This window comes from Ipomoea nil, unplaced genomic scaffold, assembly GCF_001879475.1.
Source record: "Ipomoea nil cultivar Tokyo-kokei standard unplaced genomic scaffold, Asagao_1.1 scaffold3056, whole genome shotgun sequence".
Classification (NCBI taxonomy): Eukaryota; Viridiplantae; Streptophyta; class Magnoliopsida; order Solanales; family Convolvulaceae; genus Ipomoea; species Ipomoea nil.
In genome coordinates, this window is record NW_017619484.1 from 2,600,537 (window position 1) to 2,744,715 (window position 144,179).

Here is a 144,179-nt window from a genome sequence, read left to right on the forward strand (position 1 = left end):
CCAAGGTTTCATCATCTATGTCGTCTATGTCAGATTCTCGATCAGCTTCAGCCACAAAAGCCACTAACTTGCCTTTTCTGTTGACAGCAAGGTCATCATCAGCCAGCACTTCAAGTTCATATGTGTGTAAACTTCCCATAAGTTCTCCTACAGTCTTCTTTTCCCAGCGTGTGTGTTCCTGGATAGCAGTTACTTTCATCTGGAAGCGTTTAGGCAAAGAGCGAAGGATCTTTTTAACTACTCTCTCATTAGTGAATGGTTCACCAGGAATTGAGGCTCTATTCATCAGATTCTGAACCCGACTGTGAAAGACTGAGATAGTTTCCTCTTCGTTCATTCTAAGAGCTTCAAATTCTGACAGCACCATTTGTAGCTTTGACTGCTTGACATCACTGGTGCCCTCAAATCTGGATTCAAGAATTTCCCATAACCTTTTTGCTTCTTTTACCCCCGTGACTAGGGTAAAGACATTCATGCAGGGATCCTACAATAGAGTTCAACGCTTTGTTGTTCAGATCAGAGGCATTCATTTCATCGTCTGTCCAAGTCTCCATGGGCTTTTCCCCAGTGGTTTAATCAGCATTCTGAATAGTCAAGCGACTCCACCCAGATAGGACAGTACGATAAACCCTGTTACCTTGTGCTTGGAGATAGATCTCCATACGAGCCTTCCAGAAAGAGTAGTTGTGACCATCTAGTTCTGGTGATTTCATACTTGCATCCATCCTGAACAAAAACAACTAGCCAACGAACACAGAGGCACTTCCAATAGAAAGAGAACAATGCAAAATAAAATTCCCGTACAGATCAAGTCAGTATGTAGACTTAAAAGCTCTGGTACCACCTGTAATTTTAAACGATGAAGTCAGTCAGTCAGTAAGGCACGTCATTGAGATGTTTACAGTGTGTATCTACGTCTGGGGGACGATCACATAAGCGTCCAATCCACTAAATCATAATCCAATGTACAAAGGTAGAGAAACAATAATCTCACCCAAGTGTCCCACACAAGGTACGTACCCAGTCTACACAGGTTTAGTGGATGGTTGAAGATGGAGAGCCATGCATATAGAAGTCCAATGAAATCCCTTCACTTGGAGAGCCAACTCTGATGCAGTCCACTTCAATAACACTCTTCTCGGTTATTCACACAACAATGTGATCGTAGCGTCCTTTCGTTTAAGCAACAATAATTCTTCTGAAGTTTTTCATCATAATCACCATGAACATGTTGTATTGAGAAGAGACATGATAATCAACGATCTGATCTCATAAAACTGTTTTGGAGTGTTTCTTTCTAATTAAAAGCATAACCCTAATTCTTGTCGAATAAGAGTACTTATAGTTCCATAGTAAGAACACTCTCCATAGCTATCTTTGATTGTAGATGGTAGGACAATATTTGAAGAATGTAATCTTAGAGATTCGGTCCATACCTTTCCAAGACAGATACGCTGATCTTCTTTCCAAATCTGTCTTCTTTAAACCGCGTACAGCATTTAAGGAAACAGCTTCCTAAAACAGATCTTCAGTGTCAGTCCCTCTGTTGTTGTATCTGATTGATCAGTCCTCTGTAAAACAAAACCGACACTAAGCTAATCCTATCTTAGTTTGGCATAATAATATTACCAATTATAAGTTGGGGCTTTTTTAGCAATTAAAACACTAACATTAAATAATTTTAATTTTTTATAACAAAAAATTTAAAATTGAAGTCCTAGTTTCAAAAATTAAAATACAAATTCTACAAATATATATATATATATATATATATATATATATATATATATATATATATATATATATATATATATATATATATATATATATATACACACACACACATAGGGAAGGGATCAGGTGCATTTGTGGCTTCCCGTGCGGTTGTGCGGTGGATTAATGTGCGTGAGGTTTATACTTAATGTGCGTGAGATTTATACTCAATGTGCCTGAGATTTGTACTTAATGTGCGTCATGTTAATATGCATGAGTTTTGTACTTAATGTGCCTGAGTATTGTGTTTAATGGGCGTGAGATTTGTGCTTAATGTGCGTGAGTATTTCAGAATTACGAGCTCAGAAGGAAGTAGAACAGAAACTCACGCACATTAACGCCCAAGCTTGTTGTTACTTCTTCCTTCGACTTGGCCATGGATTCTGGATTATCAGCTACCTCAGTGCAGTTGAATGTTTATATAGATGACGCACGCACAGTAAAATTTGCACAACAGCTAAGTGTGGATTTCTGTTGTATTATTCCCATAATTCTTAACCACCATAGCCCGCCTCCGCATCATCATCATCAGGGAAGGGGCAATGGCTACTGGGGATGGGGAAGAAGCTGACATCAATATTTTCTACTGCATTTTACACATTCACGCACATTAAGTACAAATCTCACGCACATTAAGCATAACACTCATGTACATTGAGTACAAATCTCACGCACATTAATCCACGGCACATCCGCACGGGAAGCATTCATCCGCACGGGATATATATATATATATATATATATATATATAGGAAAAAGTTCAAATGCGGCGATGTCCTTAGGTGCGGCAGTGCGACGGAATTTAAGGACATCATCGCACTTGAACCTTACTCTATATATACTCTTGGAATTGAAACTCGTTGATTAACTCTTAATAATAATAATATTATTATTTTACTTGGATCTATTAGTCTTGGAAACTCGTTGATTAACTCTTATTAATATTATTATTATTATTATAAAATCCAGCGCACTAAGTGGTAGGGGACTAACCAAATGATTTGCTCCATTCACACAGGTGGGGATCAAACCCCCAACCTCATGCTTAAGGGACGATGTGCTGAACCACCACACCAACCATGTTGGTTGGTGTCCATTAATTCATTGGATGTAAAGGAAAATACTACTTATATTTCCAAATTCTACTCCCAAACTTTTACTCCTCACAAAATTTTGATATTGACATTTTTCATGGGACCCACAAGATGAAGATAACTAATCATTCATTGCCACATCAAGGAGTAAAAGTGAAGGAGTAGAAATAGAGAATCCAAGTAGTAGAACTCGATGAAAATTTTAATATAAATGGGAAAGTACTACTTGTACTACCAAATTCTACTCCCAGCTTTTATTCAATCTCACATATCATTGATGTAGATAACTTTTCCTGGACCCACAAGATGAAAATCTCATATCCATGCTTGCCACTAGGGGTGGGCATTTCGGTATTCAGTTCGATTTTTTCAGTTTCGGTTCGATTTTGGTTTGTTTGGTTTTTAAAAAATGAAACTATTCGATTTAACATTTTAGTTCGGTTCGATTTGAAAAAGTTAAGTTTCTATTCGGAATTGGTTCGGTTCGATTTAGAAACCACAATTCCCAATATTTTTAGTGTTTTAGCGCAAATAATTAAATAATTATTAATTTTTAGGGTGAATCAACGATTTGGTTCCTCAATTATTAGAGACTTGTCAATGTAGCCCCTCAGTCGCGTATTCATCGATTTAGTCCCCGAAAATACTTGTTTTTCATCGATTAAGTCCCTTCGGTCGTTTTCCGTCAATAAGCCGGCGATAGCTCCAATTTGCCATGGGAAATTTAGTCATTTCCTGTCTTTAGTCGCCACCGCTCTCCACTGTTGCGCCACCATTCTCATCCCACCTTCAAAATTCTCCGCCCTCCGTCAGATTCATATACAAGTGTGTGTATGCGTGTAGATAATGATGTATATATACACACACAGATGCGAGCGTGGCTGCCTATGTGTGTATCTATATAAATAAATAAGACAAGTAAAATTAGGGATTCTCATCTTACAGAAGAATACACATTTATTTAAATGTGTCTGTAGCTTACCTTTGAGAAATGAGAATGAATTAGAAGCTTTGATTTGTTTCTTGCTCTTGAAAAAAGTAGTAGCAGAACTGGTCTTGTTCTTGAGAGAGGAGAAAATAAAAAAAAAATGGTTAAAGTCTCAAAGATGGGCTTTAGAGAGAGGAATAATAACAAGCCAGTAGTTCGGGTTGTGAGAGAGAGAGAGTGAGAGAGAAGGAAAGAGTGCTAGAGAAGAGGGAAAAAGAAAGCTTTTTTTCCCCTTATATTGCTTTCTTTCCATCGCTTGGCATTTTCTTGAATGGAAAGGCCAATGTTTGAAAAGCTTTTCCTTTTTCAGCAATCCCTTTTTTCCGGCAAAGAGTAAAATGCAATTAAGGCTCGAATCAGGGCTCAGGTCGTGGGGTTTCGGCTCTGGACCACCGTGCACGGTGGCTCATTTCTTGGTGAGCTAATAAGTTCAGGGTTGTTCAACACCAGAAAACCACCAATCCTACCGCTAATATAAGCTCACATTTAAAACCACTTCCACCCTTAATCCTCCAACTCGTCATGGTGGTGCTCCAATGCCTTTGAATTTGCTCCAATGGCTATGATTTTGCTCGGATTTGGTGGATTTTGGATTAGGGTTTAGCACATTTAGGGCTGCGATTTTGGTTCGACACTTACCAAATTCAACACTGGTAAGAAGAGACTAAGAGACTAAGAGACTGTGACACCCAATCCATGGATTAATTGAGTAATTAATCCTATTTTATTTGAAAATCCACATTCAATCCATGGATTAATTGAGTAATTAATCCTATTTTATTTGAAGAATTAATTCCTAAAATCCTGATTTTAAGTACTCGAGGACTAGTATTTGACTAGTCAACTTCAAAGCTATGTTGTACCTTGAGCTTTGAGGGAAGTTCCCTTGTTCCTTACACTTTCTAAAGGTTAGTAAGGGTATCCTTGACTTTTCACCAAGAGTTAGTATTGTAACCTAACCTAGAAGACTTCTTCATTTCATTCCTTACATTTCCTAGAAATTAGCTCTACCTTCTCTCTAGAAAGGTGAGTTGCTTATTCTCCAAGCTAAGTTGAGACCCTCGTCAAGATTCCAAGATTTGCTACCAAGATTCAACCTTTCACCTATTTGGGCATCTAGGAGGGTAAGATCTAATTCCACCTTGTGTTTTTGGTTTCATCTTAGTTTTCTTTTTCTTAAAGGTAGGATCTTTATGATCTTTTGGTTTAATCTTGAAGTGGGTTTGGAAAGTAAGCCTTCTGGGGAGCTTGTTGAGGTGTAAAGTGAAGTCTTTTGGTCTACAAGAGGTAACCCATGCTCTACAATACCTATTTTGCTTACCTATATGTGATTTCTTGGATTCTACATGTGTTTTGCTATGAAATGTGAGGGTTTATGCATTTGTCTTGTGATATTGCATATCTAGAGCTTGTGTTTAGGGTTCCTTTGTGCCATTGCTTGGCATTTTCCATGGTTCAAGTCATTTTGATGTATTGGGTGAGATTTGGCATGTTTTGGACTTGAATTTGTGTTTGGAGAAGAAAATCCGCGAAGGGATTTGTTGTGGTACAGGATTGTACCCGCGGGCGGAACGGCGGGCGGGGCACCACCTGCCGGCCTACCCGCGGGTACATGGCCTTGTGGGAAGGTGTTCCCGCGGGCGGAACCACGGGTGGGGCACTACCCGTGGGTCCACCCGAGGGTGCATGGTGGTGTTTGATTGGGATTTGTTCCCCGTGATTCTTTTGACTCGGTATTTGGTCTTTTGACTTCCCGATGTTCTTTTGTGAAACTATTTGAGTGTCTTCTTGATGTTTCGTATGTCTAGAACCATATGGTAGGATTCCATGTAAGGCTTTGGTGTCTTGAATCGTGCTAAGTGTTCAACATTGTGTTTCGTTGAACCGTGGTGAGTCTTGTGTGTTCTTCGGAACTACCTTTAGTTTACCAGTTTGATAAGCATGCTAGTTCGGTGTTTAAATGCTAGCGTGTGTGTTGTTTGTACCTTCCGTTTGGTTGATGATAACTTGTGTTATTCATCGTTGTTGTTGGGGCTGTTAACCAATCCCCTGATTGAGTACGTTTCATACCTTCGTTGTAATCCGTTGATTGATTCCTGTTGAGGTGTGGTGTGTGTGGCTTTACCTGGATTGCACGATTATTGGTATGGGACACTAGTCACCAAGGTATTGCAGCGGTCCTCGTGGTGGCCGTGACGTGATTATGGAGTTGTGGCCTTTGTGTAAGGTTCACGTTTATGGGGGATAACATGTGTTATCCGGGCATGTGTGCCATGTGTGTACGGTACCTTGTGTACTATGAATCGGTGGTCTCGTTGGTGGTCGTTGGTGGGGGACGATGGTCCCGGGGGAATAAGGTTGGACTTGGTTGTACGGGGGTCCTGGAGGTAATGGTTGGAAGAAGATATAAGGTTGGGGGTAGCCATAAGGTTGGAACAGGGCATAAGGAAGGCATATCAACTCGTGATGGGTGATGTCACGAAGGCTTGTGTAGCCATTGTTGTGAGTTCTCTTTCTTGTGACGTGTGTAGTCACAAGGGCATGTGTTGCCATCGGTCTTGTCTTTATCCTTTGTGTTGTGGTTATCCTTTGTGGTTTGGGATGTGTTCCCGTGTTATCTTTGTGAGTGTTGAGTATTGTGTTGACTGTTGATCTTGGTTTTTGACTTATATACTTATGTATTCCGTTTCGAAAATGGCTTTACAACTTATATCTATCTATGTATGATATTTCACATGTATTGGTGGGTTACCAGCATTATTCGCTGACCGGGCGTCGTCCCATGTTTATCTTTGTGATCTTTCAGGTGATGTTTAGACGAGCGCGATGTCTAGTGCCTGGTAGTTTAGTGCCTTTCCCTTGCTTTTGGCCTGTGAGCCGATGTAGTGATAGACTTATGGATTTTGGGATAGTTGTGTACACAATGCAGATTTGACCGCCGTAGCGTTTATCATTGTTGGTAAACGTGGCATAACAACCCTGTTCGGATTTGCTTTTATCCAGTTACCTTTTTATCTTCCACTGTGCTAGTGTTTTGTTGTGTTATCTGCATGTGTTAAGGCTGTTGTTTTAGCTTATTTTAGAGGGGTGTTACAGAGACTAAATACAGGAAATGACTAAATTGCCCATGGAAAATCGGAGCTATCATCGGCTTATTGATGGAAAACGGCCGGAGGGACTGAATCGACGAAAACCAATTATTTTCGGGGACCAAATCGATGAATACGCGATTGAGTGACTACATTGACAAGTCGCTAATAACTGAGGGACCAAATCGTTGATTCACCCTTTATTTTTACTAATAATTTAGGATTAAAAATCCATTCTGCATCCATTGAGTTCAATCAAACTCATTTAATGAGATTATAACATCTTACAAAAAAAATTAGAGAACCCATATGGGCGAAGATCGAGTACTTTTATAATTTATTTATATAGTCTAGGAAACTTTTTTGTTCAGATCCAAATCAGCTACCAAAATCATAAATAACTGAAATATAAAAAGGAAGAAGGAAATCACCCAAATGAAAGAGCACGTGACCATAACCATGAAGAAAAGTGTTCCATTCCTATATGTAATATTTTCACTTTGAGTGTCATAAAATGGTTCTAGAGATTGACTTCATATATCAATTCCCAGACTCAACAATAAAGTCATATTTCACACATATACAATTTGAGTTCCAATTTTATTGATGCATTAATTATGCTGAATGCCTAAATTTAACTAAGGAGAAAGGCTCATATACATATGCAAGAATATAAACTTAGGCGAGGGCGGCATGTGGGGATTGTTCAATTGCAGGTTTGCAGGCGAGGCAAGAGCGCCGGAGCAGATGAGCGGTGCTCGTCTGATGATTCAGAATTTCTATTAATTAGATATTTGGATTTACTTTTTTTTTTTTTTTTTTTTTTTTTTTTTTATTATTATTATTATTATTATTATTATTATTATTATTATTAAACAAAACCGTATTCGGTTCGGTTCAAATTTTTACCGAACTAATCGGTATACCAGTATCCATTACCGTTCGGTTCGGTTCGATGCGATTCGGTTCAGTTTAAAAAAATCGAACCAAATTGTCTACCCTACTTGACACATCATGGAATATAATTGATGGAGTAGAATTTGGAAATCCCAATAGTAGAACTCATATGGCCACAATGCCACATGCACCATGGCGCGCCACATTGGATCGGGTCTGCTCGGAATCGTTATATGTGACTGCATGCATATGTCGCACAAGTCATTGTAGTAAATTAATTCTCTCCTCAATGGCTCTAAAGGTGACCCTCGAAACTCTCCCATGCAGAAAGAACTCGAAGATATCTTTCAAGGTCTGAAGTTAGAGATATTTCCAGGGCCCTAGACAAATTTTCTGAATTCACCACATTAACATTAGAGGAAACAAAAAAGTTGAAATTTTAGGAAACTTACCTTTTGTCCAGAGCATTTGCAAAACTTATATAATAGCTAAAAATGTATAAAACAGATATAAGCAATTTTAGCCTCAGTGGAGGTGTTGACTCTTTGTGCTTCATTAGGTTGAGAAAGTAGGTTTGAACAGATACTACAATGTAATAGACCTCAGTAGCATTCAAAAAAAAAAAAAAAAAAAAAAAAAAAGCAATTTTAGCAAAAAAGTCATCCAAAAAAAGAAAAAAAAACCATTCCAAAATCTGAAGAACTGCCACCTATTTTAGAACAAATAGAGTCAAGATTGTTTGATAGCTCTACCTAAAGATTATAAAAGCTTTGAAAATAAGTAATACATTCAATTGATCGAAATTTAAACAAGGAATCAAAATGATCTACAAATTAATTAAAGCAGAAAATTGATTCAACCTACTGTCATCCTTAGCTTCTAAGTGCAAAGTTTTTGCTATGGTAATGTTGTTATCAAAGAGAAGAATTGGGAAAAAGGAGAATCTGCAATCTGTATGTATGTTATGAAAGAGATTGCCATCTTTATACTTTTTGCTATCGTAATGTGCAGATTCCGATCCCGTCTCAGGAAAACACATAATACAACCTGTTATCAGCAGCAGCAAACAAGCAAAGCTCGTCTTGGGGATGCACAATGAGAGGGAGAGAGAGGGAGATGAGGTGATGAACACACTCGAATTATACTGGAAAGGAAGAAGAGGGGGTTCTATTCATCACAAACGAAATGTGCTATGTGCATTCATTCGAACATTCTGAGAGAGATTGTATTGAAAAGAAGAAGAAGAAGAGTTTACAAGAAGGAGAAAACGAGGCTTAAGTATGAGGCCTCACCTGAAGCTAACAGACTAACAGCTTTGTTAACTAACTATGGGAAATTACAAATAAGCCCTTGCTAGAAACTATTAATGATCAACCACTTCAATAACTGCCAACTGCTGAGTCTTCTTAGTGACTTGAAACTTGACTAAACCAAAGCTATGCTTCATCACCCCCCCCCCCCCCCCCCCCCCCCCAAGCTGGAGAGTGAAGGTCCTGAAGTCCCAGCTTAAAATGGAAAACCTCAAAGAGGGTAACTGGTAGATCCTTAGTGAGGCCATCAGCAATTTGTTTGTGAGAAGGAATATGCATCAATTTAATCACTCCTTCATGCACCTTGTGCCTAACAACATGGCAATCAATTTCAATATGTTTAGTACGTTCATGGAAAACATGATTCTCCCCAATGGCCACTGCAGACTTATTATCACATAATAGAGGTATGATTGTGCTTCTATTGACCTTCAAATCTACTAAGAGGTAAAGAAGCCATTGAATTTCACACACAGTGGTAGCTAAGGCCCTGTACTCTGCTTCAGAAGATAACCTGGATATGGTAGCTTGTTTCTTTGTCTTCTAAGAAATGAGAGAGTCCACAAGGAAAACACAGAAACCTGTTATGGACTTTCTTGTCTCAGCACAAGTAGCCCAGTTTGAGTCACAAAAACTTTGCAATTTCAGCTCAGAGTTAGAGGAGTAATACAGACCCTTTCCAGGTGAACCTTTTAGGTATCTTATCACTCTATGTGCTGCAATCAAATGAGTGTCTCTTGGCTTATCCACATATTGACTAAGATACTGCACAGAATAAGATATGCCAGGCCTTGTATTTGTAAGGTACATTAGCTTTCCAACTAACCTTCTATAGGATTCTCGATTGTCAATCAAAATTCCTCCAGAACTTGTGAGTTTTGATCCTGGTGTGCAAGGTGTTTTTGCTGGCTTGGCATCCAGAAAGCCACTCTCTTTCAGTATCTCTAGAGTGTACTTCCTTTGGCAAAGATTAATGCCATTGTAAGTTCTAAGAGCCTCAATCCCCAAGAAGTAGTTAAGATTCCAAAGATCCTTTATCTTGTAGAGAGTATTCAGCATGCCTTTAATCCTTCTTATCTCAGCAGAGTCTGTGTAACACCCCCTAATTCCATGCTATTTAAAGCCTTAAAACATACAGATATCTAAACCAAAACATCAAACACAGCGGAAGACTGAAAGAGGAAATATATAAAATAGAAGAAACAGGGTGTTATGCCACGCTCACCCAAAGGTGAACGCACAGGCTACATCTGCATTGTTTAACATCTAAACCAACATAACAGAGTACTAAGTCTCAATTGGCTCACAGGCCATAGACATAAGAGGTGAGCTACACTAGCTGGCACTAAACCGCGCACTCGTCTAAGCATCACCTGAAAGAATCATATAAAACATGGGATGACGTCCGGTCAGCGAATAATGCTGGTAACCCACCAATACATGTGAAATATCATACATAGATAAGGTATAAGTTTGTAAAGCCATTTTCGAAACGGAATACATATATATAAGTCCAAAACCAAGAGTAATAGTCAACACAAGACTCAAAAACTCTCAACAAGAACACGGGAACACATCCCAAGACTACAAAGAACAACAACGACTCACAAGAAGTCTCAAGGTATAATCTATCATCACACAATAGATTAACACCCGACATGCATAACTCAAAGGAATAAAGACACAACAAATGGAAACACATGCCAAGGCAACACATGCATTTGTGACTACACACGTCACAAGAAGAGAACTCACAACAACGGCTACACAAGCCCTCGTGACATCACACATCACGAGTTGATATGCCTTCCTTATGCCCGGTTCTAACCTTATGGCTACCCCCAACCTTATATCTAGTTCCAACCTTTACCTTCAAGACCCCTGTACACCAAGTCCAACCTTATTCCCCCAGGAACCGTCGTTCCCCCTCCAACATAACCACCGATTTCATAGTACACGAGGGTACCGATCGCACATGGCAACACATGCCCTGGATAACACATGTTATCCTAGAAATAAACACGTGAACCTTACACAAAGGCCACAAACTCCATAATCACGTCATGGCACCACGAGGACCACTGCAATACCTTGGTAACTAGTGTCCCATAGCACTAATCGTGCAATCCAGGTAAAGCCACACACACATCACACGACAACAGGAATCAATCAACGGATCACAATGAAGATATGAAACCATACTCAATCAAGGAGTAGATCACAGTCCAACAACAACAACGATGAATAACACAAGTCATCATCAACCAATAGGAAGGTACAAACAACACACACGCTAGCATTTAAACACCGAACTAGCTTGCTTATCAAACGGGTAAACCAAATGTTAAACACTTAGCACGATTCAAGACACCAAAACCTACATGGATACCTACCACATAGTTCTAGACATACGAAACATCAAGAAGACACTCAAATAGTTCCACAAAAGAACATCGGGAAGTCAAAAGACCAAATACCGAGTCAAAAGAATCACGGGGAACAAATCCCCCAACAACCATACATTGTACCCCGCGGGTGGACCCATGGGTAGGCCCCTACCCGTGGTTCTACCCGCGGGTACCAACACCCACAAGCCACGTTCCCGCGGGTACGCACCTGTGCCCAAAATAATCCCTTCGGGGATTTTCAACACCAAGCTCAAATTCAAGTCCAAAACATGCCAAATCTCACCAAATGCAACAAAATGACTTGAATCAAAGGAATAGCCAAGCAATGGCATACATGAACCCTAATAACAAGCTCTAGATATGCATTTTCACAAGACAATGCATAAACACTCACATTTCATAGCAAAACACATGTAGAATCCAAGAAATCATCACATAGGTAAGAAAAATAGATTTTGTAGAGCATGTGTTACCTCTTGTAGACAAAAACCTTCTCTTAACACCTCACCAAGCTCCTAACAAAGCTCACATTCCAAACCCACTTCAAGAACACACCAAAAGATCATAAAGATTCTATCTTTAAGAAAAGACACCTAAGAAAACACTAAAAACACAAGATGAACATGGATCTTACCCTCCTAGATGCCCAAATGTATGAAAGGTAGAATCTTGGAGACAACTCTTGAGGTTTTGACAAAGCTTCAACTTGGCTTGGAAGAAAAGCTATCTACCTTTTTAGAGAGAAGGTGGAGCTAGAATTTGGAAAGTGTAAGGAGAGAAATGAGGGTGTTCTTACTAGGTTAGCTTACAATACTAACACAAGGTGAAAAGTCAAGAATACCCTTACTAACATGAAGAGGTGTAAGGGAACAAGGGAACTCCTTACAAAGCTCAAGGTACAACTTTGACTTTAGAGTTGACTAGTGAATTACTAGTCCCCGACTATTGAATTTTCAAGAATTTAAGGAATTAAATTACGAATTGACTACTGAATTACTAGGACTATGTGGTCTAATGGTACCAGGGTTGGACTTCCATTTGGAAGGTTGTAAGTTTGAGCCTCGATAGAGGCGTTATTAGCTCTTTGTGTTTCAGTAGGTTGAGAAAGTATATGAACAGATATTACAATGTAATAGAGCTAGTAGCATTCAAAAAAAATTAGGATTATCCCTTAATTGAATTTGGATCAGCCAAGGATTGCTTGAAACCATCTCCATCTCCTTGCAAGGAATTATTCATTTGTGACTTTGGAGTTCCACTGTCTATTGGCTTGCCTTAGACCAGAGATTTTAATAACTTGCAGACCTGATTAGGCTTACCATTCTAAAAGCCTGGGGGTAGGTCCATATAGACCTCCTCATCCAAATCACCATGCAAAAAGGCATTGTTTTATATCAAGTTGTTGAATATCCCATCCCTTGGCAACTACTATGGCCAGAAAGGTCTTGATGGTGGTCATCCTGGCCACTGGGGAAAATGTTTCCATGTAATCCACCCCCATTTGTTGTGTATAGCCTTTTGCAACTAGCCTGGCCTTATACCTTTCCACTGTCCCATCTGCCCTGTGCTTCACCTTATACACCCATCTACAGCCTATAGCTGTTTTTCCTTTGGGTAACTCAGTCAAAATCCAAGTGTTAGTCTGATTCAAAGCATCTATTTCAGCCTGCATAGCTTTCTTCCATTCATCACTTTGAATGGCTTCATGATAGGATTGTGGCTCACTAATTGATGTAACAGACAAAATATATGTCCTATGTTCAGGAGACAAATTTTCATGAGTAATAAAATTCTCTATAGGATGGGGAGAACATCTTTTACCAGTCCTTTCTCCTATCATCAGCTGGCAATAATAGTCATTGAGCCTGTGAGGAACAGCCCTTGACCTTGTGGACCTTCTAGGCTGTTGTTGATTGTCATGACGCTCTGGGGAGTGAGTGTTATCAGTTGAAATTGAGGCCTCCTCACCATTTGATTCACCCATACCACTGGAAAAGCAAGGCATCTGAGCCAGTATCTCTTTCAGGGCTATTTCCACTTCTGGAGTCAGGAGAGTGAACATTTTCTGTCATGCACTCATCATCTATGGGGCTCCTTGTGTGTTCCAGAGAAGTGGGCATGGCTTGTTCTTCAATTGAGACAGGAATAAGAGGCAAAGTAGGATTACAAAGTTCACTTGCAGGAGTGGGTGCATGTGGACAATCTTGGTCTTTAAAAGGGAAAGCCTGCTCATAGAACTTCACATCTCTGGAAACAAAAATAAGTTTGTCAGCAAGATCATACAACATATACCCCTTTTTATCAGCTGGATAGCCTATAAAGATGGCCTTTCTAGCTCTAGGCCCCATCTTATTTCTTCCTTGAGAAATGGTAGTAGCAAAACATAAACACCCAAAGGTTCTGAGCTGTGTGTAATCCATTTCATTCCCAGTCATCAATTTCAAGGGATAGCTTCCATCAAGAACATCTGTGGGGAGTCTGTTTATAAGATAGGAGGCATGCAACACACAATGCCCCCAAAACTCCAGGGGCAGACCTGATTGGAACCTCAATGACCTGGCTATCTTCAGTATATGCTGATGTTTTCTCTCCACAAACCCATTTTGTTGAAGAGTATAGACACAAGATTTTTGATGCACCATCCCCTTTTCATCATAGAAGGCATCCATTATGAATTCAGTCCCATTGTCAGTCCTTACTGTTTTAATCTTGGCAGAAAATTGTGTAGAAACATAGTTATAGAATCTTTGAAAAGAAGACTTGACTTGTGACTTATTTCTCAACATATACAACCAGGTGAACCTACTGTAATCATCAACAATGCTTAGAAAGTAGTGTTCACCCTCAAGAGTAGCAACAGGGAAAGGACCCCACACACATCCATATGGATTAGTTCAAAACTTTGCTGAGCTCTAGTTGTGCTAACAGGAAATGCAGGCCTCTTGTGTTTAGCTAAGTGACAAACATCACATTTAAAAATACATTGTTTCTGTAACTGCAAGGAATCAGATTTAATTCCATTCAAAAGAGAGATTTTATTAATGGGATAGTGCCCCAGTCTATTGTGCCACAACTGTATTGTCAAACTATTACATTGATAGCTACTCTTATCTAAGGATTGAAACTGCTTCTTCATATGGGGAGTCTGAACCAAGTACAATCCATTTCTTTCCTTAGAAAAACCACCCATGGTTCCAAGAGGCCCCTGAATTGCACAATAATCAGCATCCATCACAAGCCTACATCCTGACTGTTTGGCCAATCTACTGACAGATATGATATTGAAGGTAAAGGAAAGAATATACAGAACATTTTCTAATAGCAGTCCCTTATCAAGTTTAACATGCCCCCTGTGTGTGACACTTACAACTTCACCATTTGGCAATTTAACAGAAATTCCATTAATCTTGCAGCATTTATCAAAATATTGTAAAGAGCATGTAATATGGTCTGTGGCCCCCGAGTCTAATATCCAAACTGTATGAGTGTTTAGAGCAGCATTAATAGAAACATCAGGAATAAAGGTACCTTTAGTGTGGACTTCCATGTTCTCTCCAAATCCAGGTATGGCTCCAGATTGAGCAACTGCTAGCTGCATTAGTTGAACCATGGCTTTGGTTCTGCAAAATGGTGAGCAACTTCTGAAACTGGTCAGTAGACAACCCAGTATCAGATATTTGATTCACAGATGAGCCTGATGATTGTTGGAAGTCTTGAGGTTGCCTACTCCTGGACTTAAAACCTGGTACCCATCCAGGGGGGTAACCATTCTTTTTGTAACACTTCTCTATAGTGTGTCCACTCATCCCACAATAAGTGCACTTGGGGACATTCTTTCCACTATTGTTAGAGAATTTCTTCTTGTTGTTAAAGGCCACTGTTGCCATTTGGGACTGATCTTCATCTAACTGAGTTTGAGTGCCTTGAATGGCATTGGACTAGATAAAATCATTGGACCATTGAATAAAGGCTCCTTTGGTTTTTCTCTCATCCTTCAATGTCATATTTAAGACTTTTTCCATATCTGTAATTGTATCCATTACAAGAACTCCAGATTTGATTGTCTCATACTCTTCATTTAAACCCTCCAAGAATCGGATTATTTGATCATCTTCTCTCTGCTTCTGCATCCTAGTCATCAAGGTACAAGAACAACTAGGAATACACTCACAGAGCAATAAGGGCCTTAAAGCATTCAATTGTTGCCATAGGGCATTACTCTTGGTAAAATACTCGTTCACAGACATTCTTCCTTGGACATTCTTAAAAATTTCATTTTGAATATCAGAAATCATATGAGGGTCGGATTGGGAATACCTCTTTCGCAATGCATCCCATATGTCTGTGGCTTTATCGAAGTACAAGATGCTCTCTGCAATACTAGGGCTCACGGATCTCAGGATCCAAGAACAGACTATTCGATTGCATCTCCTCCAGGTCCCAATTCTAGGATCGATTTCGTCTGGAATTGGTGCTGCCCCGTTAACAAAAAAGAACTTGTTCTTGACCTCCAACGCGATTCTCATCGCTCTACTCCAAGAGGCATAATTGATTTCAATGAGGGGGGGGGGGGGGGGGGAACCAAGACTGAGGTTGGGATTTTCTATAACATGCAGGTAAAAGGGGTCATCGAACTCATCGACGCGCTAGTTCTGAGGATTCTGAATCGGAATTTGACTAGAAGTGTCTCCGGCGTGTGTTGTCTGCCGGGATTGCCATTATCTTCGGATTCCATAACCACTGCCGCAGCGTAGCTCCTCGACCGCTCTGATACCATGATGAACACACTCGAATTATACTGGAAAGGAAGAAAAGGGGGTTCTATCCACCACAAACGAAATGTGCTCTGCGCATTCATTCGAACATTTTGAGAGAGATTGTATTGAAAAGAAGACCAGGACTATGTGGTCCAATGGTACCCGGGTTGGACTTTCATTTGGGAGATTGTGAGTTCGAGCCTCAATGGAGGCGTTATTAGCTCTTTGTGTTTCAGTAGGTTGAGAAAGTATATGAACAGATACTACATTGTAATAGAGCTAGTAGCATTCAAAAAAAAAAAAGTATTGAAAAGAAGAAGAAGAACAAGAGTTTACAAGAAAGAGAAAACGAGGCTTAAGTATGAGGCCTCACTTGAAGCTAACAGACTAACAGCTTTGTTAACTAACTATGGGAAATAACAAATAAGCCCTTGCTAGAAACTGTTAATGATCAACCACTTTAATAACTGCCAACTGCTGAGTCTTCTTAGTGACTTGAAACTTGACTAAACCAAAGCTATGCTTCATCATGAGGTAGTATATATTTCCAACCAACCATTTGCCCGCAACAACAACAAAATATATCTGATCAGCTACAATATGCATTCTGAGATCATTGGCCTCTCCTCGATCAGGGTCGGAGGTCCAACAGTACAGTGACATGACGTTCACTTTGAGTGGCCAGCAATAGACATAAAAGAATTGAATGTTAAGCGGGGTGGAACATCTCTAATTATAGTCCACAAAAAGGGAGTTATTAATCACATCGCTTGTTTAAACATTCCACAACAGGCACAATATCATAATAAGGATCATATCGGAGTAACAAGCATCATAATGCAGTATATCGAGTTAAAGGAAATCTACCATATGAAGAACAAAATTAATTTTGGTCCTACAAGTATTCATCCGAGATAAAAGCATAATGGAATGGCGTTGTAATGAATGACTTGATGAGCCTAACGGCGAAATGGTAGAAGTCCTTACATAAAATGATCATACCTGAGATCAATCCCCCTTAATGACCCATTTTTTACAAGTCAAGAATTCAGACAAGGAGCACGATGTTTTTTTTTTTTTAAAAAAAAAAAGAGTAAGATGTGCCAAAGGAGCACAATGTCTGAAAGGAGCACGATGCAAAAGGAGTACAATGTCTGAAAAGAGCACGATGTCTGAAAGGAGCACAATGTTCCAAAGGAGCACAATGTTCCAAAGGAGCACAATGTTCCAAAAGGAGCACGATGTGTCTCAAGGAGCACAATGTGACCTAATCAGAAAAGCACAATGTTCAAGTCAAACAAGCAAGAAGTGCCGAAGTCAAACAAGCACAATATTCCAAAGGAGCACAATGTGTCTTCTGAAAAGCAAAATGTGGCAAAGAAGCAAGATGATCAGAAAATGGATAAATTCGAAGGAATTTATTTTGAATCAACCCACATGCCACAAGAATCCAAAATTGACAATAATAATAATATTTTAAAGAAATCACTTGAAAAACAAGTTGAGATAAAATATTATCTTGTCAGGGACAATCAAATCATATTGAAGATCTACCATTGTCAACAATATCAGGCTATGAAGATTCAAAATTCAAATATCAAATTATCCCACTCCAACGGATATATTTGGTTATCTATAAAAAGGCCATGAAGACTTGAAGAAAGAAGAGAGGTGAATACACACGAGATACGAAGTGAACAAGTGCAAGTGCTAAAATATTCTTTAGAGACTTAGTCTGAATAGTCTCAAAAATAGTTGGAGAGAGATACAATTACCTTTGTATTTGTAATTGTTAGAAGAGTATAGCTGTGTGCAAAATACTCTAGTGAGTGTAGCTGTGCGCAAAACACTCGTAGTTGCTAAGTGTAGCTGTGTGCAAAATACTTAGTTGGCGTTGAGTATAGCTGTGTGCGAAATACTCAGAGTTGAGTGTAGCTGTGTGCGAGACACTCAGAGTTGGGTGTAGTTGTGTGCAAGACATTCGGAAGAAGTGCTTGTGTAGCACTTATTCACTATTGTAACTGTGTGTGGAAAATAGTGAATTACTCCTAGAAGTGAATGGAGTAAAGTGGACTAGGAAGATTACGCCACTTTCGAACCACTATAAATTGCTTCTCTCATTTACATACCGCACTAACATAATTCGCTCTATCTATCTATCTTATCCGACTAACCCGTTTACTATTCACTGTTAATCTTAATCTTTCGGGTTTAGCGTGTTTTCACGTATGCATGTAACTCAAACTTTCCGAGCTTAACTCTCGAATTATTCTAAGCAAGTTTGACGTGTTGCATCTGACTTTTATCATACGATCGACGTGATACGAAATCTTATTTATAGTCTTGAATATTATTGTTAAATATTGAGTGCACCATCTCCTTTAAATATTCAAGATATTCATGTCATCCTTACACCTCATCTGAGCTTATCCTACACATGCATGTGATTCAAATTATTGACTGGGCATAACTCTTTACACTTATTTAATCCGTTGTGCATTTCAATTTAATTACTTCTCTATTTACTTGTTATTTCGAGTTGAAATTACCAAAGAGTTATTTATTGTGAAAAAGTTTAAAAGTCTATACACCCCCCCCCCCCCCCCCCTCTAGACTTTTACCACCCTATTGGGACCAACAATAACCATTATTTATATTTGCTCCTCAATTCTACCCAACCCGTTATTATACATTATAATTATATTTTACATGGATTTATAAATGTACTTTTAGTTTGTTGAAGGTGTCCGGTCCATTATATTAATTCATTGAATGTAAATATGAATATAAATGGGTTTTGAATGTTTACATCATAAAGTAATATAATAAAATGAAATCATATGGCCACACGCCTCGTACCATGGCGCGCCACATTGGATTGGGTCTGCTCGGATGGATGCATTGCACAAGTTGTTGTAGTATAGTGGTGAGTGTCCCTGTCTGTCACGCGGGAAACCCGGGTTCGATCCCCGGCAACGGCGTTTAAGAGTTTTTGCTTTTAACTCTTCAAAGTAGAACAAACCAAAGCTTAATCAAACAAAAGAAATCCGACCTAAGGATTTCAGCTCAAATAAGTACTCCAACTACAGTCCTCCGCTTTCTAAGTGTATATGGATTAAAGCGAAATGAGATGCCTGCAATTATATTGTTTCAAGTTAATTTTAAAAGCTTCTTTCACTTTTCTCTACTTGCAGGATGTCTAATTAAATTACACTACCAATCTCTGCAATGCTCAATCTACACACCCAAATAAACATTCATAATTCACCAACAAACAACCTTTATTATTATTATTAGGGTTAAGTTGCACACAACGAGAATAAAGTTGATTCATATGCAACATATTTCACAACTCTTAAAAAGGGGTTATTTATATTAGTTCAAAACTACATATATTTTTTTCAAAGTAGAACAAAGGCTTTAATTACCAAAACCGTACGTTTCAAAGTATCGTTTTCCAAACTTCTTAATTAAAATTTGAGAATTAATTTCTTTAGGTATACCTAAATTTATTTTTATTAATTTTATCCTTTCTATTGATTTTATGATTAATTAGCGTATTAATATTTTTGCATAACATGAAATTGAAAGTAACATAAAACACTAACAATAATATTTTAAGTTATTTTAGTTCGAGTTGGGTTTGGATGAAATATTAACACTCAATATCTGAATTGATATGAGATATACCATAACTTCATATATCTTAACCAATAACATTTCGTGTTTCTCTGAAATATAATTTTTGGTTTTGATTTTTAGCGTTAGTTTGAATAATGCAAATAATTTTAACTCTTAATGACAAATGTCGCAGCACCTCAAGAACATTGTTTCTCGAATCAACCTTTATTTATTTTTCTCCCTCAATAGGCAATATTGAAGCGCTTTAAAAGAATTGAATATTAAGCGGAGTGGAACATCTCTAATTATCTTCCACAAAAAGGGAGTTATTAATCACATGCCTTGGTTAAACATTCCACAACACACACAATATCATAATATGGGTCGGAGTAATTAACATTTGATTAAAGTAGTATTTTAATTTAATTTGCAAGAAAAACACATAGCAAATTAAATTAATTAAAGGGAATCCTTAAATTAGTCAAATTTTGAAAATGCATATTTATGGCAAGGTCTTTCAATAATACATAGAGCGAAAGACTTCGGTCGTTTCACTAAGCCTGGACAAGGACAACTGTGGATTAGATTAACACTCCCTTCATCAGTTCACCATATATCAATGTTTCATTGCTTGGCCATGCATGGACCAAGGCTGGGATTATGATCCTGTGACTGTGAACCCTCAGGAAGGCAGAGCAGTTGCAGTCCCATGGATACAAATTCGACCAACAATCATAAAAATAACCATTATTTAATTTTACTCCTCAATTATACCCATCCCGTTATTATACATTATAATTATATTTTACTTGGATTTATAAATGTACTTTTAGTTTGTTGAAGGTGTCCGGTCCATTATATTAATCCATTGAATGTAAATATGAATATAAATGGGTCTTGAATGTTTACATCATAAAGTAATATAACAAAATGAAATCATATGGCCACACGCACCGTACCATGGCGCGCCACATTGGATTGGGTCTGCTCGGATGCATGTGTTGCACAAGTCGTTGTAGTATAGTGCTGAGTATCCTTGCATGTCACCCGGGAGACCCGGGTTCGATCCCCGGCAATGGCGTTAAGTTTTTGCTTTTAACTCTTCCAAGTAGAACAAAGCAAAGCGTAATCAAACAATAGACATCCGACATGCTAGATTCGATCCAACGACCTAAGGATTTCATCTCAACAACTGAGCTAAAGTCGGGGCTAATAATATCCTTTATAGGGTTTCTAAGTGTATATGAATTAAAGCGAAATGAGATGCCTGCAATTATATTGTTTGAAGTTAATTTTAAAAGCTTCTTTCACTTTTCTCTACTTGCAGGATGTCTAATTAAATTACACTACCAATATCTGCAATGCTCAATCTACACACCCAAATAAACATTCATAATTCACCAACAAACAACCTTTATTATTATTATTAGGGTTAAGTTGCACACCACGAGAATAATGTTGATGCATATGCAACATATTTCACACCTCTTAAAAAGTGGTTATTTATATTAGTTCAAAACTACATATATTTTTTTCAATGTGGAACAAAGGCTTTAATTACCAAAATCGTACGTTTCAAAGTAAAGTTTTCCAAACTTCTTAATTGAAATTTGAGAATTAATTTCTTTAGGTATACCTAAATTTATTTTTATTAATTGTATCCTTTCTATTGATTTTATTATTAATTAGCGTATTAATATTTTTGCATAACATGAAATTGAAAGTAACATAAAACACTAACAATAATATTTTAAGTTATTTTAGTTCGAGTTGGGTTTGGATGAAATGTAAACACTCAATATCTGAATTGATATGAGATATACTATAACTTCAAATATCTTAACCAATAACAATTCGTGTTTCTCTGAAATATAATTTTTGGTTTTGATTTTTAGCGTTAGTTTGAATAACGCAAATAATTTTAACTCTTAATGACAAATGTCACAGCACCTCAACAAAATTGTTTCTCGTATCAACCTTTATTTATTTTTCTACCTCAATAGGCAATATTTAAGCGCTATAAAAGAATTGAATCTTAAGCGGAGTGGAACATCTCTAATTATATTCCACAAAAAGGGAGTTATTAATCACATGCCTTGGATTAAGATTCCACAACACGCACAATATCATAATAAGTGTCGGAGTTACTAACATTTGATTAAAGTAGTATTTTAATTTAATTTGCATGCAAAACACATAGCAAATTAAATTAATTAAAGGGAGTCCGTAAATTAGTCAAATTTTGAAAATGCAGATATAAGGCAAGGTCTTTCAAAAATACATAGATCGAAAGACTTGGGTCGTTTCACTAAGCTAAGCCTGGACCAGGAAAACTGTGGATTAGATTAACACTCCCTTCATCATTTCACCAAATATCAATGTTTCATTGCTTGGCCATGCATGGACCAAGGCTGGGATTACGATCCTGTGAAAGTGAACCCTCAGGAAGGCAGAGTTGTTGTAGTCCCCTGGATACAAATTCGACCAACAATCATAAAAATAACCATTATTTAATTTTACTCCTCAATTCTTCCCAACCCGTTATTATACATTATATATAATTATATTTTACTTGGATTTATAAATGTACTTTTAGTTTGTTGAAGGTGTCCGGTCCATTATAGTAATCCATTGAATGTAAATATGAATATAAATGGGTCTTGAATGTTTACATCATAAAGTAATATAATAAAATAAAATCATATGGCCACACGCACTGTACCATGGCGCGCCACATTGGATTGGGTCTGCTCGGATGCATGCGTTACACAAGTTGTTGTAGTATAGTGGTGAGTATCCAAGCTTGTCACGCGAGAGACCCGGGTTTGATCCTTGGCAATAGCGTTTAGTTTTGCCTTTAAACTCTTCAAAGTAGAACAAAGCAAAGCTTAATCAAACAAAAGAAATCCGACCTGCCGAATTCGAACAAGCAACCTAAGAATTTCAGCTCAAATTAGTAATCCAACAACAATCCTCCGCTATCCAGCGACCTAAGGATTTCAGCTCAAATTAGTACTCCAACTACAATCCTCCGCTATTCCAACCGAGCTAAAGACGGGATAATAATACCCTTTATAGGGTTTTTAAGTGTATATGGATTAAAGCGAAATGATCCTACGCTATACCAACTGAGCTAAAGTCGGGGCTAATAATACCCTTTATGGGTTTCTAAGTGTATATGGATTAAAGCGTAATGAGATGCCTGCAATTATATTGTTTGAAGTTAATTTTAAAAGATTCTTTCACTTTTCTCTACTTGCAGGATGTCTAATTAAATTACACTACCAATCTCTGCAATGCTCAATCTACACACCCAAATAAAAATTCATAATTCACCAACAAACAACCTTAATTATTATTATTAGGGTTAAGTTGCACACAACGAGAATAATGTTGATGCATATGCAACATATTTCACACCTCCTAAAAAGTGGTTATTTATATTAGTTCAAAACTACATATATTTTTTTCAAAGTGGAACAAAGGCTTTAATTACCAAAACCGTACGTTTCAAAGTATCGTTTTCCAAACTTCTTAATTAAAATTTGAGAATTAATTTCATTACGTATACATAAATTTATTTTTATTAATGTTATCCTTTCTATTGATTTTATTATTAATTAGCGTATTAATATTTGTGCATAACATGAAATTTAAAGTAACATAAAACACTAACAATAATATTTTAAGTTATTTTAGTTCGAGTTGGATTTGGATGAAATATTAACACTCAATATCTAAATTGATATGAGATATAACATAACTTCAAATAGCTTAACCAATAACAATTCGTGTTTCTCTGAAATATAATTTTTGGTTTTGATTTTTAGCGTTAGTTTGAATAATGCAAATAATTTTAACTCTTAATGACAAATGTCGCAACACCTCAACAACATTGTTTCTCGAATCAACCTTTATTTATTTTTCTACCTCAATAGGCAACATTGAAGCGCTATAAAAGAATTGAATCTTAAGCGGAGTGGAACATATCTAATTATATTCCACAAAAAGGGAGTTATTAATCACATGCCTTGGTTACACATTCCACAACACGCGCAATATCATAATAAGGGTCGGAGTAACTAACATTTGATTAAAGTAGTATTTTAATTTAATTTGCATGCAAAACACATAGCAAATTAAATTAATTAAAGGGAATACTTAAATTAGTCAAATTTTGAAAATGCAGATTTAAGGCAAGGTCTTTCAATAATACATAGAGCGAAAGACTTGGGTCGTTTCACTAAGCCTGGACAAGGACAACTGTGGATTGGATTAACACTCCCTTCATCAGTTCACCATATATCAATGTTTCATTGCTTGGCCACGCATGGACCAAGGCTGGGATTACGATCCTGTGACAGTGAACCCTCAGGAAGGCAGAGCAGTTGCAGTCCCCTGGATACAAATTAGACCAACAATCATAAAAATAACCATTATTTAATTTTTCTCCTCAATTCTAACCAACCCGTTATTATACATTATAATTATATTTTTCTTGGATTTATAAATGTACTTTTAGTTTGTTGAAGGTGTCCCGTCCATTATATTAATCCATTGAATGTAAATATGAATATAAATGGGTCTTGAATGTTTACATCATAAAGTAATATAATAAAATGAAATCATATGGCCACACGCACCGTACCATGGCGCGCCACATTGGATTGGGTCTACACGGATGCATGCGTCGCACAAGTCGTTGTAGTATAGTGGTGAGTATCCTCGCTTGTCACGCGGGAGACCCGGGTTTGATCCTCGGCAACGGCGTTGAGTTTTTGCGTTTAACTCTTCAAAGTAGAACAAAGCAAAGCTTAAATAAACAAAAGAAATCCAACCTGCCGGATTCAAACCAGCGACCTATGGATTTCAGCTCAGATTAGTACTCCAACTACAGTCCTCCGCTCTACCAACTGTGCTAAAGTCGGGGCTAATAATACCCTTTTTCGGATTTCTAAGTGTATATGGATTAAAGCGAAATGAGATGCCTGCAATTATATTGTTTGAAGTTAATTTTAAAAGCTTCTTTCACTTTTCTCTACTTGCAGGATGTCTAATTAAATTACACTACCAATCTCTGCAATGCTCAATCTACACACCCAAATAAACGTTCATAATTCACCAACAAACAACCTTTATTATTATTATTATGGTTAAGTTGCACACAACGAGAATAAAGTTGATGTATATGCAACATATTTCACACCTCTTAAAAAGTGGTTATTTATATTAGTTCAAAACCACATATATTTTTTTCAAAGTGGAACAAAGGCTTAAATTTCCAAAACCGTACGTTTCAAAGTATCGTTTTCCAAACTTCTTAATTAAAATTTGGGAATTAAATTCTTTAGGTATACCTAAATTTATTTTTATTAATTTTATCCTTTCTGTTGATTTTATTATTAATTAGCGTATTAATATTTTTTGCATAGCATGAAATTGAATGTAACATAAAACACTAACAATAATATTTTAAGTTATTTTAATTCGAGTTAGGTTTGGATGAAATATTAACACTCAATATCTGAATTGATATGAGATATACCATAACTTCAAATATCTTAAACAATAACAATTCGTGTTTCTCTGAAATATAATTTTTGGTTTTGATTTTTAGCGTTAGTTTGAATAATGCAAATAATTTTAACTCTTAATGACAAATGTCGCAACACCTCAACAACATTGTATCTCGAATCAACCTTTATTTATTTTTCTACCTCAATAGGCAATATTGAAGCGCTATAAAAGAATTGAATCTTAAGCGGAGTGGAACATCTCTAATTATATTCCACAAAAAGGGAGTTATTAATCATATGCCTTGGTTACACATTCCACAACACGCACAATATCATAATAAGGGTCGGAGTAACTAACATTTGATTAAAGTAGTATTTTAATTCAATTTGCATGCAAAACCCATAGCAAATTAAATTAATTAAAGGGAATACTTAAATTAGTCAAATTTTGAAAATGCAGATTTAAGGCAAGGTCTTTCATTAATACATAGAGCGAAAGACTTGGGTCGTTTCACTAAGCCTGGACAAGGACAACTGTGGATTGGATTAACACTCCCTTCATCAGTTCACCATATATCAATGTTTCATTGCTTGGCCACGCATGGACCAAGGCTGGGATTACGATCCTGTGACAGTGAACCCCCAGGAAGGCAGAGCAGTTGCAGTCCCCTGGATACAAATTCGACCAACAATCATAAAAATAACCATTATTTAATTTTTCTCCTCAATTCTACCCAACGCATTATTATACATTATAATTATATTATACTTGGATTTATAAATGTACTTTTAGTTTGTTGAAGGTGTCCCATCCATTATATTAATCCATTGAATGTAAATATGAATATAAATGGGTCTTGAATGTTTACATCATAAAGTAATATAATAAAATGAAATCATATGGCCACACGCACCGTACCATGGCGCGCCACATTGGATTGGGTCTGCTCGGATGCATGTGTTGTACAAGTCGTTGTAGTATAGTGGTAAGAATTCCCGCTTGTCATGCTAGAGACCCGGGTTTGATCCCTGGCAACAGCGTTGAGTTTTGCGTTTAACTCTTCAAAGTAGAACAAAGCAAAGCTTAAATAAACAAAAGAAATCCGACCTGCCGGATTCAAACCAGCGACCTAAGGATTTCAGCTCAGATTTGTACTCCAACTACGGTCCTCCGCTCTACCAACTGCGCTAAAGTCGAGCCTAATAATATCTTTTATAGGGTTTCTAAGTGTATATGGATTAAAGCGAAATGAGATGCCTGCAATTATATTGTTTGAAGTTAATTTTAAAAGCTTCTTTCACTTTTCTCTACTTGCAGGATGTCTAATTAAATTACACTACCAATCTCTGCAATGCTCAATCTACACACCCAAATAAACGTTCATAATTCACCAACAAACAACCTTTATTATTATTATTAGGGTTAAGTTGCACACAACGAGAATAAAGTTGATGTATATGCAACATATTTCACACCTCTTAAAAAGTGGTTATTTATATTAGTTCAAAACCACATATATTTTTTTCAAAGTGGAACAAAGGCTTAAATTTCCAAAACCGTACGTTTCAAAGTATCGTTTTCCAAACTTCTTAATTAAAATTTGGGAATTAAATTCTTTAGGTATACCTAAATTTATTTTTATTAATTTTATCCTTTCTGTTGATTTTATTATTAATTAGCGTATTAATATTTTTTGCATAGCATGAAATTGAATGTAACATAAAACACTAACAATAATATTTTAAGTTATTTTAATTCGAGTTAGGTTTGGATGAAATATTAACACTCAATATCTAAATTGATAAGAGATATACCATAACTTCAAATATCTTAAACAATAACAATTCGTGTTTCTCTGAAATATAATTTTTGGTTTTGATTTTTAGCGTTAGTTTGAATAATGCAAATAATTTTAACTCTTAATGACAAATGTCGCAACACCTCAACAACATTGTATCTCGAATCAACATTTATTTATTTTTCTACCTCAATAGGCAATATTGAAGCGCTACAAAAGAATTGAATCTTAAGCGGAGTGGAACATCTCTAATTATATTCCACAAAAAGGGAGTTATTAATCATATGCCTTGGTTACACATTCCATAACACGCACAATATCATAATAAGGGTCGGAGTAACTAACATTTGATTAAAGTAGTATTTTAATTCAATTTTCATGCAAAACCCATAGCAAATTAAATTAATTAAAGGGAATACTTAAATTAGTCAAATTTTGAAAATGCAGATTTACGGCAAGGTCTTTCATTAATACATAGAGCGAAAGACTTGGGTCGTTTCACTAAGCCTGGACAAGGACAACTGTGGATTGGATTAACACTCCCTTCATCAGATCACCATATATCAATGTTTCATTGCTTGGCCACGCATGGACCAAGGCTGGGATTACGATCCTGTGACAGTGAACCCTCAGGATGTCAGAGCAGTTGCATTCCCCTGGATACAAATTCGACCAACAATCATAAAAATAACCATTATTTAATTTTTCTCCTCAATTCTACCCAACCCATTATTATACATTATAATTATATTTTACTTGGATTTATAAATGTACTTTTAGTTTGTTGAAGGTGTCCCATCCATTATATTAATCCATTGAATGTAAATATGAATATAAATGGGTCTTGAATGTTTACATCATAAAGTAATATAATAAAATGAAATCATATGGCCACACGCACCGTACCATGGCGCGCCACATTGGATTGGGTCTGCTCGGATGCATGCTTCGCACAAGTCATTGTGGTATAGTGGTGAGTATCCCCGCTTGTCATGCGGGAGACCCAGGTTTGATCCCCGGCAACGGCGTTGAGTTTTTGCGTTTAACTCTTCAAAGTAGAACAAAGCAAAGCTTAAATAAACAAAAGATACCAACTGAGCTAAAATCGGGGCTAATAATACCCTTTATAGGGTTTCTAAGTGTATATGGATTAAAGCGAAATGAGATGCCTGCAATTATATTGTTTGAAGTTAATTCTTTAATTTTAAAAGCTTCTTTCACTTTTCTCTACTTGCAGGATGTCTAATTAAATTACACTACCAATCTCTGCAATGCTCAATCTACACACCCAAATAAACATTCATAATTCACCAACAAACAACCATTATTATTATTATTAGGGTTAAGTTGCACACAACGAGAATAAAGTTGATGCATATGCAACATATTTTACAAGTCTTAAAAAGTGGTTATTTATATTAGTTCAAAACTACATATATTTTTTTCAAAAGTGGAACAAAGGCTTTAATTACCAAAACCGTACGTTTCAAAGTATCATTTTCCAAACTTCTTAATTAAAATTTGAGAATTATTTTCTTTAGGTATACCTAAATTTATTTTTATTAATTTTATCCTTTCTGTTGATTTTATTATTAATTAGCGTATTAATATTTTTGCATAACATGAAATTGAAAGTAACATAAAACACTAGCAATAATATTTTAAGTTATTTTAGTTCGAGTTAGGTTTGGATGAAATATTAACACTCAATATCTGAATTGATATGAGATATACCATAACTTCAAATATCTTAACGAATAACAATTCGTGTTTCTCTGAAATATAATTTTTGGTTTTGATTTTTAGCGTTAGTTTGAATAATGCAAATAATTTTAACTCTTAATGACAAATGTTGCAACACCTCAACAACATTGTTTCTTGAATCAACCTTTATTTATTTTTCTACCTCAATAGGCAATATTGAAGCTCTATAAAAGAATTGAATCTTAAGCGGAGTGGAACATCTCTAATTATATTCCACAAAAAGGGAGTTATTAATCACATGCCTTGGTTACACGTTCCACAACACGCACAATATCATAATAAGGGTCGGAGTAACTAACATTTGATTAAAGTAGTATTTTAATTCAATTTGCATGCAAAACACATAGCAAGTTATATTAATTTAAGGGAATACTTAAATTAGTCAAATTTTGAAAATGCAGATTTAAGGCAAGGTCTTTCAATAATACATAGAGCGAAAGGAAAACTCTCTCTAGGGTTACGCTAGGGTTTCTCTCTTCCCTTCTCTGATCGAGATTTCCGGCGACTTCTGGCTTCTTTCTACGGGTCTGCACCGGCGTTCACTGTCCGTAAACATGGAGCAAGAGTTGGTCACGGAGGTGGTTAATATTTTGGGCAGGCGCTGGGCTGACGTCGCTCTTGATGACGAGGAGGACGATGTTTTCATACCGCCGGGCGTGGGGGGTGACGAACAGCCTGCTGTGGCAGTTCAAACATGGCGGCTGGTTGGAAGATTCTTGACTACTAAGCTTGTGAAGGCGGAGTTCATGAGCCAGGTCATGGCTTCGGTATGGCAGCCGGTAAAGGGGGTACAGGTCTCAGAATTGCAACCGGGGCTTTTCCTGTTTGTGTTTTTCCTTGAAACAGATATTCAATTGGTTCTTGAGGGAGGGCCATGGTCCTTTGAGAATCACACGTTTGTTTGCAAACAGGTCCAGGATGGGGTTATTCCGGTCACGGTACCGCTGAACACGGTTGATATGTGGATACAGGTGCATGACTTACCGCTGGGCTATACCTCAGATCTTATTCTGGAGCAAGTTGGGAATTTTCTCGGAACTTTTGTTAAAATTGATGATAGGTTTGCGAATGCACCATGGAAGACATTCTACCGGATTAGGGTTTCAATCTCAGTCTTGAAACCACTGAAACGTTGCATGAAACTTATGAAGAGGGATAAGTCGACGTGTTGGGTTAACTTCAAATATGAAAGGCTGCACAACTTTTGTTACTTCTGTGGTATGATGGGGCATCTACACAAGTATTGTCTGAAAGCGAGAGATGCAAGAATACCAATTGACCAGTATCCGTATGGTGAGGGCCTACGTGCGGGTTTTAAGAAGGGTCCGCGTAAGGTGGGTGCATCATGGCTGCTAAACATGAACGGCAACCCCATGGCGGGGTCCCCTTTGGGCGCTATGCCGAGTGCTCGGGTTGATGGACAAGATGGTAGTGCATCTGAGGCTGCACGGGATGGTGGGGAGGATGGTGTAGTCACAGCTGCAACAAAGAGGAGAAGGGCCGATTTAATGTGAATGATGAGGGCAGTGTGAAGAATGGAGGGGATGTTGTTATGACAGAGATCCAAAAAAACTTGTCTGTGGCGGGTACTGGTTCCCAGTCCCGCCCGTCATTATGAGTACCATCAGCTGGAACTGTTGTGGCTTGGGCAATCCACGAACAGTTCGAGAGTTAACGGACCCAGCGTCCCGCAAGAAGCCTGATTTTATTTATCTTATGGAAACCATGGTGGAACGAATACATGCTGAAAGGATTCGTGTCACCCTTGGTTTTGATGGCCTTTTTTTATGTTGATCCGAGTCCGCAGGGTGGTGGCGGCTTAGCACTACTATGGCGTAAGAATGATACGGCGAGTCTTTTGAGTTACTCAAAAAATCATATTGATATTGAGGTGAATATGCCCAGTTTTCCGAGGTGGAGGATGATGTGTTATTATGGCTATCCCCAGCGTCATAGGCGTACGGAAGCATGGGACTTGATAAAATCCTTCGCGCCGCGTTCCACCCTACCTTGGGCTATGATTGGGGATTTTAACGAGCTCTTGTTTCAATATGAGAAGAGAGGGGGCAATCCACATCCTAATAATCTCCTACGCGGGTTTGGGGACACTATTAATCACTGTGGCTTGACTTAATTGCCTATGGAGAGATACCGATTTACTTGGGAAAAGGGGAAGGGTACGCCTGCATGTATTGAAGAATAATTGGATAAGGTACTGGCTTCTAATGATTGGCGTGAGATTGTACCGGGGGCCAGGGTCATTAATAGTCTGATGAGGAGATCGGATCACTCTGCACTGTTTCTGAGTATCCATGAAACGTTCCGGAGTGGGGGGCGAAGAGGGAGGGGTTTTCGGTTTGAAATGGCCTGGGTATATGATGATGGGTGCAGGAATGTGGTGGAAAAGTCATGGGAGGAAGGGAGGCATGATGGGGTCCAGGACTGTATAGCACATTGTGGGAACTGGTTAACCAAGTGGGGTGGTGACCGGTATCATAAGTTTGGGGAGAAGATCATGCTCCTGCGGAAACAGCAACTACATCTTAGGGGTCGCACTGATCCAACATCTCTAGCTGAATTCCAACGACTGGAAGGAATTCTGAGTAATATGGAGACCCAGGAGGATGTTTACTGGAGGCAAAGAGCCAAGCAACACTGGCTTAAGAATGCTGATGCGAATACAAAATTCTACCACAGGTACGCCTCTCATCGTAAGAAGAAAAATACTATTTATAAACTTATGAATGATAATGGGGATTGGTTGGAAGGAAATGCTATGAATACAATTATCTTGGATTATTTTACCCATATATTCTCCTCTTGTGGACCTGTGGAGGGTGACATTTTATTCTCTGAGATAACCCCCCGTGTAACCCAGACTCAGAATGAATCGTTGTTACGACCCTTTGAGTTAATTGATGTTAAGGAAGCTCTGTTTGCGATGGCCCCAGACAAAGCACCTGGTCCAGATGGTATGAACCCAGGTTTTTACCAGCATTTTTGGGATATAGTTGGTAGTGATATTTCGGCGTTTATTCTGAACTGCCTTAATAATCGAATCTTCCCCTCTAACCTGAACAATACGGATGTGGTGCTCATCCCGAAAAAGAAAACCCCTGAAGTGGTAGCAGATTTTCGCCCAATAGCTTTGAGTAATGTGATCTACAGGATAATGGCGAAGATGATTACACAGAGAATGAAGCCTTTGATGGAGAGTATAATATCGGGCTCACAGAGTGCTTTTATTCCGGACAGGCTAATTACTGATAATATTCTTGTAGCTGCTGAGGTGGGGGCATTTCTTGAATAGAAAGCAGTGTGGGGCTGTAGGATGGGGTGCACTCAAACTTGATATGGCCAAAGCCTCTGACCATATGGAATGGCCCTTCCTCCGTGGGATGTTGTTAGCCCTGGGTTTTGATAGTAGGTGGATTGAGTTGATTATGTTATGTGTCACTACTGTGTCATATAACTTTATGATAAATGGCTCCCGTAGCTCCTCCATTACGCCCACGCGTGGTCTCCGCCAGGGGGATCCGTTATTCCCTTACTTGTTTATTATATGTGCAGAAGGGCTGTCAGTTTTATTGCAACGAGCGCAGGATAGAGGATTAAAACATGGTTGCAGGGTTGCTAGAGGGGCACCTCCGATCTCTCACTTATTTTTTGCAGATGATAGCCTACTATTTTTTAGAGCAAATATACAGGAAGCATCTGAGATAAAAAATTGTTTGTTATTATATGAGAGTTTATCTGGCCAGAAGGTAAATTATCATAAATCCAGTATATGTTACAATAGAAAATACAGGACAGAATGATAGGGATGTGGTAGCACAAATACTAGGTGTTACTCAAGCTCCAAACTTTGGGAAATACCTAGGACTACCCTCCTTTGTGGGCAGGAACAAGAAGGCTGCATTTGCATATATAGAGGATAAAATCAAGCAAAGGATTGGGTCTTGGAATAAGAGATTGTTAACGCAGGCTGGTAAGGAGATCTTGTTAAAAAGTGTGGCCCAGGCAATGCCAACTTTTTCAATGAGTGTCTTCCTATTACCCGTATCTATTTGTACAGCTATTGAGCGAATTATGAATCGGTACTGGTGGGGGTCAGGAACCGATCGTGGCATCCACTGGAAGGCCTGGGATAAATTATGTGTCCCAAAGAAACATGGTGGTCTGGGGTTTAAAGATTTAAGGGCATTTAATTTGGCAATGTTAGGTAAGCAGGCCTGGAGACTTCTTACTAACACAGACTCACTGGTAGCCAAGATTTATAAAGCCAGATATTACCCAAAGGATACTTTCCTGGAGGCGACTATAGGAAATAATCCAAGTTTTTGCTGGCGCAGTATTATGGCGGCTAAGGATCTAATATGTGGAGGTATAAGAAGGCGAGTTGGGAACGGTAAATCTACCTTGATATGGGAACATCCCTGGCTGCAGGATGAACTTGATCCTATGATTCACACAGAAATGCCACAACACCTGTCTGGGGCCAAAGTGGTAGGATTAATTGATCAGGACACGGAGACCTGGGACCCGCATATATTAGCCGATATTTTCCAACCAAGTGATATACCTAGAATCCAAAGGATACCAGTTGCACCTGAATATGAGGATATATGGTATTGGTATGATGATCCTAATGGATGTTACTCGGTCAAGAGTGGTTACAGGCGTATAGTTGGTAACTATGTGAATAATTCTAATGGGATATTTGATGAATGGCTAGCCCTATGGAAGTTAAACATTCCACCCAAGTGGAAGACATTCTTATGGAGAGCTATTTGTGATATCCTTCCTACTACCAACAACTTGCTTATAAAGAGAGTGGAGGTTAACCCGATGTGTGCCATGTGTGGGAGGATGAATGAAGATACCATGCATGCATTAGTTTTGTGTGACTATGCACACTCCATATGGACTCAATCCAACCTTCCAATCCCCAATATTATCACAAATGTTTTCCATGAATGGTTTAGTGCAATCTTGAATGTTCTAGACTTTGATGGAATTATTTATGCAGCTGCAATTTTATACCACTTATGGAGGGCCCGAAACGGAGCGGTGTGGGATGCCTGCCTACCAAGACCAACGAAATTATTAACAATTGCAACAGCTACAATGAGGGCATGGAAAGCTGTCCACCACCGTGCGCCACAACAACCTGCTCAACACCCCGGAGCTGCTCCTATTCATCATACTGCCGACGTATCGTTACTGGCTGACGGAACTGCCTCCAATGCGCTGCCTACTGCCTCCAATGCGCTGCCTCCACCGCACACTGTCTCGGCCGAACCCCAAGATGGTGCAGTAACAACGCCGGTGAAATGTTACATGGACGCGAGCTACCACCGTGGAACAAATACAGCTGCTGTTGGGGCGGTCCTCCTCAACGCAAATGGCCACTATTTATCGGCTTTCAGTGCCCCGTTAATAGGATGCCACTCCCCGTTAATGGCCGAGGCTTTTGCATGCAAAGAAGTATTATCATGACTTAAGAGATGGAATGAGCAATCTATACAAGTACACACGGATTGCCAATTATTACAGTCCTATCTATCTGGACCATCAACCACATCACGGTCATACCTGGGTTATGCTATCGACAGTTGCAGAACCTATTTATCTATGTTTGCTTACAGCTCAGTTATTTACATTCCTAGATTACAGAACTTATTAGCTCATACTTTAGCTTCTACGGCTTTTACTTTCGCTACTGCCATGTACTGGGACAATGTCCCTCCAGACTCTATTTTACCACTTCTATAAATCCAACCACCTGGTTGACTTTCAAAAAAAAAAAAAAAAACATAGAGCAAAAGACTTGGGTCGTTTCACTAAGCCTGGACAAGGACAACTGTGGATTTGATTAACACTCCCTTCATCAGTTCACCATATATCAATGTTTCATTGCTTGGCCACGCATGGACCAAGGCTGGGATTACGATCCTGTGACAGTGAACCCTCAGGAAGGCAGAGCAGTTGCAGTCCCTGGATACAAATTCGACCAACAATCATAAAAATAACCATTATTTAATTTTACTCCTCAATTCTACCCAACCCGTTATTATACATTATAATTATATTTTACTTGGATTTATAAATGTACTTTTAGTTTGTTGAAGCTGTCCCGTCCATTATATTAATCCATTGAATGTAAATATGAATATAAATGGGTCTTGAATGTTTACATCATAAAGTAATAATATAATAAAATGAAATCATATGGCCACACGCACCGTACCATGGCGCGCCACATTGGATTGGGTCTGCTCGGATGCATGCGTTGCACAAGTCGTTGTGGTATAGTGGTGAGTATCCCTGCTTGTCACGTGGGAGACCCGGGTTCGATCCCCGGCAACGGGGTTGAGTTTTAGCGTTTAACTCTTCAAAGTAGAACAATGCAAAGCTTAAATAAACAAAAGAAATCCGACCTGCCGAATTTGAACCAGCGACCTAAGGATTTCAACTCAGATTATTACTCCAACTACAGTTCTCAGCTCTACCTACTGAGCTAAATTCGGGGCTAATAATACCCTTTATAGGGTTTCTAAGTGTATATGGATTAAAGCGAAATGAGATGCCTGCAATTATATTGTTTGAAGTTAATTTTAAAAGCTTCTTTCACTTTTCTCTACTTGCAGGATGTCTAATTTAATTACACTACCAATCTCTGCAATGCTCAATCTACACACCCAAATAAACATTCATAATTCACCAACAAACAACCTTTATTATTATTATAAGGGTTAAGTTGCACACAACGAGAATAAAGTTGATGCATATGCAACATATTTCACACCTCTTAAAAAGTGGTTATTTATATTAGTTCAAAACTACATATATTTTTTTCAAAGTGGAACAAAGGCTTTAATTATCAAAACCGTACGTTTCAAAGTATCTTTTCCCAAACTTCTTAATTAAAATTTGAGAATTATTTTCTTTAGGTATACCTAAATTTATTTTTATTAATTTTATCCTTTCTGTTGATTTTATTATTAATTAGCGTATTAATATTTTTGCATAACATGAAATTGAAAGTAACATAAAACACTAACAATAATATTTTAAGTTATTTTAGTTCGAGTTAGGTTTGGATGAAATATTAACACTCAATATCTGAATTGATATGAGATATACCATAACTTCAAATATCTTAACCAATAATAATCCGTGTTTCTCTGAAATATAATTTTCGGTTTTGATTTTTAGCGTTAGTTTGAATAATGCAAATAATTTTAACTCTTAATGACAAATGTCGCAACACCTCAACAACGTTGTTTCTCGAATCAACCTTTATTTATTTTTCTACCTCAATAGGCAATATCGAAGCGCTATAAAAGAATTGAATCTTAAGCGGAGTGGAACATCTCTAATTATATTCCACAAAATGGGAGTTATTAATCATATGCCTTGGTTACACATTCCACAACACGCACAATATCATAATAAGGGTCGGAGTAACTAACATTTGATTAAAGTAGTATTTTAATTCAATTTGCATGCAAAACACATAGCAAATTAAATTAATTAAAGGGAATACATAAATTAGTCAAATTTTGAAAATGCAGATTTAAGGCAAGGTCTTTCAGTAATACAAAGAGCGAAAGACTTGGGTCGTTTCACTAATCCTGGACAAGGACAACTGTGGATTAGATTAACACTCCCTTCATCAGTTCATCACCATATATCAATGTTTCATTCCTTGGCCACGCATGGACCAAGGCTGGGATTACGATCCTGTGACAGTGAACCCTCAAGAAGGCAGAGCAGTTGCAGTCCCCTGGATACAAATTCGACCAACAATCATAAAAATTACCATTATTTAATTTTACTCCTCAATTCTACCCAACCCGTTATCATACATTATACTTATATTTTACATGGATTTATAAATGTGCTTTTAGTTTGTTGAAGGTGTCCCGTCCATTATATTAATCCATTGAATGTAAATATGAATATAAATGGGTCTTGAATGTTTACATCATAAAGTAATATAATAAAATGAAATCTTATGGCCACACGCACCGTACCATGGCGCGCCACATTGGATTGGGTCTGCTCGGATTCATGCATTGCACAAGTCGTTGTAGTATAGTGGTGAGTATCCCCGCCTGTCACGTGGGAGACCCGGGTTCGATCCCCGGTAATGGCGTTGAGTTTTTGCGTTTAACTCTTCAAAGTAGAACAAAGCAAAGCTTAAATAAACAAAAGAAATCCGACCTGCCTGATTCGAACCAGCGACCTAAGGATTTCAGCTTTGATTAGTACTCCTACTACAATCCTCCGCTCTACCAACTGAGCTAAAGTCGGGGCAAATAATACCCTTTATAGGGTTTCTAAGTGTATATGGATTAAAGCGAAATAAGATGCATGTAATTATATTGTTTGAAGTTAATTTTAAAAGCTTCTTTAACTTTTCTCTACTTGCAGGATGTCTAATTAAATTACACTACCAATCTCTATAATACTCAATATACACACCCAAATAAACATTCATAATGGTGAGTATCCCCACCTGTCACGCGGGAGACCCAGGTTCGATCCCCGGCAATGACGTTGAGTTTTTGCGTTTAACTCTTCAAAGTAGAACAAAGAAAAGCTTAAATAAACAAAAGAAATCCGACCTGCCAGATTCGAACTAACGACCTAAGGATTTCAACTCAAATTATTACTCCAACTACAGTCCTCCGCTCTACCAACTGAGCTAAAGTCGGGGCTAATAATACCCTTTATAGGATTTCTAAGTGTATATGGATTAAAGCGAAATGAGATGCCTGCAATTATATTGTTGGACGTTAATTTTAAAAGCTTCTTTCACTTTTCTCTACTTGCAGGATGTCTAATTTAATTACACTACCAATCTCTGCAATGCTCAATATACACACCGATATAAACATTCATAATTCACCAACAAAAAACCTTTATTATTATTATTAGGGTTAAGTTGCACACAACGAGAATAAAGTTGATGCATATGCAACATATTTCACACCTCTTAAAAAGTGGTTATTTATATTAGTTCAAAACTTCATATATTTTTTTCAAAGTGGAACAAAGGCTTTAATTACCAAAACCGTACGTTTCAGAGTATCGTTTTCCAAACTTCTTAATTAAAATTTGAGAATTAATTTCTTTAGGTATACCAAAATTTATTTTTATTAGTTTTATCCTTTCTATTGATTTTATTATTAATTAGCGTATTAATATTTTTGCATAACATGAAATTGGAAGTAACATAAAACACTAACAATAATATTTTAAGTTATTTTAGTTCGAGTTAGGTTTGGATGAAATATTAACACTCAATATCTGAATTGATATGAGATATACCATAACTTCAAATATCTTAACCACTAACAATTCGTGTTTCTCTGAAATATAATTTTTGGTTTTGATTTTTAGCGTTTGTTTGAAAAATGCATATAATTTTTACTCTTAATGACAAATGTCGCAAAACCTCAACAACATTGTTTCTCGAATCAACCTTTATTTATTTTTCTACCTCAATAGGCAATATTAAATCGCTATAAAATAATTGAATCTTAAGCGGAGTGGAACATCTCTAATTATATTCCACAAAACGGGAGTTATTAATTACATGCCTTGGTTACACATTCCACACCACGCACAATATCATAATAAGGGTCGGAGTAACTAACATTTGATTAAAGTAGTATTTTAATTTCATTTGCATGCAAAACACATAGAAAATTAAATTAATTAAAGGGAATACTTAAATTAGTCAAATTTTGAAAATGCAGATTTAAGGCAAGGTCTTTCAATAATACATAGAGCGAAAGACTTGGGTCGTTTCACTAAGCCTGGACAAGGACAAATGTGGATTAGATTAACACTCCCTTCATCAGTTCACCATATATCAATGTTTCATTGCTTGGCCACGCATGGACCAAGGCTGGGATTACGATCCTGTGACAGTGAACCCTCAGGAAGGCGGAGCAGTTGCAGTCCCCTAGATACAAATTCGACCAACAATCATAATAATAACCATTATTTAATTTTACTCCTCAATTCTACCCAACCCATTTTATACATTATAATTATATTTTACTTATATTTATAAATGTACTTTTAGTTTGTTGAAGGTGTCCCGTCCATTATATTAATCCATTGAATGTAAATATGAATATAAATGGGTCTTGAATGTTTAGATCATAAAGTAATATAATAAAATGAAATCATATGGCCACACGCACCGTACCATGGCGCGCCACATTGGATTGGGTCTGCTCGGATGCATGCGTTGCACAAGTCGTTGTAGTATAGTGGTGAGTATCCCCGCCTGTCACGCGGGAGACCCGGGTTCGATCCCCGGCAACGGCGTTGAGTTTTTGCGTTTAACTCTTCAAAGTAGAACAAAGCAAAGCTTAAATAAACAAAAGAAATCCGACCTGCCGGATTCGAACCAGCGACCTAAGGATTTCAACTCAAATTATTAATCCAACTACAGTCCTCCGCTCTACGAACTGAGCTAAAGTCGGGGCTAATAATACCCTTTATAGGGTTTCTAAGTGTATATGGATTAAAGCGAAATGAGATGCCTGCAATTATATTGTTTGAAGTTAATTTTAAAAGCTTCTTTCACTTTTCTCTACTTGCAGGATGTCTAATTTAATTACACTACCAATCTCTGCAATGCTCAATCTACACACCCAAATAAAAATTCATAATTCACCAACAAACAACCATTATTATTATTAAGAGGGTTAAGTTGCACACAACGAGAATAAAGTTGATGCATATGCAACATATTTCACACCTCTTAAAAAGTGTTTATTTATATTAGTTCAAAACTACATATATTTTTTTCAAAGTGGAACAAAGGCTTTAATTACCAAAACCGTACGTTTCAAAGTATCGCTTTCCAAACTTCTTAATTAAAATTTGGGAATTATTTTCTTTAGGTATACCTAAATTTATTTTTATTAATTTTATCCTTTCTGTTGATTTTATTATTAATGAGCGTATTAATATTTTTGCATAACATGAAATTGAAAGTAACATAAAACACTAACAATAATATTTTAAGTTATTTTAGTTCGAGTTAGGTTTGGATGAAATATTAACACTCAATATCTGAATTGATATGAGATATACCATAACTTCAAATATCTTAACCACTAACAATTCGTGTTTCTCTGAAATATAATTTTTGGTTTTGATTTTTAGCGTTTGTTTGAAAAATGCATATAATTTTTACTCTTAATGACAAATGTCGCAACACCTCAACAACATTGTTTCTCGAATCAACCTTTATTTATTTTTCTACCTCAATATGCAATATTGAATCGCTATAAAATAATTGAATCTTAAGCGGAGTGGAACATCTCTAATTATATTCCACAAAACGGGAGTTATTAATCACATGCCTTGGTTACACATTCCACAACACGCACAATATCATAATAAGGGTCGGAGTAACTAACATTTGATTAAAGTAGTATTTTAATTTCATTTGCATGCAAAACACATAGAAAATTAAATTAATTAAAGGGAATACTTAAATTAGTCAAATTTTGAAAATGCAGATTTAAGGCAAGGTCTTTCAATAATACATAGAGCGAAAGACTTGGGTCGTTTCACTAAGCCTGGACAAGGACAAATGTGGATTAGATTAACACTCCCTTCATCAGTTCACCATATATCAATGTTTCATTGCTTGGCCACGCATGGACCAAGGCTGGGATTACGATCCTGTGACAGTGAACCCTCAGGAAGGCGGAGCAGTTGCAGTCCCCTAGATACAAATTCGACCAACAATCATAAAAATAACCATTATTTAATTTTACTCCTCAATTCTACCCAACCCATTTTATACATTATAATTATATTTTACTTAGATTTATAAATGTACTTTTAGTTTGTTGAAGGTGTCCCGTCCATTATATTAATCCATTGAATGTAAATATGAATATAAATGGGTCTTGAATGTTTACATCATAAAGTAATATAATAAAATGAAATCATATGGCCACACGCACCGTACCATGGCGCGCCACATTGGATTGGGTCTGCTCGGATGCATGCGTTGCACAAGTCGTTGTAGTATAGTGGTGAGTATCCCCGCCTGTCACGCGGGAGACCTGGGTTCGATCCCCGGCAACGGCGTTGAGTTTTTGCGTTTAACTCTTCAAAGTAGAACAAAGCAAAGCTTAAATAAACAAAAGAAATTCGAACCAGCGACCTAAGGATTTCAACTCAGATTATTACTCCAACTACAGTCCTCCGCTCTACGAACTGAGCTAAAGTCGGGGCTAATAATACCCTTTATAGGGTTTCTAAGTGTATATGGATTAAAGCGAAATGAGATGCCTGCAATTATATTGTTTGAAGTTAATTTTAAAAGCTTCTTTCACTTTTCTCTACTTGCAGGATGTCTAATTTAATTACACTACCAATCTCTGCAATGCTCAATCTACACACCCAAATAAAAATTCATAATTCACCAACAAACAACCATTATTATTATTAAGAGGGTTAAGTTGCACACAACGAGAATAAAGTTGATGCATATGCAACATATTTCACACCTCTTAAAAAGTGTTTATTTATATTAGTTCAAAACTACATATATTTTTTTCAAAGTGGAACAAAGGCTTTAATTACCAAAACCGTACGTTTCAAAGTATCGCTTTCCAAACTTCTTAATTAAAATTTGGGAATTATTTTCTTTAGGTATACCTAAATTTATTTTTATTAATTTTATCCTTTCTGTTGATTTTATTATTAATGAGCGTATTAATATTTTTGCATAACATGAAATTGAAAGTAACATAAAACACTAACAATAATATTTTAAGTTATTTTAGTTCGAGTTAGGTTTGGATGAAATATTAACACTCAATATCTGAATTGATATGAGATATACCATAACTTCAAATATCTTAACCACTAACAATTCGTGTTTCTTTGAAATATAATTTTTGGTTTTGATTTTTAGCGTTTGTTTGAAAAATGCATATAATTTTTACTCTTAATGACAAATGTCGCAACACCTCAACAACATTGTTTCTCGAATCAACCTTTATTTATTTTTCTACCTCAATATGCAATATTGAATCGCTATAAAATAATTGAATCTTAAGCGGAGTGGAACATCTCTAATTATATTCCACAAAACGGGAGTTATTAATCACATGCCTTGGTTACACATTCCACAACACGCACAATATCATAATAAGGGTCGGAGTAACTAACATTTGATTAAAGTAGTATTTTAATTTCATTTGCATGCAAAACACATAGAAAATTAAATTAATTAAAGGGAATACTTAAATTAGTCAAATTTTGAAAATGCAGATTTAAGGCAAGGTCTTTCAATAATACATAGAGCGAAAGACTTGGGTCGTTTCACTAAGCCTGGACAAGGACAAATGTGGATTAGATTAACACTCCCTTCATCAGTTCACCATATATCAATGTTTCATTGCTTGGCCACGCATGGACCAAGGCTGGGATTACGATCCTGTGACAGTGAACCCTCAGGAAGGCGGAGCAGTTGCAGTCCCCTAGATACAAATTCGACCAACAATCATAAAAATAACCATTATTTAATTTTACTCCTCAATTCTACCCAACCCATTTTATACATTATAATTATATTTTACTTAGATTTATAAATGTACTTTTAGTTTGTTGAAGGTGTCCCGTCCATTATATTAATCCATTGAATGTAAATATGAATATAAATGGGTCTTGAATGTTTACATCATAAAGTAATATAATAAAATGAAATCATATGGCCACACGCACCGTACCATGGCGCGCCACATTGGATTGGGTCTGCTCGGATGCATGTGTTGCACAAGTCGTTGTAGTATAGTGGTGAGTATCCCCGCCTGTCACGCGGGAGACCTGGGTTCGATCCCCGGCAACGGCGTTGAGTTTTTGCGTTTAACTCTTCAAAGTAGAACAAAGCAAAGCTTAAATAAACAAAAGAAATTCGAACCAGCGACCTAAGGATTTCAACTCAGATAATTACTCCAACTACAGTCCTCCGCTCTACGAACTGAGCTAAAGTCGGGGCTAATAATACCCTTTATAGGGTTTCTAAGTGTATATGTATTAAAGCGAAATGAGATGCCTGCAATTATATTGTTTGAAGTTAATTTTAAAAGCTTCTTTCACTTTTCTCTACTTGCAGGATGTCTAATTTAATTACACTACCAATCTCTGCAATGCTCAATCTACACACCCAAATAAAAATTCATAATTCACCAACAAACAACCATTATTATTATTAAGAGGGTTAAGTTGCACACAACGAGAATAAAGTTGATGCATATGCAACATATTTCACACCTCTTAAAAAGTGTTTATTTATATTAGTTCAAAACTACATATATTTTTTTCAAAGTGGAACAAAGGCTTTAATTACCAAAACCGTACGTTTCAAAGTATCGCTTTCCAAACTTCTTAATTAAAATTTGGGAATTATTTTCATTAGGTATACCTAAATTTATTTTTATTAATTTTATCCTTTCTGTTGATTTTATTATTAATGAGCGTATTAATATTTTTGCATAACATGAAATTGAAAGTAACATAAAACACTAACAATAATATTTTAAGTTATTTTAGTTCGAGTTAGTTTTGGATGAAATATTAACACTCAATATCTGAATTGATATGAGATATACCATAACTTCAAATATCTTAACCAATAACAATTCGTGTTTCTCTGAAATATAATTTTTGGTTTTGATTTTTAGCGTTAGTTTGTATAATGCAAATAATTTTAACTCTTAATGACAAATGTCGCAACACCTCAACAACATTGTTTCTCGAATCAATCTTTATTTGTTTTTCTACCTCAATAGGCAATATTGAAGCGCTATAAAAGAATGGAATCTTAAGCGGAGTGGAACATCTCTAATTATATTCCACAAAAAGGGAGTTATTAATCACATGCCTTGGTTACACATTCCACAACACATACAATATCATAATAAGGGTCGGAGTAACTAACATTTGATTAAAGTAGTATTTTAATTCAATTTGCATGCAAAACACATAGAAAATTAAATTAATTAAGGGGAATACTTAAATTAGTCAAATTTTGAAAATGCAGATTTAAGGCAAGGTCTTTCAATAATACATAGCGCGAAAGACTTGGGTCGTTTCACTAAGCCTGGACAAGGACAACTGTGGATTAGATTAACACTCCCTTCATCAGTTCACCATATATCAATGTTTCAATGCTTGGCCACGCATGGACCAAGGCTGGGATTACGATCCTGTGACAGTGAACCCTCTGGAAGGCAGAGTAGTTGCAGTCCCCTGGATACAAATTCGACCAACAATCATAAAAATAACCATTATTTAATTTTACTCCTCAATTCTACCCAACCCGTTATTATACATTATAATTATATTTTACTTCTATTTTTAAATGTGCTTTTAGTTTGTTCAAGGTGTCCCGTCCATTATATTAATCAATTGAATGTAAATATGAATATAAATCGGTCTTAATGTTTACATCATAAAGTAATATAAAAAAATGAAATCATATGGCCACACGCATCGTACCATGGCGCGCCACATTGGATTAGGTCTGCTCGGATGCATGTGTTGCACAAGGCGTTGTAATATAGTGGTGAGTATCCCTGCCTGTCACACGGGAGACTCGGGTTCGATCCCTGGCAATAGTGTTGAGTTTTTGCGCTAAACTCTTCAAAGTAGAATAAAGCAAAGCTTAATAAACAAAAGAAATCCGACCTGCCGGATTCGAACCAGCGACCTAAGGATTTCAGCTTAGATTAGTACTCCTACTACAATCCTCCGCTCTACCAACTGAGCTAAAGTCGAGGCTAATAATACCCTTTATAGGGTTTCTAAGTGTATATGGATAAAAGCGAAATGAGATGCATGTAATTATATTGTTTGAAGTTAATTTTAAAAGCTTCTTTCACTTTTCTCTACTTGCAGGATGTCTAATTAAATTACACTGCCAATCTCTATAATGCTCAATCTACACACCCAAATAAACATTCATAATGGTGAGTATCCCCGCCTGTCACGCGGGAGACCCGGGTTCGATCCCCGGCAACGGCGTTGAGTTTTTGCGTTTAACTCTTCAAAGTAGAACAAAGAAAAGCTTAAATAAACAATAGAAATCCGACCTGCTAGTTTCAAACCAGCGACCTAAGGATTTCAACTCAGATTATTACTCCAACTACAGTCCTCCGCTCTACCAACTGAGCTAAAGTCGGGGCTAATAATACCCTTTATAGGGTTTCTCTACCAACTGAGCTAAAGTCGGGGCTAATAATACCCTTTATAGGGTTTCTAAGTATATATGGATTAAAGCGAAATGAGATGCCTGCAATTATATTGTTTGAAGTTAATTTTAAAAGCTTCTTTCACTTTTCTCTAATTGCAGGATGTCTAATTAAATTACATTACCAATCTCTGCAATACTCAATATACACACCCAAATAAACATTCATAATTCACCAACAAACAACCTTTATTATTATTATTAGGGTTAAGTTGCACACAACGAGAATAAAGTTGATGCATATGCAACATATTTCACACCTCTTAAAAAGTGGTTATTTATATTAGTTCAAAACTACATATATTTTTTTCAAAGTGGAACAAAGGCTTTAATTACCAAAACCGTACTTTTCAAAGTATCATTTTCCAAACTTCTTAATTAAAATTTGAGAATTAATTTCTTTAGGTATACCAAAATTTATTTTTATTAGTTTTATCCTTTCTGTTGATTTTATTATTAATTAGCGTATTAATATTTTTGCAAAACATGAAATTGAAAGTAACATAAAACACTAACAATAATATTTTAAGTTATTTTAGTTCGAAGTTTAGGTTTGGATGAAATATTAACACTCAATATCTGAATTGATATGAGATATACCATAACTTCAAATATCTTAACCACTAACAATTCGTGTTTCTCTGAAATATAATTTTTGGTTTTGATTTTTAGCGTTTGTTTGAATAATGCAAATAATTTTAACTCTTAATGACAAATGTCGCAACACCTCAACAACATTGTTTCTCGAATCAACCTTTATTTATTTTTCTACCTCAATAAGCAATATTGAAGCGCTATAAAATAATTGAATCTTAAGCGGAGTGGAACGTCTCTAATTATATTCCACAAAAAGGGAGTAATTAATCACATGCCTTGGTTACACATTCCACAACACGGACAATATCATAATAAGGGTCGAAGTAACTAACATTTGATTAAAGTAGTATTTTAATTTAATTTGCATGCAAAACACATAGCAAATTAAATTAATTAAAGGGAATATTTAAATTAGTCAAATTTTGAAAATGCAGATTTAAGGCAAGGTCTTTCAATAATACATAGAGCGAAAGACTTAGGTCGTTTCACTAAGCCTGGACAAGGACAAATGTGGATTAGATTAACACTCCCTTCATCAGTTCACCATATATCAATGTTTCATTGCTTGGCCACGCATGGACCAAGGCTGGGATTACGATCCTGTGACAGTGAACCCTCAGGAAGGCAGAGCAGTTGCAGTCCCCTGGATACAAATTCGACCAACAATCATAAAAATAACCATTATTTAATTTTACTCCTCAATTCTACCCAACCCGTTATTATACATTATAATTATATTTTACTTGGATTTATAAATGTATTTAGTTTGTTGAAGGTGTCTCGTCCATTATATTAATCCATTGAATGTAAATATGAATATAAATGGGTCTTGAATGTTTACATCATAATGTAATTGTTAGGAATAAAGTGTCATGGTTTTAATATGCCAAATTTGTATTTGTAGATCCCCCAATTTTATTTAATAGGTCTAGTAGAGTCTTAGACCATGATCGGGAAATTATTTAAATATGAAAAGAGAAAAACAGAGGAAGATGGATAAAAATAGAAGAAGAAGATATAAAGCCGAAAATCAAGAATTTGTCTGGAGAAAATGACAAATTGAAGAAGAAGATGAATTATACAATAATTCACGTCAATGCTACTCAAAGAAGATATCCCAGAAGAATTTTCGTGAAGAAAATTAATGTTGGAAGAATGCATGAAATTGATTTGGAGATCAAGCATCTATGGAAAGAAAGGAGTACATCAAATATGATTGGAGATTTAATCAAAAGCTGTATGGACGAAGTGGATGATGCTTGATATATTATGTGAAATAGCTTAAGTTCAAAACTCGCCATCAATAATTTTACAAGGTAAAATTTGAGAAGCCAAATTAAATTAATCTGATGGAGTTGGGCGCTAGTTTAAGCTTTGGGTGCCGATTACAAGTGGAAATTGGGAAGCAATTTCACTTGGGTGGCAATTGAGATGCAATTGCACTTGGAGCCAATTCAAAGGAATTGGGAGCCGATTTCATAGCAATTAAAATTGGGAGCTAGTTCGAAGCAATTGAAATTGGGAGCCAGTTTCAGAGAAATTGAAATCAATTAAAATTGGGAGCAAGTTTCACATGAGAATCAATTCAAGATGGGAGCCAATGTAGAATTGAAATTGGGATGGGATGGGAGCCAATGTAGAATTGAAATTGGGATGGGATGGGAGCCAATGTAGAATTGAAATTGGGATGGGATGGGAGCCAATGTAGAATTGAAATTGGGAGCCAATTGAGGTTGTAGTATGGGATGGGAGCCAATTGAGGTTGTAGTATGGGATGCAATTTTAAGTTGGGGACCGATTCAAAGAAGACATGGAGATCAAATTGAATTGAGATGAAATTCAATACCAGGAGAAGTCTAGGAGCCAATTTCGAAGTCAAAGTTATTAGTCATATAAGTTTGTTAGAGTGTAATGCTGTAGTTAGAGTTAATTGTGTGGTTGTTTCCTATCTTCTAGCTAGTCTCTATTGTATAAATAGCAGTGTTTTATTCTAGAGTTGAATAACAAAGATATTCTTTCATTAATTTGGTATCAGTTTAGCCTAGTCGATCCTATGGCCACCGATGAAAACCCATCTCCCATTGCCGACTCCACCGGCGGTTCTACTGATGCGGTTGCCGGCGCCGGCGCCGACCATCGACAACCGAATATGTTACACCAAGCCCACCACTATATCTCCCTAAAACTCACTGCCACCAACTACCTTTTCTGGAGGGCACAACTCGTGCCGTTCCTACGTGGCCAGAATCTATACGGTTACGTGGACGGAACTCTCCCATGTCCGCCTGAAACGCTCGCCGGCACGTCGACCACACCAGCCATCAATCCTCTCCACGCCATTTGGGTCCAACAGGACCAATCTATATTGAGTATGCTCATGTCGTCCATGGCAGAAGAGGTTCTCTACCTCGCTGTTGGTCACAACACATCCCGCTCGGTGTGGACTTCCGTTGAAACCGCTCTTGGCTCTGCGTCACGGGCGCGATCGCTGAGCCTTTTGTCCCAACTACAAGGTCTCCGGCAAGGCGACTCCACTCCAGCAGAGTATCTGGGCAGGGTGCAAGTGCTGGTCGAACAACTTGCCCAGGCAGGACGGTCGATCGAGCTGGATGAACAGAATTTACACATTTTTCGAGGTCTCCGACCAGAGTACCGGGGTCTCATCGCCTCTCTCACTACCAAGAGGGCACCTCTTACTATCCCGGAAGTAGCAGACCTCTTGACCACTCACCACTATTTGTTCCCGGAGGAATCTGCCTCGTCGCATCTTCCGCAACATCCGCCGGCGGCCATGGTTGCGCAACATCCGTCGGCTTCTTCTTCTAACAATAACCGTGGTCGTGGCCGCTATAATAATAATTGCGGTCGCAACCGTGGTCAAAGAGGTCGCGGAGGTGCAGTACGCTGCCAGCTTTGTGATGCAACCGGCCACACGGCCCTTACCTGCTATCGACGGTTCGTCGATGTCAACGCCCAACACCCACCACCGTCGCACCCCGGTCACTACACGGGCCCTCCGCCGCAGGCTCATATGACCACCCATCAGGCTCAGGAGGATTTCAACACAGCGCCCTTCTCTAACGTCTGGTTTCCCGACACCGGGGCCAACGCTCATGCCACACCTAATTGGGCGGCCCTGAATCATGTGGAGCAGTATGGCGGAGATGAAACATTGCGTGTTGGCGATGGTTCAGGTCTGTCGATCTTGAACACAGGTTCAGTTGCTTTACCGTCAAGTTCCCGGTCACTGTTGCTAAATAGAGTTCTTCATGTTCCTAAATTACAAGCTTCTCTTTTATCTGTACATAAGTTCACACGTGATAATGACGTGTATTTTGAGTTTCACCCTTCCCATTTTTTTGTGAAGGATCGTTCAACCAAGCAGGTTCTACTTAGCGGTCCTAGTCGTGGCGGGATGTACGCACTCGCACAAACTTCCCCGGTTGCGTTAGTTTCCACCAAAGTGTCGCCCCGAATATGGCATAATCGTCTCGGGCACCCGCACTCACGCGTATTGCGTCAGGTTCTTTCTGGTTGTCCGGTCGATGGTTCTTTTTCATCTTTAAATAAGCTATGTACAGCATGCCAACTGGGCAAGTCTGCGCGCTTCCCATTGGCCCGAATTGAACAATCTAGTCAAAGTGTACTTGATTTAGTATTTACGGACATTTGGGGACCAGCTCCGGTCCCGTCAGTAGATGGTTTCAAGTATTTCGTTCTTTTTGTTGATGACTTTTCGCGGTTTATTTCTTATTACCCGCTAAAGTTAAAGTCTGATATTTATTCTGTGTTCTCCAAGTTTCGCACATATGTGGAAAATTATTTTGCAACCAAAATAAAATGTATTCAATCAGATATGGGTGGGGAGTACCGTAAACTTCATACGGTTTTTACCACCGCGGGGATTGCGCACCGCCAATCAGCTCCACATACCCACGAACAAAATGGGCGTGTAGAGCAGAGTAACCGCCACGTGGTAGAAACCGGGCTCACCTTACTAGCCCAAAGTCATGTTCCACAGAAATACTAGCCTTTCGCGTTTGAGTCTGCGGTTCACTTAATTAACCGCCTCCCGTCCACAGTTACACAAAATATCAGTCCCTACTCCCGCTTGCATCACAAATCACCCAATTATCACTTATTACGGGTATTTGGATGCGAGTGCTTCCCGTGTCTCCGTCCGTATAACAAACATAAAATGGACTTTAGGTCCACTTCTTGTGTATTTCTGGGGTACCCAGAATCTATTCTTGGTTACAGGTGCTTGGACAGAGAGACTGGACGGGTATATTATGCCAGGCACGTTCGCTTCAATGAGGATGTTTTTCCATTCCAACATGTTCCACGGCGTGTTACTGTTCCAGCTATGCCTACTTCATCACCATGGGCTCGTGCACCTATACAACTTCCACCAACCCTGAATGTCATGCCACCTGTTCGGCCAATCCAGAATTCTGTGCAACCTGATCGGCCAACTCAACTTCGACGTCCTCCTAGGCCACAACCACCGAGCCAGACTGCTGCGTCAACAGCCCCCGCGATGGCCCGTCTTCCGAGCCAACCTGCTGTGCAGTCCCGCTCCACGTCAGCAACAGCAACGGCGTCGTCGACTCATCAACCGACGACGTCGTCCACCACGACTGGCAGACGACGGCGCGTCAGGTCGACCATCCGCACCCACGGCATGCAGCTTCCAACCACGACACACATGAAGCGACGTCCGACTGCCTTAGTAGCTTCGGTGGATGATGACGAACCTACCTGTCATACGCAAGCCGTGAAGCGGCCTGAGTGGCGTGCTGCAATGGATGCCGAATTCAACGCCTTACTGCAGAACAATACTTGGCAACTTGTACCTATCAAAAGTTATATGAATGTAATAGGTAGCAAGTGGGTTTTCCGCGTTAAGCGGAAGTCTGACGGTACTGTCGAGCGTTACAAAGCTCGACTTGTAGCCAAGGGGTTCAATCAAATCCCCGGTCAGGATTATTTGGAAACGTACAGCCCCGTGGTCAAACCGACCACTATCCGGCTGTTACTAGCTTTCGCTGTGTCTGCCAACTGGACCATGCGATAGTTAGACGTCCATAACGCTTTCCTGAATGGTCGTATTGAAGAAGATATATACATGCGCCAGCCACCTGGCTACGCGAATCCTAGCTATCCGGATCACGTATGTAAATTGCAGCGCTCTCTGTACGGGCTTAAGCAAGCGCCGCGTGCGTGGTTCAAGAGGTTACACGATTTCTTGCTATAGGTGGGGTTCCGTTCCTCGAAAACGGACGTCTCCTTGTTCATCTTTGACTCAGGGCAAATCCGTATGTACATCCTGGTTTACGTCGATGATATCCTGCTACTCGGCAACAATCCTGACATGATTGACAATGTGATGAAGCAGCTGGCGACGACCTTTCGAATTCGAGACCTCGGGTTACCCCGATTCTTTTTAGGGGTCGAAGCTATATACACAGAGGGTGCGCTGCTGCTCTCACAACGACGATACATAGCTGAGTTACTCAAGAAGGCCGGAATGGGTACGTGCAAAGACGTTTCTACACCAATGGCGTACAACACTGCGGTCACGTCCGACTCCCCACTGCTAGATGATCCAACGGCGTACAGGCGTCTAGTTGGGTCCTTGATGTATCTTTTGATTACACGGCCCGACCTTTCGTTCGCGGTAAATCGCTTGTGCCAATTTATGCATAAGCCAACAGAGGAGCATTGGGTGTCACTTAAGCGAGTCCTTCGCTATGTGCAAGGTACACAACACCTTGGTCTGCGGCTAACTCCGGCACCAACTCCAGTGGTGCATGCCTTTTCCGATTCAGATTGGGCCGGGTGTTCGACAGATCGCAAGTCTACTGCGGGATATGCTGTGTTTTTAGGCCCCAACCTGGTTTCATGGGTGTCTCAAAAACAGCGTATGGTCGCACGATCGTCTACAGAAGCCGAATACAAAGCGCTTGCCGATGTTGCAGCCGAAGTCACCTGGATAGAGTCACTTTTACGAGAACTCGGGTTACAATCCCAGACGGTGCCTGTGTTGTGGTGTGACAACTTAAGAGCAACTTATCTGTGCTCCAACCCAGTGTTTCATGCACGAACCAAGCACGTAGAGGTCGACTACCATTTTGTCCGGGATAGGGTCAGCACGGGTCAGTTGAAAGTGAATTTTGTCTCGACTCATGATCAACTCGCAGATATATTTACTAAACCCCTAGCTACGAAGCGCTATTGTGATTTGCGGTTCAAGCTAGGCGTGGTCCCTTGTCCCCCGTCAGCTTGAGGGGGAGTATTAGTCATATCAATTTGTTAGAGTGTAATGCTGTAGTTAGAGTTAATTGTGTGGTTGTTTCCTATCTTCTAGCTAGTCTCTATTGTATAAATAGCAGTGTTTTATTCTAGAGTTGAATAACAGAGATATTCTTTCATTAATTAAAGTCAACAATTCAAATTGGGAAGCAATTGAAAGCACCAGGAGCAGTTTGGGAGCCAATTGCAAGTCAAAGTCAATTGGGAGCCAATTACAATGGAGAAATTCAAATTGGGTGCCAATTACAAGCCAATTGAAATTGGGTGTCAATTACAAAGGAAAAATTCAAATTGGGTGGAAGTTCAAAGCCAGTTTGAAGTCTGAGAACACCCAGACGTGAGAATGAAGAAGATGAAGATGAACTTACAGTGAAAATATTCTCACAAGGAAAAATACTAGTTTAACTAGTATGGGATTAAATTGATGAATATTTTTAAATCCCAAAGATACAAAGACCACTTCAGAGCTGATCAGAGAAGCCGTTCTACACCCAAATATTCCCACTCAACGTTAAACCAAAGGAATATCAGATGAAGTTTGGGAGCTCATTTACATGGAGATGAAGCTCTAACAACGGCTAGCTTATCCTTTCTGACATCTTTGCAGAAGATAAGATAAGATCTCTGACAAAAAGATACAAGATTTCAAAAATGAGAGCGTCTCTTTCCAACGGACAGATTCTCATTACCAGCTATAAAATGATGAAGATATGAAGACTTGAAGACGGGGAACTTACGAACAAGAGAGCAGAAAATTCGAAACTCATCAAGAGATCGAATAGAGCAATTAAGCTTGAAAAGAGCATAGAGCAAAAATCTCATTGGGTACAGAGCATACCAAAAATCTTCAAGTGAGAAGTGAGAAAAGAAAAAGAGCTCAGAGAGCTTCAAAAGAGAAATATTCTGAGAGTTCTTAAACAGAGCAAAGCAGAGCAAAAATATCAAGTGCTTTACTTGATATATTCAAAGAGAAAAAACACTCAGAGCTATCAAGAGAAATCATTCCAGAGTGTTTATCTTCATCAAAGAGACCTGCGCATCATTGAAGATCATCTACAGAGTCTCAGAAGTTGGAAGCAAGACAACACTTGTTTTGGAGCAAAACAAGAGAATGGAGGAAAGTAGCACGAAGCTGTGAAATCCTGGATTGTCACACGGAGCTGTGAGATCCGAAGCAGCAGTGTCGGAGGCACTGGGCGTGATTGGTGTGGGCTTGGTGATCAAAGCACCAGATCACGGGATACGTTTCTACCGGAGTGTGGAAGACGGGGGGAAAGTAACGCGGAGTCGTGAAATCCTGGGATAGTAGCGCGGCGACGTGAAACCCGAAGCAGCAGTGTGGTGTCACTGGGCGTGATTAGTGCGGGCTTTGTGATCAAAGCACTAGATCACGGAAATTCATTGTATCTTGGAACCAAGGAGTGGTAGATATAGTGAATTGCTCTTGGAGATAAGAGCAAGTGGAGTAGGAGGATTACACCACCTCGCGAACCACTATAATTGTCTTGTGTTCTTTACTGCTTTCTTTACTTACCGCTCTTTACATATTTGCTCTACACGAGATATACTGCTCACACAATCTCACACACACTTTATGTTTATTTATTTCCGCTGTGCACCATACTCTAACAATCTAGTTAAGAGTTTTGGTTTATCTCTGGCTTAGCAATTGTTGTGCTGTGCGAAAAAGTTTGAAAGTCTATTCACCCCCCCCCCCCCTCTAGACTTTCACCTTACCTCTGTTGGGACCAACAATTGGTATCAGAGCCTATAGCCTATTTGAGTCAGTTTATACCAACCTTTGGTATTAAAACACGTTGCCTAACTGGGTTAACTGTTTTTGACTGCTAGGCTGATCCATTCTACAAGTGTGTGAATTGGATTAATCTTTCATATCTCTCGTGATGATGATGAAGAAAGATTTAGCACAAAATCTATTATTTTCTCTTGATAAATTTGATGATTGGAAAGTTCGTATGCAGGTACACTTATTGGCCATACACGATGAAATGTGGGAAGTTATTTCCACTGGCCCTATAGAAATATTAAAAATCAATACAGCGTTTGTCCTATCCACGGATGCTCCACAGTACGTACAAAAGCCAAAACCGGAATGGACACCGGACGATAGAACGCGGAATAATCTTGACAATATTGCCAAGGATATTCTATTCAAAGCCGTTGATGATACAATATTTCCGAAGATCCGAAAGTGTGCCACTGCCAAAGAAATATGGGAAACTCTTATTAAGATTGGCGAAGGAGATGAACAAGAAAAAGACAATAAGCTCACAATCGCCATGAAGAAGTTTGAAGATTTCAAAATGCTCTCAAATGAAAGTGTTGCAGACATGGAACATCTCTTTTGGGACCATCTCTAAGCGGAGTGGAACATCTCTAATTATATTCCACAAAAAGGGAGTTATTAATCACATGCCTTGGTTACACATTCCACAACACGCACAATATCATAATAAGGGTCGGAGTAACTAACATTTGATTAAAGTAGTATTTTAATTCAATTTGCATGCAAAACACATAGCAAATTAAATTAATTAAAGGGAATACTTAAATTAGTCAAATTTTGAAATGCAGATTTAAGGCAAGGTCTTTCAATAATACATAGAGCGAAAGACTTGGGTCGTTTCACTAATCCTGGACAAGGATAACTGTGGATTAGATTAACACTCCCTTCATTAGTTCACCATATATCAATGTTTCATTGCTTGGCCACGCATGGACCAAGGCTGGGATTACGATCCTGTGACAGTGAACCCTCAGGAAGGCAGAGCAGTTGCAGTCCCCTGGATACAAATTCGACCAACAATCATAAAAATAACCATTATTTAATTTTACTCCTCAATTCTACCCAACTCGTTATTATACATTATAATTATATTTTACTTGGATTTATAAATGTACTTTTAGTTTGTTGAAGGTGTCCCGTCCATTATATTAATCGATTGAATGTAAATATGAATATAAATGGGTCTTGAATGTTTACATCATAAAGTAATATAATAAAATGAAATCGTATGGCCACACGCACCGTACCATGGCGCGCCACATTGGATTCGGTCTGCTCGGATGCATATGTTGCATAAGTCGTTGTAGTATAGTGGTGAGTATCCCCGCCTGTCACGCGGGAGACCTGGGTTTGATCCCCGGCAACGGCGTTGAGTTTTTGCGTTTAACTCTTCAAAGTAGAACAAAGCAAAGCTTAAATAAACAAAAGAAATCCGACCTGCTGGATTTGAACCAGCGACCTAAGGATTTCAGCTCAGATTATTACTCCAACTACAGACCTCCGCTCTACCAACTGAGCTAAAGTCGGGGCTAATAATACCCTTTATAGGGTTTCTAAGTGTATATGGATTAAAACGAAATGAGATGCCTGCAATTATATTGTTTGAAGTTAATTTTAAAAGTTTCTTTCACTTTTCTCTACTTGCAGGATGTCTAATTAAATTACACTACCAATCTCTGCAATGCTCAATCTACATACCCAAATAAACATTCATAATTCACCAACAAACAACCTTTATTATTATTATTAGGGTTAAGTTGCACACAACGAGAATAAAGTTGATGCATATGCAACATATTTCACACCTCTTAAAAAGTGGTTATTTATATTAGTTCAAAACTACATATATTTTTTTCAAAGTGGAACAAAGGATTTAATTACCAATACCGTACGTTTCAAAGTATCGTTTTCCAAACTTCTTAATTAAAATTTGAGAATTATTTTCTTTAGGTATACCTAAATTTATTTTTATTAATTTTGTCCTTTCTGTTGATTTTATTATTAATTAGCGTATTAATATTTTTGCATAACATGAAATTGAAAGTAACATAAAACACTAACAATAATATTTTAAGTTATTTTAGTTCGAGTTAGGTTTGGATGAAATATTAACACTCAATATCTGAATTGATATGAGATATACCATAACTTCAATTATCTTAACCAATAACAATCTGTGTTTCTCTGAAATATAATTTTTGGTTTTGATTTTTAGCGTTAGTTTGAATAATGCAAATAATTTTAACTCTTAATGACAAATGTCGCAACACCTCAACAACATTGTTTCTTGAATCAACCTTTATTTATTTTTCTACCTCAATAGGCAATATTGAAGCGCTATAAAAGAATTGAATCTTAAGCGGAGTGGAACATCTCTAATTATATTCCACAAAAAGGGAGTTATTAATCACATGCCTTGGTTACACATTCCACAACACGCACAATATCATAATAAGGGTCGGAGTAACTAACATTTGATTAAAGTAGTATTTTAATTCAATTTGCATGCAAAACACATAGCAAATTAAATTAATTAAAGGGAATACTTAAATTAGTCAAATTTTGAAAATGCAGATTTAAGGCAAGGTCTTTCAAAAATACATAGAGCGAAAAACTTGGGTCGTTTCACTAAGCCTGGACAAGGACAACTGTGGATTAGATTAACACTCCCTAAATCAGTTCACCATATATCAATGTTTTATTGCTTGGCCACGCATGGACCAAGGCTGGGATTACGATCCTGTGACAGTGAACCCTCAGGAAGGCAGAGCAGTTGCAGTCCCCTGGATACAAATTCGACCAACAATCATAAAAATAACCATTATTTAATTTTACTCCTCAATTCTACCCAACTCGTTATTATACATTATAATTATATTTTACTTGGATTTATAAATGTACTTTTAGTTTGTAGAAGGTGTCCCGTCCATTATATTAATCGATTGAATGTAAATATGAATATAAATGGGTCTTGAATGTTTACATCATAAAGTAATATAATAAAATGAAATCGTATGGCCACACGCACCGTACCATGGCGCGCCACATTGGATTCGGTCTGCTCGGATGCATGCGTTGCATAAGTCGTTGTAGTATAGTGGTGAGTATCCCTGCCTGTCACGCGGGAGAGCCGGGTTTGATCCCCGGCAACGGCGTTGAGTTTTTGCGTTTAACTCTTCAAAGTAGAACAAAGCAAAGCTTAAATAAACAAAAGAAATCCGACCTGCCGGATTTGAACCAGCGACCTAAGGATTTCAGCTCATATTATTACTCCAACTACAGTCCTCCACTCTACTAATTGAGCTAAAGTCGGGGCTAATAATACCCTTTATAGGGTTTCTAAGTGTATATGGATTAAAGCGAAATGACATGCCTGCAATTATATTGTTTGAAGTTAATTTTAAAAGCTTCTTTCACTTTTCTCTACTTGCAGGATGTCTAATTAAATTACACTACCAATCTCTGCAATGCTCAATCTACATACCCAAATAAACATTCATAATTCACCAACAAACAACCTTTATTATTATTATTAGGGTTAAGTTGCACACAACGAGAATAAAGTTGATGCATATGCAACATATTTCACACCTCTTAAAAAGTGGTTATTTATATTAGTTCAAAACTACATATATTTTTTTCAAAGTGGAACAAAGGCTTTAATTACCAATACCGTACGTTTCAAAGTATCGTTTTCCAAACTTTTTAATTAAAATTTGAGAATTATTTTCTTTAGGTATACCTAAATTTATTTTTATTAATTTTATCCTTTCTGTTGATTTTATTATTAATTAGCGTATTAATATTTTTGCATAACATGAAATTGAAAGTAACATAAAACACTAACAATAATATTTTATGTTATTTTAGTTCGAGTTAGGTTTGGATGAAATATTAACACTCAATATCTAAATTGATATGAGATATACCATAACTTCAAATATCTTAACCAATAACAATACGTGTTTCTTTGAAATATAATTTTTGGTTTTGATTTTTAGCGTTAGTTTGAATAATGCAAATAATTTTAACTCTTAATGACAAATGTTGCAACACCTCAACAACATTGTTTCTCGAATAAACCTTTATTTATTTTTCTACCTCAATAGGCAATATTGAAGCGCTATAAAAGAATTGAATCTTAAGCGGAGTGGAACATCTCTAATTATATTCCACAAAAAGGGAGTTATTAATCACATGCCTTGGTTACACATTCCACAACACGCACAATATCATAATAAGGGTCGGAGTAACTAACATTTGATTAAAGTAGTACTTTAATTCAATTTGCATGCAAAACACATAGCAAATTAAATTAATTAAAGGGAATACTTAAATTAGTCAAATTTTGAAAATGCAGATTTATGGCAAGGTCTGTCAATAATACATAGAGAGAAAGACTTGGGTCGTTTCACTAATCCTGGATAAGGACAACTGTGGATTAGATTAACACTCCCTTCATCAGTTCACCATATATCAATGTTTCATTGCTTGGCCATGCATGGACCAAGGCTGGGATTACGATCCTGTGACAGTGAACCCTCAGGAAGGCTGAGCAGTTGCAGTCCCCTGGATACAAATTCGACCAACAGTCATAAAAATAACCATTATTTAATTTTACTCCTCAATTCTACCCAACCCGTTATTATACATTATAATTATATTTTACTTGGATTTATAAATGTATTTAGTTTGTTGAAGGTGTCTCATCCATTATATTAATCCATTGAATGTAAATATGAATATAAATGGGTCTTGAATGTTTACATCATAAAGTAATATAATAAAATGAAATCTTATGGCCACACGCACCGTACCGTGGCGCGCCACATTGGATTGGGTCTGCTCGGATGCATGCGTCGCATAAGTCGTTGTAGTATAGTGGTGAGTATCCCCGCCTGTCACGCGGGAGACCCGGGTTCGATCCCCGGCAACGGCGTTGAGTTTTTGCGTTTAACTCTTCAAAGTAGAACAAAGCAAAGCTTAAATAAAACAAAAGAAATCCAACCTGCCGGATTCGAACCAGCGACCTATGGATTTCAGCTCAGATTATTACTCCAACTACAGTCCTACGCTCTACCAACTAAGCTAAAGTTGGGGCGAATAATACCCTTTATAGGGTTGTAGGGTTTCTAAGTGTATATGGATTAAAGCGAAATGAGATGCCTGCAATTATATTGTTTGAAGTTAATTTTAAAAGCTTCTTTCACTTTTCTCTACTTGCATGATATCTAATTAAATTACACTACCAATCTCTGCAATGCTCAATCTACACACCCAAATAAACATTCATAATTCACCAACAAACAACCTTTATTATTATTATTAGGGTTAAGTTGAACACAACGGGAATAAAGTTGATGCATATGCAACATATTTCACACCTCTTAAAAAGTGGTTATTTATATTAGTTCAAAACTACATATATTTTTTTCAAAGTGGAACAAAGGCTTTAATTACCAAAACCGTACGTTTCAAAGTATCGTTTTCCAAACTTCTTAATTAAAATTTGAGAATTATTTTCTTTAGGTATACCTAAATTTATTTCTATTAATTTTATCCTTTCTGTTGATTTTATTATTAATTAGCGTATTAATATTTTTGCATAACATGAAATTGAAAGTAACATAAAACACTAACAATAATATTTTATGTTATTTTAGTTCGAGTTAGGTTTGGATGAAATATTAACACTCAATATCTAAATTGATATGAGATATACCATAACTTCAAATATCTTAACCAATAACAATACGTGTTTCTTTGAAATATAATTTTTGGTTTTGATTTTTAGCGTTAGTTTGAATAATGCAAATAATTTTAACTCTTAATGACAAATGTTGCAACACCTCAACAACATTGTTTCTCGAATAAACCTTTATTTATTTTTCTACCTCAATAGGCAATATTGAAGCGCTATAAAAGAATTGAATCTTAAGCGGAGTGGAACATCTCTAATTATATTCCACAAAAAGGGAGTTATTAATCACATGCCTTGGTTACACATTCCACAACACGCACAATATCATAATAAGGGTCGGAGTAACTAACATTTGATTAAAGTAGTACTTTAATTCAATTTGCATGCAAAACACATAGCAAATTAAATTAATTAAAGGGAATACTTAAATTAGTCAAATTTTGAAAATGCAGATTTATGGCAAGGTCTGTCAATAATACATAGAGAGAAAGACTTGGGTCGTTTCACTAATCCTGGATAAGGACAACTGTGGATTAGATTAACACTCCCTTCATCAGTTCACCATATATCAATGTTTCATTGCTTGGCCATGCATGGACCAAGGCTGGGATTACGATCCTGTGACAGTGAACCCTCAGGAAGGCTGAGCAGTTGCAGTCCCCTGGATACAAATTAGACCAACAGTCATAAAAATAACCATTATTTAATTTTACTCCTCAATTCTACCCAACCCGTTATTATACATTATAATTATATTTTACTTGGATTTATAAATGTATTTAGTTTGTTGAAGGTGTCTCATCCATTATATTAATCCATTGAATGTAAATATGAATATAAATGGGTCTTGAATGTTTACATCATAAAGTAATATAATAAAATGAAATCTTATGGCCACTCGCACCGTACCGTGGCGCGCCACATTGGATTGGGTCTGCTCGGATGCATGCGTCGCATAAGTCGTTGTAGTATAGTGGTGAGTATCCCCGCCTGTCACGCGGGAGACCCGGGTTCGATCCCCGGCAACGGCGTTGAGTTTTTGCGTTTAACTCTTCAAAGTAGAACAAAGCAAAGCTTAAATAAAACAAAAGAAATCCAACCTGCCGGATTCGAACGAGCGACCTATGGATTTCAGCTCAGATTATTACTCCAACTACAGTCCTACGCTCTACCAACTAAGCTAAAGTTGGGGCGAATAATACCCTTTATAGGGTTGTAGGGTTTCTAAGTGTATATGGATTAAAGCGAAATGAGATGCCTGCAATTATATTGTTTGAAGTTAATTTTAAAAGCTTCTTTCACTTTTCTCTACTTGCATGATATCTAATTAAATTACACTACCAATCTCTGCAATGCTCAATCTACACACCCAAATAAACATTCATAATTCACCAACAAACAACATTTATTATTATTATTAGGGTTAAGTTGCACACAACGGGAATAAAGTTGATGCATATGCAACATATTTCACACCTCTTAAAAAGTGGTTATTTATATTAGTTCAAAACTACATATATTTTTTTCAAAGTGGAACAAAGGCTTTAATTACCAAAACCGTACGTTTCAAAGTATCGTTTTCCAAACTTCTTAATTAAAATTTGAGAATTATTTTCTTTAGGTATACCTAAATTTATTTCTATTAATTTTATCCTTTCTGTTGATTTTATTATTAATTAGTGTATTAATATTTTTGCATAACATGAAATTGAAAGTAACATAAAACAATAACAATAATATTTTATGTTATTTTAGTTCGAGTTAGGTTTGGATGAAATATTAACACTCAATATCTAAATTGATATGAGATATACCATAACTTCAAATATCTTAACCAATAACAATACGTGTTTCTTTGAAATATAATTTTTGGTTTTGATTTTTAGCGTTAGTTTGAATAATGCAAATAATTTTAACACATAATGACAAATGTCGCAACACCTCAACAACATTGTTTCTCGAATCAACCTTTATTTATTTTTCTACCTCAATAGGCAATATTGAAGCGCTATAAAAGAATTGAATCTTAAGCGGATTGGAACATCTCTAATTATATTCCACAAAAAGGGAGTTATTAATCACAGGCCTTGGTTACACATTCCACAACACACACAATATCATAATAAGGGTCGGAGTAACTAACATTTGATTAAAGTAGTATTTAATTCAATTTGCATGCAAACCACATAGCAAATTAAATTAATTAAAGGGAATACTTAAATTAGTCAAATTTTGAAAATGCAGATTTAAGGCAAGGTCTTTCAATAATACATAGAGCGAAAGACTTGGGTCGTTTCACTAATCCTGGATAAGGACAACTGTGGATTAGATTAACACTCCCTTCATCAGTTCACCATATATCAATGTTTCATTGCTTGGCCATGCATGGACCAAGGCTGGGATTACGATCCTGTGACTTTGAACCCTCAGGAAGGCAGAGCAGTTGCAGTCCCCTGGATACAAATTAGACCAACAATCATAAAAATAACCATTATTTAATTTTACTCCTCAATTCTACCCAACCCGTTATTATACATTATAATTATATTTTACTTGGATTTATAAATGTATTTAGTTTGTTGAAGGTGTCTCGTCCATTATATTAATCCATTGAATGTAAATATGAATATAAATGGGTCTTGAATGTTTACATCATAAAGTAATATAATAAAATGAAATCGTATGGCCACACGCACCGTACATGGCGCGCCACATTGGATTGGGTCTGCTCGGATGCATGCATCGCACAAGTCGTTGTAGTATAGTGGTGAGTATCCTCGCTTGTCACGCGGGAGACCCGGGTTCGATCCCAGGCAACGGCGTTGAGTTTTTTGCGTTTAACTCTTCAAAGTAGAACAAAGCAAAGCTTAAATAAAACAAAAGAAATCCAACCTGCTCAGATTATTACTCCAACTACAGTCCTCCGCTCTACCAACTGAGCTAAAGTCGGGGCTAATAATACCCTTTATAGGGTTTCTAAGTGTATATGGATTAAAGCGAAATGAGATGCATGCAATTATATTGTTTGAAGTTAAATTTAAAAGCTTCTTTCACTTTTCTCTACTTGCAGGATGTCTAATTAAATTACACTACCAATCTCTGCAATGCTCAACCTACACACCCAAATAAACATTCATAATTCACCAACAAACAACCTTTATTATTATTATTAGGGTTAAGTTGCACACAACGAGAATAAAGTTGATGCATATGCAACATATTTCACACCTCTTAAAAAGTGGTTATTTATATTAGTTCAAAACCTCATATATTTTTTTCAAAGTGGAACAAAGGCTTTAATTACCAAAACCGTACGTTTCAAAGTAACGTTTTCCAAACTTCTTAATTAAAATTTGGGAATTAATTTCTTTAGGTATTCCTAAATTTATTTTTATTAATTTTATCCTTTCTGTTGATTTTATTATTAATTAGCGTATTAATATTTTTGCATAACATGAAATTGAAAGTAACATAAAACACTAACAATAATATTTTAAGTTATTTTAGTTCGAGTTAGGTTTGGATGAAATATTAACACTCAATATCTGAATTGATATGACATATACCATAACTTCAAATATGTTAACCAATAACAATTCGTGTTTCTCTGAAATATAATTTTTGGTTTTGATTTTTAGCGTTAGTTAGAATAATGCAAATAATTTTAACTCTTAATGACAAATGTCGCAACACCTCCACAACATTGTTTCTCGAATCAACCTTTATTTATTTTTCTACCTCAATAGGCAATATTGAAGCGCTTTAAAAGAATTGAATCTTAAGCGGAGTGGAACATCTCTAATTATATTCCACAAAAACGGAGTTAATAATCACATGCCTTGGTTACACATTCCACAACACGCACAATATCATAATAAGGGTCGGAGTAACTAACATTTGATTAAAGTAGTATTTTAATTCAATTTGCATGCAAAACACATAGCAAATTAAATTAATTAAAGGGAATACTTAAATTAGTCAAATTTCGAAAATGCAGATTTAAGGCAAGGTCTTTCAATAATACATAGAGCGAAAGACTTGGGTCGTTTCACTAATCCTGGACAAGGACAACTGTGGATTAGATTAACACTCCCTTCATCAGTTCACCATATATCAATGTTTCATTGCTTGGCCATGCATGGACCAAGGCTGGGATTACGATCCTGTGACAGCGAACCCTCAGGAAGGCAGAGCAGTTGCAGTCCCCTGGATACAAATTCGACCAACAATCATAAAAATAACCATTATTTAATTTTACTCCTCAATTCTACCCAACCCGTTATTATACATTATAATTATATTTTACTTGGATTTATAAATGTACTTTTAGTTTGTTGAAGGTGTCCCGTCCATTATATTAATCCATTGAATGTAAATATGAATATAAATGGGTCTTGAATGTTTACATCATAAAGTAATATAATAAAATGAAATCTTATGGCAACACGCACCGTACCATGGCGCGCCACATTGGATTGGGTCTGCTCGGATTCATGCGTCGCACAAGTCGTTGTAGTATAGTGGAGAGTATCCCCGCCTGTCACGCGGGAGACCCAGGTTCGATCCCCGGCAACGGCGTTCAGTTTTTGTGTTTAACTCTTCAAAGTAGAACAAAGCAAACCTTAAATAAACAAAAGAAATCTGACCTGCCGGATTCGAACCAGCGACTTAAGGATTTCAGCTTAAATTTTTACTCCAACTATAGTTCTCGGCTCTACCAACTGAGCTAAAGTCGGGGCTAATAATACCCCTTATAGGGTTTCTAAGTGTATATGGATTAAAGCGAAATGAGATGCATGCAATTATATTGTTTGAAGTTAAATTTAAAAGCTTCTTTCACTTTTCTCTACTTGCAGGATGTCTAATTAAATTACACTACCAATCTCTGCAATGCTCAACCTACACACCCAAATAAACATTCATAATTCACCAACAAACAACCTTTATTATTATTATTAGGGTTAAGTTGCACACAACGAGAATAAAGTTGATGCATATGCAACATATTTCACACCTCTTAAAAAGTGGTTATTTATATTAGTTCAAAACTACATATATTTTTTTCAAAGTGGAACAAAGGCTTTAATTACCAAAACCGTACGTTTCAAAGTAACGTTTTCCAAACTTCTTAATTAAAATTTGGGAATTAATTTCTTTAGGTATACCTAAATTTATTTTTATTAATTTTATCCTTTCTGTTGATTTTATTATTAATTAGCGTATTAATATTTTTGCATAACATGAAATTGAAAGTAACATAAAACACTAACAATAATATTTTAAGTTATTTTAGTTCGAGTTAGGTTTGGATGAAATATTAACACTCAATATCTGAATTGATATGACATATACCATAACTTCAAATATCTTAACCAATAACAATTCGTGTTTCTCTGAAATATAATTTTTGGTTTTGATTTTTAGTGTTAGTTAGAATAATGCAAATAATTTTAACTCTTAATGACAAATGTCGCAACACCTCCACAACATTGTTTCTCGAATCAACCTTTATTTATTTTTCTACCTCAATAGGCAATATTGAAGCGCTTTAAAAGAATTGAATCTTAAGCGGAGTGGAACATCTCTAATTATATTCCACAAAAACGGAGTTATTAATCACATGCCTTGGTTACACATTCCACAACACGCACAATATCATAATAAGGGTCGGAGTAACTAACATTTGATTAAAGTAGTATTTTAATTCAATTTGCATGCAAAACACATAGCAAATTAAATTAATTAAAGGGAATACTTAAATTAGTCAAATTTCGAAAATGCAGATTTAAGGCAAGGTCTTTCAATAATACATAGAGCGAAAGACTTGGGTCGTTTCACTAATCCTGGACAAGGACAACTGTGGATTAGATTAACACTCCCTTCATCAGTTCACCATATATCAATGTTTCATTGCTTGGCCACGCATGGACCAAGGCTGGGATTACGATCCTGTGGCAGTGAACCCTCAGGAAGGCAGAGCAATTGCAGTCCCCTATATACAAATTCGACCAACAATCATAAAAATAACCATTATTTAATTTTACTCCTCAATTCTACCCAACCCGTTATTATACATTATAATTATATTTTACTTGGACTTATAAATGTACTTTTAGTTTGTTGAAGATGTCCCGCCCATTATATTAATCCATTGAATGTAAATATGAATATAAATGGGTCTTGAATGTTTACATCATAAAGTAATATAATAAAATGAAATCTTATGGCCACACGCACCGTACCATGGCGCGCCACATTGGATTCGGTCTGCTCGGATTCATGCGTCGCACAAGTCGTTGAAGTATAGTGGTGAGTTCCCCCGCTTGTCATGCGGGAGACCTGGGCTCGATCCCCGGCAATGGCGTTGAGTTTTTGCATTTAACTCTTCAAAGTAGAACAAAGCAAAGCTTAAATAAACAAAAGAAATCTGACCTGCCAGATTCGAACCAGCGACTTAAGGATTTCAGCTCAAATTTTTACTCCAACTACAGTCCTCCGCTCTACTAACTGAGCTAAAGTTGGGGCTAATAATACCCATTATAGGGTTTCTAAGTGTATATGGATTAAAGCGAAATGAGATGCATGCAATTATATTGTTTGAAGTTAAATTTAAAAGCTTCTTTCACTTTTCTCTACTTGCAGGATGTCTAATTAAATTACACTTCCAATCTCTGCAATGCTCAATCTACACACCCAAATAAACATTTATAATTCACCAACAAACAACCTTTATTATTATTATTAGGGTTAAGTTGCACACAACGAGAATAAAGTTGATGCATATGCAACATATTTCACACCTCTTAAAAAGTGGTTATTTATATTAGTTCAAAACTACATATATTTTTTTCAAAGTGGAATAAAGGCTTTAATTACCAAAACCGTACGTTTCAAAGTAACGTTTTCCAAACTGCTTAATTAAAATTTGGGAATTAATTTCTTTAGGTATACCTAAATTTATTTTTATTAATTTTATCCTTTCTGTTGATTTTATTATTAATTAGCGTATTAATATTTTTGCATAACATGAAATTGAAAGTAACATAAAACACTAACAATAATATTTTAAGTTATTTTAGTTCGAGTTAGGTTTGGATGAAATATTAACACTCAATATCTGAATTGATATGACATATACCATAACTTCAAATATCTTAACCAATAACAATTCGTGTTTCTCTGAAATATAGTTTTTGGTTTTGATTTTTAGCGTTAGTTTGAATAATGCAAATAATTTTAACTCTTAATGAAAAATGTCGCAACACCTCCACAACATTGTTTCTCGAATTAACCTTTATTTATTTTTCTACCTCAATAGGCAATATTGAAGCGCTATAAAAGAATTGAATCTTAAGCGGAGTGGAACATCTCTAATTATATTCAACAAAAACGGAGTTATTAATCACATGCCTTGGTTACACATTCCACAACACGCACAATATCATAATAAGGGTCGGAGTAACTAACATTTGATTAAAGTAGTATTTTAATTTAATTTGCATGCAAAACACATAGCAAATTAAATTAATTAAAGGGAATACTTAAATTAGTCAAATTTTGAAAATGCAGATTTAAGGCAAGGTCTTTCAATAATACATTGAGCGAAAAACTTGGGTCGTTTCACTAAGCCTGGACAAGGACAACTGTGGATTAGATTAACACTCCCTTCATCAGTTCACCATATATCAATGTTTCATTGCTTGGCCACGCATGGACCAAGGCTGGGATTACGATCCTGTGACAGTGAACCCTCAGGAAGGCAGAGCAGTTGCAGTCCCCTGGATACAAATTCGACCAACAATCATAAAAATAACCATTATTTAATTTTACTCCTCAATTCTACCCAACTCGTTATTATACATTATAATTATATTTTACTTGGATTTATAAACGTACTTTTAGTTTGTTGAAGGTGTCCCGTCCATTATATTAATCGATTGAATGTAAATATGAATATAAATGGGTCTTCAATGTTTACATCATAAAGTAATATAATAAAATGAAATCATATGGCCACACGCACCGTACCATGGCGCGCCGCATTGGATTTGGTCTGCTCGGATGCATGCGTTGCACAAGTCGTTGTAGTATAGTGGTTAGTATCCCCGCCTGTCACGCGGGAGACCCGGGTTCGATCCCCGGTAACGGCGTTGAGTTTTTGCGTTTAACTCTTCAAAGTAGAACAAAGCAAAGCTTAAATAAACAAAAGAAATCCGACCTACCGGATTTGAACTACCGACCTAAGGATTTCAGCTCAGATTATTACTCCAACTACAGTCCTCCGCTCTCAGATTATTACTCCAACTACAGTCCTCCGCTCTCAGATTATTACTCCAACTACAGTCCTCCGCTCTACCAACTGAGCTAAAGTCGGGGCTAATAATACCCTTTATAGGGTTTCTAAGTGTATATGGATTAAAGCGAAATGAGATGCATGCAATTATATTGTTTGAAGTTAAATTTAAAAGCTTCTTTCACTTTTCTCTACTTGCAGGATGTCTAATTAAATTACACTACCAATCTCTGCAATGCTCAACCTACACACCCAAATAAACATTCATAATTCACCAACAAACAACCTTTATTATTATTATTAGGGTTAAGTTGCACACAACGAGAATAAAGTTGATGCATATGCAACATATTTCACACCTCTTAAAAAGTGGTTATTTATATTAGTTCAAAACCTCATATATTTTTTTCAAAGTGGAACAAAGGCTTTAATTACCAAAACCGTACGTTTCAAAGTAACGTTTTCCAAACTTCTTAATTAAAATTTGGGAATTAATTTCTTTAGGTATTCCTAAATTTATTTTTATTAATTTTATCCTTTCTGTTGATTTTATTATTAATTAGCGTATTAATATTTTTGCATAACATGAAATTGAAAGTAACATAAAACACTAACAATAATATTTTAAGTTATTTTAGTTCGAGTTAGGTTTGGATGAAATATTAACACTCAATATCTGAATTGATATGACATATACCATAACTTCAAATATGTTAACCAATAACAATTCGTGTTTCTCTGAAATATAATTTTTGGTTTTGATTTTTAGCGTTAGTTAGAATAATGCAAATAATTTTAACTCTTAATGACAAATGTCGCAACACCTCCACAACATTGTTTCTCGAATCAACCTTTATTTATTTTTCTACCTCAATAGGCAATATTGAAGCGCTTTAAAAGAATTGAATCTTAAGCGGAGTGGAACATCTCTAATTATATTCCACAAAAACGGAGTTAATAATCACATGCCTTGGTTACACATTCCACAACACGCACAATATCATAATAAGGGTCGGAGTAACTAACATTTGATTAAAGTAGTATTTTAATTCAATTTGCATGCAAAACACATAGCAAATTAAATTAATTAAAGGGAATACTTAAATTAGTCAAATTTCGAAAATGCAGATTTAAGGCAAGGTCTTTCAATAATACATAGAGCGAAAGACTTGGGTCGTTTCACTAATCCTGGACAAGGACAACTGTGGATTAGATTAACACTCCCTTCATCAGTTCACCATATATCAATGTTTCATTGCTTGGCCATGCATGGACCAAGGCTGGGATTACGATCCTGTGACAGCGAACCCTCAGGAAGGCAGAGCAGTTGCAGTCCCCTGGATACAAATTCGACCAACAATCATAAAAATAACCATTATTTAATTTTACTCCTCAATTCTACCCAACCCGTTATTATACATTATAATTATATTTTACTTGGATTTATAAATGTACTTTTAGTTTGTTGAAGGTGTCCCGTCCATTATATTAATCCATTGAATGTAAATATGAATATAAATGGGTCTTGAATGTTTACATCATAAAGTAATATAATAAAATGAAATCTTATGGCAACACGCACCGTACCATGGCGCGCCACATTGGATTGGGTCTGCTCGGATTCATGCGTCGCACAAGTCGTTGTAGTATAGTGGAGAGTATCCCCGCCTGTCACGCGGGAGACCCAGGTTCGATCCCCGGCAACGGCGTTCAGTTTTTGTGTTTAACTCTTCAAAGTAGAACAAAGCAAACCTTAAATAAACAAAAGAAATCTGACCTGCCGGATTCGAACCAGCGACTTAAGGATTTCAGCTTAAATTTTTACTCCAACTACAGTTCTCGGCTCTACCAACTGAGCTAAAGTCGGGGCTAATAATACCCCTTATAGGGTTTCTAAGTGTATATGGATTAAAGCGAAATGAGATGCATGCAATTATATTGTTTGAAGTTAAATTTAAAAGCTTCTTTCACTTTTCTCTACTTGCAGGATGTCTAATTAAATTACACTACCAATCTCTGCAATGCTCAACCTACACACCCAAATAAACATTCATAATTCACCAACAAACAACCTTTATTATTATTATTAGGGTTAAGTTGCACACAACGAGAATAAAGTTGATGCATATGCAACATATTTCACACCTCTTAAAAAGTGGTTATTTATATTAGTTCAAAACTACATATATTTTTTTCAAAGTGGAACAAAGGCTTTAATTACCAAAACCGTACGTTTCAAAGTAACGTTTTCCAAACTTCTTAATTAAAATTTGGGAATTAATTTCTTTAGGTATACCTAAATTTATTTTTATTAATTTTATCCTTTCTGTTGATTTTATTATTAATTAGCGTATTAATATTTTTGCATAACATGAAATTGAAAGTAACATAAAACACTAACAATAATATTTTAAGTTATTTTAGTTCGAGTTAGGTTTGGATGAAATATTAACACTCAATATCTGAATTGATATGACATATACCATAACTTCAAATATCTTAACCAATAACAATTCGTGTTTCTCTGAAATATAATTTTTGGTTTTGATTTTTAGTGTTAGTTAGAATAATGCAAATAATTTTAACTCTTAATGACAAATGTCGCAACACCTCCACAACATTGTTTCTCGAATCAACCTTTATTTATTTTTCTACCTCAATAGGCAATATTGAAGCGCTTTAAAAGAATTGAATCTTAAGCGGAGTGGAACATCTCTAATTATATTCCACAAAAACGGAGTTATTAATCACATGCCTTGGTTACACATTCCACAACACGCACAATATCATAATAAGGGTCGGAGTAACTAACATTTGATTAAAGTAGTATTTTAATTCAATTTGCATGCAAAACACATAGCAAATTAAATTAATTAAAGGGAATACTTAAATTAGTCAAATTTCGAAAATGCAGATTTAAGGCAAGGTCTTTCAATAATACATAGAGCGAAAGACTTGGGTCGTTTCACTAATCCTGGACAAGGACAACTGTGGATTAGATTAACACTCCCTTCATCAGTTCACCATATATCAATGTTTCATTGCTTGGCCACGCATGGACCAAGGCTGGGATTACGATCCTGTGGCAGTGAACCCTCAGGAAGGCAGAGCAATTGCAGTCCCCTATATACAAATTCGACCAACAATCATAAAAATAACCATTATTTAATTTTACTCCTCAATTCTACCCAACCCGTTATTATACATTATAATTATATTTTACTTGGACTTATAAATGTACTTTTAGTTTGTTGAAGATGTCCCGCCCATTATATTAATCCATTGAATGTAAATATGAATATAAATGGGTCTTGAATGTTTACATCATAAAGTAATATAATAAAATGAAATCTTATGGCCACACGCACCGTACCATGGCGCGCCACATTGGATTCGGTCTGCTCGGATTCATGCGTCGCACAAGTCGTTGAAGTATAGTGGTGAGTTCCCCCGCTTGTCATGCGGGAGACCTGGGCTCGATCCCCGGCAATGGCGTTGAGTTTTTGCATTTAACTCTTCAAAGTAGAACAAAGCAAAGCTTAAATAAACAAAAGAAATCTGACCTGCCAGATTCGAACCAGCGACTTAAGGATTTCAGCTCAAATTTTTACTCCAACTACAGTCCTCCGCTCTACTAACTGAGCTAAAGTTGGGGCTAATAATACCCATTATAGGGTTTCTAAGTGTATATGGATTAAAGCGAAATGAGATGCATGCAATTATATTGTTTGAAGTTAAATTTAAAAGCTTCTTTCACTTTTCTCTACTTGCAGGATGTCTAATTAAATTACACTACCAATCTCTGCAATGCTCAATCTACACACCCAAATAAACATTTATAATTCACCAACAAACAACCTTTATTATTATTATTAGGGTTAAGTTGCACACAACGAGAATAAAGTTGATGCATATGCAACATATTTCACACCTCTTAAAAAGTGGTTATTTATATTAGTTCAAAACTACATATATTTTTTTCAAAGTGGAATAAAGGCTTTAATTACCAAAACCGTACGTTTCAAAGTAACGTTTTCCAAACTGCTTAATTAAAATTTGGGAATTAATTTCTTTAGGTATACCTAAATTTATTTTTATTAATTTTATCCTTTCTGTTGATTTTATTATTAATTAGCGTATTAATATTTTTGCATAACATGAAATTGAAAGTAACATAAAACACTAACAATAATATTTTAAGTTATTTTAGTTCGAGTTAGGTTTGGATGAAATATTAACACTCAATATCTGAATTGATATGACATATACCATAACTTCAAATATCTTAACCAATAACAATTCGTGTTTCTCTGAAATATAGTTTTTGGTTTTGATTTTTAGCGTTAGTTTGAATAATGCAAATAATTTTAACTCTTAATGAAAAATGTCGCAACACCTCCACAACATTGTTTCTCGAATTAACCTTTATTTATTTTTCTACCTCAATAGGCAATATTGAAGCGCTATAAAAGAATTGAATCTTAAGCGGAGTGGAACATCTCTAATTATATTCAACAAAAACGGAGTTATTAATCACATGCCTTGGTTACACATTCCACAACACGCACAATATCATAATAAGGGTCGGAGTAACTAACATTTGATTAAAGTAGTATTTTAATTTAATTTGCATGCAAAACACATAGCAAATTAAATTAATTAAAGGGAATACTTAAATTAGTCAAATTTTGAAAATGCAGATTTAAGGCAAGGTCTTTCAATAATACATTGAGCGAAAAACTTGGGTCGTTTCACTAAGCCTGGACAAGGACAACTGTGGATTAGATTAACACTCCCTTCATCAGTTCACCATATATCAATGTTTCATTGCTTGGCCACGCATGGACCAAGGCTGGGATTACGATCCTGTGACAGTGAACCCTCAGGAAGGCAGAGCAGTTGCAGTCCCCTGGATACAAATTCGACCAACAATCATAAAAATAACCATTATTTAATTTTACTCCTCAATTCTACCCAACTCGTTATTATACATTATAATTATATTTTACTTGGATTTATAAACGTACTTTTAGTTTGTTGAAGGTGTCCCGTCCATTATATTAATCGATTGAATGTAAATATGAATATAAATGGGTCTTCAATGTTTACATCATAAAGTAATATAATAAAATGAAATCATATGGCCACACGCACCGTACCATGGCGCGCCGCATTGGATTTGGTCTGCTCGGATGCATGCGTTGCACAAGTCGTTGTAGTATAGTGGTTAGTATCCCCGCCTGTCACGCGGGAGACCCGGGTTCGATCCCCGGTAACGGCGTTGAGTTTTTGCGTTTAACTCTTCAAAGTAGAACAAAGCAAAGCTTAAATAAACAAAAGAAATCCGACCTACCGGATTTGAACTACCGACCTAAGGATTTCAGCTCAGATTATTACTCCAACTACAGTCCTCCGCTCTCAGATTATTACTCCAACTACAGTCCTCCGCTCTCAGATTATTACTCCAACTACAGTCCTCCGCTCTACTAACTGAGCTAAAGTGGGGGCTAATAATACCCCTTATAGGGCTTCTAAGTGTATAAGGATTAAAGCGAAATGAGATGCATGCAATTATATTGTTTGAAGTTAAATTTAAAAGCTTCTTTCACTTTTCTCTACTTGCAGGATGTCTAATTAAATTACACTACCAATCTCTGCAATGCTCAATCTACACACCCAAATAAACATTCATAATTCACCAACAAACAACCTTTACTATTATTATTAGGGTTAAGTTGCACACAACGAGAATAAAGTTGATGCATATGCAACATATTTCACACCTCTTAAAAAGTGGTTATTTATATTAGTTCAAAACTACATATATTTTTTTCAAAGTGGAACAAAGGCTTTAATTACCAAAACCGTACGTTTCAAAGTAACGTTTTCCAAACTTCTTAATTAAAATTTGGGAATTAATTTCTTTAGGTATACCTAAATTTATTTTTATTAATTTTATCCTTTCTGTTGATTTTATTATTAATTAGCGTATTAATATTTTTGCATAACATGAAATTGAAAGTAACATAAAACACTAACAATAATATTTTAAGTTATGTTAGTTCGAGTTAGGTTTGGATGAAATATTAACACTCAATATCTGAATTGATATGACATATACCATAACTTCAAATATCTTAACCAATAACAATTCGTGTTTCTCTGAAATATAATTTTTGGTTTTGATTTTTAGCGTTAGTTAGAATAATGCAAATAATTTTAACTCTTAATAAAAAATGTCGCAACACCTCCACAACATTGTTTCTCGAATCAACCTTTATTTACTTTTCTACCTCAATAGGCAATATTGAAGCGCTTTAAAAGAATTGAATCTTAAGCGGAGTGGAACATCTCTAATTATATTCCACAAAAACGGAGTTATTAATCACATGCCTTGGTTACACATTCCACAACACGCACAATATCATAATAAGGGTCGGAGTAACAAACATTTGATTAAAGTAGTATTTTAATTCAATTTGCATGCAAAACACATAGCAAATTAAATTAATTAAAGGGAATACTTAAATTAGTCAAATTTTGAAAATGCAGATTTAAGGCAAGGTCTTTCAATAATACATAGTGCGAAAGACTTGGGTCGTTTCACTAATCCTGGACAAGGACAACTGTGGATTAGATTAACACTCCCTTCATCAGTTCACCATATATCAATGTTTCATTGCTTGGCCATGCATGGACCAAGGCTGGGATTACGATCCTGTGACAGTGAACCCTCAGGAAGGCAGAGCAGTTGCAGTCCCCTGGATACAAATTCGACCAACAATCATAAAAATAACCATTATTTAATTTTACTCCTCAATTCTACCCAACCCGTTATTATACATTATAATTATATTTTACTTGGATTTATAAATGTACTTTTAGTTTATTGAAGGTGTCCCGTCCATTATATTAATCCAATGAATGTAAATATGAATATAAATGGGTCTTGAATGTTTACATCATAAAGTAATATAATAAAATGAAATCTTATGGCCACACGCACCGTACCATGGCGCGACACATTGGATTGGGTCTGCTCGGATTCATGCGTTGCACAAGTCGTTGTAGTATAGTGGTGAGTATCCCCGCCTGTCACGCGGGAGACCCGGGTTCGATCCTCGGCAACGGCGTTGAGTTTTTGCGTTTAACTCTTCAAAGTTGAACAAAGCAAAGCTTAAATAAACAAAAGAAATCTGACCTGCCGGATTCGAACCAGCGACTTAAGGATTTCAGCTCAAATTTTTACTCCAACTACAGCCCTCCGCTCTACTAACTGAGCTAAAGTTGGGGCTAATAATACCCCTTCTAGGGTTTCTAAGTGTATATGGATTAAAGCGAAATGAGATGCATGCAATTATATTGTTTGAAGTTAAATTTAAAAGCTTCTTTCACTTTTCTCTACTTGCAGGATGTCTAATTAAATTACACTACCAATCTCTGCAATGCTCAACCTACACACCCAAATAAACATTCATAATTCACCAACAAACAACCTTTATTATTATTATTAGGGTTAAGTTGCACACAACGAGAATAAAGTTGATGCATATGCAACATATTTCACACCTCTTATAAAGTGGTTATTTATATTAGTTCAAAACTACATATATTTTTTTCAAAGTGGAACAAAGGCTTTAATTAACAAAACCGTACGTTTCAAAGTAACGTTTCCAAACTACTTAATTAAAATTTGGGAATTAATTTCTTTAGGTATACCTAAATTTATTTTTATTAATTTTATCCTTTCTGTTGATTTTATTATTAATTAGCGTATTAATATTTTTGCATAACATGAAATTGAAAGTAACATAAAACACTAACAATAATATTTTAAGTTATTTTAGTTCGAGTTAGGTTTGGATGAAATATTAACACTCAATATCTGAATTGATATGACATATACCATAACTTCAAATATCTTAACCAATAACAATTCGTGTTTCTCTGAAATATAATATTTGGTTTTGATTTTTAGCGTTAGTTAGAATAATGCAAATAATTTTAACTCTTAATGACAAATGTCGCAACACCTCCACAACATTGTTTCTCGAATCAACATTTATTTATTTTTCTACCTCAATAGGCAATATTGAAGCGCTTTAAAAGAATTGAATCTTAAGCGGAGTGGAACATCTCTAATTATATTCCACAAAAACGGAGTTATTAATCACATGCCTTGGTTACACATTCCACAACACGCACAATTTCATAATAAGGGTCGGAGTAACTAACATTTGATAAAAGTAGTATTTTAATTCAATTTGCATGCAAAACACATAGCAAATTAAATTAATTAAAGGGAATACTTAAATTAGTCAAATTTCGAAAATGCAGATTTAAGGCAAGGTCTTTCAATAATACATAGAGCGAAAGACTTGGGTCGTTTCACTAATCCTGGACTAGGACAACTGTGGATTAGATTAACACTCCCTTCATCAGTTCACCATATATCAATGTTTCATTGCTTGGCCACGCATGGACCAAGGCTGGGATTACGATCCTGTGACAGCGAACCCTCATGAAGGCAGAGCAGTTGCAGTCCCCTGGATACAAATTCGACCAACAATCATAAAAATAACCATTATTTAATTTTACTCCTCAATTCTACCCAACCCATTATTATACATTATAATTATATTTTACTTGGATTTATAAATGTACTTTTAGTTTGTTGAAGACGTCCCGTCCATTATATTAATCCATTGAATGTAAATATGAATATAAATGGGTCTTGAATGTTTACATCATAAAGTAATATAATAAAATGAAATCTTATGGCCACACGCACCGTACCATGGCGCGCCACATTGGATTGGGTCTGCTCGGATTCATGCATTGCACAAGTCGTTGTAGTATAGTGGTGAGTATCCCCGCCTGTCACGTGGGAGACCCGGGTTCGATCCCCGGTAATGGCGTTGAGTTTTTGCGTTTAACTCTTCAAAGTAGAACAAAGCAAAGCTTAAATAAACAAAAGAAATCTGACCTGCCGGATTCGAACCAGCGACTTAAGGATTTCAGCTCAAATTTTTACTCCAACTACAGCCCTCCGCTCTACTAACTGAGCTAAAGTTGGGGCTAATAATACCCCTTATAGGGTTTCTAAGTGTATATGGATTAAAGCGAAATGAGATGCATGCAATTATATTGTTTGAAGTTAAATTTATAAGCTTCTTCCACTTTTCTCTACTTGCAGGATGTCTAATTAAATTACACTACCAATCTCTGCAATGCTCAACCTACACACCCAAATAAACATTCATAATTCACCAACAAACAACCTTTATTATTATTATTAGGGTTAAGTTGCACACAACGAGAATAAAGTTGATGCATATGCAACATATTTCACACCTCTTATAAAGTGGTTATTTATATTAGTTCAAAACTACATATATTTTTTTCAAAGTGGAACAAAGGCTTTAATTACCAAAACCGTACGTTTCAAAGTAACGTTTCCAAACTTCTTAATTAAAATTTGGGAATTAATTTCTTTAGGTATACCTAAATTTATTTTTATTAATTTTATCCTTTCTGTTGATTTTATTATTAATTAGCGTATTAATATTTTTGCATAACATGAAATTGAAAGTAACATAAAACACTAACAATAATATTTTAAGTTATTTTAGTTCGAGTTAGGTTTGGATGAAATATTAACACTCAATATCTGAATTGATATGACATATACCATAACTTCAAATATCTTAACCAATAACAATTCGTGTTTCTCTGAAATATAATTTTTGGTTTTGATTTTTAGCGTTAGTTAGAATAATGCAAATAATTTTAACTCTTAATGAAAAATGTCGCAACACCTCCACAACATTGTTTCTCGAATCAACCTTTATTTACTTTTCTACCTCAATAGGCAATATTGAAGCGCTTTAAAAGAATTGAATCTTAAGCGGAGTGGAACATCTCTAATTATATTCCACAAAAACAGAGTTATTAATCGCATGCCCTGGTTAGACATTCCACAACACGCACAATTTCATATTAAGGGTCGGAGTAACTAACATTTGATTAAAGTAGTATTTTAATTTAATTTGCTTGCAAAACACATAGCAAATTAAATTAATTAAAGGGAATACTTAAATTAGTCAAATTTTGAAAATGCAGATTTAAAGCAAGGTCTTTCAATAATACATTGAGCGAAAAACTTGGGTCGTTTCACAAAGCCTGGACAAGGACAACTGTGGATTAGATTAACACTCCCTTCATCAGTTCACCATATATCAATGTTTCATTGCTTGGCCACGCATGGACCAAGGCTGGGATTACGATCCTGTGACAGTGAACCCTCAGGAAGGCAGAGCAGTTGCAGTCCCCTGGATACAAATTCGACCAACAATCATAAAAATAACCATTATTTAATTTTACTCCTCAATTCTACCCAACCCATTATTATACATTATAATTGTATTTTACTTGGATTTATAAATGTACTTTTAGTTTGTTGAAGGTGTCCCGTCCATTATATTAATCGATTGAATGTAAATATGAATATAAATGGGTCTTCAATGTTTACATCATAAAGTAATATAATAAAATGAAATCATACGGCCACACGCACCGTACCATGGCGCGCCACATTGGATTGGGTCTGCTCGGATGCATGCGTCGCACAAGTTCTTGTAGTATAATGGTGAGTATCCTCGCCTGTCACGCGGGAGACCCGGCTTCGATCCCTGGCAACGGCGTTGACTTTTTGTGTTTAACTCTTCAAAGTAGAACAAAGCAAAGCTTAAATAAACAAAAGAAATAAAATAAAAGAAATTCGACCTGCCGGATTTGAACCAACGACCTAAGGATTTCAGCTTCGATTAGTACTCCTACTACAGTCCTCCGCTCTACCAACTGAGCTAAAGTCGGGGCTAATAATACCCCTTATTGGGTTTCTAAGTGTATATGGATTAAAGCGAAATGAGATGCATGCAATTATATTGTTTGAAGTTAATTTTAAAAGCTTCTTTCAGTTTTCTCTACTTGCAGGATGTCTAATTAAATTACACTACCAATCTCTGCAATGCTCAATCTACACACCCAAATAAACATTCATAATTCACCAACAAACAACCTTTATTATTATTATTAGGGTTAAGTTGCACACAACGAGAATAAAGTTGATGCATATGCAACATATATCACACCTCTTAAAAAGTGGTTATTTATATTAGTTCAAAACTACATATATTTTTTTCAAAGTGGAACAAAGGCTTTAATTACCAAAACCGTACGTTTCAAAGTATCGTTTTCCAAACTTCTTAATTAAAATTTGATAATTAATTTCTTTAGGTATACCTAAATTTATTTTTATTAATTTTATCCTTTCTGTTGATTTTATTATTAATTAGCGTATTAATATTTTTGCATAACATGAAATTGAAAGTAACATAAAACACTAACAATAATATTTTAAGTTATTTTAGTTCGAGTTAGGTTTGGATGAAATATTAACACTCAATATCTGAATTGATATGACATATACCATAACTTCAAATATCTTAACCAATAACAATTCGTGTTTCTCTGAAATATAATTTTTGGTTTTGATTTTTAGCGTTAGTTAGAATAATGCAAATAATTTTAACTCTTAATGAGAAATGTCGCAACACCTCCACAACATTGTTTCTCGAATCAACCTTTATTTATTTTTCTACCTCAATAGGCAATATTGAAGCGCTTTAAAAGAATTGAATCTTAAGCGGAGTGGAACATCTCTAATTATATTCCACAAAAACGGAGTTATTAATCACATGCCTTGGTTACACATTCCACAACACGCACAATATCATAATAAGGGTCGGAGTAACTAACATTTGATTAAAGTAGTATTTTAATTTAATTTGCGTGCAAAACACATAGCAAATTAAATTAATTAAAGGGAATACTTAAATTAGTCAAATTTTGAAAATGCAGATTTAAGGCAAGGTCTTTCAATAATACATAGAGCGAAAAACTTGGGTCGTTTCACTAAGCCTGGACAAGGACAACTGTGGATTAGATTAACACTCCCTTCATCAGTTCACCATATATCAATGTTTCATTGCTTGGCCACGCATGGACCAAGGCTGGGATTACGATCCTGTGACAGTGAACCCTCAGGAAGGCAGAGCAGTTGCAGTCTCCTTGATACAAATTCGACCAACAATCATAAAAATAACCATTATTTAATTTTACTCCTCAATTCTACCCAACCCGTTATTATACATTATAATTATATTTTACTTGGATTTATAAATGTAAATTTAGTTTGTTGAAGGTGTCCCGTCCATTATATTAATCCATTGAATGTAAACATGAATATAAATGGGTCTTGAATGTTTACATCATAAAGTAATATAATAAAATGAAATCATATGGCCACACGCACCGTACCATGGCGCGCCACATTGGATTGGGTCTGCTCGGATGCATACGTCGCACAAATCGTTGAGTATAGTGGTGAGTATCCCCGCCTGTCACGCGGGAGACCCGGGTTTGATCCCTGGCAACGGCGTTGAGTTTTTGTGTTTGACTCTTCAAAGTAGAACAAAGCAAAGCTTAAATAAACAAAAGAAATCCGACCTGCCTGATTCGAACCAACGACCTAAGGATTTCAGCTTAGACTAGTACTCCAACTACAGTCCTCTGCTCTACCAACTGAGCTAAAGTCGGGGCTAATAATACCCTTTATAGGGTTTCTAAGTGTATATGGATTAAAGCAAAATGAGATGCCTGCAATTATATTGTTTGAAGTTAATTTTAAAAGCTTCTTTCACTTTTCTCTACTTGCAGGATGTCTAATTAAATTACACTACCAATCTCTGCAATGCTCAATCTACACACCCAAATAAACATTCATAATTCACCAACAAACAACCTTTATTATTATTATTAGGGTTAAGTTGCTCACAACGAGAATAAAGTTGATGCATATGCAACATATTTCACACCTCTTAAAGTGGAACAAAGGCTTTAATTACCAGAACCGTACGTTTCAAAGTATCGTTTTCCAAACTTCTTAATTAAAATTTGATAATTAATTTCTTTAGGTATACCTAAATTTATTTTTATTAATTTTATCCTTTCTGTTGATTTTATTATTAATTAGCGTATTAATATTTTTGCATAACATAAAATTGAAAGTAACATAAAACACTAACAATAATATTTTAAGTTATTTTAGTTCGAGTTGGGTTTGGATGAAATATTAACATTCAATATCTGAATTGATATGAGATATACCATAACTTCAAATATCTTAACAAATAACAATTCTTATTTCTCCGAAATATAATTTTTGGTTTTGATTTTTATCGTTTGTTTGAATAATGCAAATAATTTTAACTCTTAATGATAAAAGTCGCAGCACCTCAACAACATTGTTTCTCGAATCAACCTTTATTTATTTTTCTACCTCAATAGGCAATATTGAAGCGCTATAAAAGAATTGAATCTTAAGCAGAGTGGAACATCTCTAATTATATTCCACATAAAGGGACTTATTAATCACATGCCTTTGGTTACACATTCCACAACACGCACAATATCATAATAAGGGTCGGAGTAACTAACATTTGATTAAAGTAGTATTTTAATTTAATTTGCATGCAAAACACATTGCAAATTAAATTAATTAAAGGGAATACTTAAATTAGTCAAATTTTGAAAATGCGGATTTAAGGCAAGGTCTTTCAATAATACATAGAGCGAAAGACTTGGGTCGTTTCACTAAGCCTGGACAAGGACAACTGTGGATACAGTTGCAGTCCCCTGGATACAAATTCGACCAACAATCATAAAAATAACCATTATTTAATTTTACTCCTCAATTCTACCCAACCCGTTATTATAGATTATAATTATATTTGACTTGGATTTATAAATGTACTTTTAGTTTGTTGAAGGTCTCCCGTCCATTATATTAATCCATTGAATGTAAATATGAATATAAATGGGTCTTGAATGTTTACATCATAAAGTAATATAATAAAATGAAATCATATGGCCACACGCACCATACCATGGCGCGCCACATTGGATTGGGTCTGCTCGAATGCATGCGTTGCACAAGTTGTTGTAATATAGTGGCTTGTATCCCCGCCTGTCATGCGGGAGACCCGGGTTTGATCCCTGGTGACGGTGTTGAGTTTTTGCTTTTAACTCTTCAAAGTAGAACAAAGCAAAGCTTAATCAAACAAAAGAAATCCGACCTGCCAGATTCGAACTAGCAACCTAAGGATTTTCTCAAATTAGTACTCCTACTACAGTCCTTCGCTCTACCACCCACACGAGCAAAATGCTTCAGTGCCTTTTACACCCACACGTGAAGCACACTGTGCTATTAGGCCAGAGTTATGATGGTCCTTTTTCGTCTGTTTTCCTTCGCTCTACCACCCACACGAGCAAAATGCTTCAGTGCCTTTTACACCCACACGAGCAAAATGCTTCTGTGCCTTTTACACCCACACGTGAAGCACACTGTGCTATTAGGCCAGAGTTATGATGGTCCTTTTTAGTCTGTTTTCGAGATTTAGTGTCGCCGCCTTAACCTGATTCCTATCGCGACCTCTTACCCGGTCCCTCTTGGCGTTGCATGACTAAGCAATATTGTGTGATTCGAGCACTGGTGGCCTTGTGCAGGGTCAGCCGGACATGCATTATGATTTTGCAAATAGGGAGAGGGGGGGGGGGGGGGGGGGCGACTCATGTTGTTTCTTATAATTCTTTACCCCATACTATTATTAGAGTACATGGTTATTTACGTTAAAGAGAGAGCAAGATTTTCGCACATGAGAATCAGAATCGGAATGGGAATCAAATACTTGGTAATGATAATAGGTTTTGGTGAAAGTATGTTGCATGTTTGGTAGTAAGGTGGAATTGGAATGATTACCAATATTGATGTTTGGTTATGTATGATTTTATAATAGGAATAAAGGTTTTAAAAATACAGGAACAAAAATCTAGACAATTTATTCAAATATAAAAACCTCCAAGCCACCAATATGAATAAAAAAATAAAATAAAAATTCTAAAAGAACTAATCCAAACTTAAAAATCAAATTACCAATTAAGAGAGGGAATAATTGAATGAAATCCTTATTTTATCAGGGAATGAGTTTCCTAATTAATGAGATAATCAAATCCCATAGTAGTGTTCTAGAAACTTGTCAACCAAACAATAACAATGACTTTGATTCCATTCCTAATAGCTAAACCATGAACCAACACTCCCTAAATGTTAATCACCATAATATATATTGAATGCATCCAATGTGTAAATAATCATGATATTTAAATTAACTAGAGAATAATATTCTTCAAAGTTGAAACAGATAGGTGAGGCTTACCCTTACTACATGTTGGGTCATGATCTTCCCAAGCATCTTAGCTGTGCTTTCATCTCATTGTTTCAGACAAGACATTAAATAATTTAGATATTTGCAGAACTGCAAACTGTCAAGTCCTCTTCTGTCCAATATCACAAGGGAGACAAAACACTATTGTTTAAGCTTTTCAAGAACAAACATTTTTCATTGAGAAAATGCCAAACAAAAAATGGAAGGACTTCCACAATAAGCTTATCTTCTTAGACACAACTATAATAAGAACAATGGTTAGCCTCCAAGTAACTGGAAATAAAAGACCAATCAGTAACTGCCAAATAGGTGTAGGGTAAGCCTCGGTGTATAAGCCGGCTTGGACATGAGGAAAATAGTTAATACCATTTACTGGCATTTAGGCATAGTTCACCCAAGCAGGCCTCAAAAAGAAATAGCGATATTAGGGGAGTTAGCAGTCCACTTTGGAGCAAAATCTGTCAAATGATGATGTTAATCTCCTTGCTCTTCAGAACCAATCTTGTGCCCACCAAAAGCGACGAAACTGTCCTGTGATGGAAAGTCCTGCAGAAATTTGAATTCCAAACATGAACAATCAAAAGTCAGGAAAAAAAAAAAAAGACAGAAAAATAAGAAACAAAATAAATTTTTAAAAAATAGAATTACAAGTTGGCTAAGCCGAAAGTCAGGTGGAGTGTCTAGTATCACTACTGGAAATTATGGAATTTCCGACCACCTGAAAGTGATCTTAAATCAAGTCAAAAGCCTTGTTCCAACCACTTTTGGTATCCGGAAAAACCTTTGTTGCTATTTCCGACCACTTTTTGGACTTTTTGGTATAACTAAATTTAAGATCATTTTCAGGTGGTCGGAAATTCCATAATTTCCAGTAGTGATAATGTTGGCTGGATCAAGCTCATAATCTTGGCACTCTTCTAAATCTTTTTTCAAAACCTCCGCCCCCAGGCATGCATAATGATCAGAAAGACGGGTTTTGCACTTCTTTTCTTTGTGGTTTTGCTGATCCTCCCTATTTGGAGATTGGCTCAAGATAAATTCATCACACAATGATATATATTCCGAAAGCTGCTGCGAATCCATTATGTTCTGTGATCCAATTTCATACCATTTCGGGTCATCACCAGCTTCATTTTCATTTTCATTTTTCACCTCCATTTCATCATTTTGATTCTCAGTGATTAGGTCATGATTACCAGACTTCTGAAATGGAGTTTCCATGTGGTCTTCAATGTAGTTCACCTCCTGATGTTGAAGTGTAAAGCAAATAAGTTGAATATATATTCTTGCATGAGAATAAACATTAAAGCAAAATATTTACAAAGCAGAAGAGTTTCAAGGAACACATATTCAGGCCTGTTATACATAATGTTAGACTAGGGTCACTCAATTGGGCTATAATGCACATAGATCAAACCACACTAAAAGAATAAAAGATTGAATCCAACCAATTAGCTAGTCTAACCCATGGCTTTATAAACCTATATATTCTCACTTATGTTATCAATGCGGACTCTTAACACTCAACTCAAGTGGACAACTGGACCATTTTGAAGTGTGATTTTGCATTCCTATTTCACAAATTATCATCCCTTGTCAATACCATTTGAATTAGTATGCTACCTTGGTTCTTGGAATACATTATCTCCTCCCTTAAGAATGGAATGTTAGATAATAATATGACTAACAAGAGGAACCTGACTCGTTACAGCGGAAGCTTTAGGATCATCTGAACTTCCCTTGCCATAGTTGCCACGGGATGGTAAACCTGCAGGATAAACGTCAGTGTTTTGTCTACCACTTCTCTCCCGAATACTCGATGGTGCGTGTATACTGAACACAGGAGCTGTGGGAGGACTATTTTGCTTAGAAGCCTACATGTCATCAATGTAGGCAGATATTCAGTTAAAGCTTAACTGAATATCCTGAGTTGCCTAACAGATTAAGTCACTAACTGACTTAATCTTCCACTTGCACCACAACCACCCAATAATACAATATATTATAATATATTGTATTTAGGGAAAATACTTACATTCTCCCACTTGGTGCAAGTACTGGCACAACCTTCATTAAAGAACAAAACACATGAACCACAGTAATATGTCATCTACTAATCAAGTGAGTAATATCTACGATGATCACATGCATTTAAATTCCCTAATTTAGGTTCTTTATGAACAAACCCTACGTTTATTCTTAGTCCCTTAATGGATGTTTCTCAAAATATATTATGTGCACAACTGAAGGAAGAAACCATCCAAATTCACTGTATGATCTCCAAAATCTTAGAAGCATGCCTTAAGTAGAGAACTCTTAATGTTAGCATAATGCTAACTATATTCTATGACTTGTTTATAAGTTAACATAAACACTACCTCTAACAGCTAAGAGCTTGGAGTTGACACGTCTGTCACTCCCACTCATTAAGATAGCCAAAGGATAGTCAAGTCATAGAAACATTCCAATAACTTAGACAACAAACCAAAAAAGTCTAAGTCCATAATTTGGAATCTTAAACATACACCAACTTCCCAAATAATCTCAAGTTCCACCTCGAAATTAATTGAACATTTACGAGTCTTACTTATCTTACAAAATTGTTTTGAGCGTTACAAACCAAAAATGGCCCAGGATCAATTTTGAAGAAACTAAAGACTCTTCAATCGCTAAAGAATTTATTAATTGAAAGTGCACCACAAGTTAAATGCTTTCGTTCTAATAAATTCATTAATATTGTTACAACATTTTCATAAATATGTTGTACAACCAAACATTCAATGAAATGAACTTATGAATTATAAGAACAAAAAACTAAATTAATACTTGTGGACTTATTGCTAGACGCACAATCCAATTTGGAATGTATGAGAACAATTAAATCCATCAGCTTTAGTGGAGTATTTAATGATCTTTTTCTAAATGATCACTCCCACTGATTAAGATATTCTTTAGCCAAATTAATGATATAGCACTCATAATTGATTTGACCAACTAAATAATGAAGATATAATTCCCCACCATTAGTTGGGCACACTAAATAATCAATATTTTGTTCCAATTATAGTCCAACTAAATGAATGATTAATGAGGGCATGATTCTCCACCATAGTTGGACATACTAAAATAATAAAATACGCGTTCCAAAACCAAGTTGGAATTCGGCTCAGAAGATATATTTTGTTATTGGAATCCATAAGAGGTATATCATACCACGCAACTTACTATAGTTAGTCCAAATAACCAAGCTTCGTGAAAAATAATTAATAAAAGGTGTATCTAAATTTTGGGAAGTGACTAAATACATGTTTTGCCAATGCAAACCACGAAACTTAGAATTATAATTAAACTAAATTTATAAATTCTAAGAAATTGAGATAAAGTTATTATGGGTTGATGAATTTATTGACATAAAACTTGCCTGTGGGCTAAAGTTTTAATTCTATTAAACTCAATTAAGAAATCCTTATGATAATATTTTAATCTCAATTACTAAATGGCTAGAAGAATCTAGTGACATAAAACTTGCCTGTGGGCTAAAGTTTTACTCAATAAGATCCAACTGAAATTTTATGATGAAACAATTATCAAATGAGTTGAAGAATCAAGTGACATAAAAACTTGTCTGTGGGCTAAAGTTTTAATTCAATTAGATTCATTACAACCATTATGAGAAAAAACTTAAGATGCTCCTTATCTTAATCCCTGTGGGCAAATTAAGATATATGACCTAAAGTTTACATCATAAAATTAAGCTTCATGATAGAGGTGGAAATTACTCATAAAGTAAGTAAAATTCTTTATTCCCGAAAATTACTCATAAAGTATTCCTATCATTACTGATAAAACTACTAAACTACATTCCGATACATAATTGCCTGTGGGCTAAATTATGATCATAGTTCAGTATTTCATCATAATTAATCATACAAATATAACGAAATTGCCTGTGGGCTAAATTCCATCATATTAGATACAATTAATCACAATTGATATGTCTAGAACTTTATGTGACCCTAACAACTCAATATATAATTTTAACTGATTAAGAATGCTGTGGCTACTCCCCAACTAATTAAAATTATAAGATCACTGACATTTATCATTGCCATCTTTATGTGATTTGAACTTTAGACAATTTTTAGTAAATTAAAGATGTTGTGGCTACTCTTTAATTAATCTAAAATTGTTATCACTTGGCAAAAGGGGAATTTAAAGCCTAACAAACAAATTAAGCCAACAAATGAAAGACAATTATTAGGTATACTCCCAGGAAAGTTGGTCGAGACGAAGCTCGGTTAAATACCAACTCCTTAGACAGAGTAGCGTCGCAAGGGGACTAGTAGCAACAAGGCTTTTAAGCCAGGGCCATAGAACTAGTATTCCTCCCAAGAAACTTCCCTAAGTCATGCGTTCTCATGTTTGAAGTAAAACTGTTTGGGAGATCTATAAAATTGTAGATTCACCTATGAATAAGGCTTTAATCGATGAAAAAAATTAACGGACTAAACGTGCTTAAACTCAGACACTACCGCAACTAAAGTTTTATGCATAGGTCCAACTTAATAAGGAACTAATATAATTTCATCCTAAAGTATGTATTTCTAAAGGCATAATAAAATTGCATAACTTAAAAAAAAAAAAAAAAAAAAAGAGAATATTATGCGGTGGACAAGTATGCATAAAATCAAACATTAAACTCATATATTCTAAATAAATTGCATAAACCAAAACAATTTTAAATATGAGCAATAACCTCAAAGTATACAATTAATATTCTAAACTAGTATGATTTCTAACCAAAGGAAATCCAAAATTTGAATAATAATGTAATAGATATATACTTGAAAGGTTAAAAACTATAAACCCACGTGAAAAAGTTTTAATTGCATAAAATCAACTTTGTGAGAAACATGCTAAATTCACAAATATCAAGTCATAGTATATGTTTTATTCATAAATAAAAAAAATCACAAAACCTAATTGCATAATTAAACTTTATATTATGCACTTAATGTGATTAAAAGCATAAAACAATCTAAATAGTATGAAAAACACCAAATGTGTATTCAATTATTCATACTTAACTAAATGTGGGCAATAACATCTAAAATCGTAATTCAAATACTAAATAAATTATGGGATCGATGTATAATAATGCCTAGAAAACATATTTTTCCAAAATTCTGAATTGATTAAAAAATCACTCTCCAAAACTCAATTAATAATATTATTAATGGCAGAAAATTGCAAATAAACCAAAAAAGGCAATAAATAGCCATAATAATAGTATTATGTTAATTTGGAGGCTAAATATGAAAAAAAAAAAAAACAATAGTTAAAACTGTTAAACTTTAGAAACATTTTCGGATATAACTTTAAAATTTAATAAAAGAAGTCCGAAAATAAATGTCACATAAATCAATTTGGAAACAATTTATGTCTTAATACCATAAAAAATAATGGTATCATTAATTAAAATATTAATAGTAATAAGGAGCATTATAATCACTATGAACATTTTAATAATGACAAACATGGTAATACATATCTTAATGTTTCCATTTTCTTAAAGATAAAATGTGACCAGTAACAGTTATAACAGTAGTTACCAATAATAATAAACTGTAAACTGCAATTAATGATTTGCGTACCGTAATGATGCAAACTGCATCTATCGATAACACTAACCTCGATAGCGGAGAAAGCTTCCAAAATCTCCCATCTTCACGGAGAGTTTAGTTGAATCGCCCAATAGTACGTAACAGTTTATTGGTAACACTTAATTACCATTATTAATAATAATGAAAAATAAAGTGACATGGGTAATCTTACCAATGTACCAAATATAGTAGATTAACATGAATGAATAATTATTATGAAAGGTAATACATGAGATTAGCCCCTAAACTTAATAACAATAATTAATAATGCAAACTAATGATATTTGCAATTAAATGTAAAACTATAATTAAGGGATGCTAAATACTAATCTCAATTTACCACATAATAATATTAAGAGTAACATGTTTGGATTAATTTAAAAAATATACAAAGCATGTTTGGATTTTGCAAATTAATATATTATTAACTCATAAATACTAAATAAATTGCAATAATTCAAGCAATTTAATATGCACATCAATATTAAATTAAGATTCAAGTAGCAAATTTAATACTTAATATTTGCTCAAAATTGAATAATAATTTAATTGTGAATATAATGCCAAAATTGAGAGAAAACTAAAAGGCATTAATACAACTCTCAATATTAAATTAAAATTCAAATAGCAAATTAAAACTTAATATTTTGCTCAAAATGAATAATAATTTAATTGTGACAAGAATTACTGTAATGATATTAATAATGGCAATAATTTAATCACAAATAATGCCATAATTAATCTCAATTTTGAAATTTTAATGCCAAAATTTTAAAAAATAAAAACTAAAGGGCATTATTATTTCAAAACAAACAATTACTAATATTTACCATTTGCCTAAACAATTTACAATATTAATTAAGGTAATATTAACATGGTAATATTAGACTAAATAATCACCATTTACCAAAATTAATATATATAAATATTAAATATAAGGCAAATAAAAAAAATGGTAAATAAAAGATAATTGCACCTTAAATAATGGCGTACCAGGAATCTCCTTCCTCTTCCAAAGAAACGCCGGAAAACCAGCGAAGAGGCAACCAAGCTCGTTGCAACGCTGGTCGCCACTGTCCTCACCGTAACGCCACCGCCACATGCAATTCCAAGTCGCACCGTCGTCTTCTTCAACAAACGCCACCACGCTGTTGAAGTAGGAAAGAAGCAGCAGCGGAGAGGTAGCCATCCGCACTGTATTACGCAAATTCCTCCACCTCATGCTCTGAGCTCCTTAGCCATTTATTTACTGCAATGGAGAGGTAGCCATCCGGCCGGCACTGCCTGAAGGAAGAGAGAGGTCAGCAGCGATACTGCTGGAGTCTGAACCCACACGGAGGAGAAGCACCTCCGCCGGAACCTAGCGCCGCTTCCGTACTCCCTCCTCACCGCAACACCGAATCAATGACAACAACCTTCTCAGCAGCGAATAAATGGCAGCAACAAAAAAATCGCAGCCTGTCAAGCTACACTGCAGGTCAAACGAAAAGTCAGCACAAGAAGAGTTAGTTAAAGTTAGTTTTGTTAGTTAATTCTGTTTAGCTTTCTTTCTGCTTCTTTTCTTTTCCCTTCTCAGCCAGTTGGTTGGCTTGTATAAAGAGCACACTGCTTCTCTTTGTAAAGGACTTTTGATCAATCTATCACAGCCTTCTTCTTCTTCCATAATTTGTTCTCCATGAGAACTTCAACATGGTATCAGAGCTATTGAGCTCATGGCTTGGCAAACACCTCTGAATCGCCCTCAAATGGCAGCAAGCAATCCAGGAACAGGGAATACACCGGCACCAGCTCCGATCTTTGCAGCATACGATCCCAAAGATCGGACCGATCCTCTCTATCTCCATCCCAATGAGAGCCCTTCGTTACAACTTGTAACTGTCCAGTTGGAAGGCAGATCGAATTACCATCCATGGGCAAGAGCCATGGAAATGGCATTAAGATCGAAGAACAAGATGGTGGTAGCTGATGGAACCCTAGCCATCCTCAATAAATCTGATCCCAAGTATTTTTACTGGGATCAATGCAATACTATGATCCTATCTTGGATCTTTAGAGCGGTGTCTCCCACCATTGGACGAAGCATACTCTGGATCAACACTGCTGAGGGAGTATGGAAGGATCTAAAGAAGAGGTTCAGCCAGCAAGATGTCTTCCGCATTGCAGAGATCCAATCTGAGATCTACAGAACAAGGCAAGGTACATCTTCTGTGAATGACTATTTCACTCAATTGAAACTCTTATGGGATGAATTGTTGGTATTAAGACCTGTCCTTTCATGTGAATGCACACCAATCAGCTGTGTATGTGGTAGCAAGATGTCTGAAAAAATTAGGGCTCAATTAGATAATGATATGCTATCATCCTTTCTTATTGGCCTGAATGATGATCTCCATAATACCAAGAGACAAATTATGTTGATGAAACCCTTACCTGACGTTGGAGAGGCCTTTGCTATGGTCTCACAACAAGAGAGACAAGTCCATGAGGGCTCCAGTTCTATGAATGAAAGCTTGGCAGGGGCAGGAGTCTTCTTCACAAAGTATGAAAACAGACAGAAACAGAAGCCAGTGTGTAGTTTCTGTGGATATACTGGGCATACGATTGAGAAATGCTACCGAAAACATGGGTACCCCCCAGGGTGGAAACCAAGAAACAAAGGGGTAGGGAATGTTAATCAAGTGCAGTCCACCTCACAAGAACACAACAATGCAGGAGGAGATCCCATCTCCTATAATCAAGAAGATTACAGGAGGTTCTTGGAGTTCATGCAGCAAGCTAAGACCAGTAGCTCTCCTCTCCAAATGGCTCCTCAAGCAAATGCCATAGCTGCAAATTTCATTCCAGATGCTAGACTGGAAGGTAAGGGCACTAATTCTAAATGTCATAGCAGTGTTTCAACAGACTCAGAACCCTTATGGATCTTGGACAGTGGTGCTACACACCATATTGTGTGCACATTAAACCTATTACAAAACCCTAAGAAGGTCCAAGGAATATCTGTTGATTTACCTAATGGACATCAAGCCCAGGTTTCACATATTGGGACAGTTCAGTTCTCAGAAGATCTTGTCCTGCTCAATGTTCTCTGTGTGCCCATCTTTCAGTATAATTTAGTTTCCTTGGGTGAACTTACAAAGAGATCCAAGTGTAGCATCTTGTTTCACTCTAACAAGTGTATTATACAGGATCAACTCCTTGGGAGGATGATTGGAGTGGCTGAATTGAAGAAAGGACTATGCCAACTTGATCTCACTGCCTTCACTCTTTGTAAACCAGTTGTAAATAGCTGTAGTTTTTGGCATGCTAGGTTGGGACATGCCTCAGAAGGCAAGATTAGACTTCTACATTCCATTGATAATACAATTTGTAATGACAAACCAGTTGTATGTGATTGCTGTCATTTCTCTAAACAAAGAAGATTGCCTTTTAAACCTAGCTCTAACATCTCAGTTGATTGCTTTGATCTTATACATGCTGATATATGGGGACCCTATCAAACTCCCACTGTTTATGGCCACAAATATTTCCTAACCTTAGTAGATGATCACAGCAGGGCCACTTGGGTGTATCTGATGAGATGCAAAAGTGAAGTTAAGCAGCTGTTACAGGACTTCTGTGAGCTAATAAACACACAATTTGGCAAAATCATCAAATGTGTGAGATCTGACAATGGGAAGGAGTTCCTCCTGAAAGAATTCTATCAAACCAAGGGCATTATTCATCAAACTTCATGTATATACACTCCCCAATAGAACAGCATTGTTGAAAGAAAACATGGCCACATCTTGGCAGTGGCTAGAGCTCTCAGAATTCAAGCTCAGTTGCCTGAGCATTTTTGGGGTGACTGCATTCTTCATGCAGTATACATAATCAATAGACTTCCATCAGCTGTTCTAGACAACAAGATATCTTACCAAATTCTTTTTGGCAAAGTGCCACAGTATCAGCATCTAAGAGTTTTTGGATGTCTAGCTTTTGCAGTTATTCCTAGCTATCAAAGGAACAAGTTCTCTCCAAGAGCCAGAAAGTGCATTTTCCTAGGCTTTGCTAATGGAGTAAAGGGGTACAAGTTATATGATATACACACAAAAGAGGTATTTTTGTCTAGGGATGTTTGCTTCTATGAAAGCACTTTTCCTTGTCAAATCAAACAAAGCACACGGGATATTGAAAACACTCTGGAAACTGACCTTATTTTACCTTCTGAAGGGGTAACCTACTCAGACATTGATGAACAGGTGCATGAAGAAATCATTAATCCAGATGGTCAGCATCAAGGCCAAATGGATCAGTTTGATACTTCAGTTCCAGAAATGGTGCTTAGTCCAGAACCAACACTTACACCTCCAGTTCTAGTAAGGGAACCAAGAAGATCTACTAGAACCAGGGTCATTCCCACTTATCTAGCTGATTACACTTGCCATAGTGCCACTATAAGAAGGACATCCCCACATGCCATCTCTAATGTCTTATCTTATGACAGATTATCTTGCAATTTCAAAGCCTTTGCAGCACAGACACTGGCCACCAAAGAACCCAAGACATACAATGAAGCCATAAAAGAAGAATGTTGGAGAAAGGCCATGAAGGATGAAATCAGGGCTCTACAAGCCAATAACACATGGAGGCTGACAGAACTCCCTCCTAATAAAGAGCCCATAGGCTGCAAATGGGTGTACAAAACCAAGCTTAAAGCTGATGGCACAATATAGAGACACAAAGCTAGATTGGTTGCAAAAGGGTACACACAAACTCATGGCCTGGATTATTTGGACACCTTCAGTCCAGTTGCCAAAATAACCACCATAAGAATGCTACTGGCAGTGGCTGCTATCAAAGGATGGGCTCTACATCAGTTAGATGTCAATAATGCTTTCCTTCATGGGGATCTAGTTGAAGAAGTCTACATGAAACTTCCTCCTGGTTTCACCCCTCAAAAGCCTGGTCAGGTGTGCAGGTTGATAAAAAGTCTCTATGGTTTAAAACAAGCAAGTAGGCAGTGGAATATGAAGCTGACTCATGAATTGCTACATATGGGTTTCAGGCAAGCTCTATCTGATTCTTCTTTATTTCTCAAAGGTGCAGGAGATAATTTTGTGGCCCTACTTGTCTATGTTGATGATGTTGTAATAGCAAGTCCAGATTCAAAACAAGTTCAGCAGATCAAAGGGCATTTAGACAATGCCTTCCACATTAAAGATTTAGGCCCTTTGAGATTTTTCCTTGGGTTAGAAGTAGCAAGGAACAACTATGGAATTTCCATGACACAAAGAAAGTATGCATTAGAACTCTTGGAGGACACACTCTTTACAGATTGCAAACCAGCAAAAACACCCATGGCTACCTCAACAAGATTTAGCAAAGACATTGGGGAAAAGCTTGAAGATGTCACTCAGTATAGGAGACTTGTGGGAAAGCTCCTCTATCTAACCATTACAAGGCCTGACATTAGTTATGCCACTCAACAATTATCTCAGTTTCTAGACTGCCCTACCAACATACATATGCAAGCAGCTCACAGAATCCTAAGATACATTAAAGCAGCTCCAGGTCAGGGTCTCTTCTTCTCAGCTAAGTCTCCTCCTACAGTTAAAAGGGTTCACTGATTTAGACTGGGCTGCCTGTCCAGACACTAGGAGATCAGTCACTGGATTTTGCATCTTTCTTGGCACCTCTCTGGTCTCTTGGAAATCCAAAAAGCAGGTCACCATCTCTAGGAGTTCATCTGAAGCTGAGTATAGGGCCTTAGCTTCCACAGCTTGTGAAATTCAATGGCTTCTATATCTTCTACAAGACTTGGGAGTGACTGGAAATCCTGCAGCTTCATTGTATTGTGATAATAAATCTGCCATTGCCATAGCTGAGAACCCTGTGTTCCATGAAAGAACAAAACATATTGAGTTGGACTGCCATTTAGTAAGGGAAAAGCTACAAAAAGGAGTCTTAAAACTGCTACATGTCTCTACTTCAAATCAGCTTGCAGATGTCTTTACAAAACCACTTGCACAGAACAGCTTCCATGATCTCATTTCCAAGCTTGAGCTACATAATATGTACCTTCCAGCTTGCGGGGGGGTACACTGCAGGTCAAACAAAAAGTCAGCACAAGAAGATTTAGTTAAAGTTAGTTTTGTTAGTTAATTCTGTTTAGCTTTCTTTCTGCTTCTTTTCTTTTCCCTTCTCAGCCAGTTGGTTGGCTTGTATAAAGAGCACACTGCTTCTCTTTGAAAAAGGACTTTTGATCAATCTATCACAGCCTTCTTCTTCTTCCATAATTTGTTCTCCATGAGAACTTCAACACCGTTCAGATGGACGATGAAGCGCCGATCACAGCTCAGAATGCCACACGGCGCCGCATATCCCAAAAGAAGATCATCGCATATCCCAAAAGATTAACAAAAGAAAATACGTAAGCATTTCAAAAACTATACCATATACGAAACACAATATACATATACAATTTTCAAATTATATTATATCACTGCTAATATAATTGATAACCAGGCAGAGATTATCAGGCTTTGATACCAAATGTTAGATAATTATATGACTAACAAGAGGAACCTGACTCGTTACAACGTACGGAAGCTTTAGGATCATCTGAACATCCCTTGCCATAGTTGCCACGGGATGGTAAACCTGCAGGATAAACGTCAGTGTTTTGTCTACCACTTCTCTCCTGAATACTCGATGGTGCGTGTATTCTGGAAGCAGCGTACATACTTCCCCTCGTTCGTCTGCGCTCTTCAACTAATCCATGGACGTCTCCTCATCTAGGCGTTCATTGAGACGGCATGGAACTTCGATTAGGGTTGTTCAAGGTACGCTTTAGTTTTGATTAACTGGGTGGACTTATATGGGTGGTTCTATAATTCGTTTTTGGGGCTTTAAATTCCCTGCATGTACCATTTTTTGCTTAGGTTGTTGGGGCTGTTGGGGTGGGAAGAATGTGGTGGGCATTTGTGAGGGGTGGGGGCATTGGCGGTGGTGTTTTGTTGACGGGGGTAGAGGGCTTGGGTCGGAAGTGGGGTTGCAGGCGGCGGTGGGGGGGTGTTCATGGGGGTGGGATTTCGATTAGGGTTTTGGGTTTTTTTTTTTTTTTTTTTTTTTTTCCGGCAGAATGCTGTAGGAAGGGTTTTTTTTTTTTTTTTTTTTTGTGGAGAATTCATGTTGAGGCTTTGGTTCTTTTTTCCTTTTTTTTTTCGGGGGAATTCAGCATGACGTTTAGGATTGCAGGAAGAGTTTTTTTTTTTTTTTTTTTTTTTTTTTTTTTTTTTTTTTTTTTTTTGTTTCCGACAGAATGTATATAATTTTTGTTTACAAAGGCCAGTGAGTTTATCCAGTGATGATTATGATTTATTTTTTTTATATGTTTATAAACTATTACATAAGAACGAATTTAATTTACATATACATCAGGGATAGTATACTACTCATCTTGAGAACATCACTATGATTTCGTCATGCAAGGATGATAGCATTGCGCCATTGCATCAGCATTCATGCTCAACTTTTATGCATAAGCTTCCTTCTATATTCGATCAAGTCTAAGTTCTCCTATCATTTTTTCTATGAAAGAATTTCATTTCATTTTCAACTCATTTATTGTGGAATTCATATAATTCTTGATTTTAATTTCATTATATTTAGTCTATTTGAAAAATTTAATTATAGAAACCATGGTTCTGTTGCTGTTTTGCGCTGTTGTTTGTTCGTTAGTGTTACATTTTTGATGGTTTGTGCGTTTTATGTTATTCAGTGTTCTAACATTATATTAATAATGACTAGTTATAAAAAAATTCAGCCACTTTTGGTCTTCAAATTGTCCTTTTATAATGTTTGTGTTAAATATATTTATTTAGTTGTGCATGTTTTTGGTGGGGCTTGTGAGTTTTGCATACTATGGTCGTTTCTATGTTATTTGTGGTGTTAATAGGTTCAAATTTTGTTCATTCTGGTTGTACAAATTAAATATGTTAGTTGTATGTAATTTGGAATTTCTATTTTTGGTTTTTTATGATTTCTTTTTCATAATTTCTAGTTATTTAGAAAATCTGACATTGTTGGTTTACATTTTGGTCATTTAACATGTTTTTATTAAATATATTCATCTGGGCTTGTGCATGTTTTTGGTGGGGCTTGTACGTGTTTAATAATAATTTTTAGGTATTTCAAAAATCTGTTATTTTTTTTAAAGTCGTTTTGATTGTTTTTTAAACATTATATTTTTCTCGCATTTACAAATAAATTGATGTTTGTGTCTAAGTTTTTTTTGCTCTTATTCTAATTATTTTTAGTTTTGTATTTTTATTAGTTTGTTTGTGTTTGTGTGTACATATCTTTTTGGCGATGTGTGCAATAAGCTTTGAATTTTTTTGTAGGGGACAATTCTGATGATTTTGTTGACCCCCCTGTTGCAGCCGTGCCTGCTGATGGGGTAAATGCTACGGCCCTTCCTGGCGCTATGCCTATTCCTGCTCAAGCTGAGTCGGAGGCGGTTGATCCCCAAAATGGGTTAGCGGGTAATCATGCCGTTAGCTTTCCACGTTTGAAGACTCGTGCATCTCCGAAGCACTTAGTATCACAATTCAAGCATTTTAGTGCGTGCCAGCGCAAGGCAGTTGGTCATTTGGGGTTAGGGGATTTATTGGATCTTCAGGTAGAGGATATCCCAAAGCACTTGGGTTTTTGGTTGCTGAAGAATTTTGACCCCGTGGAGATGTGCGTGCGTTTGGATAATGGGGCCACAATCTCTGTTACGGAACGAGACGTGCATTCCGCTTTGGGTTTGCCGCGTGGTGATGTGGTGATTACGAAAAGAAACAAGGATGACGTTAGTGATACTTTGAAAAAATGGCGGGCCAAATTTGATGTGACGCAGCATACGGTCACCTTGGCTATGATTGGGAAGAAGTTGCGTTCTTGCTCGGAGGGGGTGTGTGGTTTAAACGCCACTTTGCCGTGTTGGCAATTAGTATATTTGGGTCCCCTATGTCTAATGGGTATGCTAACCAACTGGTTTTTCACCATTTTGAGGATGTCGATCAGATTAGGAATCTGAATTGGTGTAAGTTCGTCCTCGAGTGTTTGGTGGAGCGACACAACAACTGGATAAATGCATCTTCTCAGCCATTTTCGGGGCCTCTTCTGCTTTTGGTGGTATGTTATTACAGTGAGTACTTTGTGTGGTTTATATACTTGTTCATTTTTTTTTTTTGTGTGTGGATTACATACGTTGTCAAGTTGTAGTTCCTTTATGTGGATAGGGTGGTGCATGCAGCCAATACTGTTCCTCGTGCTTTCCCTTCTTTTAGAGGTTGGGAAACAAGTATTCTTAGGGCCCGGGAGTTGGCTGAGATGACAGATGGAGGCTTTGGGCGGGGGGCGGTGGTCGGGCCATATGTGCCGTCTGTTGACCGTACTAATCCGTCTACTTCTGTCCGGCCTCAGGTATTTATTTTTCTAATCCGTATTTGTTTTTTTATTCGAGTGGTGTCGTAAGTTACTATTCTTGTTTGTAATTTATTATCGTTGCACATAATTTATGTTCTCCTTATGTTGTTTATTATTATGGAATATTATTATATCTTTCTTTTTTGGAATTTATACATATCGCAGCTCGTGCGATTTTGTGTCACAGCTTGTGCATGTAATATTGTTCGTTATTTTAGCCTTTTTTAAGTTTGTGCGTTCTATTTCTGCGGTCTGTGCTCTAGCATTCATAGTTCCATTTTCGTTTTTTATGGTGTCGTATGCAGTGGTATTTTATTGCTGGATTTTTATTTTCGTTACATGTCATTAATATTATGTGTATGTTGTTTATTGCTTTGGAATTTTATTCCTTTAAACTTGATTTTTTTTCCATATATCACTTTGTGCATTTATGTGTCAGGGCTTGTGCATGTTCTATCCTCCTTTATTTTCTATTCATTTTATGTGTGCGCGTTTTATTACAGCGGCTTGTGCTCTAGCATTAATAACCCTCTTTTCGTAAGTTTTTACATGTAGTTATTAGTTATCTATTATACTGTGGCTTTTTTTGTTGCATGCAGACGCCCGATGAAATATTTAATGAAAAGGCAGGTCTGCTAGGTGTAGCTTTGGATGATATTTTGCAGTTTCTTCATCAACACCCGTGTTGCTCCACTCGTACAGACAGTTTCACGCAGGTTGTTTCTGTTGCTCAGAGGATACTTTCTTTGTCCGAGACCCCTGCACCAGCAGTGACGGTTGACCACACTCTCAGCGACGATGAAATGTGGAACAATCCGGATAATTTACAGGCCGTTGATGAAGTGGTGTTTGTTGTTCAGCAGCAGACCGCGGTTCAAGAATCTTCCAGAATCAATCAATCCCCGAGCGTTGAGCCCCAATGCTGTGAGGAGGTTGCTACTGTTGCGCATCAAAACAAAGATGGTTCTTTGCCAGACCCATCGGGGGGTCCTTTGTCGGACTCTCGATTTCCAGTAAGTATGCTAGTCTACAAGCGTAAGAAAGTTAGGCGCTTCTAGGATTTTTGTGTTTGCTGTATGTAATTATTTTGTTCCCCGCACATACTAGTTATGCATTTTGTAGGGGTGTTGTGCTGGCATCATTGTGTACTGGTGTGATGCGTAGGTCGTTTAGGTGTTTGTTAAGGCCCTTTTTTATGCTCTCTGTTCAAGCTATTTCGATGGTGTATACTGTAATACAATTGCTGTCAATTCTATGTGTTAGTATGAGGGGTTTTATGGTTTCACGCACAAACGCCTTTATTCATACGCATACACTTTATTTTTATATACATTCTTACTGCATTCTCTAGGGGGTTGCTGAATTACCTTCATTCAGTTTGGGATTGACGCAAGACCTGCCTACTCAATGTTGGGATGTGGTGGATGCAATTGTCCGTAATTATGATGGAGCCTCACCCACTATTGCATCTCGGGATTGTCGTTCTGCCCCTGCTGATGCAGTAAGTATTGTTTTGTAACGTAGATGCATCTTGGTTCATTATACCTTGTCGGTCATATTGTTACGTATACAACTCGTTGCTATTTTTTTTTCATCCCTAATTTTCACTCTAATTTTTCCATCTGTCCGAGTTTTCTAGGTGCGTTCAACCAAACACCATCTCTCATGTGCTCCCAAAGCTTCCTCGGCTGGGAAGGTCAATCACAGACTATTGGGTTTGAAACGGCCACGTGTGGTTGAAAGTAATGCAGGTCACGATGTATTTTCTACTCCCGAGGAGGTATTCATCTGTGACTTATTCACTTTTCACTTCTTCCAGTAAACTTCTTAAATCATATTTTGTATTTTTTCTTTTGTTCATTTTTGTAGCAAGTTGTTCCATTTGATCCGCCTTTGGGCACTACTATTCGTCCGGCACCTTCTAAGTATTCACGTCCTGGGCCGATTAATGTCGGTGCAGTGCGCACCATGGACTTGAATTCGTATGCACCTGTCACGCGTGCACGTGCAGTCAACAACCTGCCTTTGCGTAATTCGGAGTCACATGCAGCTTATAAATGGATTGCTAGTTCACTAAATGCTGACATGTACATTTTAGCGTTCTAATGAATTCCGTACATGGTTTTACGCATATCTGTATGCATATTTAATGGTGTTTTAATTTCAGGACTGTCGAATTATTTAATTTTTGCGGTCGATCTGCTCGTACGGATGATCTTGTTTCACTGTTGGAAGGACATACAGTTCTGGTGGGTGTTTTGAATGTTTGGGCATGTATTTTAAATTTTCGAGAAAGGTCTAAGCCGGTTGACGCTCCAAAACGGTTATTTGCATCACCCACAACCACGGTTCGTTGCTAGTCTTTTTGCAACCACAGGTTGGCACTGTATTTAATTATTTCTTGTGCTTCCGAATTCATGTGTCTTACTCTGTGTGTGTAGTTGTATTCGGCTGTTCAAATTTCATCCTCTTGGTCGCAACGGTTGGGTTGGTTCAAGTCTGGGTTAGAGGCTGATTTGCAGGTATCTCCGTATAACTCGTGGGATGAAATTGACATGGTAAGTTTTTCTACTATACATAGTTTTTTCATTCACTCCTTCATGGGTGCTATACAAATTATTTTTCGTTCACTCCTTCATGGGATTTAATTCTGCATATGTGTTGGTATTCTTCATATTTTTACACATGGCTTTCTACAGTTTCTATTCCCTATTCTCGAGCATGGTCATTACTATGTGATGTCGTTTGATCTACGCCGTTTGAGATTTGGTATTATAGATAACTCATCCGTGGATGGGGCATCTTTGAAAAAATATGGGGCGACCCCTGAGGTGTTGGTATGTATATGGTCCAGTTGTACTATTTCGTAGTGGATTTTAATGTTATGGATTTAATAGTTACTTTCTGCCTTTTTTAATGACTTTTGGTTCTGTTTCTACAATTGGTGTAGAAGGACTTGTTATCTGTCCTTTTTGAGGATGCTGGGGCTCAACACCTCTATGTTAAGGCGTTGCACTTGATTCCTAGGAGACTCCGTATGTCATGGCGCGACACAAAAAATAAGTTCGATTGTGGGGTGTTTGCTATACGTCACTTAGAGACATATGTAGGCCAGTCGATGGCTTCGTGGGATTGTGGATTAATTAGGGGGGATGCCCGTTTCCTGCTTAAATTACGTATGCGCTATGTTCATGAGATTCTTTTGTTTCCTAGCAACGTACATCGAGATTTGGTTGTCTCCACTGTCGGGCGTTTCCGTTGAAGTTGTGGACGTGCTCTATCATGCTTTTTGTAGCGGCATGTGTTGATTTTTGAAGGCATTTCACTCTTTGGATAGTTACCCGCGTGGATTATTTGTTTCGTTTTGAATGATATTTAGTTTGGTTCATTATATAACGGTTTTAAGATTTTATACTCTATCATTAAAATGTTTTGAGTCCATAATACTCTCAGCGAATAATCTTTTTCTGTCCGTAGTACTTTATTTTTTTTAAGGCCGCTATTGTTTTTTACGCACAATCCATCGCACCTTAACGCACAAGCCCTGTATCTTGCCCGCACAGACCCGTCCTTGCATGCACAGACCTTTTGTCTTGACACGCACAGACCTATGTTTTTGCACGCACAGACCTATGTTATTTTACGCACAAGCCATGTATCGTGTTCGTACAGACCTGTCATTGCATGCACAGACCTATGTCTTTGCACGCGTAGAGTTGCGTTTCTTTATGCACAAGCCATTTATCATGTACGCACAGACCTGTCATTGCATGCGCAGACCTCCATCGGTTTTGTGAGTTTGGTATGGATCTACTCATACCATTTTGTGCGGTCAAGTATGGTCCGCTATACTAAGAATTACTATATGCAAGTTAATAACACCCTTGAGCAATTTCTATGCTCAATCACCACCACAAATAAAATGGTTCAACACATTGTAGCCAGCTATTTCAACTTTAATAAAAATACCATTTCAAAATTAAATGTTATGTAGCACTGTCAAATATATCAAAACTAACAGAAATACCATCCGTATGTTACGTATCTAGTAATGTTTTTGTTTCTAGTACGGCGGCTTTACTTCTGTGGGCAGCTTCGGCTATTATGGCCAGCTGCCAACCCGCATGTTTTGCAAGTACGCTTCTTTTTTAATTGCTCAATAATTGCCACCTCCTTGGCTGATTTCATTCGCTTGCCAGAACCTTTGGTCTTCGCAACTTCGGGGGGGTGCACTTTAATCGTGTCTGGCTCTGGAACTCCACAATACGCTTCCATAACTGCTCGTTTCGCGTTCCCTTCTGCCCTATTCACTTCTTTATCGCACAGTGTTGCTTCCAATTCTTCAATCACATTTGTAATCTGTTGCATTTTTTCACCATTACCTCTAGCCATGCCTAAACATCTGTAAATTGTGTTTATAACTTTCCCTTCCACGGTGGTATTATGTCCGTTGTTGTTCGCCCATATTTGTCTCCCTACGCCCGTACCTTTTCTATATTTTTCACCGCCTCTTTGGTCCATCTTGGAGTAATATGTTGTGGAGGTATGTGGTCGATCCGTTCATCTTTTAATACTACAAATACATGTCGACAGAGCAGCCCGATCTTTGTGTATAATCGACATGTGCAACTTGTATTATTGCTCCCATCCTCAACTATGACGGTGTATCTTTTATTGGTCCCGTCTTCGACCACATATGTCTTCACCCCCTCAGCTTCGGTGTACGATCTCACCCGGCATGTAGACCAACCCTCACATATTTCTTTTTGTACATCAGAGAACACAGTCAATGTGTACACCGTTGCTGCTTCTCGCTCTATGCGCAGGAGGGTCTTGAGAGGTGGTGTTTGCCCAGTGCAAGCTGAGCTAAGTTCCAGATGCTTGTCGCGTTGTTTCCGAACTGCACTTTCAAAACGTTTGAAGAATTCAACAAGACATAAATGCTTATTAGTATTACTCTGAAAAATTCTGTTCTCAGCTTCTGAACGTGAAGTGGTACGCAATAGGCCCCCCATAAACACATCGTCAAAAAACGGAGGCACCCATGATGCACGCTCATCATACATACGTTTCAACCAACGATTCTCCAGTAGGCCATACTTCTGAATAACTGCATTCCATGCGCTCTCAAATCCTGTGGTCGTTGATTCCTCGTTCCACACAACGGCATTCAACGCACGCCGAAACTCCTCGTTCTTCGCTAATGTATTACCAACTTTGTCACCCACCTTAGTCATAATATGCCACATACAGTAACGGTGACGAGTCCCCGGGAATTCCGTTTCAATCGCAACCTTCATAGCTGGATCTTGATCAGTTATTACGATAGGTGGTGTACTTCCCATAGCATTCTTGAAGTTTCTAAGGATCCAACTATACGATTCCACGTCCTCTTTATCAATTAGTCCCGCAGCAAATGTCACGCATCTCTTATGGTTATCTATACCCGTGAATGGGACAAACACGAGATTGTACCTGCGACCGCAAACAAGCATCAATTAACCAACATGCAAGTGTCACAACACCACACACATTGTTACTTGCACACACTCCTCAAATTCCATGCTCATCTAACAATTAATTTTTTATATTTCCATTTCTAAATGCACTTGTTCTGCCACGTTGTATACAATTGTGTACAGTTACTACATAACATGCACCATACATACCATGCACCATTACGCACAGACACATACCAAAATAATACTGAATAAGATGCACCATATGTTATCACCGCAAAACTTGCAGGTATTCACTTTTTGTAATATTTTTTATTGACGTGTTTACAAAAGCCTAGTAGTCATATGTACCTGTTAGTTTTGTATGTTGCGTCGAATGACACCACATCTCCAAAAGCCCCATAGTGCAGTCTTGCCCGCCTATCCGCCCAAAACACCCAAGCTAATTGGTCTTTCTCGTTCACATCGTACTCAAAATACATATCTACGCAATCATTTTTCTTCTCTAGGTATTGGGATATCACCATCTGGATATCTTTCTCTTTCATGTACGCCAAAAGCTCTCGCCTGTAATTCTTGAAGTCTTGTTGCGTAGCTCCAACATTCTCGGGCCCACCAACCATTTCGGCATATATATCAAAACTCTTGCTAGCCCCAACGTTTACCTTTCCGCAGTTTGTTATGAATTCCTGATGTCCGATGTCTATTTTCCTATTCACTTTCATGAATCTTTTGTATTTCTCCTCGCACAGGACGTGTGTGTGTCTGTCTACAAATGTCTTTACTACATACTTCCCCTCTTTATTCAACGTCAATACAAGTCTAGCAGGGCATCCTACTCTGTTCGTCGTCCTCCGGCGCTTCTGTTTTGTTGTTTCTTCCTCGATACTCTCTTTATTTTTTGTCTCTTTAAACCCTTCCCGTGAACATACCACTTGTTTTTTCTTAATTTGGTCGTATCTGTTTCTTTTATCGGAACTGCGACGCACATCAAATCCAACTATGCCAGCGTACGTCGTATAGAACGTGATCCCATCTTCCATTGTGTCGAATTGCTGTCCTTCAAACGGGTTCATGCTTGCGTCACATTCAGGTATCCACGTGTGCGTACCACCAGGCGACACATCCATAACACCAGTGCCTCCATTATCCATTTCTTCATTGCTTACAGCAACACCCACTCCTGGGAAAACTGTTACATATATATGTATTTTCAGAGTTTAGTACATGATACATTTTAACCCACACACACTTGTAAATTATGTTGCCGTTCGCACACAAATAAACACTGCATTTACTACTCATTTAAATGATAATTCCTGTTCTCGATTACTATATAATTTTCTGCACCCTTAACACATTTCTTCACGAACATACCATCTTATGTTCTGGTTATTGTTGTTTAGGTAGTTTTAACGTATTCAACCCACATAATCGTCTATTACGCACAGACCAGACGTCACACTTGCACAGACACCACTCCTTCCTACCAATTGCCACACGCTTAACATAAGCTGTTCTCACTCATTAGATTGTTACCACATGCAAACACCCATTAATCTTTTCAATATACCAACACATGTATGCATGTCGTTGGAATTTTTTTTTTAGTTTTTGCCAAATAATGTACACATGCGGTGTTATAGGAAAACAACTTATAAACCACTTCACCTTACATTGCAAACATTTTACGCGGATTACACGGATATTTCCTTTCGCAATTACAATTATTCTTACTGTTGATATCCTACTATACAATACACGCAATCACCTAATCAACTACTCGCACACACCACACAAACCACAAACACCCTTGCGTTACAGGCAGGCTACCCCATGGCTTAGTTTACGATGTTGCACATGCCATAACGTACACAAGCACTACATTTTCAAACAACCAAATTTAAAAACAGGAAAACCGGCACACATACCGGATGTCGCACACGCCATGCACACGTCCGCCCAACCAGGCTTCTCCCCTGTTTAAGCTTTGAATGCACAAGCCACCTATGTCTTTTCTACTCTCCAGTCAGACTCTACCGTGGAACATATAGGAATGTTTGGATTTTAAATGGTATGATTACTAATTACCAATCTTAAGCAGCCTATTCTTGTGCATAATAATATATTAATATTCTTCCCAAAATTAAATACAGTAACACTTTTACGTGAATATCCCTATGATCAATATTTGGTCATAATTAGTTGCTCAATATCTTTTAATCTTAGCCATTAAATTTAAATGGGTGAATGGTGATGATGGGATCTCATTATCCCATTTTAATTAGGTACCTCATGGGAACCAAAGCCTATATATATATATATATATATATATATATATATATATATATATATATATATATATATATATATATATATATATATATATATATAGGGTTGAGTTCAAATGAGGACAACAATATATAGAGGACTGTGAGGACAAATAATGGGCATACAACAAATTTATATCAGGCACACAACTTAATACATAATGGCACACAAGAATAAATGTAAACATCAGGTTTCGAACTCAGGCTCTATAAATTAACAAATACAGCACGCGACATACAAACTGTGGCACACAACTACATTCGGTCATGCACACGGCATACCGGCTAATGGCACACACTACATCTGTCCTCACAGTCCTCTATAATATACTTGTCCTCATTTGAATACACATCTATATATATATATATATATATATATATATATATATATATATATATATATATATATATATATATATATATATATAACAAAAGAAAATACGTAAGCGTTTCAAAAACTATACCATATACGAAACACAATATACGTATACAATTTTCAAATTATATTATATCACTGCTAATATAATTGATAACCAGGCAGAGATTATCAGGCTTTGATACCAAATGTTAGATAATAATATGACTAACAAGAGGAACCTGACTCGTTACAACGGAAGCTTTAGGATCATCTGAACATCCCTTGCCATAGTTGCCACGGGATGGTAAACCTGCAGGATAAACGTCAGTGTTTTGTCTACCACTTCTCTCCCGAATACTCGATGGTGCGTGTATACTGAACACGGGAGCTGTGGGAGGACTATTTTGCTTAGAAGCCTACATGCCATCAATGTAGGCAGATATTCAGTTAAAGCTTAACTGAATATCCTGAGTTGCCTAACAGATTAAGTCACTTAATCTTCCACTTGCACCACAACCACCCAATAATACAATATATTATAATATATTGTATTTAGGGAAAATACTTACATGGAAGTCATCCATAGCATAAAATAGTAGCGTCTTACTTAGAACTCTTTAAAATGCATTTTTTAGAAAATGAGAATGACTTGGAAAAAGTAGAGCACAGACAGGAGTAGATCTTTTCCTTCTTTAGGCTGCTTAATTATGCCTTTTTAAGGGTCACTATACAGCTGACCCTTTTAACTTATTTGTAATTCTACAATTCAGAATCAGCCATTTGCGGATATTTCTTTGTACATGTATTACAGTATAAGCAAAATTAGGTGACAGATCTCACAGATGCAAGCATCCGAGGTAACCATGCATATAGGATTATGTCTGTCTTTTATCTTTCTTTTTTTTTTCTAAAAATTAAATTCCCTGACTGTCAACCTTGAATGCATCCTTTTATTTATATATTAACTCCATTTTATTTCCTTTCAAAAATCTTGTGTATTTTATTTCTTTTCTTCTCCCTTTTGAATTGGTCATTTGTCTAATTTCTTGTGCCCGCAGCCTGCACCATTAGTGCACTTGTGCTTTGAGATATTAAAACAAATTTTAATACTCTCTCGGTCCCATTTTATTTTTACTTACCATTTTAGTCTGTTCCAAATTAATGTCTCTTTTTAAAAAAATTTAAACATCATTAAATTTTTACTTTATACAGAGTACATTTTATCTTATGTTTTTGTTTAAACTTTCTATATTCGCTTGAATTCTCATTTTTATAAACGAACGAACAAGGAATGAATATCTTATATTCTCTTTGGTTAAATGGGATGGGGAGTGTTTTGGTAAATTGTTGACAACATTTCTTATTGATAATAAAGAGTATATCGATGTGGAGATAGATCAGACAGTCTTCCATCATGGACGCGTGAGGAGTGTTTAATTATGTGACGATGGAGGATATACAGGATTTGTTGACGATGAATTGGCTTGATGCATGTATCAATTAAACAAGTGTTTTTGCTGTAAGTTTCAAATTGTTCTTGTGTTTTATATACATTTTTGTTTTTTATGTTTATTGAAATTTCTTGTTTGTTATTTTGAAGATTTTTTGAATAAGTTGTGCAAACAGTTTGGTGTAACCACTACTGGAAATTATGAAATTTCCGACTACCTGAAAGTGATCTTAAATCAAGTCGAAAGTCTTGTTCCGACCACTTTTGGTATTCGGAAAAACCTTTGTTGCTATTTCCGACCACTTTTTAGTATCAACTTGATTTAAGATCACTTTCAGGTGGTCGGAAATTCTATAATTTCCAGTAGTGAACGTTTATTGGGTTTGCGTGTCCAAACGTAAATTTCAGCGGATATGATCAACGTAAATTGTGTTGCTGTTACATCATATTTCATTCATGTATAGACAAGCATGCACAAGAATCAACAATTCATATTAGCACCATATCATCAAGAGTAAGTCTTTTACTTTACTAATATATATAACTTAATAACTTTATTTAAAGTGTTTGATATTAGAATTTTAATATATGTATGTTTTGTAAATATAGTAATCACTTATTAATTATCGTGATTTGCACACGTTCAAGAACCATGCATATATTGGATCCATTGAAATGTGAAATCATCCTTGACGTCAATTACCGATTAGATAGAAGGTGGTGCTGGAGAAGATGAGGTATTAAAACCATGTCTGATTCTATCCTGATGGTTTTTGTATGCCATTTTGGAACTACCAGCATATTTACCAAAAAGCTCTCTAAGCTTTTCTTCTCTAGTATTACTTGTTGTACACTCTCTTTTAATCTTTCATCTTTCATTTTTAGCACCTCACATGCCCGCAGCGTGCACCTCACAATGCCTGCTGGGTATCTCTTTTCTATGTACTAGTTTTTTACACGCGCATTGCGCGAATGTGTTAATGCCCAATGTTTAAAATTAAATAAATATTTGAAAGTATATCAACGCAAGATTATATATGAGAAGTTCATACATAAGTAATTTAATGTCAAATTTGTAGATTATATATATATATATATATATATATATATATATATATATATATATATATATGTGTGTGTGTGTGTGTGTGTGTATATATATATATATATATATATATATATATATATATATATATATATATATATATGGTCCGGATCAGGTGAGGACCTAATCTTAGGTGAGGACGTGAGGACTAATCTAGACCATTAAATCAGAATGATGTATGATTGAGATTAAAAGAAACAAATCACACGGATTAAGAAAACAAATCCCTTTAAAATATTAAAATATACAAATTTAGGGTAAATCAGTCTTATTAAAAGATGTGCATTCCTATACAAAATGTTGTGCATTCCTATACTGTGTGTTGTGCATCAATAACTTCATTGTTGTGCATTCTAACCCCGCCAAAAAATCACACAGTGAACATCCAATGTTCTACGATGCATTGAACTATGTGCTATAATGCACAACTCCCTAGCCTATAGTGCACAACTTACAACACTAGGTTGCACAATCAGCACACACGAATGCACAATCGTACTACCCAGGCATTAATACATATACACGACAATCCAAATATAGACAATATTATACTCAAAAGAACAAGCGAAAAAATTAAAAAAAATACTGATTAGTTTGCATGGGCGAACACTCAATCAATGATGAAGAAATCGCGGCTCCAAATTGCAACGGTGATGATCCAAGAAAATAGGAAACCAATTTGGCCAAGGATTATACATGCGTTCACACTTAAAAAAATAGAAAAAGACACTATTATCCCACTTTAACAAAAAAGATCAATCCATGTCATCTCAAGAACTCAAATCTGGACCATCCAAATAAAAAAACAAACGCACAAGATTAGTCCTCACGTCCTCACCTAAGATTAGGTCCTCACCTGATCCGGATTCTATATATATATATATATATATATATATATATATATATATATATGAGAAGTTCATACATAACTAATTTAATGTCAAATTTGTTTATTTAAATATGGAATGTAACTCATAGTATATGAATACAATGTACTATATGAGATTCATTATAATTGTTACTAAGCTTTTATTAATCAATATCCAAGTATTTTTGTTGCAAAGGGTTCTAATATAATTAATGAATGCATATATATACAAGAGCAATTAATGAATCAACGGTATCAATCATTTCAGTGTTTTGCTCAGTGTTAATTTAGTTCAACCATTATCATAGAGATATGACCCTAAAACTTCAAGAGTTAATGGAAGTCCCCGACAATAAGCCATTGTGCCATCTAAAACCTCACCATAATCTTCTTCCAGTAATGTTTTATGTCCAAATGCATGTAGGTTAAAAAGCTGCAAAGACTCCCTAGGATCCAATATCTTAGCTTCATAACATTCATCCACCTCCAACTCTTTAAAAACATGTGCATCTCTTGTGGTTAAAATAAGTTTACTTCCTACACCAAATCAATCTCGTCCTCCAAAGAATTTATTGAATTGATTCCAATGCTCCAAATTATCAAAGACTATGAGACATTTTTTTGTTTGAAATCGCCTTTTCATCAACATGATTTCTTCATCTATACTGCCAAAGTCGATCTTCTCATTCAAAAGCTTTTGAAAAAGCTGTTTTTGTAATTTTTTTTCTTATCTACTTTATCAATATTTATCACATTATCTAGTTGCACTGAAATTGTTGAATCTATCTCAAGAAAACAGTTGCTTTCAAAGTGTACAAAAAGTTTGTTGTAAACCGCTTTAGCAAGAGTTGTTTTCTCAATACCACCCATACCATAGATCCAGACCATACGAACACCATCATTTGATTTGCCATGCAATAGCTGGACCACATGTTCAACGCGAGAATCAAGTCCAACTTCGTGTTTGCCAACAAATATTGGTACACGACTTATTATCCATTGGATCTCCTTGATTATTGAATTGATGAACTTGGATTCATATATTCAATATTCATATAGAAAATGAAAGCATTATGATGAAACATGCAAATGAATATATAATCAGCCTATAAATAATGTGCCTCTGTAATTTGTAAATACTAAAGTCAAATGTGGAAATGGGCAGAACCCTTTTTCTGATGAGGTTAGGAGCAGGAGAAAACACTTGGTCTGAAAAGCAAGAACACTTGGTCTGAAGAGTAAGATGCTCATTTTTGAAGAGCAAGATGCTCATTTCGGAAGAGCAAGAGAAAGAGCAAGATGCTCATTTCAGGAGAAAGAGCAATATGAAGTTGCAGGAGAGGATTTGCTATAAATAGGCAACTCCTCTTCATCCAATCCCATCCCATTCGATCAGGAATTCTCCCATTAGCATAGCAAAAATATAGAGTAGAATAGAGAGTTATATTTGTAATTTCTATTCTAATATCCTTTTGCCAATACAGAAAATCCTTTTTCAAATTGCCTTTATTTTGTGTATGATTTATTTTAAATCTTACACTAGAAATATTCTCATTATTTACGGTCCGAGTTGCCGTTGTATTTTGGTGTTGTGAACCGCATCGATCCTAACAAGTGGTATCAGAGCCCCAGGTTGGTTCATCGATATATTTGTACTGTATCATTTATGTTAGAACTCATACTGGTAGAGTGATTGTACATGTCTAGGAAAAGCTCTGGTTAAGACTTGGTATTTAAGCATTCCATTTGTGACTCACCTCTCTTGTCCCTGAAATATTTTCCTGGTGTACTGTTCACAAGACCGATAGTTTTCTATTATATGATACTATTTAGATATATTGTTCAGGATCAAGAACACCACTTACAATGACGGCAAAGTACGAGATTGAAAAGTTCAATGGGAACAGTTTCTCGTTGTGGAAAATGAGAATGAAAGCAGTTTTCAGGAAAGATAACTGCGTTGCAGCAATTGAAGAAAGACCGGCCGATTTCACTGACGATGCCAAGTGGACAGAAATGGATAGCAACGCTATTGCCAATCTGCACTTAGCACTTGCTGATGAAGTTTTGTCAAGTGTAGCGGAAAAAGGTACGGCAAAAGAGATATGGGATACTCTCATAAATTTGTATGAGGCCAAATCACTGCACAACAAAATATTCTTGAAGAGGAAGCTATACACTCTCAGGATGATGGAGACATCCTCAGTAACTGAGCACATCAACACTCTCAACACTCTATTTTCACAACTCTCGGCGTTGAGCTATAAAATAGATGTGAATGAACGTGCTGAAATTTTACTCCAAAGTCTACCGGATTCATACGATCAACTCATTATTAATCTAGTCAACAACAAGGAGGTACTTGTCTTCGATGACACTGCAACTGTGGTTCTTCAAGAAGAAAGTCGGCGCAAAAATAAAGAAGATAAAGTTGGAACCTCACAACAGTCTCAGGTGTTGACAGTGACAAGAGGAAGATCAACGGAGCCTGGCTCCAGTGGGAGTCACAACCGAGGTAGATCAAAGTCAAGGGGTAAGAAGAATGTCAAGTGTTTTCACTGTGGCAAAAAGGGGCACTTCAAGAGTGAGTGTTGGCAGCTCAAGAAGGATGGGACCAAAGGCAAAAATCCCGAGACATCAAATGCTCAGGGATGTGTGTTGTGAGTACATCAGATGGAGGCGAAGTTTTAATTGGTGTTGCAGCAACAATTGTAAAAGGCAGGAAGAGTCTAGCTGATGTTTGGCTCATGGACTCCGGAGCAACATGGCATATGACTTCACGAAGAGAATGGTTTTATGAATATGAACCTGTCTCTGGAGGATCAGTCTTCTTGGGAGATAATCATGCCTTAGAGATTGCTGGCATTGGTACTATCAAACTAAAAATGTTTGATGGTACAGTTCGCACTATCCAAGAGGTACGACACGTGAAAGGCCTGAAGAAGAATCTATTATCTCTAGGACAATTAGATAGCCGTGAATGTAAAATTCACATTCAGGATGGGATCATCAAAGTAATCAAGGGCGCGCTTGTTGTGATGAAAGCTGAAAAGGTAGCGACCAATCTATACATGCTTAAAGGAGAAACACAACTACAAGGAGAAGTAGCTGTTGCATCAGACAATCTTATAGAGGAATCAACGATGATGTGGCATCAAAAACTTGGCCACATGTCGGAACGAGGTCTAAAGATTCTTGCTGATCAACATCTTCTTCCAGGGTTAAAAAAGGTTTCATTACCTTTTTGTGAGCATTGTGTTACAAGTAAGCAGCATAGATTGAAGTTCGAGAGCTCTAAAGCAAGGAGCAAGGCTATCTTTGAGCTAATCCACTCCGATGTTTGGCAAGCACCAGTTATATCCCTGGGAGGTGCAAAGTATTTTGTATCCTTCATAGACGATTACTCGAGGAGATGTTGGGTGTATCCAATCAAGCGAAAGGCGAATGTATTTGAAGTTTTCAAATTCTTCAAAGCGCGTGTGGAACTTGAATCCGAGAAACGGATCAAGTGTTTGAGGTCGGATAATGGAGGAGAATATACTAGTGATGAGTTTGATAAATTCTGTCTACAAGAAGGTATCAAACGGCAGTTCACGGTGGCGTATACTCCACAACAAAATGGAGTGACAGAGCGGATGAACAGAACCTTGTTGGAAAGAACAAGAGCAATGTTGAGGACTGCAAATTTGGCAAATTCATTTTGGGGTGAAGCAGTCAAAACCGCATGTTATGTGATCAATCGATCACCATCAACCGCAATTGATTTGAAAACGCCAATGGAAATGTGGACTGGTAAGCCATCCAGTTATTCTCACTTACATACATTTGGGAGTCCGGCATATGTGATATACAACACTCAAGAAACATCAAAACTTGATCCAAAATCAAGAAAATGTGTTTTCTTGGGGTATGCTGATGGAGTGAAGGGGTATCGCCTGTGGGATCCCACTGCCCACAAGGTTATCATCAGCATGGATGTTCTATTTGTAGAAGATAAGGTACAAGAAAGTGAAAGCACTGAAAAGGAGAAACCAGTGACAACTACAGTACAAATTGAGGGAAGGAATGAAGAAGAAATTCCAGTTTCCCCTGAGTGTGCTGTGTATGACTTGTATCTTGAGCAGTTGGATGTGAAAACTGCATCTCTACATGGAGAACTTGAAGAAGAGATTTACATGCTCCAACCAGGAGGTTTTGAAGAAGAAGAAGGGAACTTGCTTTGCAGGTTGACCAAATCTCTATACGGTCTCAAACATGTGCCGAGATGTTGGTATAAGAGATTTGATTCATTCATTATGAGCCTTGGATACAACAGGTTTAACTCCGATCCTTGCGCATATTGCAAGAGATTTGATGATAATCAGTTTATCATCTTGTTGTTGTATGTTGACGAAATGTTGGTAGTAGGCCCCAACAATGATCGTATCACAGAGATGAAGGCTCAACTGGCTAGGAAATTTGAAATGAAAGACTTGGGACCAGCAAACAAGATTCTAGGTATGCAAATTCACCGAGACAGAAATAATAGGAAGATTTGGCTTTCTCAGCAGAATTATCTGAAGAAAATCTTGTGGCGCTTCAACATGCAAGATAGTAAGCCAATTTCTACCCCTCTTTCTATTAATTTCAAGTTATCCTCAAGTATGAGTCCTAGCAACGACGCAGAGAGGATAGAGATGTCTCGAGTACCATATGCATCAGCAGTGGGCAGTTTAATGTTTGCTATGATCTGCACTAGACCAGACATTGCACAAGCAGTGGGAGCGGTCAGTCGATACATGGCAAATCCTGGTAGAGAGCATTGGAGTGCTGTGAAGAGGATCCTTAGATATATCAAGGGTACCTCAGATATTGCATTGTGTTATGGAGGATCAGACTTAATTATTAGAGGCTATGTTGATTCAGATTATGCAAGTAATCTTGATTGTAGCAAATCCGCCACGGGTTATGTGTTTACTCTTGCTGGCGGAGCAGTAAGCTGGGTCTCGAAGTTGCAGTATGTTGTGGCAACGTCGACGACGGAAGCAGAATATATAGCTGCTACTCAAGCTATTAAAGAGGCAATATGGTTGCAAATGCTATTGGAGGAGCTCGGTCACAAAGTAGAGAAAATGACTCTATTTTGTGACAGTCAGAGCGCTTTGTACTTGACAAAGAATCCAGCATTTCATTTCAAGACGAAACACATACGGGTCCAATTTCACTTTGTTCGTGAAAAGGTGGAAGAAGGGAATGTGGATATACAGAAAATCCATACTAAAGATAACCTGGCAGATATGTTAACAAAGCCGATTACCAACGATAAATTCGTATGGTGTAGATCCTCAATTGGCCTAACAAGTATGCAAGCAGCACGGAATTGGTAGAAAGGATGAAGGTCCACATTGTGACTTTAAGTGGGAGATTTGTAAATACTAAAGTCAAATGTGGAAATGGGTAGAACCTTTTTTCTGATGAGGTTAGGAGCAGGAGCAAACACTTGGTCTGAAGAGCAAGGTCCTCATCTCTTAAGAGCACGATGCTCATTTCTGAAGAGCAAGGTGCTCATATCTTAAGAGCACAGTGCTCATCTCTGAATAGCAAGATGCTCATTTCTGAAGAGCAAGATGCTCATTTCGGAAGAGCAGGAGAAAGAGCAAGATGCTCATTTCAGGAGAAAGAGCAAGATGAAGTTCCAGGAGAGGATTTGCTATAAATAGGCAACTCCTCTTCATCCAATCCCATCCCATTCGATCAGGAATTCTCCCATTAGCATAGCAAAAATATAGAGAGTAGAATAGAGAGTTATATTTGTAATTCCTATTGTAATATCCTTTTGCAAATACAGAAAATCCTTTTTCAAATTGCCTTTATTTTATGTATGATTTATTTTAAATCTTACACTAAAAATATTCTCATTATTTCCGGTCCGAATTGCCGTTATATTTTGGTGTTGTGAACCGCATCGATACTAACATAATTCAATACTCATATTTATAATTTATGTATAAATGTGAAGTATATTGTTTATATGCAACTTTAAAGAGTAAATACCAGCGGAGGTCCTCTGACTTTGGTGGCACTGCCACTTTTAGTCCTCAACTTTTAAATCAACCACTTTTAGTCCTCTCACTTTTTGTTTCTAGCCATCTATGGTCCTTTCGTTAAACTTGACCCTCTAATGCCGTTTTCTAAAAGATAATTAAGTCCTTTCATAATTAATTTATTAATTATTGTGTTTAATTTCCTCATCAGAATAGTCAAACAATGGTTTCCCAGCTATGAACGTGTACAAAACCAGCTCGTGAATCAAAATGGCGTACAAAAGCTGGTACGAAGGTTGTGCCAAAACGACGTTGGGATATCTCGGTATGACTCGGCAAACATAATAATTAATAAATTAATATGAAAGGACTGAATTATCCTTGAGAAAACGGCATTAGATGGTCAAGTTTAACGGAAGGACCATAGATGGCTAGAAACAAAAGGTAAGAGGACTAAGAGTGGTTGATTTAAAAGTTGAGGACTAAAAGTGGCAGTGCCACCAAAGTCAGAGGACCTCCGTTGGTATTTACTCAACTTTAAATGTCTGCTCGTTTGTGAGATATTCAATTATTTGCAACCTCGATCATATAGATGCCCAATGCAATAATGTAAGTTTGAATGAAGACAGATAATTACTCAAAAGTTATATTAAGTTTTAGTTATGAATAAATAAAAATAAAGTTAATTAGGACAAATAGTCAAATGTTTTACCCAACTGCGCATAGCTCAATCACAAAAATAATGAATTACTCAAAGAAAACAATGAGAAAGCAATATCATACCCATTTGCCATTTCATGCAAATCCCATAAGAAAAAAAAAATTATTCGGATGCACAGGTAATTTACTAGTAAGAAGTACAATACTAGTATACTACTATCCATAAATGCTAAAGATAATGCTCGAAATTATTAACAAAAAAGAAGTACAAAATGTGGAATGTTATTACAAAAGAAATTTGAAAAAAAAAATAAAAAATTATTGGGATCTTGACTTGATAAGAGGTACAAATTGTCGGACGCCGTATTTATCTATGTATAAAGCTTCGGCTCCTATTTTCTTCATCATACACGCTTCAATTGATGTTGGCGAACCAGCAATCCTAATTTTTGTTATAGGAGTAACTTTGACGACTTCTCCAGCTTTTATATCTTCAAGATGATACCGTGGAATGAAATGTAGAATTGAAATTTCTTCCATTTCTAATTGGACACTAAAAGATAACAGTCTGTTCATTTTGAAAGCACTAGTTTCAATACTGACGAAATAATCACAAGAAAGTCCCGGGAATGCTATGATAACCACCCAAAAAAGGAGTCCAACAAATTCCAGTGTATTAGACTCAGTAGGAAATTGGAAAGATAATGATGCTCCTTCCTCTTTACATCTAATCCAACTCGGAATTTCGTTACATGTAAGACTACATTCAAAACCTACGTAACCCAGACGTGAACCTAACAAAACCTGTTCAAGGAAATTAGAGTATATTAGTGTGTGTATGTACAACCGCAAATTTTACCATGGACCAAGGTCCACCATTATTTGTTGTTGATTCTAGTCCAAAAAGGCATTTTGATTATGTGTTTGCAGCACATAATTAATAACTACATGTACACAATATGTTAATTGCATTTAGATAATATGTTAATTGTAATATACACATAATTTATTAACAGATGATACATATATACTATAAACATATTGACACTATTTAGTAAATGGTTGTTAGCTGATTGTATTAATTAGAGTGTATAATTAGTTGATAACATTAACTGATTGTAGAAAAGTGTTTGGTAAATTAGCTGTTAGCTAATAGCTGTTTGGTATAATTTCTTTTCTCAAAAAGCTAATTGAAAAAGTTGCTTGAGTACCTTTTTGAATTATAAAATTTTGGAGTTGCAAAAAGCTAATTAACCAAACATTTATATTGATTTTTTTTAACTAAATCAAGCAATTATAGTGATCAAATAAGCTAAAATTGACTGATAGGCCAACAATTTACCAAACAGGGCCATAATTTATTAATTGAAGGTAAATATATAATATGACATTAGCGGGAGGCACAAACCTTATTCCGTGGTGTAACAATTATATGTACAAACATACATTAGGTATTTAAAGATCACCAAAGTCCCCCACTAAAATGTTGTCATTAATTAGAACGTAACACATGTCCTATTTGGTAAAATAATTAGTCTATTAGTCAATTTTGGCTTATTAATCACTATTAGTTGTTTGACTTGATTAAACAATCAATATGAGTGTTTGATTAGTTAGCTTTTTGTAACAACTTATTGCTCCAAATTATTAAAATTCAAAAAGCTGCTTAAAGTAATTTTTTCGATCAGTTTTTTGATAAAGTCATTTTGTATGTAATCAGCTAACTGCTAATTTACCAAACACTTTTCTACCATTAGCTAATGCTATCAAGTAGTCAAATTCACTAACCAATCAGCTAACAGCCATTTACCAAACACCAATAGTACACGAAGCAAAAAACATATATGCATGCATACCTCCTTAATGCTTTCTGAGAAATCAATATGTGGAACGCCTCCTAACATCATGCTGCTCATTATATGAAGATTATTCTCCCAACCTTGAATTTCCTTCAACTTTCTGCAACCACTGAGATTCAATACGCTCAACACCGTATTGTGGGATAAGTTTGGTATTTTTTCCATGGACTCACAGTTTTTAGCTGTAAGAGATCTAAGTGGCTGAGGAAGCTCTGGGATCAGTTTGAGGTTTTTGGAGCCTTCTAACCAAACCCTCACAAGATGGGGAGGAAATTGTGGAAGCATTTCAAGATTTTTGCAACCATTTAAGCTAATATCCTGTAGATTGGGAGGGAGCTGTGGGAGTATTTGAAGAGATTCACAACCATGTAATGAAATTATCTCAAGACTGGGAGGAAATTGTGGGAGCATTTTAAGATTGTAGCAACCTTTTAAGGAAATTTCCCTAAGATTGGAAGGAAGTTGGGGAAGTATTTGAACATTATTGCAATCATTTAAACTAAATTCCCTAAGATTGAGTGGAAGCTCTTGGATCATTTTTAAGCTGTGGCAATGATCCAAATGGACATTTGAAACAGTGTGATGGAGTTTTGGAAGTACTTCTATGTTCTTGCAGAAATTCAAATAGATGGTTTCAAGCTTGGACAAACGAGACAGGTTGGAGAGCACACCATAAGTATTGGTTCTCACTAGACACAGTGTTTGTATTGAGGTTAAATTTGAAAAAATTTCTGGCAATGCTTTTAGCTTTGAGGCAAATGACACATCAAGATATTGTAGTGAATTCAAATGGCGAAGGTTATTTGGAAGTTTCTCTAGCTTTTCACACCCACCAAAACTTAAATAAACCAGTTTCTTCAACTCTCCGATAAAAGAGTGCACCTTTACCAAATTATGGCAGAGCCGAAATGATAGCTTACGAAGATTTTGAGCACCACTAAAGTTCGGAGTCCGAATGAGATAGGAGCCATCAAGGTCCAAAACCTCGAGACACGGGAAAAACTATATAAATGAATTCAAAAATAAAAGTCAATAATAAGATTCAATTGATAGATATTGTAGTAAATAATTTGTTATAGAAAAGCATAATAAAAAAGAATAAAATATTACAAAATTACCTTTAAGGGGGTTTGAAATTCTTTGATGTTGCTATTTTGTAGTTCCAAATTTACAAGCTTCTCAAAAGAACAGCCAGATGAAATATTAATATATTTCAAAGGGCAAGAATCCCATTTCAAACATCTAAGCTCCTTGGATAGATGATCGAACTTTCCGTTAAGATGGATATACTCTCCACTGATTTCAAGAAATCTTAAATTCTCCATGTCCTTAAAGGCTTCTGTACTATACTTGCACACCACATTTTTTAGGGGAGAGTCATTGAATATAATCACCTCAATCTTTTTGGTACCCTACAAATTAAATAAAATGATAAACTAATTGATGAAGAAAGTATATATGCAATATAAGAACATAGAAACTAATTAAAAGCAAATTTGAATTGTGTCATGTAACCCCATTACAATTTACCCAAAATTAATTTGTGGTAAAATGTAAATAATTAGTTATTTTCGCTAAATTTAATAGCAAATTACTACTATATAATCTCCACATACGCATCTATAAATACTGTGAATCTATTGTAGAGAGACTTTATCAATGATATAAAATTTTGAAAATTTTGTGACTTATGTGTTATTTATGGGCAAAGTGAACCACACGAAACTGAGAGGCAAAAAATCTAATTATTGTGATATGGAAGAGCTTAAATACTAAGGTTTATGTAATAAGATTTCACGCATAACAAAAATGAGAGCAAAAAAAAAATACCTTTTGTTTTATAAGCACCTCATGAATGTCCTTAGGGCACCAGAGTCGGCTACGTTCACCTGGATTATTAGGTGACTCCAAACGAATAATTTCTCTTCCCATCTTTCGAATTAAGTCATGCATACTAATCCAAGAATCAGTCCTACCTTTAATTATCAGACATTTGTCGATCAAGTCTCGAATTTCAATGCTTGAGAAATTACACATGCTTCTAATATTCTCCTTGTAAACTCTATTAGAGAAACAAACAAGATCAAGAAAAGCAGATTTGATACAATCATCTGGAAGCCCATCATAACTGATTTTAAGTTTAGCTTGAACATTGTTATTAGGAATTTTCTTCAATTTCGCAAAGGCACTAATCCATTCTTCCCTTGATTTATCATATAGATATGACCCTAAAACTTCAAGAGCTAATGGAAGTCCCCAACAATATACCACTATGCCATCTAAAACCTCACCATAATCTTCTTTCGGTAATGTTTGCTGTCTAAATGCATGTAGGCTAAAAAGCTGCAAAGACTCCATAGGATCCAATACCTCAGCTTCATAACATTCATCCACTTCCAACTCTTTAAAAACATGTGCATCTCTTGTGGTTAAAATAAGTCTACTTCCTCCACCAAACCAATCTCTTCCTCCAAATAATTTATTGAATTGATTCCTATGCTCCAAATTATCAAGGACTATGAGACATTTTTTTGTTTGAAGTCGCCTTTTCATCAACATGATTTCTTCATCTATACTGCCAATGTCGATCTTCTCATTCAAAAGCTTTTGAAAAAGCTGTTTATGTAATTTTTTGATCGTCTTATCTACTTTATCAATATTTATCCCATTATCTAGTTGCCCTGAAATTGTTGAATCTATCTCAAGAAAACAGCTGCTTTCAAAGTGTACAAAAAGTTTGTTATAGACCGCTTTAGCAAGAGTTGTTTTCCCAATACCACCCATACCAAAGATCCCGACCATATGAACACCATCATTTGATTTGCCATGCAATAGCTGGACCACATGTTCAATGCGAGAATCAAGTCCAACTTCGTGTTTGCCAACAAATATTGGTACGCGACTTATTATCCATTGGATCTCCTTGATTATTGAATTGATGAACTTGGATTCATATCTTCAATATTCATATAGAAAATGAAAGCATTATGATATGATGAAACTTGCAAATGAATATATAATCAGCCTATAAATAATGAACCTCTGTAATTCAATACTCATATTTATAATTAATGTATAAATGTGAAGTATATTGTTTGAGAAAATTACCGATTTGGTCCCTCGATTATGAGGATTTTACCAATTTGGTCCTCGACTACCAAAGTTACTAAATTTGGTCCTCGACTATGACATTTTTACTTGATTTGGTCCTCGATTATGACATTTTTTACCTGATTTGGTCCTAAAGTCAAACCAGTGTGATTAAGGCAATAAATTTGAGTATATTTTTATAATTGCACATTATGTCATTTTTCGTCTGTCCAAGTTTATCCCACGCTTTGCATTCCTTTGCCTTCAGACAAACAAAAAACTTTTTAGTGTAAACAAAAAACCCTAATCGCACAATCCAGTCAAAAATTTGAATAATGAGTTGAGAAATCATCTGGAATGCTTCAACATCTAAATCCACTTCACTGGGGAAATAAGAACTGAGACTTTGACCAGTGTGTAGAGGATTTAGATATTGAAGCATTCCAGATGATTTCCTAACTCATTATTCAAATTTTCGACTGCATTGTGCAATTAGGTTTTTTGTTTACACTAAGAAGTTTTTTGTTTGTCTGAAGGCAAAGGAAGGCTAAGTGTGGGATAAACTTGGATAGCCGAAAAAAGACATAATGTGCAATTACAAAAATATTGTCAAATTTATTGCCTTAATCACACTGGTTTGACTTTAGGACCAAATCGGGTAAAAATGTAATAGTTGAGGACCAAATCAGGTAAAAATGTCATAGTCGATGACCAAATACAGTAATTTTGATAGTCGAGGACCAAATTGGTGAAATCCTCATAGTCGAGGGACCAAATCGGTAATTTTCTCTATATTGTTTATATGCAACTTTGAATGTATGGTCTTTTATGAGATATTCAATTATTTGCAACCTCATATAGATGCCCAATGCAATAATGTAAGTTTGAATGAAGACAGATAATTAATCAAAAGTTTTATAAAGTTTTAATTATGAATAAATAAAAATAAAGTAAATTACGACAAATAGTCAAATGTTTTACCCAATTGCGCATAGCCCAATTCACAAAAATAAAGAATTACTCAAAGAAAATAATGAGAAAGGAATATCATACCCATTTGTCATATCTTGCAAATCCCATCCTTTCATATTGGCAACTTTAGTGAGTGCATCTCTCCACTTCTGTACTTTATCACTTCCCGAAAAACGCTCTTTGTGCTTTGACAAGGCCATGCCATAGCTCCCGCTTTGCTTACGCACTTCTGAAGGATCAATGTTGTAAAAAATAGGAAAAACTCTAAGTTTTCGCTTCTCCTTAAGCTCGACAATTTCCACCAATTCGTCAAGGCACCACCTAGACGAGGCATAATCTTTCGAGAGGATTATCACAGCGATTCTTGAACTTTGGATTGCTTTCACGAGCTCAGGAGCAAGATATTCTCCCTTTGTGAGCTCCTCCTCGTCTCTAAACGTGCGAATTCCGACTTGATGCAGTGCAGAATAAAGATGATCAGTGAAAGTTTTGCGTGTGTCCTCACCTCTGAAGCTCAAGAACACATCATATTCCCAAGCGAAGGATTCATGAGCGATTGAGGGTGTTGCCATAGATAGGGAGATCAGAAAAGTGATGAGTAAAAGAAGGCTAGAAAGCTAGAAAAATTAGAGTGAAGATTATGAATAGCTGTGAAATGGAAGACTTGAATTTATAGAGATCAGATCGAGATAGATGGGTAAAGTAGGTGAGTACGAAAAGAAATGGAAATATGGCAGAGATTGAGTGCATGACTTTGTTGAAGACTTGAAGTCAGTCCAGAGAGAAATAACAAAATTAAAGGAAAGAGGAAAGAAAATGCTTATCATTTACTTGGAAATTTCCTTGATTGAAAAGTCCAATTGGCCTTGTGTAAGTCATCATTGAAATATCTGAGAAGCATCTTACATGTTGTCTTCTTCTTCAGTGCATTGAGCTCTAGATTTGCAGGCAGGGCTGGTATGAGCAACATTTTGTAGGGCTGTTTATTATTCACAAAAGCCTTGGCCCAAACATGTTGCCAACTTCATGATGACTATATCACAAAGACCAAATTTAGGCCTTGTTTGGTAAAATAGGGCAAATTATACCGTGCACCTGCATTGTGCGCCCTGGCCCAAAACGACGTCGTTTTGGACCTTTTCGCGCGTTTGCTGTTAACTCCTTAAAAAATAATTTCATGTTTCGAATGTACAAAATTGTATAATATAATACACAGAATTTTATACCTAAAAATCCCCATGTTCCAAATGTACAGAATTATATAATAGAAAACATAGAATTTTATACATGAAAATACAGAATTTTATAACTGAAAATTCTCATGTTTCGAATGTACAAAATTATATAATAGAAAACACAGAATTTTATACCTTAAAACACAGAATTTTATACCTGAAAACACATAATTTTTTTTAAAAGGATAAAAATCTCTTGTTTCGAATGTATAGAATTTTATACCTGAAAAGACAGAATTTTATAACAAAATTACAAAACGACGTCGTTTTTGGATGCGTGGGGCGCACATTGCTATGTGCGCCTTGGTGCAAGGTATAACGATTGGTAAAATAGTTAGCTTATTTGACCACTATTAATTGTTTGAATTTATTAGAAAAAAAGAAAATATAAGTGTTTGGTTAATTAACTTTTGTAACTCCAAAATGGTAAAATTCAAAAAGTTGTTCAGAGCAATTTTTTGAATTAATTTTTGATAAAAAAAAATTATACCAAACAGCTATTAGCTAACAGCTAATTTACCAAACACATTTCATTAAAGAAATATGTCTACTGAAGTTTCAATATTTTTTTTTGAATGTGAAGTTTCAATATTTAACTTATCTCAACAGAGTTAAAATCTTGAATGTATCTTAGCTTTCTTAATTGTCAATATTCGGATAGAAAATTTATAAGTGTACTTTTAAGTAAAATTCTTATTATATGTTATCATTTTATCAGATACAAATGAATAAAAATGGGTATCGATATTTTTTTTGGATTAATCAAAATGTGTTAGGTTAAGAGCATCCGCATCAGTTGGGGAGATTTGGGGGAGAATGTAAGAGTGACTAGGAAGGTGTCCGGTCTATTATATTACTTCATTGAACGTAAATATGAATATAAATGGGTCTTGAATGTTTACATCATAAAGTAATACAATAAAATGAAATAATATGGCCACACGCACCGTACCATGGCGCGCCACATTGGATTTGGTCAGCTCGGATACATGCGTTGCACAAGTTGTTGTAGTATAGTGGTGAGTATCCCCGCCTGTCACGTGAGAGACCTGGGTTTGATCCCTGGTAACGGCATTGAGTTTTTTCTTTTAACACTTCAAAGTAGAACAAAGCAAAGCTTAATCAAACAAAAGAAATCAAACCTGCCGGATTTGAACCAGCGACCTAAGGATTTCAGCTTCTTTTAACACTTCAAAGTAGAACAAAGCAAAGCTTAATCAAACAAAAGAAATCAAACCTGCCGGATTTGAACCAGCGACCTAAGGATTTCAGCTTCTTTTAACACTTCAAAGTAGAACAAAGCAAAGCTTAATCAAACAAAAGAAATCAAACCTGTCGGATTTGAACCAGCGACCTAAGGATTTCAGCTCAGATTAGTCCTCCGCTCTACCAACTGAGCTAAAATCAAGGCTAATAATACCCTTCATAGGGTTCCTAAGTGTATATCGATTAAAGCGAAATGAGATGCCTGCAATTATATTGTTTGAAGTTCATTTTAAAAGCTACTTTCAATTTTCTCTACTTGCAGGATGTCTAATTAAATAACAGTACCAATCTCTGCAATGCTCAATCTACATACCCAAATAAACATTCATAATTCACCAACAAACAACCTTTATAATTATTATTAGGGTTACGTGGCACACAACGAGAATAAAGTTGATGCCTATGCAACATATTTCACACCTCTTAGAAAGTGGTTATTTATATTAGTTCAAAACTACATATATTTTTTTCAAAGTGGAACAAAGGCTTTAATTACCAAAACCGTATGTTTCAAAGTATCGTTTTCAAAACTTCTTAATTACAATTTGAGAATTAATTTCTTTAGGTATACCTAAAATTAATTATTTTTATTAATTTTATCCTTTCTATTGATTTTATTATTAATTAGCGTATTAATATTTTTGCATAACATGAAATTGAAAGTAACATAAAACATTAATAATAATATTTTAAGTTATTTTAGTTCGAGTTAGGTTTGGATGAAATATTAACACTCAATATCTGAATTGATATGAGATATACCATAACTTCTAATATCTTAACCAATAACAATTCGTGTTTCTCTGAAATATAATTTTTGGTTTTGATTTTTAGCGTTAGTTTGAATAATGCAAATTATTTTAACTCTTAATGACAAATGTCACAGCACCTCAACAACATTGTTTCTCGAATCAACCTTTATTTATTGTTCTACCTCAATAGGCAATATTGAAGCGCTATAAATGTGACACCCCACAAATCCACATTCAATCCATGGATTAATTGAGTAATTAATCCTATTTTATTTGAGGAATTAATTCCTAAAATCCTGATTTTTAATACTCAAGGACTAGTATTTGACTAGTCAACCTTAAAGTTGGGTTGTACCTTGAGCTTTGAGGGGAGTTCCCTTGTTCCTTACACTTTCTAAAGGTTAGTAAGGGTATTCTTGACTTTTCACTAAGAGTTAGTATTGTAACCTAACCTAGAAGACTTCTTCATTTCATTCCTTACATTTCCTAGAAATTGGCTCTACCTTCTCTCTAGAAAGAAGTGTAGCTTATTCTCCAAGCTAAGTTGAGACCCTTGTCAAGAGTCCAAGATTTGCTACCAAGATTCAACCTTTCACCTATTTGGGCATTTAGGAGGGTAAGATCTAAGTTCATCTTGTGTTTTTGGTTCCATCTTAGTTGTCTTTTTCTTAAAGGTAGAATCTTTATGATCTTTTGGTTTGATCTTGAAGTGGGTTTGGAAAGTAAGCCTTGTGGGGAGCTTGTTGTGGTGTAAAGTGAAGTCTTTTGGTCTACAAGAGGTAACCCATGATCTACAAAACCTATTTTGCTTACCTATATGTGATTTCTTGGATTCTACATGTGTTTTGTTATGAAATGTGAGGGTTTATGCATTTGTCTTATGATATTGCATATCTAGAGCTTGTGTTTAGGGTTCCTTTGTGCCATTGCTTGGCATTTTCCATGGTTCAAGTCATTTTGTTGTATTGGGTGAGATTTGGCATGTTTTGGACTTGAATTTGTGTTTGGAGAAGAAAATTCCCGAAGTGATTATTTTGCACAGGTATATGTACCCGCAGGCGGAACGACGGGTCGAGCTCCACCCGCCGCCCACCCGCGGGGAACATAAGCCTCATGGGTAGTGTACCCGCGGGCGGAACCACGGGTGGGAGCCAACCCGTGGGTCCACCCGCGGGGAACACAGTGGAGATGGATCGGGATTTGTTCTCCGTGATTCGTTTGACTCGGTATTTAGTCTTTTGACTTCCCGTTGTTCTTTTGTGGAACTATTCGAGTGTCTTCTTGATGTTTCATATGTCTAGAACTATATGGTAGGTATCCATGTAGGACTTTGGTGTCGTGAATCGTGCTAAGTGTTCAACATTGTGTTTCGTTGGATCAAGAGGTGTCTTGTGTGTTCCTCGGAACTATCTTGAGTTTCCCCGTTGATAAGCATGCTAGTTTGGTATCTAAACGCTAGCGTGTGTGTGTTGTTTGTACCTTCCGTTTGGTTGATGATAACTTGTGTTATTCATCGTTGATGTTGTTGGGCTGTGACCCATTCCTTGATTGAGTATGTTTCATACCTTCGTTGTGATCCGTTGTTTGACTCTTGTTGAGTTGTGGTGCGTGTGTGGCTTTACCTGGATTGCACGATTAGTGGTATGGGACACTAGTCACCAAGGTATTGCAGCGGTCCTCGTGGTGGCCGTGACGTGATTATGGAGTTGTGGCCTTTGTGTAAGGTTCACGTTTTTGGGGGATAACATGTGTTATCCGGGCATGTGTTACCGTGTACGGTACCTTGTGTACTATGAATTGGTGGTCTCGTTGGTGGTCGTTGGTGGGGGACGATGGTCCCACGGGAATAAGGTTGGACTAAGAAGTACAGGGGTCCTGGAGGTAATGGTTGGAAGAAGATATAAGGTTGGGCGTAGCCATAAGGTTGGAACAGGGCATAAGGAAGGCATATCAACTCGTGATGGGTGATGTTGCGAGGGCTTGTAAAGCCGGCGTTGTGTGTTCTTCTCTCGTGACGTGTGTAGTCACGGAGGCATGTGTTACTTTGGCATGTGTTGCCGTTGGGTGAGTCTTTATCCTTTGCGTGTGGTTAACCTTTGTGGTTTGGGATGTGTTCCCGTGTTATCTTTGAGAGTGATGAGTCTTGTGTTGACTGTTGATCTTGGTTTTTGACTTATATATATGTATTCCGTTTCGAAAATGGTTTTACACCTTATATCTATCTAAGTATGATATTTCACATGTATTAGTGGGTTACCAGCATTTATCGTTGACCAGGCGTCGTCCCAATGTTTATCTTTGTATCTTTCAGGTGATGTTTAGACGAGCGCAATGTCTAGTGCTTGGTAGCTTAGTACCCTCATCCTTGTTTTGTGGCCTGTGTGCTAATGTAGTTTTAGACTGATGTTTTTGGGATAGATGTATACACTTGCAGATTGTTTGCCGTAGCGTTTACCGTGTTTGGTAGACGTGGCGTGACACCCCGTTCGGATTTCTTTTATCCAGTTTTCGTTTTATCTTCCGCTGTGCTAGTTTTGTTGTTTAATCTACATGTGTTAAGGCTTTGCTTGTGGCAAGAAAGGTCACCGGTCCTTTGAGTGCAGGGCTAAGAGGAAGACTTCAACGGACTCAACAACAACCTCGGCAAGGCAAGATCAATAGTTGTGAGACAGATGCAAGTGGGAACCGTGGAAGTAAGTTTTGTACCCTTTTGTTGCACCTCCCTTCGTCTTCGTGCCTTTCCTTGCGTGTTAGCTTCGAGTGTTAGCTTGTTTGAGTGTTACCCTTGACCCTCGTTAATCTTTCCTTTCCCTTAGACGAACCCTATCACCCTTTTTGCCAAGTGATCCTTCCTTCCGAACCTTGTCCTTGTTTTCTTTCCGACCTATCTTGTGCAAGGTGGCAGTGTCATCAGCTTATGAAGAAATCAGGCAAGGTCTAAGAGTTTAGCTGCGTCTGAGTCAAGGTAGAGAGCCTTCAGTTCGACAAGTGTAGTGACCAGCATCAAGCCGAAGTTTCGCCAGAAGTCGTGAACCCTTTTTACCTCTTGAAACCGATCTTCATCCCTTGTCTCTTTCCGAGAGATCTTTCCTATCTCTTCGAGCGTCGTTCTTGTTTCCTCCTTAATTCGATTCTATACAAGATGACAACCTCGTTTTCCTAAGTTGTAATCTTGAAAATCTTGATTTCCTTCCTAACCTACGCTATTCTTGAGCCTAAAGCTAGTACCCTTCATTAGGAAATCTTTCCTATCTTTTCAAACCTCATTCTTGTTTCCTTCTTGATTCGAATCTGTTCAAGGTTGCAACCTCATCTTTCCTAAGTTGTGACTTTGAGAATCTTAATTCCCTTCATAATCAATGCTATCCTTGAGTTTTAAATCGGATACTCTCCGTGAGGAAATTCTTTCAACTCCCTAAAACCTCGTTTTGATTTCCTTACTCCCTAAGTTGTAACCTCGTTTACAATTCTCATCTTCTTAATCAACATGGTCCTCGAGTTGTTGAAGCCATTGCGCTAATGTAGTTTTAGACTGATGTTTTTGGGATAGATGTATACACTTGCAGATTGTTTGCCGTAGCATTTACCGTGTTTGGTAGACGTGGTGTGACACCCCGTTCGGATATCTTTTATCCAGTTTTCGTTTTATCTTCCGCTGTGCTAGTTTTGTTGTTTAATCTGCATGTGTTAAGGCTTTTATATAGGTCTTGTTTGGGGGGTGTTACAATAAAAGAATTGAATCTTAAGTGGAGTGGAACATCTCTAATTATATTCCACAAAAAGGGAGTTATTAATCACATGCCTTGGTTAAACATTCCACAACACGCACAATATCATAACAAGGGTCGGAATAACTAACATTTGATTAAAGTAGTATTTTAATTTAATTTGCATGCAAAACACATAGCAAATTAAATTAATTAAAGGGAATCGTTAAATTAGTCAAATTTTGAAAATGCAGATTTAAGGCAAGGTCTTTCAATAATACATAGAGTGAAAGACTTGGGTCGTTTCACTAAGCCTGGACAAGGACAACTGTGGATTAGATTAACAATCCCTTCATCAGTTCACCATATATCAATGTTTCATTGCTTGGCCATGCATGGACCAAGGCTGGGATTACGATCCTGTCACAGTGAATCCTCAGGAAGGCAGAGCAGTTGCAGTCCCCTGAATACAAATTCGACCAACAATCATAAAAATAACCATTATTTAATTTTACACCTCAATTCTACCCAACCCATTATTATACGTTATAAATATTTTTTTTTTTGAAAGCTACTGGCTCTATTACATTGTAGTATCTGTTCATATACTTTCTCAACCTACTGAAACACAAAGAACCAATAACGCCTCCACTGAGGCTCGAACTCATAATCTTCCAAATGGAAGTCCAACACGGATACCATTATACGTTATAAATATATTTTACTTGGATTTATAAATGTACTTTTAGTTTGTTGAAGTTGTCCGGTCTATTAATTCATTGAATGTAAATATGAATATAAATGGGTCTTGAATGTTTACATCATAAAGAAATATAATAAAATGAAATCATATGGCCACACGCACCGTACCATGGCGCGCCACATTGGATTGGGTCTGCTCGGATGCATGCGTCGCACAAGTCGTTGTAGTATAGTGGTGAGTATCCCTACCTGTCACGCGAGAGACTCGAGTTCAATCTCCAGCAATTGCGTTGAGTTTTTGCTTTTAACTCTTCAAAGTAGAACAAAGCAAAGCATAATCAAACAAAAGAAATCCGACCTGCCAGATTCAAACCAGCGACTTAAGAATTATAGTTCAGATTAGTACTCCAACTACAGTCCTCCGCTCTACCAACTGAGCTAAAGTCCGGGCTAATAATACCCTTCATAGGGTTCCTAAGTGTATATCGATTAAAGCGAAATGAGATGCCTGCAATTATATTGTTTGAAGTTAATTTTAAAAGCTTCTTTCAATTTTCTCTACTTGCAGGATGTCAAATTAAATTACACTACCAATCTCCGCAATGCTCAATCTACATACCCAAATAAACATTCATAATTCACCAACAAACAACCTTTATTATTATTATTAGGGTTACGTTGCACACAACGAGAATAAAGTTGATGCCTATGCAACATATTTCACACCTCTTAAAAAGTGGTTATTTATATTAGTTCAAAACTACATATATTTTTTTCAAAGTGGAACAAAGGCTTTAACTACAAAAACCGTACGTTTCAAAGTATCGTTTTCCAAATTTGTTAATTAAAATTTGAGAATTAATTTCTTTAGGTATACCTAAAATTATTTTTATTAATTTTATCCTTTCTATTGATTTTATTATTAATTAGCGTATTAATATTTTTGCATAACATGAAATTGAAAGTAACATAAAACACTAATAACAATATTTTAAGTTATTTTAGTTCGAGTTAGGTTTGGATGAAATATTAACACTCCATATCTGAATATATATGAGATATACCATAACTTCAAATATCTTAACCAATAACAATTCGTGTTTCTCTGAAATATAATTTTTGGTTTTGATTTTTAGCGTTAGTTTGAATAATGCAAATAATTTTAACTCTTAATGACAAATTTCGCAGCAGCTCAACAACATTGTTTCTCGAATCAACCTTTATTTATTGTTCTACCTCAATAGGCAATATTGAAGCGCTATAAAAGAATTGAATCTTAAGCGGAGTGGAACATCTCTAATTATATTCCACAAAAAGGGAGTTATTAATCCTATGCCTTGGTTAAACATTCCACAACACGCACAATATCATAACAAGGGTCGGAGTAACAAACGTTTGATTAAAGTAGTATTTTAATTTAATTTGCATGCAAAACACATAGCAAATTGAATTAATTAAAGGGAATCCTTAAATTAGTCAAATTTTGAAAATGCAGATTTAAGGCAAGGTCTTTCAATAATACATAGAGTGAAAGACTTGGGTCGTTTCACTAAGCCTGGACAAGGACAACTGTAGATTAGATTAACAATCCCTTCATCAGTTCACCATGTATCAATGTTTCATTGCTTGGCAATGCATGGACAAGGCTGGGATTACGATCCTGCCACACTGAACCCTCAGGAAGGCAAAGCAGTTGCAGTCCCCTGGATACAAATTCGACCAACAATCATAAAAATAACCATTATTTAATTTTACTCCTCAATTCTACCCAACCCATTATTATACGTTATAATTATATTTTACTTGGATTTATAAATGTACTTTTGGTTTGTTGAAGGTGTCCGGTCCATTATATTAACTCATTGAATGTAAATATGAATATAAATGGGTCTTGAATGTTTACATCATAAAGTAATAATATAATAAAATAAAAGAGTTAATACCATCTGAGGTCCTCCGAGTATAGGGAGTTTGCCACATTTAGTCCTAAACTTTCAAATTGACCATTTGTCGTCCTTCGAGTTTCAAATTTAACCATTCGTGGTCCAAGTTAACCACCCATGGTCCTTCAAGTTTCGAAATTTAAACAGTGGTAGTCCTTTTGAAAGGACCATGGTTGGTTAAAATTTAATAGTTGAAGGACCATTGGTGGTTAACTTGGACCACAAATGGTTAAATTTGAAAGTCGAAGGACCGCAAATGGTCGATTTGAAAGTTTAGGACTAAACGTGGCAAAACCACTATACTCGGAGTACCTCAAATGGTATTAACTCATATATAAAATCATATGGCCACACGCACCGTACCATGGCGCGCCACATTTGATTGGGTCTGCTCGGATGCATGCGTTGCACATGTCGTTGTAGTATAGTGGTGAGTATCCCCGCCTGTCACACAGGAGATTCGGGTTCGATCCCCTGCAACGGCGTTGAGTTGCATAATCAAACAAAAGAAATCCGACCTGTCGGATTCAAACCAGCGACCTAAGGATTTCAACTCAGATTAGTACTCCAACTACCGGATTAATGCGAAATGAGATGCCTGCAATTATATTGTTTGAAGTTAATTTTAAAAGCTTCTTTCACTTTTCTCTACTTGCAGGATGTCTAATTAAATTACACTACCAATCTCTGCAATGCTCAATCTACACACCCAAATAAACATTCATAATTCACTAACAAACAACCTTTATTATTATTATTAGGGTTACGTTGCACACAACGAGAATAAAGTTGATGCCTATGCAACATATTTCGCACCTCTTAAAAAGTGGTTATTTATATTAGTTCAAAACTACATATATTTTTTTCAAAGTGGAACAAAGGCTTTAATTACCAAAACCGTACGTTTCAAAGTATCATTTTCCAAACTTCTTAATTAAAATTTGAGAATTAATTTCTTTAGGTATATTAGTATAGCTATTATTTCCATATTATTATTTGTATAGTATATGATTGTATTTGTGTGGTAATAGAATAATCTACAGTAGTTATACTTAGATGCTATTACTCAGGCATAGGATAGTCTTTGTTATAGGATATATCTCTATATTTTCCTATTATTCAGTTTAATGATCGATTCACCTTCTCTACCTCCACCGCACAAACTTACCCTCACTCTCCGGCTATGTCGCAAAAGTCCTCCGAGCACACCGTCTTTGCAGCCGGCTCTCCCACGCCGGCCGGCGGTGGCCCTCTTGCCAGAGCACACCATTACATATCGATGAAGCTGACGTCTAGAAACCTCCTTTTTTGGCGTATGCAGCTGATTCCCTTCCTCCGGGGACAAGAACTCCTCGGCTATGTAGATGGAAGCTACCCATGTCCTCCGGCCTTCATCCCCGCTGCCTCAACCTCCGAGGGCTCCTCCGGTGTCACAGCAACCGTGTCCGCTCCGAATCCGGCGTACCACGCCTGGGTGAAGCAAGACCAATCAATTCTATCGCTATTGGTATCCTCCATGTCCGATGAGGTACTACACCTGGCGCTCGGCCGGAATACCACAGTCGAGGTGTGGACTTCCATCACCAATGCACTAGGGTCCTCCAGTCAAGCTAGGTGTTTAAATCTGTTGGGGAAAATACAGATGTTACGCCAAGGGAACTCCACCACCGCCGACTACCTGGGAAGGGCGGGGGTTCTCGTCGAGTCGCTGGTTCAGGCCGGTCGGCCGCTTTCACTCATGGAGTAGAACCTCTATGTTTTTCGCGGACTCCGGCCGGAGCTCAAATCGCTGACGACGTCTCTCACTGCGTCCGGGAATCCGGTGACTCTTTCTCACCTTTCAGATTTTTTGCAGGCCCACGAGTTCATCCTCATGGATGATTACCCGACGGCGGATGGAACGGCATCGCACACGGCCTTGTACACCACTCCGGGCCGTGGCCAGAATCGAGGAGGCGGACGACATTGGCAGACGTCTCCTGGTCACGGCGGTAGGCAGTCGGGCGGCGGCCGTGGCGGGCAGAACCGGGGAGGACGTGGCGGACGAGGGGCTCCGCGGTGTCAGATATGCTGGTCACACGGCCACACCGCGGTATACTGCTATAAAAGATACACGACCCAACCGCCTCCAGCACAGGCTCATATAGCGTTCTCTGGCGAACCACCGGCGGCGGCATCACCTCCGAGCGACGGTTGGTATCCGGATACCGGAGCCACCGCGCATGCTACTCCGGATGCAGGGATGATGGCGCAATCTGATGAGTATGGCGGACCTGATGTTCTTCGGGTTGGAAATGGCGCAGGTTTGGCAGTCTCGCGAGTTGGTCATGCATCAATCCCATCCGCGTCAAAATCTTTAAAATTAACCAATATTTTACATGCCCCAAATTTATCTATACCTCTTTTATCAGTACATAAATTTACTACTGATAATAACGTTTTTTTTTTTAAATTTCAAACTTCTTGTTTTTTTGTGAAGGATTCCACAACCAAAGCGGTTCTGCTTAGGGGTCCCACCACAGGTGGTCTGTACAAGCTCCCGCTGTCTCGGTCAGGTTTCGCGTTTATAAGTTCCCGTGCCAATCCCACTGTTTGGCATCGCAGGCTCGGTCATCCACATAAGCTTGTTCATAATAAAGTTCTCAAAAGTTGTCTGGTCATCGCAAATAAAACTGAACAAGTTGAGTCATGCGCCCCGTGTCACCTTGGCAAATCATCGCGTTTCAAATTAGACAATGTCTCTCATAGTAGCGAAAAATGTATTAGATTTGATTTACACGGACATTTGGGGTCCGTCTCCTGTAATATCAACTAGTGGTTTTCGTTACTTTTTATTATTTCTAGATGATTTTTCCAGATTTTGCTGGTTTTATCTGTTACGGGTAAAATCAGACATATATAAAGCCTTCGAGTCGTTTCGTGTGTTGGTAGAGCGCCAGTTTGTGCGTTCTATCAAGTCTATTCAATCTGACTTAGGGGGTGAGTACAGAAAATTACACATAACTTTTCAAAAATTGGGCATAAACCACCGTCAATCGTGTGCCTATACACATGAACAAAACGGGAGGGTAGATCGTCGGAATAGACACATCGTCGAAACCGGCCTCGCCCTTCTCGCCCAAGGCAATGTACCCCATCAATACTGGAACTTTGCGTTTGCAACTGCAACCTATTTAATCAATTTCCTACCCTCCTTAGCCATACAATTTGAAAATCCATATACTCGTCTCTTTAAAAATTCTCCCCCTTATACGTTCCTTCGTGTCTTCGGGTGCCGGTGTTACCCATATCTTCGCCTGTATAATCGACACAAGATTGAGTATCGCTCGGCCCTATGTGTATTCTTAGGTTACCCTGTCTCCTTTAGGGGATACAGATGCCTTGACATGACAAGCGGGAAAACCTACATCTGTCGTCATGTCCGATTTGACGAATCTATTTTTCCTTTTTCTACAGATCCTGCACACAGGGTTGCTATACCGCCACAGCTACCATGGGCCGTAGCACCTCTTGTAGCTCACGCTCCGCCAGGAGGGCCCACACCGAGCCCAATACCAGGCTCAGATGGGCCAACACCGAGTTCAGATGAACCCGTGCCACTGGCACGCGAATCACTGCGGCTTGCAATTACTAATACTGCTCCGGTGAGAACTCGCAGGGCCCGAGCCCAACCACAAGTCAGGGACCACGTCATGCTTCTCCGTCACATGACTCGGGGTATAGATGAGCCTTTTCAGGCCCTTAATGTGTCCACAGATCCCACGTGTTACTCCCAAGCAGTGGGACACCCATACTGGCGTGAAGCAATGGACCAGGAGTTTAATGCTTTACTCCACAATAACACCTGGCGACTTGTACCGCCCGAACCTCACATGAATATAATTGGCTGTAAATGGGTGTTTCGTACAAAACGAACCGTTGATGGTTCGATAGAGCAGCACAAGGCATGCCTTGTGGCCAAAGGATTCAATCAAGTCGCAGGCGAAGACTTCTTTGACACTTTCAGTCCTGTGGTCAAACCGACCATGGTCCGTATGCTTCTTTCTCTAGCTGTCTCAAACGGTTGGACTCTACGCCAGTTAGACGTTCATAATGCTTTTCTAAACGGTCATCTGGCAGAGACCGTTTACATGAAGCAACCACCGGGTTATGAAGACCCAGCAAACCCAGGACATGTCTGTCATCTCCAAAGGTCGCTTTATGGTCTGAAACAGGCCCCCCGGGCATGGTTTAAACGACTTCATGATTTCTTGTTGTCTGCAGGGTTCAATTCATCCAAGACAGATGTTTCTCTTTTTTACTATATTGCAGGAGAGTCTCGTGTGTTCTTATTGGTTTATGTCGACGACATTATAATTATGGGCAACAGTTCACAGCTTGTAAACACACTCTTACATCGTCTATCCTCAACTTTCAAAATTCGTGATCTTGGCTCACCAAGTTTCTTTTTGGGGATTGAAACCATCACTGCAGGCACGAGTCTAATTCTATCACAACGCCGTTATATGAAAGACCTACTGGGACGGTCTTGGATGCTAGACTGTAAGCCTCTTGCCACACCAGCTGCAATTACGAAGGCGGTTACACCCTTAGAAAAACTGTTTGATAACCCAACGCAGTATCGGAGCATGGTAGGGGCGTTACAGTATTTGACCATTACTAGGCCTGACTTGTCTTATGCTGTCAACCGACTGTGTCAGTTCATGCACTCTCCGACGGTTTATCACTGGGCCCTGGTCAAACGTGTCATACGCTACATCAAGGGGACGCTTGGCTTTGGGCTACGGCTCACACCATCTTCATCGACTACGATTCATTCCTTCTCCGACTCTGACTGGGCTGGGTGTCCGCTAGACAGGAAGAGTACGAGTGGTTTTGCGGTTTACTTGGGTTCGAATCTTATGTCATGGTTATCCAAGAAACAACGCACGGTAGCCCGATCATCCACAGAAGCAGAGTACAAGGCTCTTGCCGATGTATCCGCCGAGGTAATGTAACACCCCCCGAAACACGACTTAAAAACAAGTCTTAATACATGCAGATTAACAACAAAACACTAGCACAGCGGAAGATAAAAAGATAACTGGATAAAAGGAATCCAAAACGGGGTGTTATGCCACGTATACCACACTAGGTATACGCTACGGCGACAATCTGCAAGTGTAACACTATCCCAAAAACAACAAACTAGAACAATCTAAAGACATTGGCACACAGGCCTCAACAACACTGTCTAAAGATACAGGTGCTAAGCTACCGGCTCTAGACATCGCGCTCGACTACGCATCACCTGAAAGATACAAAGATAAACATCGGGGCGACGCCCGGTCAGCAAAAGATGCTGGTAACCCACCAATACCGTTAAGTATCATAAATAGGTAGATATATAATATGAAAACCATTTTCGAAACGGAATACATATATATAAGTCAAAAGCCAAGATCAAAAGATAACACAAGACTCACCACTCACAAGGATAAAACCGGGAACACATCACAACCACAAAGATTAACCACACACAAGGATAAAGACTCACCCACCGGCAACACATGTCAAAACAACACAAGCCTCCGTGACTACACACGTCACGAGAGAAGAGAACTCACCACACGGCTACACAAGCCCTCGTGACATCACCCATCACGAGTTGATATGCCTTCCTTATGCCCTGTTCCAACCTTATGGCTACCCTCATCCTTGTACCTTCGGTGCCAACCATTACCTCCAGAAAACCCCTGTACAGCCAAGTCCAACCGTATTCCGCCGGGACCGTCGTCCCCCACCTACAGACCACCAACGAAAACCCACCAATTCACGGCAACACATGCCCGGATAACACAATGTTATCCCCCAAACACGTGGACTCAGCCACAACTCCATGAAATCACGTCACGGCCACCACGAGGACCGCTGCAATACCTTGGTGACTAATGTCCCATACCACTAATCGTGCAATCCAGGTAGAGCCACACACGCACCACCACTCACACGAAAAGAACAACGGATTGCAAGAGAAGGTATGAAACACACTCAATCAAGAGACAGGGCACAACCCATCGACAACAACGACGCTAGCATTAAGATAATAACTAGCAAGCTCAACAACGAGGACACTCAAGATAGTTCCGAGGAACACACAAGACACCACACGGTTCAACGAAACACGATGTTGAACACTTAGCACGATTCACAACACCAAAGATCCTACATGGATACCTACCATAAAGCTCTAGACCTACGAAACATCAAGAAGACGCTCAAATAGTTCCACAAAAGAACAACGGGAGGCCAAAAGATCAAAGACCAAGACAAACGAATCACGGGGAACAAATCCCGAACCAACTCCACCGTGTTCCCCGCGGGTGGACCCACGGGTAGTGCCCCACCCGTGGTCCCGCCCGCGGGTACACAACCCGCAGGGCACACGTTCCCCGCGGGTGGTGCCCCGCCCGCCGTTCCGCCCGCGGGTACGTCCCTGTACCACAACAAATACCTTCGGGGATTTTCTCCTCCAACCACAAATTCAAGCCCAAAACATGCCAAATCTCACCAAACACAACAAAATGACTTGAACCAAGGAAAATGCCAAGCAATGGCACAAAGGAAACCTAAACACAAGCTCTAGATATGCAATATCACAAGATAAATGCATAAACTCTCACATTTCATATCAAAACACAAGTAGAAGCCAAGAAATCATATATAGGTAAGCAAAATAGGTTTTGTAGAGCATGGGTTACCTCTTGAAGACCAAAAGACTCTTCTTACACCACAACAAGCTCTCCACTAAGCTCACTAGCCAAACCCACTTCAAGATCAAACCAAAAGATCATAAAGATCCAACCTTTAAGAAAAAGACAACTAAGATGGAACCAAAAAGACTAGCTAAGCTTAGATCTTACCCTTCTAGATGCTAAAATAAAGGAAAGATTGAATCTTGGAAGCAAAACTTGGAATCTTGACAAAGGCTTCTTTTGGCTTGAAGAACAAGCTACTCTTCTATTCTAGAGAGAAGGTAGAGATATTTTCTAGGAAATGTAAGGGAATGAAATGAAGAAGTCTTCTAGGTTTAGGTTACAAAACTAACTCTTGGTGAAAAGACAAGGATACCCTTACTAACTCTTAGAAAGTGTAAGGAACAAGGGAACTCCTCTCAAAGCACAAGGTACAACACCACTTAAAGATTGACTAGTCAAATACTAGTCCTTGAGTATCAAAAATCAGGATTTTAGGAATCAATTCCTCAAAAGAAATAGAATTAATTACTCAATTAATTCATGGTTTGGAGTATGGATTTTTGGGGTGTCACAGGTAACCTGGGTTGTTTCGTTGTTACGGGAACTGGGCCTCCATTCAGGTCACCCTGTGACGCTATGGTGTGATAATCTTGGAGCAACATACCTGTGCGGCAACCCGGTTTTTTTATGCCAAGACGAAACACGTCGAGATTGACTATCACTTTGTATGTGACAAGGTAGCTTCCGGGGATTTCGTCGTCAATTATGTTTCTACTACGGATCAGCTAGCTGACATCTTCACGAAGCCTTTACCTAGGTCGCGCTTCGCTGCTCTGCGTGGCAAGCTCAATGTGGAGGCTCTCCAACCTTGTGCTTGAGGGGGTGTATTAGTATAGCTATTATTTCCATATTATTATTTGTATAGTATATGATTGTATTTGTGTGGTAATAGAATAGTCTACAGTAGTTATACTTAGATGCTATTACTCAGGCATAGGATAGTCTTTGTTATAGGATATATCTCTGTATTTTCCTATTATTCAGTTTAATGATCGATTCACCTTCTATAATCAGGTATACCTAAAATTATTTTTATTAATTTTATCCTTTCTATTGATTTTATTATTAATTAGCGTATTAATATTTTTGCATAACATGAAACTGAAAGTAACATAAAACACTAACAATAATATTTTAAGTTATTTTAGTTCGAGTTAGGTTTGGATGAAATATTAACACTCAATATCTGAATTGATATGAGATATACCATAACTTCAAATATCTTAACCAATAACAATTCATGTTTCTCTGAAATATAATTTTTGGTTTTAATTTTTTGCAGTTTGAATAATGCAAATAATTTTAACTCTTAATGACAAATGTCGCAGCACCTCAACAACATTGTTTCTCGAATCAACCTTTATTTATTGTTCTACCTCAATAGGCAATATTGAAGCGCTATAAAAGAATTGAATCTTAAGCGGAGTGGAACATCTCTAATTATATTCCACAAAATGGGAGTTATTTATCACATGCATTGGTTAAACATTCAACAACACGCACAATATCATAATAAGGGTCGGAGTAACTAACATTTGATTAAAGTAGTATTTTAATTTAATTTGCATGCAAAACACATAGCAAATTATATTAATTAAAGGGAATTCTTAAATTAGTCAAATTTTGAAAATGCAGATTTAAGGCAAGGTCTTTCAATAATACATAGAGTGAAAGACTTGGGTCGTTTCACTAAGTCTGGACAAGGACAACTGTGGATTAGATTAACAATCCCTTCATCAGTTCACCCTATATCACTGTTTCATTGCTTGGCCATGCATGGACCAAGGCTGGGATTACGATCCTGTGACAGTGAACCCTCAGGAAGGCAGAGCAGTTGCAGTCCCCTGGATACAAATTCGACCAACAATCATAAAAATAACCATTATTTAATTTTACTCCTCAATTCTACCAAACCCATTATTATACATTATAATTATATTTTACTTGGATTTATAAATGTACTTTTGGTTTGTTGAAGGTGTCTGGTCCATTATATTAATTCATTGAATGTAAATATGAATATAAATAGGTCTTGAATGTTTACATCATAAAGTAATATAATAAAATGAATCATATGGCCACACGCACCGTGCCATGGCGCGCCACATTTGATTCGGTCTGCTCGGATGCATACATCGCACAAGTTTTTGTAGTATAGTGGTGAGTATCCCCGCTTGTCACGCGGGAGACCTAAGTTCGATCCCTGGCAACGGTGTTGAGTTTTTGCTTTTAACTCTTCAAAGTAGAACAAAGCAAAGCTTAATCAAACAAAAGAAATCCGACCTGGCAAATTTGAACTAGCAACCTAAGGATTTTAGCACAGATTAGTACTCCAACTACAGTCCTCCGCTCTACCAACTGAGCTAAAGCCGAGGCTAATAATACCCTTCGAGGCTAATAATACCCTTCATAGGGTTCCTAAGTGTATATGGATTAAAGATTTCAGCTTAGATTAGTACTCCAACTACATTCTTCCGCTCTACCAACTGAGCTAAAGTCGGGGCTAATAATACCCTCCATAGGGTTCCTAAGTCTATATGGATTAAAGCGAAATAAGATGCCTGCAAATATATTGTTTGAAGTTAATTTTAAAAGCTTCTTTCACTTTTCTCTACTTGCAGGATGTCTAATTAAATTACACTACCAATCTCTGCAATGCTCAATCTACACACCCAAATAAACATTCATAATTCACCAACAAACAACCTTTATTATTATTATTAGGGTTACGTTGCACACAACAAGAATAAAGTTGATGCCTATGCAACATATTTCACACCTCTTAAAAATTGGTTATTTATATTAGTTCAAAACTACATATATTTTTTTCAAAGTGGAACAAAGGCTTTAATTACCAAAACCGTACGTTTCAAAGTATCGTTTTCCAAACTTCTTAATTAAAATTTGAGAATTAATTTCTTAAGGTATACCTAAAATTATTTTTATTAATTTTATCATTTCTATTGATTTTATTATTAATTAGCGTATTAATATTTTTTCATAACATGAAACTGAAAGTAACATAAAACACTAACAATAATATTTTAAGTTATTTTAGTTCGAGTTAGGTTTGGATGAAATATTAACACTCAATATCTGAATTGATATGAGATATACCATAACTTCAAATATCTTAACCAATAACAATTCGTGTTTCTCTGAAATATAATTTTTGGTTTTGATTTTTAGCGTTAGTTTGAATAATGCAAATAATTTTAACTCTTAATGACAAATGTCGCAGCACCTCAACAACATTGTTTCTCGACTTAACCTTTATTTATTGTTCTACCTCGATAGGAAATATTGAAGCTCTATAAAATAATTGAATCTTAAGCGGAGTGGAACATCTGTAATTATATTCCACAAAAAGGGAGTTATTAATCACATGCCTTGGTTAAACATTCCACAACACGCACAATATCATAATAAGGGTCGGAGTAACTAACATTTGATTAAAGTATTATTTTAATTTAATTTTCACGCAAAACACATGGCAAATTAAATTAATTAAAGGGAATCCTTAAATTAGTCAAATTTTGAAAATGCAGATTTAAGGCAAGTGTGACACCCCGAAATCCAAATTCAATTAATGGATTAATTGAGTAATTAACCCTATTTCAATTGATGGTTTAATTCCTAAAAATCCTGAAAATTCAATAGTCGGGGACTAGTAATTGACTAGTCAACCCCAAGGTCAAGTTGTACCTTAAGCTTTATAGGGAGTTCCCTTGTTCCCTAACATTTCCTTATGTTAGTAAGGGCATTCTTGACCTTTCACTTGGTGTTAGTATTATAACCTAACCTAGTAGACCACCTTCATTCTTTCCTTACACTTTCTAAAAATCTAGCTCCACCTTCTCTCTAAAAAGGTAGGTAGCTTTTCTTCCAAGCCAAGTTGGAGCCTTGCCAAACCTTCAAGAGTTGCTTCCAAGATTCAACCTTTCACATATTTAGGCATCTAGGAGGGTAAGATCTAAGTTCATCTTGTGTTTTTGGTTTTATCTAAAGGTGTCTTTTCTTAAAGTTAGGATCTTTATGATCTTTTGGTATGTTCTTGAAAAGGGTTGGGAAGGTGAGCCTCTAGAGGAGCTTGTTGAGGTGTAAAGTGAAGTCTTTAGTCTACAAGAGATAACTCATGCTCTACAAAATCTATTTTGCTTACCTATGTGAATATTTCTTGGATTCTTCATGTGTTTTGCTATGAAATGTGAGTGGTTATGCATTGTCTTGTGAAAATGCATATCTAGAGCTTGTGATTAGGGTTCTTGTATGCCATTGCTGGGCTATTCCTTTGATTCAAGTCATTTTGTTGTACTTGGTGAGATTTGGCATGTTTTGGACTTGAATTTGAGTTTGGAGAGAAAAATCCCCGAAGGGATTATTTTGGTGTGCAGGTATGTACCCGCGGGCGGAATAGCGGGTAGGCGTCCACCCGTTGCCCCACCCGCGGGGAGAGAGGCTTGTGGGTGTATGTACCCACGGGCAGGACTACGGGTAGCGGTCTACCCGTGGGTCCACCCGCGGGGTACACTTTGGTGTACGATCGGGATTTGTTCCCCGTGATCCTTTTGACTCGGTATTTGATCTTTTGACTTCCCGATGTTCTTTTGTGGAACTATTTGAGTGTCTTCTTGATGTTTCGTATGTCTAGAACTATATGGTAGGATTCCATGTAGGTTTTGGTGTCTTGAATCGTGCTAAGTGTTCAACATTGTGTTTCGTTGAACCGTGATGAGTCTTATGTGTTCTTCGGAACTACATTTGGTTTACCCGTTTGATAAGCATGCTAGTTTGGTGTCTAAATGCTAGCGTGTGTGTTGTTTGTACCTTCCGATTGGTTGATGATAACTTGTGTTATTCATCGTGGTTGTTGTTGGATTGTGTTCCATACCTTGATTGAGTATAGTTTCATATCTTCGTTGTGATCCGTTGATTGATTCCTGTTGAGGTGTGATGTGTGTGTGGCTATACCTGGATTGCACGATTAGTGGTATGGGACACTAGTCACCAAGGTATTGCAGCGGTCCTCATGGTGGCCGTGACGTGATTATGGAGTTTGTGACCTTTGTGTAAGGTTCACGTATTTCTTGGGAGGCATGTGTTGC

At 36.8% G+C, this 144,179-nt stretch overlaps 3 protein-coding genes, 2 long non-coding RNA genes and 20 other non-coding genes across 26 annotated transcripts; 17 read left to right on the plus strand and 8 right to left on the minus strand.

Moving 5' to 3' along the window:
* Positions 1-32,369: 32,369 nt before the first annotated feature.
* On the plus strand, positions 32,370-34,515 carry LOC109164072. Its single transcript, XM_019312828.1, has 3 exons — positions 32,370-32,780; positions 32,830-33,866; positions 34,002-34,515. Exons 1-3 carry the CDS (start codon positions 32,370-32,372, stop codon positions 34,513-34,515), a joined length of 1,962 nt encoding a protein of 653 aa, XP_019168373.1.
* Positions 34,516-37,105: 2,590 nt separating this feature from the next.
* On the plus strand, positions 37,106-37,177 carry TRNAD-GUC. Its single transcript has one exon. It is a non-coding gene; the product is annotated as a tRNA-Asp (tRNA).
* Positions 37,178-37,239: 62 nt separating this feature from the next.
* TRNAY-GUA lies at positions 37,240-37,335 on the minus strand. The gene is made up of 2 exons: positions 37,299-37,335; positions 37,240-37,275 (listed from the first exon to the last, which is right to left on the minus strand). It is a non-coding gene; the product is annotated as a tRNA-Tyr (tRNA).
* A 308-nt stretch (positions 37,336-37,643) lies between these two features.
* On the minus strand, positions 37,644-37,739 carry TRNAY-GUA. Its single transcript has 2 exons — positions 37,703-37,739; positions 37,644-37,679 (listed from the first exon to the last, which is right to left on the minus strand). It is a non-coding gene; the product is annotated as a tRNA-Tyr (tRNA).
* A 1,555-nt stretch (positions 37,740-39,294) lies between these two features.
* TRNAD-GUC lies at positions 39,295-39,366 on the plus strand. The gene has a single exon. It is a non-coding gene; the product is annotated as a tRNA-Asp (tRNA).
* Positions 39,367-39,428: 62 nt separating this feature from the next.
* On the minus strand, positions 39,429-39,524 carry TRNAY-GUA. Its single transcript has 2 exons — positions 39,488-39,524; positions 39,429-39,464 (listed from the first exon to the last, which is right to left on the minus strand). It is a non-coding gene; the product is annotated as a tRNA-Tyr (tRNA).
* Positions 39,525-41,079: 1,555 nt separating this feature from the next.
* Positions 41,080-41,151, plus strand: TRNAD-GUC. The gene has a single exon. It is a non-coding gene; the product is annotated as a tRNA-Asp (tRNA).
* A 1,699-nt stretch (positions 41,152-42,850) lies between these two features.
* On the plus strand, positions 42,851-42,922 carry TRNAD-GUC. The gene has a single exon. It is a non-coding gene; the product is annotated as a tRNA-Asp (tRNA).
* A 1,832-nt stretch (positions 42,923-44,754) lies between these two features.
* Positions 44,755-44,850, minus strand: TRNAY-GUA. Its single transcript has 2 exons — positions 44,814-44,850; positions 44,755-44,790 (listed from the first exon to the last, which is right to left on the minus strand). It is a non-coding gene; the product is annotated as a tRNA-Tyr (tRNA).
* Positions 44,851-51,239: 6,389 nt separating this feature from the next.
* Positions 51,240-52,208, plus strand: LOC109164073 (uncharacterized mitochondrial protein AtMg00810-like). The gene has a single exon (XM_019312829.1). It carries the CDS (start codon positions 51,240-51,242, stop codon positions 52,206-52,208), a length of 969 nt encoding a protein of 322 aa, XP_019168374.1.
* Positions 52,209-55,338: 3,130 nt separating this feature from the next.
* On the plus strand, positions 55,339-55,410 carry TRNAD-GUC. The gene has a single exon. It is a non-coding gene; the product is annotated as a tRNA-Asp (tRNA).
* Positions 55,411-55,472: 62 nt separating this feature from the next.
* TRNAY-GUA lies at positions 55,473-55,568 on the minus strand. Its single transcript has 2 exons — positions 55,532-55,568; positions 55,473-55,508 (listed from the first exon to the last, which is right to left on the minus strand). It is a non-coding gene; the product is annotated as a tRNA-Tyr (tRNA).
* Positions 55,569-58,908: 3,340 nt separating this feature from the next.
* Positions 58,909-58,980, plus strand: TRNAD-GUC. Its single transcript has one exon. It is a non-coding gene; the product is annotated as a tRNA-Asp (tRNA).
* Positions 58,981-60,701: 1,721 nt separating this feature from the next.
* TRNAD-GUC lies at positions 60,702-60,773 on the plus strand. The gene has a single exon. It is a non-coding gene; the product is annotated as a tRNA-Asp (tRNA).
* A 1,719-nt stretch (positions 60,774-62,492) lies between these two features.
* TRNAD-GUC lies at positions 62,493-62,564 on the plus strand. Its single transcript has one exon. It is a non-coding gene; the product is annotated as a tRNA-Asp (tRNA).
* Positions 62,565-64,248: 1,684 nt separating this feature from the next.
* Positions 64,249-64,320, plus strand: TRNAD-GUC. The gene has a single exon. It is a non-coding gene; the product is annotated as a tRNA-Asp (tRNA).
* A 62-nt stretch (positions 64,321-64,382) lies between these two features.
* Positions 64,383-64,478, minus strand: TRNAY-AUA. Its single transcript has 2 exons — positions 64,442-64,478; positions 64,383-64,418 (listed from the first exon to the last, which is right to left on the minus strand). It is a non-coding gene; the product is annotated as a tRNA-Tyr (tRNA).
* Positions 64,479-67,820: 3,342 nt separating this feature from the next.
* On the plus strand, positions 67,821-67,892 carry TRNAD-GUC. Its single transcript has one exon. It is a non-coding gene; the product is annotated as a tRNA-Asp (tRNA).
* A 1,780-nt stretch (positions 67,893-69,672) lies between these two features.
* On the plus strand, positions 69,673-69,744 carry TRNAD-GUC. The gene has a single exon. It is a non-coding gene; the product is annotated as a tRNA-Asp (tRNA).
* A 3,500-nt stretch (positions 69,745-73,244) lies between these two features.
* Positions 73,245-73,316, plus strand: TRNAD-GUC. The gene has a single exon. It is a non-coding gene; the product is annotated as a tRNA-Asp (tRNA).
* Positions 73,317-75,096: 1,780 nt separating this feature from the next.
* Positions 75,097-75,168, plus strand: TRNAD-GUC. The gene has a single exon. It is a non-coding gene; the product is annotated as a tRNA-Asp (tRNA).
* A 1,713-nt stretch (positions 75,169-76,881) lies between these two features.
* Positions 76,882-76,953, plus strand: TRNAD-GUC. Its single transcript has one exon. It is a non-coding gene; the product is annotated as a tRNA-Asp (tRNA).
* Positions 76,954-91,063: 14,110 nt separating this feature from the next.
* On the minus strand, positions 91,064-107,507 carry LOC109164115. Its single transcript, XR_002051388.1, has 3 exons — positions 107,409-107,507; positions 96,854-96,860; positions 91,064-91,073 (listed from the first exon to the last, which is right to left on the minus strand). It is a non-coding gene; the product is annotated as an uncharacterized LOC109164115 (long non-coding RNA).
* A 9,177-nt stretch (positions 107,508-116,684) lies between these two features.
* LOC109164116 lies at positions 116,685-118,213 on the plus strand. The gene is made up of 3 exons (XR_002051389.1): positions 116,685-116,772; positions 117,874-117,879; positions 118,203-118,213. It is a non-coding gene; the product is annotated as an uncharacterized LOC109164116 (long non-coding RNA).
* LOC109164113 (TMV resistance protein N-like) lies at positions 116,975-123,420 on the minus strand. Of its 2 annotated transcripts, XM_019312876.1 has the most exons (6): positions 122,754-123,420; positions 120,441-121,566; positions 119,729-120,022; positions 118,988-119,612; positions 118,608-118,861; positions 116,975-117,555 (listed from the first exon to the last, which is right to left on the minus strand). In XM_019312876.1, exons 1-6 carry the CDS (start codon positions 123,242-123,244, stop codon positions 117,070-117,072), a joined length of 3,276 nt encoding a protein of 1,091 aa, XP_019168421.1. In that variant the 5' UTR covers positions 123,245-123,420; the 3' UTR covers positions 116,975-117,069. The 2 variants fall into 2 exon arrangements, with proteins under 2 accessions (XP_019168421.1, XP_019168420.1); XM_019312875.1 differs by having other exon boundaries at positions 118,608-119,612.
* Between the last annotated feature and the right edge of the window lie 20,759 nt (positions 123,421-144,179).

What these genes read in the sequence shown, in the direction of transcription:
- LOC109164113 (XM_019312875.1), bottom strand. Translation starts at nt 123,244, where the DNA reads ATGGCAACACCCTCAATCGCTCATGAATCCTTCGCTTGGGAATATGAT. An exon ending in AGGTGCTTATAAAACAAAAG is followed by an intron (nt 120,023 to 120,440) that starts GTATTTTTTTTT and finishes TTTAATTTGTAG; the next exon opens with GGTACCAAAAAGATTGAGGT. An exon ending in AATTTCAAACCCCCTTAAAG is followed by an intron (nt 119,613 to 119,728) that starts GTAATTTTGTAA and finishes TCATTTATATAG; the next exon opens with TTTTTCCCGTGTCTCGAGGT.
- LOC109164072 (XM_019312828.1), top strand. Translation starts at nt 32,370, where the DNA reads ATGGCCAAAGCCTCTGACCATATGGAATGGCCCTTCCTCCGTGGGATG. An exon ending in AGAGTTTATCTGGCCAGAAG is followed by an intron (nt 32,781 to 32,829) that starts GTAAATTATCAT and finishes AATACAGGACAG; the next exon opens with AATGATAGGGATGTGGTAGC. An exon ending in AGAGTGGAGGTTAACCCGAT is followed by an intron (nt 33,867 to 34,001) that starts GTGTGCCATGTG and finishes TGAATGGTTTAG; the next exon opens with TGCAATCTTGAATGTTCTAG.
- LOC109164073 (XM_019312829.1), top strand. Translation starts at nt 51,240, where the DNA reads ATGTACATCCTGGTTTACGTCGATGATATCCTGCTACTCGGCAACAAT.